Source organism: Nothobranchius furzeri, chromosome 19, assembly GCF_043380555.1.
Source record: "Nothobranchius furzeri strain GRZ-AD chromosome 19, NfurGRZ-RIMD1, whole genome shotgun sequence".
In the NCBI taxonomy this organism is placed as follows: Eukaryota; Metazoa; Chordata; class Actinopteri; order Cyprinodontiformes; family Nothobranchiidae; genus Nothobranchius; species Nothobranchius furzeri.
The window spans coordinates 24110442-24254620 of NC_091759.1; positions in this window are offsets into that span (position 1 = coordinate 24110442).

Genomic DNA, 144179 nt, shown 5'->3' on the forward strand with positions numbered 1-144179 from the left:
TATGTGTCCTAAAAATGTATAAATAATATCATATTATAGTATGTGTCCTAAAAATGTATAAATAATATCATACTACAGTATGTGTCCTAAAATGTATACATAATATCATATTATAGTATGTGTCCTAAAAATGTATAAATAATATCATACTAACGTATGTGTCCTAAAAATGTATAAATAATATCATATTATAGTATGTGTCCTGAAAATGTATAAATAATATCATACTAAGGTATGTGTCCTAAAAATGTATAAATAATATCATATTATAGTATGTGTCCTAAAAATGTATAAATAATATCATACTACAGTATGTGTCCTAAAAATGTATAAATAATATCATACTAAGGTATGTGTCCTAAAAATGTATAAATAATATCATACTTTAATATGTGTCCAAAAAATGTAAAAATAATATCATACTATAGTATGTGTCCTAAAAATGTATAAATAATATCATATTATAGTATGTGTCCTAAAAATGTATAAATAATATCATACTACAGTATGTGTCCTAAAAATGTATAAATAATATCATACTTTAGTATGTGTCCAAAAAATGTAAAAATAATATCATACTATAGTATGTGTCCTAAAAATGTATAAATAATATCATATTATAGTATGTGTCCTAAAATGTATAAATAATATCATACTAAGATATGTGTCCTAAAAATGTATAAATAATATCATATTATAGTATGTGTCCTAAAAATGTATAAATAATATCATACTAAGGTATGTGTCCTAAAAATGTATAAATAATATCATAGTAAGGTATGTGTCCTAAACATGTATAAATAATATCATACTATAGTATAAGTCCTAAAATGTATAAATAATATCATATTATAGTATGTGTCCTAAAAATGTATAAATAATATCATACTAAGGTATGTGTCCTAAAAATGTATAAATAATATCATACTAAGGTATTTGTCCGAAAAATGTATAAATAATATCATACTAAGGTATGTGTCCTAAAAATGTATAAATAATATCATACTATAGTATGTGTCCTAAAAAATGTAAAAATAATTGCATACTATAGTATGTGTCCTAAAAATGTATAAATAATGTCATACTACAGTATGTGTCCTAAAAATGTATAAATAATATCATACTAAGGTATGTGTCCTTAAAATGTATAAATAATATCATAATTTAGTATGTGTCCAAAAAATGTAAAAATAATATCATACTATAGTATGTGTCCTAAAAATGTATAAATAATATCATATTATAGTATGTGTCCGAAAAATGTATAAATAATATCATACTAAGGTATGTGTCCTAAAAATGTATAAATAATATCATACTAAGGTATGTGTCCTAAAAATGTATAAATAATATCATACTAAGGTATGTGTCCTAAAAATGTATAAATAAATCATACTATAGTATGTGTCCTAAAAAATGTAAAAATAATTGCATACTATAGTATGTGTCCTAAAAATGTATAAATAATGTCATACTACAGTATGTGTCCTAAAAATGTATAAATAATATCATACTAAGGTATGTGTCCTAAAAATGTATAAATAATATCATACTTTAGTATGTGTCCAAAAAAGGTAAAAATAATATCATACTATAGTATGTGTCCTAAAAATGTATAAATAATATCATATTATAGTATGTGTCCTAAAAATGTATAAATAATATCATACTACAGTATGTGTCCTAAAATGTATACATAATATCATATTATAGTATGTGTCCTAAAAATGTATAAATAATATCATACTAACGTATGTGTCCTAAAAATGTATAAATAATATCATATTATAGTATGTGTCCTGAAAATGTATAAATAATATCATACTAAGGTATGTGTCCTAAAAATGTATAAATAATATCATATTATAGTATGTGTCCTAAAAATGTATAAATAATATCATACTACAGTATGTGTCCTAAAAATGTATAAATAATATCATACTAAGGTATGTGTCCTAAAAATGTATAAATAATATCATACTTTAATATGTGTCCAAAAAATGTAAAAATAATATCATACTATAGTATGTGTCCTAAAAATGTATAAATAATATCATATTATAGTATGTGTCCTAAAAATGTATAAATAATATCATACTACAGTATGTGTCCTAAAAATGTATAAATAATATCATACTTTAGTATGTGTCCAAAAAATGTAAAAATAATATCATACTATAGTATGTGTCCTAAAAATGTATAAATAATATCATATTATAGTATGTGTCCTAAAATGTATAAATAATATCATACTAAGATATGTGTCCTAAAAATGTATAAATAATATCATATTATAGTATGTGTCCTAAAAATGTATAAATAATATCATACTAAGGTATGTGTCCTAAAAATGTATAAATAATATCATAGTAAGGTATGTGTCCTAAACATGTATAAATAATATCATACTATAGTATAAGTCCTAAAATGTATAAATAATATCATATTATAGTATGTGTCCTAAAAATGTATAAATAATATCATACTAAGGTATGTGTCCTAAAAATGTATAAATAATATCATACTAAGGTATTTGTCCGAAAAATGTATAAATAATATCATACTAAGGTATGTGTCCTAAAAATGTATAAATAATATCATACTATAGTATGTGTCCTAAAAAATGTAAAAATAATTGCATACTATAGTATGTGTCCTAAAAATGTATAAATAATGTCATACTACAGTATGTGTCCTAAAAATGTATAAATAATATCATACTAAGGTATGTGTCCTTAAAATGTATAAATAATATCATAATTTAGTATGTGTCCAAAAAATGTAAAAATAATATCATACTATAGTATGTGTCCTAAAAATGTATAAATAATATCATATTATAGTATGTGTCCGAAAAATGTATAAATAATATCATACTAAGGTATGTGTCCTAAAAATGTATAAATAATATCATACTAAGGTATGTGTCCTAAAAATGTATAAATAATATCATACTAAGGTATGTGTCCTAAAAATGTATAAATAAATCATACTATAGTATGTGTCCTAAAAAATGTAAAAATAATTGCATACTATAGTATGTGTCCTAAAAATGTATAAATAATGTCATACTACAGTATGTGTCCTAAAAATGTATAAATAATATCATACTAAGGTATGTGTCCTAAAAATGTATAAATAATATCATACTTTAGTATGTGTCCAAAAAAGGTAAAAATAATATCATACTATAGTATGTGTCCTAAAAATGTATAAATAATATCATATTATAGTATGTGTCCTAAAAATGTATAAATAATATCATACTACAGTATGTGTCCTAAAAATGTATAAATAATATCATATTATAGTATGTGTCCTAAAAATGTATAAATAATATCATACTAACGTATGTGTCCTAAAAATGTATAAATAATATCATATTATAGTATGTGTCCTAAAAATGTATAAATAATATCATACTAAGGTATGTGTCCTAAAAATGTATAAATAATATCATACTACAGTATGTGTCCTAAAAATGTATAAATAATTGCATACTATAGTATGTGTCCTAAAAATGTATAAATAATATCATATTATAGTATGTGTCCTAAAAATGTATAAATAATATCATACTAAGGTATGTGTCCTAAAAATGTATAAATAATGTCATATTATAGTATGTGTCCTAAAAATGTATAAATAATATCATACTAAGGTATGTGTCCTAAAAATGTATAAATAATATCATACTTTAGTATGTGTCCAAAAAATGTAAAAATAATATCATACTATAGTATGTGTCCTAAAAATGTATAAATAATATCATATTATAGTATGTGTCCTAAAAATGTATAAATAATATCATACTAAGGTATGTGTCCGAAAAATGTATAAATAATATCATACTAAGGTATGTGTCCTAAAAATGTATAAATAATATCATACTAAGGTATGTGTCCTAAAAATGTATAAATAATATCATACTAAGGTATGTGTCCTAAAAATGTATAAATAAATCATACTATAGTATGTGTCCTAAAAAATGTAAAAATAATTGCATACTATAGTATGTGTCCTAAAAATGTATAAATAATGTCATACTACAGTATGTGTCCTAAAAATGTATAAATAATATCATACTAAGGTATGTGTCCTAAAAATGTATAAATAATATCATACTTTAGTATGTGTCCAAAAAAGGTAAAAATAATATCATACTATAGTATGTGTCCTAAAAATGTATAAATAATATCATATTATAGTATGTGTCCTAAAAATGTATAAATAATATCATACTACAGTATGTGTCCTAAAATGTATAAATAATATCATATTATAGTATGTGTCCTAAAAATGTATAAATAATATCATACTACGGTATGTGTCCTAAAAATGTATAAATAATATCATATTATAGTATGTGTCCTAAAAATGTATAAATAATATCATACTAAGGTATGTGTCCTAAAAATGTATAAATAATATCATATTATAGTATGTGTCCTAAAAATGTATAAATAATATCATACTAAGGTATGTGTCCTAAAAATGTATAAATAATATCATACTACAGTATGTGTCCTAAAAATGTATAAATAATTGCATACTATAGTATGTGTCCTAAAAATGTATAAATAATATCATATTATAGTATGTGTCCTAAAAATGTATAAATAATATCATACTACGGTATGTGTCCTAAAAATGTATAAATAATATCATATTATAGTATGTGTCCTAAAAATGTATAAATAATATCATACTAAGGTATGTGTCCTAAAAATGTATAAATAATATCATACTATAGTATGTGTCCTAAAAATGTATAAATAATATCATATTATAGTATGTGTCCTAAAAATGTATAAATAATATCATACTACAGTATGTGTCCTAAAATGTATAAATAATATCATATTATAGTATGTGTCCTAAAAATGTATAAATAATATCATACTAACGTATGTGTCCAAAAAATGTATAAATAATATCATATTATAGTATGTGTCCTAAAAATGTATAAATAATATCATACTAAGGTATGTGTCCTAAAAATGTATAAATAATATCATATTATAGTATGTGTCCTAAAAATGTATAAATAATATCATACTACAGTATGTGTCCTAAAAATGTATAAATAATATCATACTAAGGTATGTGTCCTAAAAATGTATAAATAATATCATACTTTAGTATGTGTCCAAAAAATGTAAAAATAATATCATACTATAGTATGTGTCCTAAAAATGTATAAATAATATCATATTATAGTATGTGTCCTAAAAATGTATAAATAATATCATACTACAGTATGTGTCCTAAAAATGTATAAATAATATCATACTTTAGTATGTGTCCAAAAAATGTAAAAATAATATCATACTATAGTATGTGTCCTAAAAATGTATAAATAATATCATATTATAGTATGTGTCCTAAAATGTATAAATAATATCATACTAAGGTATGTGTCCTAAAAATGTATAAATAATATCATATTATAGTATGTGTCCTAAAAATGTATAAATAATATCATACTAAGGTATGTGTCCTAAAAATGTATAAATAATATCATACTAAGGTATGTGTCCTAAAAATGTATAAATAATATCATACTATAGTATGTGTCCTAAAAAATGTTAAAAAAAATTGCATACTCTACTCTGTGTCCTAAAAATGTATAAATAATATAATAGTAAGGTATGTGTCCTAAAAATGTATAAATAATATCATACTATAGTATGTGTCCTAAAAATGTATAAATAATATCATATTATAGTATGTGTCCTAAAAATGTATAAATAATATCATACTAAGGTATGTGTCCTAAAAATGTATAAATAATATCATACTAAGGTATTTGTCCGAAAAATGTATAAATAATATCATACTAAGGTATGTGTCCTAAAAATGTATAAATAATATCATACTATAGTATGTGTCCTAAAAAATGTAAAAATAATTGCATACTATAGTATGTGTCCTAAAAATGTATAAATAATGTCATACTACAGTATGTGTCCTAAAAATGTATAAATAATATCATACTAAGGTATGTGTCCTTAAAATGTATAAATAATATCATACTTTAGTATGTGTCCAAAAAATGTAAAAATAATATCATACTATAGTATGTGTCCTAAAAATGTATAAATAATATCATATTATAGTATGTGTCCTAAAAATGTATAAATAATATCATACTAAGGTATGTGTCCTAAAAATGTATAAATAATATCATACTAAGGTATGTGTCCTAAAAATGTATAAATAATATTATACTAAGGTATGTGTCCTAAAAATGTATAAATAATATCATACTATAGTATGTGTCCTAAAAAATGTAAAAATAATTGCATACTATAGTATGTGTCCTAAAAATGTATAAATATTGTCATACTACAGTATGTGTCCTAAAAATGTATAAATAATATCATACTAAGGTATGTGTCCTAAAAATGTATAAATAATATCATACTTTAGTATGTGTCCAAAAAAGGTAAAAATAATATCATACTATAGTATGTGTCCTAAAAATGTATAAATAATATCATATTATAGTATGTGTCCTAAAATGTATAAATAATATCATACTACAGTATGTGTCCTAAAAATGTATAAATAATATCATATTATAGTATGTGTCCTAAAAATGTATAAATAATATCATACTAACGTATGTGTCCTAAAAATGTATAAATAATATCATATTATAGTATGTGTCCTAAAAATGTATAAATAATATCATACTAAGGTATGTGTCCTAAAAATGTATAAATAATATCATATTATAGTATGTGTCCTAAAAATGTATAAATAATATCATACTACAGTATGTGTCCTAAAAATGTATAAATAATATCATACTAAGGTATGTGTCCTAAAAATGTTTAAATAATATCATACTTTAGTATGTGTCCAAAAAATGTAAAAATAATATCATACTATAGTATGTGTCCTAAAAATGTATAAATAATATCATATTATAGTATGTGTCCTAAAAATGTATAAATAATATCATACTACAGTATGTGTCCTAAAAATGTATAAATAATATCATACTTTAGTATGTGTCCAAAAAATGTAAAAATAATATCATACTATAGTATGTGTCCTAAAAATGTATAAATAATATCATATTATAGTATGTGTCCTAAAATGTATAAATAATATCATACTAAGGTATGTGTCCTAAAAATGTATAAATAATATCATATTATAGTATGTGTCCTAAAAATGTATAAATAATATCATACTAAGGTATGTGTCCTAAAAATGTATAAATAATATCATACTAAGGTATGTGTCCTAAAAATGTATAAATAATATCATACTATTGTATGTGTCCTAAAAAATGTTAAAAAAAATTGCATACTATACTATGTGTCCTAAAAATGTATAAATAATATCATAGTAAGGTATGTGTCCTAAAAATGTATAAATGATATCATACTAAGGTATGTGTCCTAAAAATGTATAAATAATATCATACTACAGTATGTGTCCTAAAAATGTATAAATAATATCATACTTTAGTATGTGTCCCGAAAATGTATAAATAATATCATACTTTAGTATGTGTCCAAAAAATGTAAAAATAATATCATACTATAGTATGTGTCCTAAAAATGTATAAATAATATCATATTATAGTATGTGTCCTAAAAAAGTATAAATAATATCATACTACAGTATGTGTCCTAAAAATGTATAAATAATTGCATACTATAGTATGTGTCCTAAAAATGTATAAATAATATCATATTATAGTATGTGTCCTAAAAATGTATAAATAATATCATACTAAGGTATGTGTCCTAAAAATGTATAAATAATGTCATATTATAGTATGTGTCCTAAAAATGTATAAATAATATCATACTAAGGTATGTGTCCTAAAAATGTATAAATAATATCATACTTTAGTATGTGTCCAAAAAATGTAAAAATAATATCATACTATAGTATGTGTCCTAAAAATGTATAAATAATATCATATTATAGTATGTGTCCTAAAAATGTATAAATAATATCATACTAAGGTATGTGTCCTAAAAATGTATAAATAATATCATACTAAGGTATGTGTCCTAAAAATGTATAAATAATATCATACTATAGTATGTGTCCAAAAAATGTATAAATAATATCATACTTTAGTATGTGTCCAAAAAATGTAAAAATAATATCATATTATAGTATGTGTCCTAAAAATGTATAAATAATATCATACTAAGGTATGTGTCCTAAAAATGTATAAATAATATCATACTATAGTATGTGTCCTAAAAATGTATAAATAATATCATACTTTAGTATGTGTCCAAAAAATGTAAAAATAATATCATATTATAGTATGTGTCCTAAAAATTTATAAATAATATCATACTAAGGTATGTGTCCTAAAAATGTATAAATAATATCATACTATAGTATGTGTCCTAAAAATGTATAAATAATGTCATACATCAGTATGTGTCCAAAAAATGTAAAAATAATATCATACTATAGTATGTGTCCTCAAAATTTATAAATAATATCATACTATAGTATGTGTCCTAAAAAATGTAAAAATAATTGCATACTATAGTATGTGTCCTAAAAATGTATAAATAATGTCATACTACAGTATGTGTCCTAAAAATGTATAAATAATATCATACTAAGGTATGTGTCCTAAAAATGTATAAATAATATCATATTATAGTATGTGTCCTAAAAATGTATAAATAATATCATACTACAGTATGTGTCCTAAAAATGTATAAATAATATCATACTATGGTATGTGTCCTAAAAATGTATAAATAATATCATATTATAGTATGTGTCCTAAAAATGTATAAATAATATCATACTAAGGTATGTGTCCTAAAAATGTATAAATAATATCATATTATAGTATGTGTCCTAAAAATGTATAAATAATATCATACTAAGGTATGTGTCCTAAAAATGTATAAATAATATCATACTTTAGTATGTGTCCTAAAAATGTATAAATAATATCATACTTTAGTATGTGTCCAAAAAATGTAAAAATAATATCATACTATAGTATGTGTGCTAAAAATGTATAAATAATATCATATTATAGTATGTGTCCTAAAAATGTATAAATAATATCATACTACAGTATGTGTCCTAAAAATGTATAAATAATTGCATACTATAGTATGTGTCCTAAAAATGTATAAATAATATCATATTATAGTATGTGTCCTAAAAATGTATAAATAATATCATACTACAGTATGTGTCCAAAAAATGTAAAAATAATATCATACTATTGTATGTGTCCTAAAAATGTATAAATAATATCATATTATAGTATGTGTCCTAAAAATGTATAAATAATATCATACTAAGGTATGTGTCCTAAAAATGTTTAAAAAAATTGCATACTATACTATGTGTCCGAAAAATGTAAAAATAATATCATACTATAGTATGTGTCCTAAAATGTATAAATAATATCATATTATAGTATGTGTCCTAAAAATGTATAAATAATATAATATTATAGTATGTGTCCTAAAAATGTATAAATAATATCATACTAAGGTATGTGTCCTAAAAATGTATAAATAATATCATACTAAGGTATGTGTCCTAAAAATGTATAAATAATATCATACTAAGGTATGTGTCCTAAAAATGTATAAATAATATCATACTATAGTATGTGTCCTAAAAAATGAAAAAATAATTGCATACTATAGTATGTGTCCTAAAAATGTATAAATAATGTCATACTACAGTATGTGTCCTAAAAATGTATAAATAATATCATATTATAGTATGTGTCCTAAAAATGTATAAATAATATCATACTAAGGTATGTGTCCTAAAAATGTATAAATAATATCATACTAAGTTATGTGTCCTAAAAATGTATAAATAATATCATACTAAGGTATGTGTCCTAAAAATGTATAAATAATATCTTACTATAGTATGTGTCCTAAAAAATGTAAAAATAATTGCATACTATAGTATGTGTCCTAAAATGTATAAATAATATCATATTATAGTATGTGTCCTAAAAATGTATAAATAATATCATACTACAGTATGTGTCCTAAAAATGTATAAATAATATCATATTATAGTATGTGTCCTAAAAATGTATAAATAATATCATACTAAGGTATGTGTCCTAAAAATGTATAAATAATATCATATTATAGTATGTGTCTTAAAAATGTATAAATAATATCATACTAAGGTATGTGTCCTAAAAATGTATAAATAATATCATACTTTAGTATGTGTCCAAAAAATGTAAAAATAATATCATACTATAGTATGTGTCCTAAAAATGTATAAATAATATCATATTATAGTATGTGTCCTAAAACTGTATAAATAATATCATACTCCAGTATGTGTCCTAAAAATGTATAAATAATTGCATACTATAGTATGTGTCCTAAAAATGTATAAATAATATCATATTATAGTATGTGTCCTAAAAATGTATAAATAATATCATACTAAGGTATGTGTCCTAAAAATGTATAAATAATATCATACTAAGTTATGTGTCCTAAAAATGTATAAATAATATCATACTAAGGTATGTGTCCTAAAAATGTATAAATAATATCTTACTATAGTATGTGTCCTAAAAAATGTAAAAATAATTGCATACTATAGTATGTGTCCTAAAATGTATAAATAATATCATATTATAGTATGTGTCCTAAAAATGCATAAATAATATCATACTACAGTATGTGTCCTAAAAATGTATAAATAATATCATATTATAGTATGTGTCCTAAAAATGTATAAATAATATCATACTTTAGTATGTGTCCTAAAAATGTATAAATAATATCATACTTTAGTATGTGTCCAAAAAATGTAAAAATAATATCATACTATAGTATGTGTGCTAAAAATGTATAAATAATATCATATTATAGTATGTGTCCTAAAAATGTATAAATAATATCATACTACAGTATGTGTCCTAAAAATGTATAAATAATTGCATACTATAGTATGTGTCCTAAAAATGTATAAATAATATCATATTATAGTATGTGTCCTAAAAATGTATAAATAATATCATACTACAGTATGTGTCCAAAAAATGTAAAAATAATATCATACTATTGTATGTGTCCTAAAAATGTATAAATAATATCATATTATAGTATGTGTCCTAAAAATGTATAAATAATATCATACTAAGGTATGTGTCCTAAAAATGTTTAAAAAAATTGCATACTATACTATGTGTCCAAAAAATGTAAAAATAATATCATACTATAGTATGTGTCCTAAAATGTATAAATAATATCATATTATAGTATGTGTCCTAAAAATGTATAAATAATATAATATTATAGTATGTGTCCTAAAAATGTATAAATAATATCATACTAAGGTATGTGTCCTAAAAATGTATAAATAATATCATACTAAGGTATGTGTCCTAAAAATGTATAAATAATATCATACTAAGGTATGTGTCCTAAAAATGTATAAATAATATCATACTATAGTATGTGTCCTAAAAAATGAAAAAATAATTGCATACTAAAGTATGTGTCCTAAAAATGTATAAATAATGTCATACTACAGTATGTGTCCTAAAAATGTATAAATAATATCATATTATAGTATGTGTCCTAAAAATGTATAAATAATATCATACTAAGGTATGTGTCCTAAAAATGTATAAATAATATCATACTAAGTTATGTGTCCTAAAAATGTATAAATAATATCATACTAAGGTATGTGTCCTAAAAATGTATAAATAATATCTTACTATAGTATGTGTCCTAAAAAATGTAAAAATAATTGCATACTATAGTATGTGTCCTAAAATGTATAAATAATATCATATTATAGTATGTGTCCTAAAAATGTATAAATAATATCATACTACAGTATGTGTCCTAAAAATGTATAAATAATATCATATTATAGTATGTGTCCTAAAAATGTATAAATAATATCATACTAAGGTATGTGTCCTAAAAATGTATAAATAATATCATATTATAGTATGTGTCTTAAAAATGTATAAATAATATCATACTAAGGTATGTGTCCTAAAAATGTATAAATAATATCATACTAAGGTATGTGTCCTAAAAATGTATAAATAATATCATATTATAGTATGTGTCCTAAAACTGTATAAATAATATCATACTCCAGTATGTGTCCTAAAAATGTATAAATAATTGCATACTATAGTATGTGTCCTAAAAATGTATAAATAATATCATATTATAGTATGTGTCCTAAAAATGTATAAATAATATCATACTAAGGTATGTGTCCTAAAAATGTATAAATAATATCATACTAAGTTATGTGTCCTAAAAATGTATAAATAATATTATACTAAGGTATGTGACCTAAAAATGTATAAATAATATCTTACTATAGTATGTGTCCTAAAAAATGTAAAAATAATTGCATACTATAGTATGTGTCCTAAAATGTATAAATAATATCATATTATAGTATGTGTCCTAAAAATGTATAAATAATATCATACTACAGTATGTGTCCTAAAAATGTATAAATAATATCATATTATAGTATGTGTCCTAAAAATGTATAAATAATATCATACTAAGGTATGTGTCCTAAAAATGTATAAATAATATCATATTATAGTATGTGTCTTAAAAATGTATAAATAATATCATACTAAGGTATGTGTCCTAAAAATGTATAAATAATATCATACTTTAATATGTGTCCAAAAAATGTAAAAATAATATCATACTATAGTATGTGTCCTAAAAATGTATAAATAATATCATATTATAGTATGTGTCCTAAAACTGTATAAATAATATCATACTCCAGTATGTGTCCTAAAAATGTATAAATAATTGCATACTATAGTATGTGTCCTAAAAATGTATAAATAATATCATATTATAGTATGTGTCCTAAAAATGTATAAATAATATCATACTAAGGTATGTGTCCTAAAAATGTATAAATAATATCATACTAAGGTATGTGTCCTAAAAATGTATAAATAATATCATATTATAGTATGTGTCCTAAAAATGTATAAATAATATCATACTACAGTATGTGTCCTAAAAATGTATAAATAATATCATACTTTAGTATGTGTCCTAAAAATGTATAAATAATATCATACTTTAGTATGTGTCCAAAAAATGTAAAAATAATATCATACTATAGTATGTGTCCTAAAAATGTATAAATAATATCATACTATAGTATGTGTCCTAAAAATGTATAAATAATATCATATTATAGTATGTGTCCTAAAAATGTATAAATAATATCATACTAAGGTATGTGTCCTAAAAATGTATAAATAATGTCATATTATAGTATGTGTCCTAAAAATGTATAAATAATATCATACTAAGGTATGTGTCCTAAAAATGTATAAATAATATCATACTTTATTATGTGTCCAAAAAATGTGAAAATGATATCATACTATAGTATGTGTCCTAAAAATGTATAAATAATATCATATTATAGTATGTGTCCTAAAAATGTATAAATAATATCATACTAAGGTATGTGTCCTAAAAATGTATAAATAATATCATACTAAGGTATGTGTCCTAAAAATGTATAAATAATATCATACTATAGTATGTGTCCTAAAAATGTATAAATAATATCATACATCAGTATGTGTCCAAAAAATGTAAAAATAATATCATACTATAGTATGTGTCCTCAAAATTTATAAATGATATCATACTATAGTATGTGTCCTAAAAAATGTAAAAATAATTGCATACTATAGTATGTGTCCTAAAAATGTATAAATAATGTCATACCACAGTATGTGTCCTAAAAATGTATAAATAATATCATACTAAGGTATGTGTCCTAAAAATGTATAAATAATATCATATTATAGTATGTGTCCTAAAAATGTATAAATAATATCATACTACAGTATGTGTCCTAAAAATGTAAAAATAATGTCATACTACAGTATTTCTCCTAAAAATGTATAAATAATATCATACTAAGGTATGTGTCCTAAAAATGTATAAATAATATCATACTAAGGTATGTGTCCTAAAAATGTATAAATAATATCATACTTTAGTATGTGTCCAAAAAATGTAAAAATAATATCATACTATAGTATGTGTCCTAAAAATGTATAAATAATATCATATTATAGTATGTGTCCTAAAAATGTATAAATAATATCATACTACAGTATGTGTCCTAAAAATGTATAAATAATTGCATACTATAGTATGTGTCCTAAAAATGTATAAATAATATCATATTATTGTGTGTGTCCTAAAAATGTATAAATAATATCATACTAAGGTATGTGTCCTAAAAATGTATAAATAATATCATATTATAGTATGTGTCCTAAAAATGTATAAATAATATCATACTAAGGTATGTGTCCTAAAAATGTATAAATAATATCATACTTTAGTATGTGTCCTAAAAATGTATAAATAATATCATACTTTAGTATGTGTCCAAAAAATGTAAAAATAATATCATACTATAGTATGTGTGCTAAAAATGTATAAATAATATCATATTATAGTATGTGTCCTAAAAATGTATAAATAATATCATACTACAGTATGTGTCCTAAAAATGTATAAATAATATCATACTTTAGTATGTGTCCAAAAAATGTATAAATAATATCATATTATAGTATGTGTCCTAAAAATGTATAAATAATATCATACTAAGGAATGTGTCCTAAAAATGTATAAATAATATCATACTAAGGTATGTGTCCTAAAAATGTTTAAAAAATATCATACTAAGGTATGTGTCCTAAAAATGTATAAATAATATCATACTATAGTATGTGTCCTAAAAAATGTTAAAAAAAAATTGCATACTATACTATGTGTCCTAAAAATGTATAAATAATATCATAGTAAGGTATGTGTCCTAAAAATGTATAAATAATATCATACTAAGGTATGTGTCCTAAAAATGTATAAATAATATCATACTACAGTATGTGTCCTAAAAATGTATAAATAATATCATACTTTAGTATGTGTCCTAAAAATGTATAAATAATATCATACTTTAGTATGTGTCCAAAAAATGTAAAAATAATATCATACTATAGTATGTGTCCTAAAAATGTATAAATAATATCATATTATAGTATGTGTCCTAAAAAAGTATAAATAATATCATACTACAATATGTGTCCTAAAAATGTATAAATAATTGCATACTATAGTATGTGTCCTAAAAATGTATAAATAATATCATATTATAGTATGTGTCCTAAAAATGTATAAATAATATCATACTAAGGTATGTGTCCTAAAAATGTATAAATAATGTCATATTATAGTATGTGTCCTAAAAATGTATAAATAATATCATACTAAGGTATGTGTCCTAAAAATGTATAAATAATATCATACTTTAGTATGTGTCCAAAAAATGTAAAAATAATATCATACTATAGTATGTGTCCTAAAAATGTATAAATAATATCATATTATAGTATGTGTCCTAAAAATGTATAAATAATATCATACTAAGGTATGTGTCCTAAAAATGTATAAATAATATCATACTAAGGTATGTGTCCTAAAAATGTATAAATAATATCATACTATAGTATGTGTCCTAAAAATGTATAAATAATATCATACTTTAGTATGTGTCCAAAAAATGTAAAAATAATATCATATTATAGTATGTGTCCTAAAAATGTATAAATAATATCATACTAAGGTATGTGTCCTAAAAATGTATAAATAATATCATACTATAGTATGTGTCCTAAAAATGTATAAATAATATCATACATCAGTATGTGTCCAAAAAATGTAAAAATAATATCATACTATAGTATGTGTCCTCAAAATTTATAAATAATATCATACTATAGTATATGTCCTAAAAAATGTAAAAATAATTGCATACTATAGTAAGTGTCCTAAAAATGTATAAGTAATGTCATACTACAGTATGTGTCCTAAAAATGTATAAATAATATCATACTAAGGTATGTGTCCTAAAAATGTATAAATAATATCATATTATAGTATGTGTCCTAAAAATGTATAAATAATATCATACTACAGTATGTGTCCTAAAAATGTATAAATAATATCATACTAAGGTATGTGTCCTAAAAATGTATAAATAATATCATACTTTAGTATGTGTCCAAAAAATGTGAAAATAATATCATACTATAGTATGTGTCCTAAAAATGTATAAATAATATCATATTATAGTATGTGTCCTAAAAATGTATAAATAATATCATACTACAGTATGTGTCCTAAAAATGTATAAATAATTGCATACTATAGTATGTGTCCTAAAAATGTATAAATAATATCATATTATAGTATGTGTCCTAAAAATGTATAAATAATATCATACTAAGGTATGTGTCCTAAAAATGTATAAATAATATCATATTATAGTATGTGTCCTAAAAATGTATAAATAATATCATACTAAGGTATGTGTCCTAAAAATGTATAAATAATATCATACTTTAGTATGTGTCCTAAAAATGTATAAATAATATTATACTTTAGTATGTGTGCTAAAAATGTATAAATAATATCATATTATAGTATGTGTCCTAAAAATGTATAAATAATATCATACTACAGTATGTGTCCTAAAAATGTATAAATAATTGCATACTATAGTATGTGTCCTAAAAATGTATAAATAATATCATATTATAGTATGTGTCCTAAAAATGTATAAATAATATCATACTACAGTATGTGTCCAAAAAATGTAAAAATAATATCATACTATTGTATGTGTCCTAAAAATGTATAAATAATATCATATTATAGTATGTGTCCTGAAAATGTATAAATAATATCATACTAAGGTATGTGTCCTAAAAATGTTAAAAAAATTGCATACTATACTATGTGTCCAAAAAATGTAAAAATAATATCATACTATAGTATGTGTCCTAAAAATGTATAAATAATATCATATTATAGTATGTGTCCTAAAAATGTATAAATAATATAATATTATAGTATGTGTCCTAAAAATGTATAAATAATATCATACTAAGGTATGTTTCCTAAAAATGTATAAATAATATCATACTAAGGTATGTGTCCTAAAAATGTATAAATAATATCATACTATAGTATGTGTCCTAAAAAATGTAAAAATAATTGCATACTATAGTATGTGTCCTAAAAATGTATAAATAATGTCATACTACAGTATGTGTCCTAAAAATGTATAAATAATATCATATTATAGTATGTGTCCTAAAAATGTATAAATAATATCATACTAAGGTATGTGTCCTAAAAATGTATAAATAATATCATACTAAGGTATGTGTCCTAAAAATGTATAAATAATATCATACTAAGGTATGTGTCCTAAAAATGTATAAATAATATCATACTATAGTATGTGTCCTAAAAAATGTAAAAATAATTGCATACTATAGTATGTGTCCTAAAATGTATAAATAATATCATATTATAGTATGTGTCCTAAAAATGTATAAATAATATCATACTACAGTATGTGTCCTAAAAATGTATAAATAATATCATATTATAGTATGTGTCCTAAAAATGTATAAATAATATCATACTAAGGTATGTGTCCTAAAAATGTATAAATAATATCATATTATAGTATGTGTCTTAAAAATGTATAAATAATATCATACTAAGGTATGTGTCCTAAAAATGTATAAATAATATCATACTTTAGTATGTGTCCAAAAAATGTAAAAATAATATACTATAGTATGTGTCCTAAAAATGTATAAATAATATCATATTATAGTATGTGTCCTAAAACTGTATAAATAATATCATACTCCAGTATGTGTCCTAAAAATGTATAAATAATTGCATACTATAGTATGTGTCCTAAAAATGTATAAATAATATCATATTATAGTATGTGTCCTAAAAATGTATAAATAATATCATACTAAGGTATGTGTCCTAAAAATGTATAAATAATATCATAACAAGGTATGTGTCCTAAAAATGTATAAATAATATCATATTATAGTATGTGTCCTAAAAATGTATAAATAATATCATACTACAGTATGTGTCCTAAAAATGTATAAATAATATCATACTTTAGTATGTGTCCTAAAAATTTATAAATAATATCATACTTTAGTATGTGTCCAAAAAATGTAAAAATAATATCATACTATAGTATGTGTCCTAAAAATGTATAAATAATATCATATTATAGTATGTGTCCTAAAAATGTATAAATAATATCATACTACAGTATGTGTCCTAAAAATGTATAAATAATTGCATACTATAGTATGTGTCCTAAAAATGTATAAATAATATCATATTATAGTATGTGTCCTAAAAATGTATAAATAATATCATACTAAGGTATGTGTCCTAAAAATGTATAAATAATGTCATATTATAGTATGTGTCCTAAAAATGTATAAATAATATCATACTAAGGTATGTGTCCTAAAAATGTATAAATAATATCATACTTTAGTATGTGTCCAAAAATGTGAAAATAATATCATACTATAGTATGTGTCCTAAAAATGTATAAATAATATCATATTATAGTATGTGTCCTAAAAATGTATAAATAATATCATACTAAGGTATGTGTCCTAAAAATGTATAAATAATATCATACTAAGGTATGTGTCCTAAAAATGTATAAATAATATCATACTATAGTATGTGTCCTAAAAATGTATAAATAATATCATACATCAGTATGTGTCCAAAAAATGTAAAAATAATATCATACTATAGTATGTGTCCTCAAAATTTATAAATAATATCATACTATAGTATGTGTCCTAAAAAATGTAAAAATAATTGCATACTATAGTATGTGTCCTAAAAATGTATAAATAATGTCATACTACAGTATGTGTCCTAAAAATGTAAAAATAAAGTCATACTACAGTATGTGTCCTAAAAATGTATATATAATATCATACTAAGGTATGTGTCCTAAAAATGTATAAATAATATCATACTTTAGTATGTGTCCAAAAAATGTAAAAATAATATCATACTATAGTATGCGTCCTAAAAATGTATAAATAATATCATATTATAGTATGTGTCCTAAAAATGTATAAATAATATCATACTAAGGTATGTGTCCTAAAAATGTATAAATAATATCATACTAAGGTATGTGTCCTAAAAATGTATAAATAATGTCATACTAAGGTATGTGTCCTAAAAATGTATAAATAATATCATACTATAGTATGTGTCCTAAAAAATGTAAAAATAATTGCATACTATAGTATGTGTCCTAAAAATGTATAAATAATGTCATACTACAGTATGTGTCCTAAAAATGTATAAATAATATCATACTAAGGAATGCGTCCTAAAAATGTATAAATAATATCATACTTTAGTATGTGTCCAAAAAATGTAAAAATAATATCATACTATAGTATGTGTCCTAAAAATGTATAAATAATATCATATTATAGTATGTGTCCTAAAAATGTATAAATAATATCATATTATAGTATGTGTCCTAAAAATGTATAAATAATATCATACTAAGGTATGTGTCCTAAAAATGTATAAATAATATCATACTTTAGTATGTGTCCAAAAAATGTAAAAATAATATGTGTCCTAAAAATTCTATAAATAATATCATATTATAGTATGTGTCCTAAAAATGTATAAATAATATCATACTACAGTATGTGTCCTAAAAATGTGTAAATAATTGCATACTATAGTATGTGTCCAAAAAAATGTATAAATAATATCATATTATAGTATGTGTCCTAAAAATGTATAAATAATATCATACTAAGGTATGTGTCCTAAAAATGTATAAATAATATCATACTATAGTATGTGTCCTAAAAATGTATAAATAATATCATACTATAGTATGTGTCCTCAAAATTTATAAATAATATCATACTATAGTATGTGTCCTAAAAATGTAAAAATAATTGCATACTACAGTATGTGTCCTAAAAATGTATAAATAATGTCATACTACAGTATGTGTCCTAAAAATGTATAAATAATATCATACTAAGGTATGTGTCCTAAAAATGTATAAATAATATCATATTATAGTATGTGTCCTAAAAATGTATAAATAATATCATACTACAGTATGTGTCCTAAAAATTTATAAATAATATCATACTAAGGTATGTGTCCTAAAAATGTATAAATAATATCATACTTTAGTATGTGTCCAAAAAATGTAAAAATAATATCATACTATAGTATGTGTCCTAAAAATGTATAAATAATATCATATTATAGTATGTGTCCTAAAAATGTATAAATAATATCATACTACAGTATGTGTCCTAAAAATGTATAAATAATATCATACTTTAGTATGTGTCCAAAAAATGTAAAAATAATATCATACTATAGTATGTGTCCTAAAAATGTATAAATAATATCATATTATAGTATGTGTCCTAAAAATGTATAAATAATATCATACTAAGGTATGTGTCCTAAAAATGTATAAATAATATCATATTATAGTATGTGTCCTAAAAATGTATAAATAATATCATACTAAGGTATGTGTCCTAAAAATGTATAAATAATATCATACTAAGGTATGTGTCCTAAAAATGTATAAATAATATCATACTATAGTATGTGTCCTAAAAAATGTTTAAAAAAATTGCATACTATACTATGTGTCCTAAAAATGTCTAAATAATATCATACTAAGGTATGTGTCCTAAAAATGTATAAATAATATCATACTAAGGTATGTGTCCTAAAAATGTATAAATAATATCATACTATAGTATGTGTCCTAAAAATGTATAAATAATATCATACTTTAGTATGTGTCCAAAAAATGTAAAAATAATATCATACTATAGTATGTGTCCTCAAAATTTATAAATAATATCATACTATAGTATGTGTCCTAAAAAATGTAAAAATAATTGCATACTATAGTATGTGTCCTAAAAATGTATAAATAATGTCATACTACAGTATGTGTCCTAAAAATGTATAAATAATGTCATACTACAGTATGTGTCCTAAAAATGTATAAATAATATCATACTTTAGTATGTGTCCAAAAAATGTAAAAATAATATCATACTATAGTATGTGTCCTAAAAATGTATAAATAATATCATATTATAGTATGTGTTCTAAAAATGTATAAATAATATCATATTATAGTATGTGTCCTAAAAATGTATAAATAATATCATACTACAGTATGTGTCCTAAAAATGTATAAATAATTGCATACTATAGTATGTGTCCTAAAAATGTATAAATAATATCATATTATAGTATGTGTCCTAAAAATGTATAAATAATATCATACTAAGGTATGTGTCCTAAAAATGTATAAATAATATCATACTAAGGTATGTGTCCTAAAAATGTATAAATAATATCATACTAAGGTATGTGTCCTAAAAATGTATAAATAATATCATACTATAGTATGTGTCCTAAAAAATGTAAAAATAATTGCATACTATAGTATATGTCCTAAAAATGTATAAATAATGTCATACTACAGTATGTGTCCTAAAAATGTATAAATAATATCATACTTTAGTATGTGTCCAAAAAATGTAAAAATAATATCATACTATAGTATGTGTCCTAAAAATGTATAAATAATATCATATTATAGTATGTGTCCTAAAAATGTATAAATAATATCATACTACAGTATGTGTCCTAAAAATGTATAAATAATATCATATTAAGGTATGTGTCCTAAAAATGTATAAATAATATCATACTAAGGTATGTGTCCTAAAAATATATAAATAATATCATACTATAGTATGTGTCCTAAAAATGTATAAATAATATCATACTAAGGTATGTGTCCTAAAAATGTATAAATAATATCATACTTTAGTATGTGTCCAAAAAATGTAAAAATAATATGTGTCCTAAAAATTCTATAAATAATATCATATTATAGTATGTGTCCTAAAAATGTATAAATAATATCATACTACAGTATGTGTCCTAAAAATGTATAAATAATTGCATACTATAGTATGTGTCCTAAAAATGTATAAATAATATCATATTATAGTATGTGTCCTAAAAATGTATAAATAATATCATACTAAGGTATGTGTCCTAAAAATGTATAAATAATATCATACTATAGTATGTGTCCTAAAAATGTATAAATAATATCATACTATAGTATGTGTCCTCAAAATTTATAAATAATATCATACTATAGTATGTGTCCTAAAAATGTAAAAATAATTGCATACTACAGTATGTGTCCTAAAAATGTATAAATAATGTCATACTACAGTATGTGTCCTAAAAATGTATAAATAATATCATACTAAGGTATGTGTCCTAAAAATGTATAAATAATATCATATTATAGTATGTGTCCTAAAAATGTATAAATAATATCATACTACAGTATGTGTCCTAAAAATTTATAAATAATATCATACTAAGGTATGTGTCCTAAAAATGTATAAATAATATCATACTTTAGTATGTGTCCAAAAAATGTAAAAATAATATCATACTATAGTATGTGTCCTAAAAATGTATAAATAATATCATATTATAGTATGTGTCCTAAAAATGTATAAATAATATCATACTACAGTATGTGTCCTAAAAATGTATAAATAATATCATACTTTAGTATGTGTCCAAAAAATGTAAAAATAATATCATACTATAGTATGTGTCCTAAAAATGTATAAATAATATCATATTATAGTATGTGTCCTAAAAATGTATAAATAATATCATACTAAGGTATGTGTCCTAAAAATGTATAAATAATATCATATTATAGTATGTGTCCTAAAAATGTATAAATAATATCATACTAAGGTATGTGTCCTAAAAATGTATAAATAATATCATACTAAGGTATGTGTCCTAAAAATGTATAAATAATATCATACTATAGTATGTGTCCTAAAAATGTATAAATAATATCATACTTTAGTATGTGTCCAAAAAATGTAAAAATAATATCATACTATAGTATGTGTCCTCAAAATTTATAAATAATATCATACTATAGTATGTGTCCTAAAAAATGTAAAAATAATTGCATACTATAGTATGTGTCCTAAAAATGTATAAATAATGTCATACTACAGTATGTGTCCTAAAAATGTATAAATAATATCATACTAAGGTATGTGTCCTAAAAATGTATAAATAATATCATACTTTAGTATGTGTCCAAAAAATGTAAAAATAATATCATACTATAGTATGTGTCCTAAAAATGTATAAATAATATCATATTATAGTATGTGTTCTAAAAATGTATAAATAATATCATATTATAGTATGTGTCCTAAAAATGTATAAATAATATCATACTACAGTATGTGTCCTAAAAATGTATAAATAGTTGCATACTATAGTATGTGTCCTAAAAATGTATAAATAATATCATATTATAGTATGTGTCCTAAAAATGTATAAATAATATCATACTAAGGTATGTGTCTTAAAAATGTATAAATAATATCATACTAAGGTATGTGTCCTAAAAATGTATAAATAATATCATACTAAGGTATTTGTCCGAAAAATGCATAAATAATATCATACTAAGGTATGTGTCCTAAAAATATATAAATAATATCATACTATAGTATGTGTCCTAAAAATGTATAAATAATATCATACTAAGGTATGTGTCCTAAAAATGTATAAATAATATCATACTTTAGTATGTGTCCAAAAAATGTAAAAATAATATGTGTCCTAAAAATTCTATAAATAATATCATATTATAGTATGTGTCCTAAAAATGTATAAATAATATCATACTACAGTATGTGTCCTAAAAATGTATAAATAATTGCATACTATAGTATGTGTCCTAAAAATGTATAAATAATATCATATTATAGTATGTGTCCTAAAAATGTATAAATAATATCATACTAAGGTATGTGTCCTAAAAATGTATAAATAATATCATACTAAGGTATGTGTCCTAAAAATGTATAAATAATATCATACTACAGTATGTGTCCTAAAAATGTATAAATAATATCATACTTTAGTATGTGTCCTAAAAATGTATAAATAATATCATACTTTAGTATGTGTCCAAAAAATGTAAAAATAATATCATACTATAGTATGTGTCCTAAAAATGTATAAATAATATCATATTATAGTATGTGTCCTAAAATGTATAAATAATATCATACTAAGGTATGTGTCCTAAAAATGTATAAATAATATCATATTATAGTATGTGTCCTAAAAATGTATAAATAATATCATACTAAGGTATGTGTCCTAAAAATGTATAAATAATATCATACTAAGGTATGTGTCCTAAAAATGTATAAATAATATCATACTATAGTATGTGTCCTAAAAAATGTAAAAATAATTGCATACTATAGTATGTGTCCTAAAAATGTATAAATAATATCATACTACAGTATGTGTCCTAAAAATTGATAAATAATTGCATACTATAGTATGTGTCCTAAAAATGTATAAATAATATCATATTATAGTATGTGTCCTAAAAATGTATAAATAATATCATACTAAGGTATGTGTCCTAAAAATGTATAAATAATATCATATTATAGTATGTGTCCTAAAAATGTATAAATAATATCATACTAAGGTATGTGTCCTAAAAATGTATAAATAATATCATACTATAGTATGTGTCCTAAAAATGTATAAATAATATCATATTATAGTATGTGTCCTAAAAATGTATAAATAATATCATACTACAGTATGTGTCCTAAAATGTATAAATAATATCATATTATAGTATGTGTCCTAAAAATGTATAAATAATATCATACTAACGTATGTGTCCTAAAAATGTATAAATAATATCATATTATAGTATGTGTCCTAAAAATGTATAAATAATATCATACTAAGGTATGTGTCCTAAAAATGTATAAATAATATCATATTATAGTATGTGTCCTAAAAATGTATAAATAATATCATACTACAGTATGTGTCCTAAAAATGTATAAATAATATCATACTAAGGTATGTGTCCTAAAAATGTATAAATAATATCATACTTTAGTATGTGTCCAAAAAATGTAAAAATAATATCATACTATAGTATGTGTCCTAAAAATGTATAAATAATATCATATTTTAGTATGTGTCCTAAAAATGTATAAATAATATCATACTACAGTATGTGTCCTAAAAATGTATAAATAATATCATACTTTAGTATGTGTCCAAAAAATGTAAAAATAATATCATACTATAGTATGTGTCCTAAAAATGTATAAATAATATCATATTATAGTATGTGTCCTAAAATGTATAAATAATATCATACTAAGGCATGTGTCCTAAAAATGTATAAATAATATCATACTATAGTATGTGTCCTAAAAAATGTTAAAAAAATTGCATACTCTACTCTGTGTCCTAAAAATGTATAAATAATATCATAGTAAGGTATGTGTCCTAAACATGTATAAATAATATCATACTATAGTATGTGTCCTAAAAATGTATAAATAATATCATATTATAGTATGTGTCCTAAAAATGTATAAATAATATCATACTAAGGTATGTGTCCTAAAAATGTATAAATAATATCATACTAAGGTATTTGTCCGAAAAATGTATAAATAATATCATACTAAGGTATGTGTCCTAAAAATGTATAAATAATATCATACTATAGTATGTGTCCTAAAAAATGTAAAAATAATTGCATACTATAGTATGTGTCCTAAAAATGTATAAATAATGTCATACTACAGTATGTGTCCTAAAAATGTATAAATAATATCATACTAAGGTATGTGTCCTTAAAATGTATAAATAATATCATACTTTAGTATGTGTCCAAAAAATGTAAAAATAATATCATACTATAGTATGTGTCCTAAAAATGTATAAATAATATCATATTATAGTATGTGTCCTAAAAATGTATAAATAATATCATACTAAGGTATGTGTCCTAAAAATGTATAAATAATATCATACTAAGGTATGTGTCCTAAAAATGTATAAATAATATTATACTAAGGTATGTGTCCTAAAAATGTATAAATAATATCATACTATAGTATGTGTCCTAAAAAATGTAAAAATAATTGCATACTATAGTATGTGTCCTAAAAATGTATAAATAATGTCATACTACAGTATGTGTCCTAAAAATGTATAAATAATATCATACTAAGGTATGTGTCCTAAAAATGTATAAATAATATCATACTTTAGTATGTGTCCAAAAAAGGTAAAAATAATATCATACTATAGTATGTGTCCTAAAAATGTATAAATAATATCATATTATAGTATGTGTCCTAAAATGTATAAATAATATCATACTACAGTATGTGTCCTAAAAATGTATAAATAATATCATATTATAGTATGTGTCCTAAAAATGTATAAATAATATCATACTAACGTATGTGTCCTAAAAATGTATAAATAATATCATATTATAGTATGTGTCCTAAAAATGTATAAATAATATCATACTAAGGTATGTGTCCTAAAAATGTATAAATAATATCATATTATAGTATGTGTCCTAAAAATGTATAAATAATATCATACTACAGTATGTGTCCTAAAAATGTATAAATAATATCATACTAAGGTATGTGTCCTAAAAATGTATAAATAATATCATACTTTAGTATGTGTCCAAAAAATGTAAAAATAATATCATACTATAGTATGTGTCCTAAAAATGTATACATAATATCATATTATAGTATGTGTCCTAAAAATGTATAAATAATATCATACTACAGTATGTGTCCTAAAAATGTATAAATAATATCATACTTTAGTATGTGTCCAAAAAATGTAAAAATAATATCATACTATAGTATGTGTCCTAAAAATGTATAAATATTATCATATTATAGTATGTGTCCTAAAATGTATAAATAATATCATACTAAGGTATGTGTCCTAAAAATGTATAAATAATATCATATTATAGTATGTGTCCTAAAAATGTATAAATAATATCATACTAAGGTATGTGTCCTAAAAATGTATAAATAATATCATACTAAGGTATGTGTCCTAAAAATGTATAAATAATATCATACTATAGTATGTGTCCTAAAAAATGTTAAAAAAAATTGCATACTATACTATGTGTCCTAAAAATGTATAAATAATATCATAGTAAGGTATGTGTCCTAAAAATGTATAAATAATATCATACTAAGGTATGTGTCCTAAAATGTATAAATAATATCATACTACAGTATGTGTCCTAAAAATGTATAAATAATATCATACTTTAGTATGTGTCCCGAAAATGTATAAATAATATCATACTTTAGTATGTGTCCAAAAAATGTAAAAATAATATCATACTATAGTATGTGTCCTAAAAATGTATAAATAATATCATATTATAGTATGTGTCCTAAAAAAGTATAAATAATATCATACTACAGTATGTGTCCTAAAAATGTATAAATAATTGCATACTATAGTATGTGTCCTAAAAATGTATAAATAATATCATATTATAGTATGTGTCCTAAAAATGTATAAATAATATCATACTAAGGTATGTGTCCTAAAAATGTATAAATAATGTCATATTATAGTATGTGTCCTAAAAATGTATAAATAATATCATACTAAGGTATGTGTCCTAAAAATGTATAAATAATATCATACTTTAGTATGTGTCCAAAAAATGTAAAAATAATATCATACTATAGTATGTGTCCTAAAAATGTATAAATAATATCATATTATAGTATGTGTCCTAAAAATGTATAAATAATATCATACTAAGGTATGTGTCCTAAAAATGTATAAATAATATCATACTAAGGTATGTGTCCTAAAAATGTATAAATAATATCATACTATAGTATGTGTCCAAAAAATGTATAAATAATATCATACTTTAGTATGTGTCCAAAAAATGTAAAAATAATATCATATTATAGTATGTGTCCTAAAAATGTATAAATAATATCATACTAAGGTATGTGTCCTAAAAATGTATAAATAATATCATACTATAGTATGTGTCCTAAAAATGTATAAATAATATCATACATCAGTATGTGTCCAAAAAATGTAAAAATAATATCATACTATAGTATGTGTCCTCAAAATTTATAAATAATATCATACTATAGTATGTGTCCTAAAAAATGTAAAAATAAGTGCATACTATAGTATGTGTCCTAAAAATGTATAAATAATGTCATACTACAGTATGTGTCCTAAAAATGTATAAATAATATCATACTAAGGTATGTGTCCTAAAAATGTATAAATAATATCATATTATAGTATGTGTCCTAAAAATGTGTAAATAATATCATACTACAGTATGTGTCCCAAAAATGTATAAATAATATCATACCAAGGTATGTGTCCTAAAAATGTATAAATAATATCATACTTTAGTATGTGTCCAAAAAATGTAAAAATAATATCATACTATTGTATGTGTCCTAAAAATGTATAAATAATATCATATTATAGTATGTGTCCTAAAAATGTATAAATAATATCATACTACAGTATGTGTCCTAAAAATGTATAAATAATTGCATACTATAGTATGTGTCCTAAAAATGTATAAATAATATCATATTATAGTATGTGTCCTAAAAAAGTATAAATAATATCATACTAAGGTATGTTTCCTAAAAATGTATAAATAATATCATATTATAGTATGTGTCCTAAAAATGTATAAATAATATCATACTAAGGTATGTGTCCTAAAAATGTATAAATAATATCATACTTTAGTATGTGTCCTAAAAATGTATAAATAATATCATACTTTAGTATGTGTCCAAAAAATGTAAAAATAATATCATACTATAGTATGTGTGCTAAAAATGTATAAATAATATCATATTATAGTATGTGTCCTAAAAATGTATAAATAATATCATACTACAGTATGTGTCCTAAAAATGTATAAATAATTGCATACTATAGTATGTGTCCTAAAAATGTATAAATAATATCATATTATAGTATGTGTCCAAAATATGTATAAATAATATCATACTAAGGTATGTGTCCTAAAAATGTATAAATAATATCATATTATAGTATGTTTCCTAAAAATGTATAAATAATATCATACTAAGGTATGTGTCCTAAAAATGTATAAATAATATCATACTTTAGTATGTGTCCAAAAAATGTAAAAATAATATCATACTATAGTATGTGTCCTAAAAATGTATAAATAATATCATATTATAGTATGTGTCCTAAAAATGTATAAATAATATCATACTAAGGTATGTGTCCTAAAAATGTTTAAAAAAATTGCATACTATACTATGTGTCCAAAAAATGTAAAAATAATATCATACTATAGTATGTGTCCTAAAAATGTATAAATAATATCATATTATAGTATGTGTCCTAAAAATGTATAAATAATATAATATTATAGTATGTGTCCTAAAAATGTATAAATAATATCATACTAAGGTATGTGTCCTAAAAATGTATAAATAATATCATACTAAGGTATGTGTCCTAAAAATGTATAAATAATATCATACTAAGGTATGTGTCCTAAAAATGTATAAATAATATCATACTATAGTATGTGTCCTAAAAAATGTAAAAATAATTGCATACTATAGTATGTGTCTTAAAAATGTATAAATAATGTCATACTACAGTATGTGTCCTAAAAATGTATAAATAATATCATATTATAGTATGTGTCCTAAAAATGTATAAATAATATCATACTAAGGTATGTGTCCTAAAAATGTATAAATAATATCATACTAAGGTATGTGTCCTAAAAATGTATAAATAATATCATACTATAGTATGTGTCCTAAAAAATGTAAAAATAATTGCATACTATAGTATGTGTCCTAAAATGTATAAATAATATCATATTATAGTATGTGTCCTAAAAATGTATAAATAATATCATACTACAGTATGTGTCCTAAAAATGTATAAATAATATCATATTATAGTATGTGTCCTAAAAATGTATAAATAATATCATACTAAGGTATGTGTCCTAAAAATGTATAAATAATATCATATTATAGTATGTGTCCTAAAAATGTATAAATAATATCATACTAAGGTATGTGTCCTAAAAATGTATAAATAATATCATACTTTAGTATGTGTCCAAAAAATGTAAAAATAATATCATACTATAGTATGTGTCCTAAAAATGTATAAATAATATCATATTATAGTATGTGTCCTAAAACTGTATAAATAATATCATACTCCAGTATGTGTCCTAAAAATGTATAAATAATTGCATACTATAGTATGTGTCCTAAAAATGTATAAATAATATCATATTATAGTATGTGTCCTAAAAATGTATAAATAATATCATACTAAGGTATGTGTCCTAAAAATGTATAAATAATATCATACTAAGGTATGTGTCCTAAAAATGTATAAATAATATCATACTAAGGTATGTGTCCTAAAAATGTATAAATAATATCATATTATAGTATGTGTCCTAAAAATGTATAAATAATATCATACTACAGTATGTGTCCTAAAAATGTATAAATAATATCATACTTTAGTATGTGTCCTAAAAATGTATAAATAATATCATACTTTAGTATGTGTCCAAAAAATGTAAAAATAATATCATACTATAGTATGTGTCCTAAAAATGTATAAATAATATCATATTATAGTATGTGTCCTAAAAATGTATAAATAATATCATACTACAGTATGTGTCCTAAAAATGTATAAATAATTGCATACTATAGTATGTGTCCTAAAAATGTATAAATAATATCATATTATAGTATGTGTCCTAAAAATGTATAAATAATATCATACTAAGGTATGTGTCCTAAAAATGTATAAATAATGTCATATTATAGTATGTGTCCTAAAAATGTATAAATAATATCATACTAAGGTATGTGTCCTAAAAATCTATAAATAATATCATACTTTAGTATGTGTCCAAAAAATGTGAAAATAATATCATACTATAGTATGTGTCCTAAAAATGTATAAATAATATCATATTATAGTATGTGTCCTAAAAATGTATAAATAATATCATACTAAGGTATGTGTCCTAAAAATGTATAAATAATATCATACTAAGGTATGTGTCCTAAAAATGTATAAATAATATCATACTATAGTATGTGTCCTAAAAATGTATAAATAATATCATACATCAGTATGTGTCCAAAAAATGTAAAAATAATATCATACTATAGTATGTGTCCTCAAAATTTATAAATAATATCATACTATAGTATGTGTCCTAAAAAATGTAAAAATAATTGCATACTATAGTATGTGTCCTAAAAATGTATAAATAATGTCATACGACAGTATGTGTCCTAAAAATGTATAAATAATATCATACTAAGGTATGTGTCCTAAAAATGTATAAATAATATCATATTATAGTATGTGTCCTAAAAATGTATAAATAATATCATACTACAGTATGTGTCCTAAAAATGTAAAAATAATGTCATACTACAGTATGTGTCCTAAAAATGTATAAATAATATCATACTAAGGTATGTGTCCTAAAAATGTATAAATAATATCATACTAAGGTATGTGTCCTAAAAATGTATAAATAATATCATACTTTAGTATGTGTCCAAAAAATGTAAAAATAATATCATACTATAGTATGTGTCCTAAAAATGTATAAATAATATCATATTATAGTATGTGTCCTAAAAATGTATAAATAATATCATACTACAGTATGTGTCCTAAAAATGTATAAATAATTGCATACTATAGTATGTGTCCTAAAAATGTATAAATAATATCATATTATTGTATGTGTCCTAAAAATGTATAAATAATATCATACTAAGGTATGTGTCCTAAAAATGTATAAATAATATCATATTATTGTATGTGTCCTAAAAATGTATAAATAATATCATACTAAGGTATGTGTCCTAAAAATGTATAAATAATATCATACTTTAGTATGTGTCCTAAAAATGTATAAATAATATCATACTTTAGTATGTGTCCAAAAAATGTAAAAATAATATCATACTATAGTATGTGTGCTAAAAATGTATAAATAATATCATATTATAGTATGTGTCCTAAAAATGTATAAATAATATCATACTACAGTATGTGTCCTAAAAATGTATAAATAATTGCATACTATAGTATGTGTCCTAAAAATTTATAAATAATATCATATTATAGTATGTGTCCTAAAATGTATAAATAATATCATACTAAGGTATGTGTCCTAAAAATGTATAAATAATATCATATTATAGTATGTGTCCTAAAAATGTATAAATAATATCATACTAAGGTATGTGTCCTAAAAATGTATAAATAATATCATACTAAGGTATGTGTCCTAAAAATGTATAAATAATATCATACTATAGTATGTGTCCTAAAAAATGTTAAAAAAAATTGCATACTATACTATGTGTCCTAAAAATGTATAAATAATATCATAGTAAGGTATGTGTCCTAAAAATGTATAAATAATATCATACTAAGGTATGTGTCCTAAAAATGTATAAATAATATCATACTACAGTATGTGTCCTAAAAATGTATAAATAATATCATACTTTAGTATGTGTCCTAAAAATGGATAATTAATATCATACTTTAGTATGTGTCCAAAAAATGTAAAAATAATATCATACTATAGTATGTGTCCTAAAAATGTATAAATAATATCATATTATAGTATGTGTCCTAAAAAAGTATAAATAATATCATACTACAGTATGTGTCCTAAAAATGTATAAATAATTGCATACTATAGTATGTGTCCTAAAAATGTATAAATAATATCATACTTTAGTATGTGTCCAAAAAATGTAAAAATAATATCATACTATAGTATGTGTCCTAAAAATGTATAAATAATATCATATTATAGTATGTGTCCTAAAAATGTATAAATAATATCATACTAAGGTATGTGTCCTAAAAATGTATAAATAATATCATACTAAGGTATGTGTCCTAAAAATGTATAAATAATATCATACTATAGTATGTGTCCTAAAAATGTATAAATAATATCATACTTTAGTATGTGTCCAAAAAATGTAAAAATAATATCATATTATAGTATGTGTCCTAAAAATGTATAAATAATATCATACTAAGGTATGTGTCCTAAAAATGTATAAATAATATCATACTATAGTATGTGTCCTAAAAATTTATAAATAATATCATACATCAGTATGTGTCCAAAAAATGTAAAAATAATATCATACTATAGTATGTGTCCTCAAAATTTATAAATAATATCATACTATAGTATGTGTCCTAAAAAATGTAAAAATAATTGCATACTATAGTATGTGTCCTAAAAATGTATAAATAATGTCATACTACAGTATGTGTCCTAAAAATGTATAAATAATATCATACTAAGGTATGTGTCCTAAAAATGTATAAATAATATCATATTATAGTATGTGTCCTAAAAATGTATAAATAATATCATACTACAGTATGTGTCCTAAAAATGTATAAATAATATCATACTATGGTATGTGTCCTAAAAATGTATAAATAATATCATATTATAGTATGTGTCCTAAAAATGTATAAATAATATCATACTAAGGTATGTGTCCTAAAAATGTATAAATAATATCATATTATAGTATGTGTCCTAAAAATGTATAAATAATATCATACTAAGGTATGTGTCCTAAAAATGTATAAATAATATCATACTTTAGTATGTGTCCTAAAAATGTATAAATAATATCATACTTTAGTATGTGTCCAAAAAATGTAAAAATAATATCATACTATAGTATGTGTGCTAAAAATGTATAAATAATATCATATTATAGTATGTGTCCTAAAAATGTATAAATAATATCATACTACAGTATGTGTCCTAAAAATGTATAAATAATTGCATACTATAGTATGTGTCCTAAAAATGTATAAATAATATCATATTATAGTATGTGTCCTAAAAATGTATAAATAATATCATACTACAGTATGTGTCCAAAAAATGTAAAAATAATATCATACTATTGTATGTGTCCTAAAAATGTATAAATAATATCATATTATAGTATGTGTCCTAAAAATGTATAAGTAATATCATACTAAGGTATGTGTCCTAAAAATGTTTAAAAAAATTGCATACTATACTATGTGTCCAAAAAATGTAAAAATAATATCATACTATAGTATGTGTCCTAAAATGTATAAATAATATCATATTATAGTATGTGTCCTAAAAATGTATAAATAATATAATATTATAGTATGTGTCCTAAAAATGTATAAATAATATCATACTAAGGTATGTGTCCTAAAAATGTATAAATAATATCATACTAAGGTATGTGTCCTAAAAATGTATAAATAATATCATACTAAGGTATGTGTCCTAAAAATGTATAAATAATATCATACTATAGTATGTGTCCTAAAAAATGTAAAAATAATTGCATACTATAGTATGTGTCCTAAAAATGTATAAATAATGTCATACTACAGTATGTGTCCTAAAAATGTATAAATAATATCATATTATAGTATGTGTCCTAAAAATGTATAAATAATATCATACTAAGGTATGTGTCCTAAAAATGTATAAATAATATCATACTAAGGTATGTGTCCTAAAAATGTATAAATAATATCATACTAAGGTATGTGTCCTAAAAATGTATAAATAATATCTTACTATAGTATGTGTCCTAAAAAATGTAAAAATAATTGCATACTATAGTATGTGTCCTAAAATGTATAAATAATATCATATTATAGTATGTGTCCTAAAAATGTATAAATAATATCATACTACAGTATGTGTCCTAAAAATGTATAAATAATATCATATTATAGTATGTGTCCTAAAAATGTATAAATAATATCATACTAAGGTATGTGTCCTAAAAATGTATAAATAATATCATATTATAGTATGTGTCTTAAAAATGTATAAATAATATCATACTAAGGTATGTGTCCTAAAAATGTATAAATAATATCATACTTTAGTATGTGTCCAAAAAATGTAAAAATAATATCATACTATAGTATGTGTCCTAAAAATGTATAAATAATATCATATTATAGTATGTGTCCTAAAACTGTATAAATAATATCATACTCCAGTATGTGTCCTAAAAATGTATAAATAATTGCATACTATAGTATGTGTCCTAAAAATGTATAAATAATATCATATTATAGTATGTGTCCTAAAAATGTATAAATAATATCATACTAAGGTATGTGTCCTAAAAATGTATAAATAATATCATACTAAGGTATGTGTCCTAAAAATGTATAAATAATATCATATTATAGTATGTGTCCTAAAAATGTATAAATAATATCATACTACAGTATGTGTCCTAAAAATGTATAAATAATATCATACTTTAGTATGTGTCCTAAAAATGTATAAATAATATCATACTTTAGTATGTGTCCAAAAAATGTAAAAATAATATCATACTATAGTATGTGTCCTAAAAATGTATAAATAATATCATACTATAGTATGTGTCCTAAAAATGTATAAATAATATCATATTATAGTATGTGTCCTAAAAATGTATAAATAATATCATACTACAGTATGTGTCCTAAAAATGTATAAATAATATCATACTTTAGTATGTGTCCTAAAAATGGATAATTAATATCATACTTTAGTATGTGTCCAAAAAATGTAAAAATAATATCATACTATAGTATGTGTCCTAAAAATGTATAAATAATATCATATTATAGTATGTGTCCTAAAAAAGTATAAATAATATCATACTACAGTATGTGTCCTAAAAATGTATAAATAATTGCATACTATAGTATGTGTCCTAAAAATGTATAAATAATATCATACTTTAGTATGTGTCCAAAAAATGTAAAAATAATATCATACTATAGTATGTGTCCTAAAAATGTATAAATAATATCATATTATAGTATGTGTCCTAAAAATGTATAAATAATATCATACTAAGGTATGTGTCCTAAAAATGTATAAATAATATCATACTAAGGTATGTGTCCTAAAAATGTATAAATAATATCATACTATAGTATGTGTCCTAAAAATGTATAAATAATATCATACTTTAGTATGTGTCCAAAAAATGTAAAAATAATATCATATTATAGTATGTGTCCTAAAAATGTATAAATAATATCATACTAAGGTATGTGTCCTAAAAATGTATAAATAATATCATACTATAGTATGTGTCCTAAAAATTTATAAATAATATCATACATCAGTATGTGTCCAAAAAATGTAAAAATAATATCATACTATAGTATGTGTCCTCAAAATTTATAAATAATATCATACTATAGTATGTGTCCTAAAAAATGTAAAAATAATTGCATACTATAGTATGTGTCCTAAAAATGTATAAATAATGTCATACTACAGTATGTGTCCTAAAAATGTATAAATAATATCATACTAAGGTATGTGTCCTAAAAATGTATAAATAATATCATATTATAGTATGTGTCCTAAAAATGTATAAATAATATCATACTACAGTATGTGTCCTAAAAATGTATAAATAATATCATACTATGGTATGTGTCCTAAAAATGTATAAATAATATCATATTATAGTATGTGTCCTAAAAATGTATAAATAATATCATACTAAGGTATGTGTCCTAAAAATGTATAAATAATATCATATTATAGTATGTGTCCTAAAAATGTATAAATAATATCATACTAAGGTATGTGTCCTAAAAATGTATAAATAATATCATACTTTAGTATGTGTCCTAAAAATGTATAAATAATATCATACTTTAGTATGTGTCCAAAAAATGTAAAAATAATATCATACTATAGTATGTGTGCTAAAAATGTATAAATAATATCATATTATAGTATGTGTCCTAAAAATGTATAAATAATATCATACTACAGTATGTGTCCTAAAAATGTATAAATAATTGCATACTATAGTATGTGTCCTAAAAATGTATAAATAATATCATATTATAGTATGTGTCCTAAAAATGTATAAATAATATCATACTACAGTATGTGTCCAAAAAATGTAAAAATAATATCATACTATTGTATGTGTCCTAAAAATGTATAAATAATATCATATTATAGTATGTGTCCTAAAAATGTATAAGTAATATCATACTAAGGTATGTGTCCTAAAAATGTTTAAAAAAATTGCATACTATACTATGTGTCCAAAAAATGTAAAAATAATATCATACTATAGTATGTGTCCTAAAATGTATAAATAATATCATATTATAGTATGTGTCCTAAAAATGTATAAATAATATAATATTATAGTATGTGTCCTAAAAATGTATAAATAATATCATACTAAGGTATGTGTCCTAAAAATGTATAAATAATATCATACTAAGGTATGTGTCCTAAAAATGTATAAATAATATCATACTAAGGTATGTGTCCTAAAAATGTATAAATAATATCATACTATAGTATGTGTCCTAAAAAATGTAAAAATAATTGCATACTATAGTATGTGTCCTAAAAATGTATAAATAATGTCATACTACAGTATGTGTCCTAAAAATGTATAAATAATATCATATTATAGTATGTGTCCTAAAAATGTATAAATAATATCATACTAAGGTATGTGTCCTAAAAATGTATAAATAATATCATACTAAGGTATGTGTCCTAAAAATGTATAAATAATATCATACTAAGGTATGTGTCCTAAAAATGTATAAATAATATCTTACTATAGTATGTGTCCTAAAAAATGTAAAAATAATTGCATACTATAGTATGTGTCCTAAAATGTATAAATAATATCATATTATAGTATGTGTCCTAAAAATGTATAAATAATATCATACTACAGTATGTGTCCTAAAAATGTATAAATAATATCATATTATAGTATGTGTCCTAAAAATGTATAAATAATATCATACTAAGGTATGTGTCCTAAAAATGTATAAATAATATCATATTATAGTATGTGTCTTAAAAATGTATAAATAATATCATACTAAGGTATGTGTCCTAAAAATGTATAAATAATATCATACTTTAGTATGTGTCCAAAAAATGTAAAAATAATATCATACTATAGTATGTGTCCTAAAAATGTATAAATAATATCATATTATAGTATGTGTCCTAAAACTGTATAAATAATATCATACTCCAGTATGTGTCCTAAAAATGTATAAATAATTGCATACTATAGTATGTGTCCTAAAAATGTATAAATAATATCATATTATAGTATGTGTCCTAAAAATGTATAAATAATATCATACTAAGGTATGTGTCCTAAAAATGTATAAATAATATCATACTAAGGTATGTGTCCTAAAAATGTATAAATAATATCATATTATAGTATGTGTCCTAAAAATGTATAAATAATATCATACTACAGTATGTGTCCTAAAAATGTATAAATAATATCATACTTTAGTATGTGTCCTAAAAATGTATAAATAATATCATACTTTAGTATGTGTCCAAAAAATGTAAAAATAATATCATACTATAGTATGTGTCCTAAAAATGTATAAATAATATCATACTATAGTATGTGTCCTAAAAATGTATAAATAATATCATATTATAGTATGTGTCCTAAAAATGTATAAATAATATCATACTAAGGTATGTGTCCTAAAAATGTATAAATAATGTCATATTATAGTATGTGTCCTAAAAATGTATAAATAATATCATACTAAGGTATGTGTCCTAAAAATGTATAAATAATATCATACTTTATTATGTGTCCAAAAAATGTGAAAATGATATCATACTATAGTATGTGTCCTAAAAATGTATAAATAATATCATATTATAGTATGTGTCCTAAAAATGTATAAATAATATCATACTAAGGTATGTGTCCTAAAAATGTATAAATAATATCATACTAAGGTATGTGTCCTAAAAATGTATAAATAATATCATACTATAGTATGTGTCCTAAAAATGTATAAATAATATCATACATCAGTATGTGTCCAAAAAATGTAAAAATAATATCATACTATAGTATGTGTCCTCAAAATTTATAAATGATATCATACTATAGTATGTGTCCTAAAAAATGTAAAAATAATTGCATACTATAGTATGTGTCCTAAAATTGTATAAATAATGTCATACTACAGTATGTGTCCTAAAAATGTATAAATAATATCATACTAAGGTATGTGTCCTAAAAATGTATAAATAATATCATATTATAGTATGTGTCCTAAAAATGTATAAATAATATCATACTACAGTATGTGTCCTAAAAATGTAAAAATAATGTCATACTACAGTATTTCTCCTAAAAATGTATAAATAATATCATACTAAGGTATGTGTCCTAAAAATGTATAAATAATATCATACTAAGGTATGTGTCCTAAAAATGTATAAATAATATCATACTTTAGTATGTGTCCAAAAAATGTAAAAATAATATCATACTATAGTATGTGTCCTAAAAATGTATAAATAATATCATATTATAGTATGTGTCCTAAAAATGTATAAATAATATCATACTACAGTATGTGTCCTAAAAATGTATAAATAATTGCATACTATAGTATGTGTCCTAAAAATGTATAAATAATATCATATTATTGTATGTGTCCTAAAAATGTATAAATAATATCATACTAAGGTATGTGTCCTAAAAATGTATAAATAATATCATATTATAGTATGTGTCCTAAAAATGTATAAATAATATCATACTAAGGTATGTGTCCTAAAAATGTATAAATAATATCATACTTTAGTATGTGTCCTAAAAATGTATAAATAATATCATACTTTAGTATGTGTCCAAAAAATGTAAAAATAATATCATACTATAGTATGTGTGCTAAAAATGTATAAATAATATCATATTATAGTATGTGTCCTAAAAATGTATAAATAATATCATACTACAGTATGTGTCCTAAAAATGTATAAATAATATCATACTTTAGTATGTGTCCAAAAAATGTATAAATAATATCATATTATAGTATGTGTCCTAAAAATGTATAAATAATATCATACTAAGGAATGTGTCCTAAAAATGTATAAATAATATCATACTAAGGTATGTGTCCTAAAAATGTTTAAATAATATCATGCTAAGGTATGTGTCCTAAAAATGTATAAATAATATCATACTATAGTATGTGTCCTAAAAAATGTTAAAAAAAATTGCATACTATACTATGTGTCCTAAAAATGTATAAATAATATCATAGTAAGGTATGTGTCCTAAAAATGTATAAATAATATCATACTAAGGTATGTGTCCTAAAAATGTATAAATAATATCATACTACAGTATGTGTCCTAAAAATGTATAAATAATATCATACTTTAGTATGTGTCCTAAAAATGTATAAATAATATCATACTTTAGTATGTGTCCAAAAAATGTAAAAATAATATCATACTATAGTATGTGTCCTAAAAATGTATAAATAATATCATATTATAGTATGTGTCCTAAAAAAGTATAAATAATATCATACTACAATATGTGTCCTAAAAATGTATAAATAATTGCATACTATAGTATGTGTCCTAAAAATGTATAAATAATATCATATTATAGTATGTGTCCTAAAAATGTATAAATAATATCATACTAAGGTATGTGTCCTAAAAATGTATAAATAATGTCATATTATAGTATGTGTCCTAAAAATGTATAAATAATATCATACTAAGGTATGTGTCCTAAAAATGTATAAATAATATCATACTTTAGAATGTGTCCAAAAAATGTAAAAATAATATCATACTATAGTATGTGTCCTAAAAATGTATAAATAATATCATATTATAGTATGTGTCCTAAAAATGTATAAATAATATCATACTAAGGTATGTGTCCTAAAAATGTATAAATAATATCATACTAAGGTATGTGTCCTAAAAATGTATAAATAATATCATACTATAGTATGTGTCCTAAAAATGTATAAATAATATCATACTTTAGTATGTGTCCAAAAAATGTAAAAATAATATCATATTATAGTATGTGTCCTAAAAATGTATAAATAATATCATACTAAGGTATGTGTCCTAAAAATGTATAAATAATATCATACTATAGTATGTGTCCTAAAAATGTATAAATAATATCATACATCAGTATGTGTCCAAAAAATGTAAAAATAATATCATACTATAGTATGTGTCCTCAAAATTTATAAATAATATCATACTATAGTATATGTCCTAAAAAATGTAAAAATAATTGCATACTATAGTAAGTGTCCTAAAAATGTATAAGCAATGTCATACTACAGTATGTGTCCTAAAAATGTATAAATAATATCATACTAAGGTATGTGTCCTAAAAATGTATAAATAATATCATATTATAGTATGTGTCCTAAAAATGTATAAATAATATCATACTACAGTATGTGTCCTAAAAATGTATAAATAATATCATACTAAGGTATGTGTCCTAAAAATGTATAAATAATATCATACTTTAGTATGTGTCCAAAAAATGTGAAAATAATATCATACTATAGTATGTGTCCTAAAAATGTATAAATAATATCATATTATAGTATGTGTCCTAAAAATGTATAAATAATATCATACTACAGTATGTGTCCTAAAAATGTATAAATAATTGCATACTATAGTATGTGTCCTAAAAATGTATAAATAATATCATATTATAGTATGTGTCCTAAAAATGTATAAATAATATCATACTAAGGTATGTGTCCTAAAAATGTATAAATAATATCATATTATAGTATGTGTCCTAAAAATGTATAAATAATATCATACTAAGGTATGTGTCCTAAAAATGTATAAATAATATCATACTTTAGTATGTGTCCTAAAAATGTATAAATAATATTATACTTTAGTATGTGTCCAAAAAATGTAAAAATAATATCATACTATATTATGTGTGCTAAAAATGTATAAATAATATCATATTATAGTATGTGTCCTAAAAATGTATAAATAATATCATACTACAGTATGTGTCCTAAAAATGTATAAATAATTGCATACTATAGTATGTGTCCTAAAAATGTATAAATAATATCATATTATAGTATGTGTCCTAAAAATGTATAAATAATATCATACTACAGTATGTGTCCAAAAAATGTAAAAATAATATCATACTATTGTATGTGTCCTAAAAATGTATAAATAATATCATATTATAGTATGTGTCCTAAAAATGTATAAATAATATCATACTAAGGTATGTGTCCTAAAAATGTTACAAAAATTGCATACTATACTATGTGTCCAAAAAATGTAAAAATAATATCATACTATAGTATGTGTCCTAAAAATGTATAAATAATATCATATTATAGTATGTGTCCTAAAAATGTATAAATAATATAATATTATAGTATGTGTCCTAAAAATGTATACATAATATCATACTAAGGTATGTGTCCTAAAAATGTATAAATAATATCATACTAAGGTATGTGTCCTAAAAATGTATAAATAATATCATACTATAGTATGTGTCCTAAAAAATGTAAAAATAATTGCATACTATAGTATGTGTCCTAAAAATGTATAAATAATGTCATACTACAGTATGTGTCCTAAAAATGTATAAATAATATCATATTATAGTATGTGTCCTAAAAATGTATAAATAATATCATACTAAGGTATGTGTCCTAAAAATGTATAAATAATATCATACTAAGGTATGTGTCCTAAAAATGTATAAATAATATCATACTAAGGTATGTGTCCTAAAAATGTATAAATAATATCATACTATAGTATGTGTCCTAAAAAATGTAAAAATAATTGCATACTATAGTATGTGTCCTAAAATGTATAAATAATATCATATTATAGTATGTGTCCTAAAAATGTATAAATAATATCATACTACAGTATGTGTCCTAAAAATGTATAAATAATATCATATTATAGTATGTGTCCTAAAAATGTATAAATAATATCATACTAAGGTATGTGTCCTAAAAATGTATAAATAATATCATATTATAGTATGTGTCTTAAAAATGTATAAATAATATCATACTAAGGTATGTGTCCTAAAAATGTATAAATAATATCATACTTTAGTATGTGTCCAAAAAATGTAAAAATAATATACTATAGTATGTGTCCTAAAAATGTATAAATAATATCATATTATAGTATGTGTCCTAAAACTCTATAAATAATATCATACTCCAGTATGTGTCCTAAAAATGTATAAATAATTGCATACTATAGTATGTGTCCTAAAAATGTATAAATAATATCATATTATAGTATGTGTCCTAAAAATGTATAAATAATATCATACTAAGGTATGTGTCCTAAAAATGTATAAATAATATCATACTAAGGTATGTGTCCTAAAAATGTATAAATAATATCATATTATAGTATGTGTCCTAAAAATGTATAAATAATATCATACTACAGTATGTGTCCTAAAAATGTATAAATAATATCATACTTTAGTATGTGTCCTAAAAATGTATAAATAATATCATACTTTAGTATGTGTCCAAAAAATGTAAAAATAATATCATACTATAGTATGTGTCCTAAAAATGTATAAATAATATCATATTATAGTATGTGTCCTAAAAATGTATAAATAATATCATACTACAGTATGTGTCCTAAAAATGTATAAATAATTGCATACTATAGTATGTGTCCTAAAAATGTATAAATAATATCATATTATAGTATGTGTCCTAAAAATGTATAAATAATATCATACTAAGGTATGTGTCCTAAAAATGTATAAATAATGTCATATTATAGTATGTGTCCTAAAAATGTATAAATAATATCATACTAAGGTATGTGTCCTAAAAATGTATAAATAATATCATACTTTAGTATGTGTCCAAAAAATGTGAAAATAATATCATACTATAGTATGTGTCCTAAAAATGTATAAATAATATCATATTATAGTATGTGTCCTAAAAATGTATAAATAATATCATACTAAGGTATGTGTCCTAAAAATGTATAAATAATATCATACTAAGGTATGTGTCCTAAAAATGTATAAATAATATCATACTATAGTATGTGTCCTAAAAATGTATAAATAATATCATACATCAGTATGTGTCCAAAAAATGTAAAAATAATATCATACTATAGTATGTGTCCTCAAAATTTATAAATAATATCATACTATAGTATGTGTCCTAAAAAATGTAAAAATAATTGCATACTACAGTATGTGTCCTAAAAATGTATAAATAATATCATACTAAGGTATGTGTCCTAAAAATGTATAAATAATATCATATTATAGTATGTGTCCTAAAAATGTATAAATAATATCATACTACAGTATGTGTCCTAAAAATGTAAAAATAATATCATACTAAGGTATGTGTCCTAAAAATGTATAAATAATATCATACTTTAGTATGTGTCCAAAAAATGTAAAAATAATATCATACTATAGTATGCGTCCTAAAAATGTATAAATAATATCATATTATAGTATGTGTCCTAAAAATGTATAAATAATATCATACTAAGGTATGTGTCCTAAAAATGTATAAATAATATCATACTAAGGTATGTGTCCTAAAAATGTATAAATAATATCATACTAAGGTATGTGTCCTAAAAATGTATAAATAATATCATACTATAGTATGTGTCCTAAAAAATGTAAAAATAATTGCCTACTATAGTATGTGTCCTAAAAATGTATAAATAATGTCATACTACAGTATGCGTCCTAAAAATGTATAAATAATATCATACTAAGGTATGCGTCCTAAAAATGTATAAATAATATCATACTTTAGTATGTTGTCAAAAAATGTAAAAATAATATCATACTATAGTATGTGTCCTAAAAATGTATAAATAATGTCATACTACAGTATGCGTCCTAAAAATGTATAAATAATATCATACTAAGGTATGCGTCCTAAAAATGTATAAATAATATCATACTTTAGTATGTTGTCAAAAAATGTAAAAATAATATCATACTATAGTATGTGTCCTAAAAATGTATAAATAATATCATATTATAGTATGTGTCCTAAAAATGTATAAATAATATCATACTAAGGTATGTGTCCTAAAAATGTATAAATAATATCATACTTTAGTATGTGTCCAAAAAAAGTAAAAATAATATGTGTCCTAAAAATTCTATAAATAATATCATATTATAGTATGTGTCCTAAAAATGTATAAATAATATCATACTACAGTATGTGTCCTAAAAATGTGTAAATAATTGCATACTATAGTATGTGTCCTAAAAATGTATAAATAATATCATATTATAGAATGTGTCCTAAAAATGTATAAATAATATCATACTAAGGTATGTGTCCTAAAAATGTATAAATAATATCATACTATAGTATGTGTCCTAAAAATGTATAAATAATATCATACTATAGTATGTGTCCTCAAAATTTATAAATAATATCATACTATAGTATGTGTCCTAAAAATGTAAAAATAATTGCATACTACAGTATGTGTCCTAAAAATGTATAAATAATGTCATACTACAGTATGTGTCCTAAAAATGTATAAATAATATCATACTAAGGTATGTGTCCTAAAAATGTATAAATAATATCATATTATAGTATGTGTCCTAAAAATGTATAAATAATATCATACTACAGTATGTGTCCTAAAAATTTATAAATAATATCATACTAAGGTATGTGTCCTAAAAATGTATAAATAATATCATACTTTAGTATGTGTCCAAAAAATGTAAAAATAATATCATACTATAGTATGTGTCCTAAAAATGTATAAATAATATCATATTATAGTATGTGTCCTAAAAATGTATAAATAATATCATACTACAGTATGTGTCCTAAAAATGTATAAATAATATCATACTTTAGTATGTGTCCAAAAAATGTAAAAATAATATCATACTATAGTATGTGTCCTAAAAATGTATAAATAATATCATATTATAGTATGTGTCCTAAAAATGTATAAATAATATCATACTAAGGTATGTGTCCTAAAAATGTATAAATAATATCATATTATAGTATGTGTCCTAAAAATGTATAAATAATATCATACTAAGGTATGTGTCCTAAAAATGTATAAATAATATCATACTAAGGTATGTGTCCTAAAAATGTATAAATAATATCATACTATAGTATGTGTCCTAAAAAATGTTTAAAAAAATTGCATACTATACTATGTGTCCTAAAAATGTCTAAATAATATCATACTAAGGTATGTGTCCTAAAAATGTATAAATAATATCATACTAAGATATGTGTCCTAAAAATGTATAAATAATATCATACTATAGTATGTGTCCTAAAAATGTATAAATAATATCATACTTTAGTATGTGTCCAAAAAATGTAAAAATAATATCATACTATAGTATGTGTCCTCAAAATTTATAAATAATATCATACTATAGTATGTGTCCTAAAAAATGTAAAAATAATTGCATACTATAGTATGTGTCCTAAAAATGTATAAATAATGTCATACTACAGTATGTGTCCTAAAAATGTATAAATAATGTCATACTACAGTATGTGTCCTAAAAATGTATAAATAATATCATACTATAGTATGTGTCCTAAAAAATGTAAAAATAATTGCATACTATAGTATGTGTCCTAAAAATGTATAAATAATGTCATACTACAGTATGTGTCCTAAAAATGTATAAATAATATCATATTATAGTATGTGTCCTAAAAATGTATAAATAATATCATACTAAGGTATGTGTCCTAAAAATGTATAAATAATATCATACTAAGGTATGTGTCCTAAAAATGTATAAATAATATCATACTAAGGTATGTGTCCTAAAAATGTATAAATAATATCATACTATAGTATGTGTCCTAAAAAATGTAAAAATAATTGCATACTATAGTATGTGTCCTAAAATGTATAAATAATATCATATTATAGTATGTGTCCTAAAAATGTATAAATAATATCATACTACAGTATGTGTCCTAAAAATGTATAAATAATATCATATTATAGTATGTGTCCTAAAAATGTATAAATAATATCATACTAAGGTATGTGTCCTAAAAATGTATAAATAATATCATATTATAGTATGTGTCTTAAAAATGTATAAATAATATCATACTAAGGTATGTGTCCTAAAAATGTATAAATAATATCATACTTTAGTATGTGTCCAAAAAATGTAAAAATAATATACTATAGTATGTGTCCTAAAAATGTATAAATAATATCATATTATAGTATGTGTCCTAAAACTGTATAAATAATATCATACTCCAGTATGTGTCCTAAAAATGTATAAATAATTGCATACTATAGTATGTGTCCTAAAAATGTATAAATAATATCATATTATAGTATGTGTCCTAAAAATGTATAAATAATATCATACTAAGGTATGTGTCCTAAAAATGTATAAATAATATCATACTAAGGTATGTGTCCTAAAAATGTATAAATAATATCATATTATAGTATGTGTCCTAAAAATGTATAAATAATATCATACTACAGTATGTGTCCTAAAAATGTATAAATAATATCATACTTTAGTATGTGTCCTAAAAATGTATAAATAATATCATACTTTAGTATGTGTCCAAAAAATGTAAAAATAATATCATACTATAGTATGTGTCCTAAAAATGTATAAATAATATCATATTATAGTATGTGTCCTAAAAATGTATAAATAATATCATACTACAGTATGTGTCCTAAAAATGTATAAATAATTGCATACTATAGTATGTGTCCTAAAAATGTATAAATAATATCATAATATAGTATGTGTCCTAAAAATGTATAAATAATATCATACTAAGGTATGTGTCCTAAAAATGTATAAATAATGTCATATTATAGTATGTGTCCTAAAAATGTATAAATAATATCATACTAAGGTATGTGTCCTAAAAATGTATAAATAATATCATACTTTAGTATGTGTCCAAAAAATGTGAAAATAATATCATACTACAGTATGTGTCCTAAAAATGTATAAATAATATCATATTATAGTATGTGTCCTAAAAATGTATAAATAATATCATACTAAGGTATGTGTCCTAAAAATGTATAAATAATATCATACTAAGGTATGTGTCCTAAAAATGTATAAATAATATCATACTATAGTATGTGTCCTAAAAATGTATAAATAATATCATACATCAGTATGTGTCCAAAAAATTTAAAAATAATATCATACTATAGTATGTGTCCTCAAAATTTATAAATAATATCATACTATAGTATGTGTCCTAAAAAATGTAAAAATAATTGCATACTACAGTATGTGTCCTAAAAATGTATAAATAATATCATACTAAGGTATGTGTCCTAAAAATGTATAAATAATATCATATTATAGTATGTGTCCTAAAAATGTATAAATAATATCATACTACAGTATGTGTCCTAAAAATGTAAAAATAATATCATACTAAGGTATGTGTCCTAAAAATGTATAAATAATATCATACTTTAGTATGTGTCCAAAAAATGTAAAAATAATATCATACTATAGTATGCGTCCTAAAAATGTATAAATAATATCATATTATAGTATGTGTCCTAAAAATGTATAAATAATATCATACTAAGGTATGTGTCCTAAAAATGTATAAATAATATCATACTAAGGTATGTGTCCTAAAAATGTATAAATAATATCATACTAAGGTATGTGTCCTAAAAATGTATAAATAATATCATACTATAGTATGTGTCCTAAAAAATGTAAAAATAATTGCATACTATAGTATGTGTCCTAAAAATGTATAAATAATGTCATACTACAGTATGCGTCCTAAAAATGTATAAATAATATCATACTAAGGTATGCGTCCTAAAAATGTATAAATAATATCATACTTTAGTATGTTGTCAAAAAATGTAAAAATAATATCATACTATAGTATGTGTCCTAAAAATGTATAAATAATATCATATTATAGTATGTGTCCTAAAAATGTATAAATAATATCATACTAAGGTATGTGTCCTAAAAATGTATAAATAATATCATACTTTAGTATGTGTCCAAAAAATGTAAAAATAATATGTGTCCTAAAAATTCTATAAATAATATCATATTATAGTATGTGTCCTAAAAATGTATAAATAATATCATACTACAGTATGTGTCCTAAAAATGTGTAAATAATTGCATACTATAGTATGTGTCCTAAAAATGTATAAATAATATCATATTATAGAATGTGTCCTAAAAATGTATAAATAATATCATACTAAGGTATGTGTCCTAAAAATGTATAAATAATATCATACTATAGTATGTGTCCTAAAAATGTATAAATAATATCATACTATAGTATGTGTCCTCAAAATTTATAAATAATATCATACTATAGTATGTGTCCTAAAAATGTAAAAATAATTGCATACTACAGTATGTGTCCTAAAAATGTATAAATAATGTCATACTACAGTATGTGTCCTAAAAATGTATAAATAATATCATACTAAGGTATGTGTCCTAAAAATGTATAAATAATATCATATTATAGTATGTGTCCTAAAAATGTATAAATAATATCATACTACAGTATGTGTCCTAAAAATTTTTAAATAATATCATACTAAGGTATGTGTCCTAAAAATGTATAAATAATATCATACTTTAGTATGTGTCCAAAAAATGTAAAAATAATATCATACTATAGTATGTGTCCTAAAAATGTATAAATAATATCATATTATAGTATGTGTCCTAAAAATGTATAAATAATATCATACTACAGTATGTGTCCTAAAAATGTATAAATAATATCATACTTTAGTATGTGTCCAAAAAATGTAAAAATAATATCATACTATAGTATGTGTCCTAAAAATGTATAAATAATATCATATTATAGTATGTGTCCTAAAAATGTATAAATAATATCATACTAAGGTATGTGTCCTAAAAATGTATAAATAATATCATATTATAGTATGTGTCCTAAAAATGTATAAATAATATCATACTAAGGTATGTGTCCTAAAAATGTATAAATAATATCATACTAAGGTATGTGTCCTAAAAATGTATAAATAATATCATACTATAGTATGTGTCCTAAAAAATGTTTAAAAAAATTGCATACTATACTATGTGTCCTAAAAATGTCTAAATAATATCATACTAAGGTATGTGTCCTAAAAATGTATAAATAATATCATACTAAGATATGTGTCCTAAAAATGTATAAATAATATCATACTATAGTATGTGTCCTAAAAATGTATAAATAATATCATACTTTAGTATGTGTCCAAAAAATGTAAAAATAATATCATACTATAGTATGTGTCCTCAAAATTTATAAATAATATCATACTATAGTATGTGTCCTAAAAAATGTAAAAATAATTGCATACTATAGTATGTGTCCTAAAAATGTATAAATAATGTCATACTACAGTATGTGTCCTAAAAATGTATAAATAATGTCATACTACAGTATGTGTCCTAAAAATGTATAAATAATATCATACTTTAGTATGTGTCCAAAAAATGTAAAAATAATATCATACTATAGTATGTGTCCTAAAAATGTATAAATAATATCATATTATAGTATGTGTTCTAAAAATGTATAAATAATATCATATTATAGTATGTGTCCTAAAAATGTATAAATAATATCATACTACAGTATGTGTCCTAAAAATGTATAAATAATTGCATACTATAGTATGTGTCCTAAAAATGTATAAATAATATCATATTATAGTATGTGTCCTAAAAATGTATAAATAATATCATACTAAGGTATGTGTCCTAAAAATGTATAAATAATATCATACTAAGGTATGTGTCCTAAAAATGTATAAATAATATCATACTAAGGTATGTGTCCTAAAAATGTATAAATAATATCATACTATAGTATGTGTCCTAAAAAATGTAAAAATAATTGCATACTATAGTATGTGTCCTAAAAATGTATAAATAATGTCATACTACAGTATGTGTCCTAAAAATGTATAAATAATATCATATTATAGTATGTGTCCTAAAAATGTATAAATAATATCATACTAAGGTATGTGTCCTAAAAATGTATAAATAATATCATACTAAGGTATGTGTCCTAAAAATGTATAAATAATATCATACTAAGGTATGTGTCCTAAAAATGTATAAATAATATCATACTATAGTATGTGTCCTAAAAAATGTAAAAATAAATGCATACTATAGTATGTGTCCTAAAAATGTATAAATAATGTCATACTACAGTATGTGTCCTAAAAATGTATAAATAATATCATACTAAGGTATGTGTCCTAAAAATGTATAAATAATATCATACTTTAGTATGTGTCCAAAAAATGTAAAAATAATATCATACTATAGTATGTGTCCTAAAAATGTATAAATAATATCATATTATAGTATGTGTCCTAAAAATGTATAAATAATATCATACTACAGTATGTGTCCTAAAAATGTATAAATAATATCATATTAAGGTATGTGTCCTAAAAATGTATAAATAATATCATACTAAGGTATGTGTCCTAAAAATATATAAATAATATCATACTATAGTATGTGTCCTAAAAATGTATAAATAATATCATACTAAGGTATGTGTCCTAAAAATGTATAAATAATATCATACTTTAGTATGTGTCCAAAAAATGTAAAAATAATATGTGTCCTAAAAATTCTATAAATAATATCATATTATAGTATGTGTCCTAAAAATGTATAAATAATATCATACTACAGTATGTGTCCTAAAAATGTATAAATAATTGCATACTATAGTATGTGTCCTAAAAATGTATAAATAATATCATATTATAGTATGTGTCCTAAAAATGTATAAATAATATCATACTAAGGTATGTGTCCTAAAAATGTATAAATAATATCATACTATAGTATGTGTCCTAAAAATGTATAAATAATATCATACTATAGTATGTGTCCTCAAAATTTATAAATAATATCATACTATAGTATGTGTCCTAAAAATGTAAAAATAATTGCATACTACAGTATGTTTCCTAAAAATGTATAAATAATGTCATACTACAGTATGTGTCCTAAAAATGTATAAATAATATCATACTAAGGTATGTGTCCTAAAAATGTATAAATAATATCATATTATAGTATGTGTCCTAAAAATGTATAAATAATATCATACTACAGTATGTGTCCTAAAAATTTATAAATAATATCATACTAAGGTATGTGTCCTAAAAATGTATAAATAATATCATACTTTAGTATGTGTCCAAAAAATGTAAAAATAATATCATACTATAGTATGTGTCCTAAAAATGTATAAATAATATCATATTATAGTATGTGTCCTAAAAATGTATAAATAATATCATACTACAGTATGTGTCCTAAAAATGTATAAATAATATCATACTTTAGTATGTGTCCAAAAAATGTAAAAATAATATCATACTATAGTATGTGTCCTAAAAATGTATAAATAATATCATATTATAGTATGTGTCCTAAAAATGTATAAATAATATCATACTAAGGTATGTGTCCTAAAAATGTATAAATAATATCATATTATAGTATGTGTCCTAAAAATGTATAAATAATATCATACTACAGTATGTGTCCTAAAAATGTATAAATAATATCATACTTTAGTATGTGTCCAAAAAATGTAAAAATAATATCATGCTATAGTATGTGTCCTAAAAATGTATAAATAATATCATATTATAGTATGTGTCCTAAAAATGTATAAATAATATCATACTAAGGTATGTGTCCTAAAAATGTATAAATAATATCATATTATAGTATGTGTCCTAAAAATGTATAAATAATATCATACTATAGTATGTGTCCTCAAAATTTATAAATAATATCATACTATAGTATGTGTCCTAAAAATGTAAAAATAATTGCATACTACAGTATGTGTCCTAAAAATGTATAAATAATGTCATACTACAGTATGTGTCCTAAAAATGTATAAATAATATCATACTAAGGTATGTGTCCTAAAAATGTATAAATAATATCATATTATAGTATGTGTCCTAAAAATGTATAAATAATATCATACTACAGTATGTGTCCTAAAAATTTATAAATAATATCATACTAAGGTATGTGTCCTAAAAATGTATAAATAATATCATACTTTAGTATGTGTCCAAAAAATGTAAAAATAATATCATACTATAGTATGTGTCCTAAAAATGTATAAATAATATCATATTATAGTATGTGTCCTAAAAATGTATAAATAATATCATACTACAGTATGTGTCCTAAAAATGTATAAATAATATCATACTAAGGTATGTGTCCTAAAAATGTATAAATAATATCATATTATAGTATGTGTCCTAAAAATGTATAAATAATATCATACTAAGGTATGTGTCCTAAAAATGTATAAATAATATCATATTATAGTATGTGTCTTAAAAATGTATAAATAATATCATACTAAGGTATGTGTCCTAAAAATGTATAAATAATATCATACTTTAGTATGTGTCCAAAAAATGTAAAAATAATATACTATAGTATGTGTCCTAAAAATGTATAAATAATATCATATTATAGTATGTGTCCTAAAACTGTATAAATAATATCATACTCCAGTATGTGTCCTAAAAATGTAAAAATAATATCATACTATAGTATGTGTCCTAAAAATGTATAAATAATATCATATTATAGTATGTGTCCTAAAAATGTATAAATAATATCATACTAAGGTATGTGTCCTAAAAATGTATAAATAATATCATATTATAGTATGTGTCCTAAAAATGTATAAATAATATCATACTAAGGTATGTGTCCTAAAAATGTATAAATAATATCATACTAAGGTATGTGTCCTAAAAATGTATAAATAATATCATACTATAGTATGTGTCCTAAAAAATGTTTAAAAAAATTGCATACTATACTATGTGTCCTAAAAATGTCTAAATAATATCATACTAAGGTATGTGTCCTAAAAATGTATAAATAATATCATACTAAGATATGTGTCCTAAAAATGTATAAATAATATCATACTATAGTATGTGTCCTAAAAATGTATAAATAATATCATACTTTAGTATGTGTCCAAAAAATGTAAAAATAATATCATACTATAGTATGTGTCCTCAAAATTTATAAATAATATCATACTATAGTATGTGTCCTAAAAAATGTAAAAATAATTGCATACTATAGTATGTGTCCTAAAAATGTATAAATAATGTCATACTACAGTATGTGTCCTAAAAATGTATAAATAATGTCATACTACAGTATGTGTCCTAAAAATGTATAAATAATATCATACTTTAGTATGTGTCCAAAAAATGTAAAAATAATATCATACTATAGTATGTGTCCTAAAAATGTATAAATAATATCATATTATAGTATGTGTTCTAAAAATGTATAAATAATATCATATTATAGTATGTGTCCTAAAAATGTATAAATAATATCATACTACAGTATGTGTCCTAAAAATGTATAAATAATTGCATACTATAGTATGTGTCCTAAAAATGTATAAATAATATCATATTATAGTATGTGTCCTAAAAATGTATAAATAATATCATACTAAGGTATGTGTCCTAAAAATGTATAAATAATATCATACTAAGGTATGTGTCCTAAAAATGTATAAATAATATCATACTAAGGTATGTGTCCTAAAAATGTATAAATAATATCATACTATAGTATGTGTCCTAAAAAATGTAAAAATAATTGCATACTATAGTATGTGTCCTAAAAATGTATAAATAATGTCATATTACAGTATGTGTCCTAAAAATGTATAAATAATATCATATTATAGTATGTGTCCTAAAAATGTATAAATAATATCATACTAAGGTATGTGTCCTAAAAATGTATAAATAATATCATACTAAGGTATGTGTCCTAAAAATGTATAAATAATATCATACTAAGGTATGTGTCCTAAAAATGTATAAATAATATCATACTATAGTATGTGTCCTAAAAAATGTAAAAATAAATGCATACTATAGTATGTGTCCTAAAAATGTATAAATAATGTCATACTACAGTATGTGTCCTAAAAATGTATAAATAATATCATACTAAGGTATGTGTCCTAAAAATGTATAAATAATATCATACTTTAGTATGTGTCCAAAAAATGTAAAAATAATATCATACTATAGTATGTGTCCTAAAAATGTATAAATAATATCATATTATAGTATGTGTCCTAAAAATGTATAAATAATATCATACTACAGTATGTGTCCTAAAAATGTATAAATAATATCATATTAAGGTATGTGTCCTAAAAATGTATAAATAATATCATACTAAGGTATGTGTCCTAAAAATATATAAATAATATCATACTATAGTATGTGTCCTAAAAATGTATAAATAATATCATACTAAGGTATGTGTCCTAAAAATGTATAAATAATATCATACTTTAGTATGTGTCCAAAAAATGTAAAAATAATATGTGTCCTAAAAATTCTATAAATAATATCATATTATAGTATGTGTCCTAAAAATGTATAAATAATATCATACTACAGTATGTGTCCTAAAAATGTATAAATAATTGCATACTATAGTATGTGTCCTAAAAATGTATAAATAATATCATATTATAGTATGTGTCCTAAAAATGTATAAATAATATCATACTAAGGTATGTGTCCTAAAAATGTATAAATAATATCATACTATAGTATGTGTCCTAAAAATGTATAAATAATATCATACTATAGTATGTGTCCTCAAAATTTATAAATAATATCATACTATAGTATGTGTCCTAAAAATGTAAAAATAATTGCATACTACAGTATGTGTCCTAAAAATGTATAAATAATGTCATACTACAGTATGTGTCCTAAAAATGTATAAATAATATCATACTAAGGTATGTGTCCTAAAAATGTATAAATAATATCATATTATAGTATGTGTCCTAAAAATGTATAAATAATATCATACTACAGTATGTGTCCTAAAAATTTATAAATAATATCATACTAAGGTATGTGTCCTAAAAATGTATAAATAATATCATACTTTAGTATGTGTCCAAAAAATGTAAAAATAATATCATACTATAGTATGTGTCCTAAAAATGTATAAATAATATCATATTATAGTATGTGTCCTAAAAATGTATAAATAATATCATACTACAGTATGTGTCCTAAAAATGTATAAATAATATCATACTTTAGTATGTGTCCAAAAAATGTAAAAATAATATCATACTATAGTATGTGTCCTAAAAATGTATAAATAATATCATATTATAGTATGTGTCCTAAAAATGTATAAATAATATCATACTAAGGTATGTGTCCTAAAAATGTATAAATAATATCATATTATAGTATGTGTCCTAAAAATGTATAAATAATATCATACTAAGGTATGTGTCCTAAAAATGTATAAATAATATCATACTAAGGTATGTGTCCTAAAAATGTATAAATAATATCATACTATAGTATGTGTCCTAAAAAATGTTAAAAAAATTGCATACTATACTATGTGTCCTAAAAATGTCTAAATAATATCATACTAAGGTATGTGTCCTAAAAATGTATAAATAATATCATACTAAGGTATGTGTCCTAAAAATGTATAAATAATATCATACTATAGTATGTGTCCTAAAAATGTATAAATAATATCATACTTTAGTATGTGTCCAAAAAATGTAAAAATAATATCATACTATAGTATGTGTCTTCAAAATTTATAAATAATATCATACTATAGTATGTGTCCTAAAAAATGTAAAAATAATTGCATACTATAGTATGTGTCCTAAAAATGTATAAATAATGTCATACTACAGTATGTGTCCTAAAAATGTATAAATAATATCATACTAAGGTATGTGTCCTAAAAATGTATAAATAATATCATACTTTAGTATGTGTCCAAAAAATGTAAAAATAATATCATACTATAGTATGTGTCCTAAAAATGTATAAATAATATCATATTATAGTATGTGTTCTAAAAATGTATAAATAATATCATATTATAGTATGTGTCCTAAAAATGTATAAATAATATCATACTACAGTATGTGTCCTAAAAATGTATAAATAGTTGCATACTATAGTATGTGTCCTAAAAATGTATAAATAATATCATATTATAGTATGTGTCCTAAAAATGTATAAATAATATCATACTAAGGTATGTGTCCTAAAAATGTATAAATAATATCATACTAAGGTATGTGTCCTAAAAATGTATAAATAATATCATACTAAGGTATGTGTCCTAAAAATGTATAAATAATATCACACTATAGTATGTGTCCTAAAAAATGTAAAAATAATTGCATACTATAGTATGTGTCCTAAAAATGTATAAATAATGTCATACTACAGTATGTGTCCTAAAAATGTATAAATAATATCATACTAAGGTATGTGTCCTAAAAATGTATAAATAATATCATACTTTAGTATGTGTCCAAAAAATGTAAAAATAATATCATACTATAGTATGTGTCCTAAAAATGTATAAATAATATCATATTATAGTATGTGTCCTAAAAATGTATAAATAATATCATACTAAGGTATGTGTCCTAAAAATGTATAAATAATATCATATTAAGGTATGTGTCCTAAAAATGTATAAATAATATCATACTAAGGTATGTGTCCTAAAAATGTATAAATAATATCATACTATAGTATGTGTCCTAAAAAAATGTAAAAATAATTGCATACTATAGTATGTGTCCTAAAAATGTATAAATAATGTCATACTACAGTATGTGTCCTAAAAATGTATAAATGATATCATATTATAGTATGTGTCCTAAAAATGTATAAATAATATCATACTAAGGTATGTGTCCTAAAAATGTATAAATAATATCATACTAAGGTATGTGTCCTAAAAATGTATAAATAATATCATACTAAGGTATGTGTCCTAAAAATGTATAAATAATATCATACTAAGGTATGTGTCCTAAAAATGTATAAATAATATCATACTATAGTATGTGTCCTAAAAAATGTAAAAATAATTGCATACTATAGTATGTGTCCTTAAAATGTATAAATAATGTCATACTACAGTATGTGTCCTCAAAATGTATAAATAATATCATATTATAGTATGTGTCCTAAAAATGTATAAATAATATCATACTAAGGTATGTGTCCTAAAAATGTATAAATAATATCATATTAATGTATGTGTCCTAAAAATGTATAAATAATATCATACTAAGGTATGTGTCCTAAAAATGTATAAATAATATCATACTATAGTATGTGTCCTAAAAAATGTAAAAATAATTGCATACTATAGTATGTGTCCTAAAAATGTATAAATAATGTCATACTACAGTATGTGTCCTAAAAATGTATAAATAATATCATACTACGGTATGTGTCCTAAAAATGTATAAATAATATCATACTTTAGTATGTGTCCAAAAAATGTAAAAATAATATCATACTATAGTATGTGTCCTAAAAATGTATAAATAATATCATACTTTAGTATGTGTCCAAAAAATGTAAAAATAATATCATACTATAGTATGTGTCCTAAAAATGTATAAATAATATCATACTAAGGTATGTGTCCTAAAAATGTATAAATAATATCATACTAAGGTATGTGTCCTAAAAATGTATAAATAATATCATACTATAGTATTTGTCCTAAAAATGTATAAATAATATCATACTTTAGTATGTGTCCAAAAAATGTAAAAATAATATCATACTATAGTATGTGTCCTCAAAATTTATAAATAATATCATACTATAGTATGTGTCCTAAAAAATGTAAAAATAATTGCATACTATAGTATGTGTCCTAAAAATGTATAAATAATGTCATAATACAGTATGTGTCCTAAAAATGTATAAATAATATCATACTAAGGTATGTGTCCTAAAAATGTATAAATAATATCATACTAAGGTATGTGTCCTAAAAATGTATAAATAATATCATACTAAGGTATGTGTCCTAAAAATGTATAAATAATATCATACTAAGGTATGTGTCCTAAAAATGTATAAATAATATCATACTAAGGTATGTGTCCTAAAAATGTATAAATAATATCATACTATAGTATGTGTCCTAAAAATGTAAAAATAATTGCATACTATAGTATGTGTCCTAAAAATGTATAAATAATGTCATACTAAGGTATGTGTCCTAAAAAGTATAAATAATATCATACTAAGGTATGTGTCCTAAAAATGTATAAATAATATCATATTATAGTATGTGTCCTAAAAATGTATAAATAATATCATACTAAGGTATGTGTCCTAAAAATGTATAAATAATGTCATATTATAGTATGTGTCCTAAAAATGTATAAATAATATCATACTAAGGTATGTGTCCTAAAAATGTATAAATAATATCATACTAAGGTATGTGTCCTAAAAATGTATAAATAATATCATACTATAGTATGTGTCCTAAAAATGTATAAATAATATCATACTTTAGTATGTGTCCAAAAAATGTAAAAATAATATCATATTATAGTATGTGTCCTAAAAATGTATAAATAATATCATACTTTAGTATGTGTCCAAAAAATGTAAAAATAATATCATACTATAGTATGTGTCCTAAAAATGTATAAATAATATCATACTTTAGTATGTGTCCAAAAAATGTAAAAATAATATCATATGATAGTATGTGTCCTAAAAATGTATAAATAATATCATACTAAGGTATGTGTCCTAAAAATGTATAAATAATATCATACTATAGTATGTGTCCTAAAAATGTATAAATAATATCATACATCAGTATGTGTCCAAAAAATGTAAAAATAATATCATACTATAGTATGTGTCCTCAAAATTTATAAATAATATCATACTATAGTATATGTCCTAAAAAATGTAAAAATAATTGCATACTATAGTATGTGTCCTAAAAATGTATAAGTAATGTCATACTACAGTATGTGTCCTAAAAATGTATAAATAATATCATACTAAGGTATGTGTCCTAAAAATGTATAAATAATATCATATTATAGTATGTGTCCTAAAAATGTATAAATAATATCATACTACAGTATGTGTCCTAAAAATGTATAAATAATATCATACTAAGGTATGTGTCCTAAAAATGTATAAATAATATCATACTTTAGTATGTGTCCAAAAAATGTAAAAATAATATCATACTATAGTATGTGTCCTAAAAATGTATAAATAATATCATATTATAGTATGTGTCCTAAAAATGTATAAATAATATCATACTACAGTATGTGTCCTAAAAATGTATAAATAATTGCATACTATAGTATGTGTCCTAAAAATGTATAAATAATATCATATTATAGTATGTGTCCTAAAAATGTATAAATAATATCATACTAAGGTATGTGTCCTAAAAATGTATAAATAATATCATATTATAGTATGTGTCCTAAAAATGTATAAATAATATCATACTAAGGTATGTGTCCTAAAAATGTATAAATAATATCATACTATAGTATGTGTCCTAAAAAATGTAAAAATAATTGCATACTATAGTATGTGTCCTAAAAATGTATAAATAATGTCATACTACAGTATGTGTCCTAAAAATGTATAAATAATATCATATTATAGTATGTGTCCTAAAAATGTATAAATAATATCATACTAAGGTATGTGTCCTAAAAATGTATAAATAATATCATACTAAGGTATGTGTCCTAAAAATGTATAAATAATATCATACTAAGGTATGTGTCCTAAAAATGTATAAATAATATCATACTATAGTATGTGTCCTAAAAAATGTAAAAATAATTGCATACTATAGTATGTGTCCTAAAATGTATAAATAATATCATATTATAGTATGTGTCCTAAAAATGTATAAATAATATCATACTACAGTATGTGTCCTAAAAATGTATAAATAATATCATATTATAGTATGTGTCCTAAAAATGTATAAATAATATCATACTAAGGCATGTGTCCTAAAAATGTATAAATAATATCATATTATAGTATGTGTCTTAAAAATGTATAAATAATATCATACTAAGGTATGTGTCCTAAAAATGTATAAATAATATCATACTTTAGTATGTGTCCAAAAAATGTAAAAATAATATACTATAGTATGTGTCCTAAAAATGTATAAATAATATCATATTATAGTATGTGTCCTAAAACTGTATAAATAATATCATACTCCAGTATGTGTCCTAAAAATGTATAAATAATTGCATACTATAGTATGTGTCCTAAAAATGTATAAATAATATCATATTATAGTATGTGTCCTAAAAATGTATAAATAATATCATACTAAGGTATGTGTCCTAAAAATGTATAAATAATATCATACTAAGGTATGTGTCCTAAAAATGTATAAATAATATCATATTATAGTATGTGTCCTAAAAATGTATAAATAATATCATACTACAGTATGTGTCCTAAAAATGTATAAATAATATCATACTTTAGTATGTGTCCTAAAAATGTATAAATAATATCATACTTTAGTATGTGTCCAAAAAATGTAAAAATAATATCATACTATAGTATGTGTCCTAAAAATGTATAAATAATATCATATTATAGTATGTGTCCTAAAAATGTATAAATAATATCATACTAAGGTATGTGTCCTAAAAATGTATAAATAATGTCATATTATAGTATGTGTCCTAAAAATGTATAAATAATATCATACTAAGGTATGTGTCCTAAAAATGTATAAATAATATCATACTTTAGTATGTGTCCAAAAATGTGAAAATAATATCATACTATAGTATGTGTCCTAAAAATGTATAAATAATATCATATTATAGTATGTGTCCTAAAAATGTATAAATAATATCATACTAAGGTATGTGTCCTAAAAATGTATAAATAATATCATACTATAGTATGTGTCCTAAAAAATGTTAAAAAAAATTGCATACTATACTATGTGTCCTAAAAATGTCTAAATAATATCATACTAAGGTATGTGTCCTAAAAATGTATAAATAATATCATACTAAGGTATGTGTCCTAAAAATGTATAAATAATATCATACTATAGTATGTGTCCTAAAAATGTATAAATAATATCATACTTTAGTATGTGTCCAAAAAATGTAAAAATAATATCATACTATAGTATGTGTCCTCAAAATTTATAAATAATATCATACTATAGTATGTGTCCTAAAAAATGTAAAAATAATTGCATACTATAGTATGTGTCCTAAAAATGTATAAATAATGTCATACTACAGTATGTGTCCTAAAAATGTATAAATAATATCATACTAAGGTATGTGTCCTAAAAATGTATAAATAATATCATACTTTAGTATGTGTCCAAAAAATGTAAAAATAATATCATACTATAGTATGTGTCCTAAAAATGTATAAATAATATCATATTATAGTATGTGTTCTAAAAATGTATAAATAATATCATATTATAGTATGTGTCCTAAAAATGTATAAATAATATCATACTACAGTATGTGTCCTAAAAATGTATAAATAGTTGCATACTATAGTATGTGTCCTAAAAATGTATAAATAATATCATATTATAGTATGTGTCCTAAAAATGTATAAATAATATCATACTAAGGTATGTGTCCTAAAAATGTATAAATAATATCATACTAAGGTATGTGTCCTAAAAATGTATAAATAATATCATACTAAGGTATGTGTCCTAAAAATGTATAAATAATATCACACTATAGTATGTGTCCTAAAAAATGTAAAAATAATTGCATACTATAGTATGTGTCCTAAAAATGTATAAATAATGTCATACTACAGTATGTGTCCTAAAAATGTATAAATAATATCATACTAAGGTATGTGTCCTAAAAATGTATAAATAATATCATACTTTAGTATGTGTCCAAAAAATGTAAAAATAATATCATACTATAGTATGTGTCCTAAAAATGTATAAATAATATCATATTATAGTATGTGTCCTAAAAATGTATAAATAATATCATACTAAGGTATGTGTCCTAAAAATGTATAAATAATATCATATTAAGGTATGTGTCCTAAAAATGTATAAATAATATCATACTAAGGTATGTGTCCTAAAAATGTATAAATAATATCATACTATAGTATGTGTCCTAAAAAAATGTAAAAATAATTGCATACTATAGTATGTGTCCTAAAAATGTATAAATAATGTCATACTACAGTATGTGTCCTAAAAATGTATAAATGATATCATATTATAGTATGTGTCCTAAAAATGTATAAATAATATCATACTAAGGTATGTGTCCTAAAAATGTATAAATAATATCATACTAAGGTATGTGTCCTAAAAATGTATAAATAATATCATACTAAGGTATGTGTCCTAAAAATGTATAAATAATATCATACTAAGGTATGTGTCCTAAAAATGTATAAATAATATCATACTATAGTATGTGTCCTAAAAAATGTAAAAATAATTGCATACTATAGTATGTGTCCTTAAAATGTATAAATAATGTCATACTACAGTATGTGTCCTCAAAATGTATAAATAATATCATATTATAGTATGTGTCCTAAAAATGTATAAATAATATCATACTAAGGTATGTGTCCTAAAAATGTATAAATAATATCATACTAAGGTATGTGTCGAAAAATGTATAAATAATATCATACTAAGGTATGTGTCCTAAAAATGTATAAATAATATCATACTATAATATGTGTCCTAAAAATGTAAAAATAATTGCATACTATAGTATGTGTCCTAAAAATGTATAAATAATGTCATACTACAGTATGTGTCCTAAAAATGTATAAATAATATCATACTAAGGTATGTGTCTTAAAAATGTATAAATAATATCATAATTTAGTATGTGTCCAAAAAATGTAAAAATAATATCATACTATAGTATGTGTCCTAAAAATGTATAAATAATATCATATTATAGTATGTGTCCTAAAAATGTATAAATAATATCATACTAAGGTATGTGTCCTAAAAATGTATAAATAATATCATATTAATGTATGTGTCCTAAAAATGTATAAATAATATCATACTAAGGTATGTGTCCTAAAAATGTATAAATAATATCATACTATAGTATGTGTCCTAAAAAAATGTTAAAATAATTGCATACTATAGTACGTGTCCTAAAAATGTATAAATAATGTCATACTACAGTATGTGTCCTAAAAATGTATAAATAATATCATACTACGGTATGTGTCCTAAAAATGTATAAATAATATCATACTTTAGTATGTGTCCAAAAAATGTAAAAATAATATCATACTATAGTATGTGTCCTAAAAATGTATAAATGATATCATATTATAGTATGTGTCCTAAAAATGTATAAATAATATCATACTAAGGTATGTGTCCTAAAAATGTATAAATAATATCATACTAAGGTATGTGTCCTAAAAATGTATAAATAATATCATACTAAGGTATGTGTCCTGAAAATGTATAAATAATATCATATTATAGTATGTGTCCTAAAAATGTATAAATAATATCATACTAAGGTATGTGTCCTAAAAATGTATAAATAATATCATACTATAGTATGTGTCCTAAAAAATGTTAAAAAAATGCATACTATACTATGTGTGCTAAAAATGTATAAATAATATCATACTAAGGTATGTGTCCTAAAAATGTATAAATAATATCATACTAAGGTATGTGTCCTAAAAATGTATAAATAATATCATACTAAGGTATGTGTCCTAAAAATGTATAAATAATATCATACTAAGGTATGTGTCCTAAAAATGTATAAATAATATCATACTAAGGTATGTGTCCTAAAAATGTATAAATAATATCATACTATAGTATGTGTCCTAAAAATGTAAAAATAATTGCATACTATAGTATGTGTCCTAAAAATGTATAAATAATGTCATACTAAGGTATGTGTCCTAAAAAGTATAAATAATATCATACTAAGGTATGTGTCCTAAAAATGTATAAATAATATCATACTAAGGTATGTGTCCTAAAAATGTATAAATAATATCATACTAAGGTATGTGTCCTAAAAATGTATAAATAATATCATACTAAGGTATGTGTCCTAAAAATGTATAAATAATATCATACTATAGTATGTGTCCTAAAAATGTAAAAATAATTGCATACTATAGTATGTGTCCTCAAAATGTATAAATAATATCATATTATAGTATGTGTCCTAAAAATGTATAAATAATATCATACTAAGGTATGTGTCCTAAAAATGTATAAATAATGTCATACTACAGTATGTGTCCTAAAAATGTATAAATAATATCATACTAAGGTATGTGTCCTAAAAATGTATAAATAATATCATAATTTAGTATGTGTCCAAAAAATGTAAAAATAATATCATACTATAGTATGTGTCCTAAAAATGTATAAATAATATCATATTATAGTATGTGTCCTAAAAATGTATAAATAATATCATACTAAGGTATGTGTCCTAAAAATGTATAAATAATATCATATTAAGGTATGTGTCCTAAAAATGTATAAATAATATCATACTAAGGTATGTGTCCTAAAAATGTATAAATAATATCATACTATAGTATGTATCCTAAAAATGTAAAAATAATTGCATACTATAGTATGTGTCCTAAAAATGTATAAGTAATGTCATACTACAGTATGTGTCCTAAAAATGTATAAATAATATCATACTAAGGTATGTGTCCTAAAAATGTATAAATAATATCATATTATAGTATGTGTCCTAAAAATGTATAAATAATATCATACTACAGTATGTGTCCTAAAAATGTATAAATAATATCATACTAAGGTATGTGTCCTAAAAATGTATAAATAATATCATACTTTAGTATGTGTCCAAAAAATGTAAAAATAATATCATACTATAGTATGTGTCCTAAAAATGTATAAATAATATCATATTATAGTATGTGTCCTAAAAATGTATAAATAATATCATACTACAGTATGTGTCCTAAAAATGTATAAATAATTGCATACTATAGTATGTGTCCTAAAAATGTATAAATAATATCATATTATAGTATGTGTCCTAAAAATGTATAAATAATATCATACTAAGGTATGTGTCCTAAAAATGTATAAATAATATCATATTATAGTATGTGTCCTAAAAATGTATAAATAATATCATACTAAGGTATGTGTCCTAAAAATGTATAAATAATATCATACTATAGTATGTGTCCTAAAAAATGTAAAAATAATTGCATACTATAGTATGTGTCCTAAAAATGTATAAATAATGTCATACTACAGTATGTGTCCTAAAAATGTATAAATAATATCATATTATAGTATGTGTCCTAAAAATGTATAAATAATATCATACTAAGGTATGTGTCCTAAAAATGTATAAATAATATCATACTAAGGTATGTGTCCTAAAAATGTATAAATAATATCATACTAAGGTATGTGTCCTAAAAATGTATAAATAATATCATACTATAGTATGTGTCCTAAAAAATGTAAAAATAATTGCATACTATAGTATGTGTCCTAAAATGTATAAATAATATCATATTATAGTATGTGTCCTAAAAATGTATAAATAATATCATACTACAGTATGTGTCCTAAAAATGTATAAATAATATCATATTATAGTATGTGTCCTAAAAATGTATAAATAATATCATACTAAGGCATGTGTCCTAAAAATGTATAAATAATATCATATTATAGTATGTGTCTTAAAAATGTATAAATAATATCATACTAAGGTATGTGTCCTAAAAATGTATAAATAATATCATACTTTAGTATGTGTCCAAAAAATGTAAAAATAATATACTATAGTATGTGTCCTAAAAATGTATAAATAATATCATATTATAGTATGTGTCCTAAAACTGTATAAATAATATCATACTCCAGTATGTGTCCTAAAAATGTATAAATAATTGCATACTATAGTATGTGTCCTAAAAATGTATAAATAATATCATATTATAGTATGTGTCCTAAAAATGTATAAATAATATCATACTAAGGTATGTGTCCTAAAAATGTATAAATAATATCATACTAAGGTATGTGTCCTAAAAATGTATAAATAATATCATATTATAGTATGTGTCCTAAAAATGTATAAATAATATCATACTACAGTATGTGTCCTAAAAATGTATAAATAATATCATACTTTAGTATGTGTCCTAAAAATGTATAAATAATATCATACTTTAGTATGTGTCCAAAAAATGTAAAAATAATATCATACTATAGTATGTGTCCTAAAAATGTATAAATAATATCATATTATAGTATGTGTCCTAAAAATGTATAAATAATATCATACTAAGGTATGTGTCCTAAAAATGTATAAATAATGTCATATTATAGTATGTGTCCTAAAAATGTATAAATAATATCATACTAAGGTATGTGTCCTAAAAATGTATAAATAATATCATACTTTAGTATGTGTCCAAAAAATGTGAAAATAATATCATACTATAGTATGTGTCCTAAAAATGTATAAATAATATCATATTATAGTATGTGTCCTAAAAATGTATAAATAATATCATACTAAGGTATGTGTCCTAAAAATGTATAAATAATATCATACTAAGGTATGTGTCCTAAAAATGTATAAATAATATCATACTATAGTATGTGTCCTAAAAATGTATAAATAATATCATACATCAGTATGTGTCCAAAAAATGTAAAAATAATATCATACTATAGTATGTGTCCTCAAAATTTATAAATAATATCATACTATAGTATGTGTCCTAAAAAATGTAAAAATAATTGCATACTATAGTTTGTGTCCTAAAAATGTATAAATAATGTCATACTACAGTATGTGTCCTAAAAATGTATAAATAATATCATACTAAGGTATGTGTCCTAAAAATGTATAAATAATATCATATTATAGTATGTGTCCTAAAAATGTATAAATAATATCATACTACAGTATGTGTCCTAAAAATGTAAAAATAAAGTCATACTACAGTATGTGTCCTAAAAATGTATATATAATATCATACTAAGGTATGTGTCCTAAAAATGTATAAATAATATCATACTTTAGTATGTGTCCAAAAAATGTAAAAATAATATCATACTATAGTATGCGTCCTAAAAATGTATAAATAATATCATATTATAGTATGTGTCCTAAAATGTATAAATAATATCATACTAAGGTATGTGTCCTAAAAATGTATAAATAATATCATACTAAGGTATGTGTCCTAAAAATGTATAAATAATATCATACTAAGGTATGTGTCCTAAAAATGTATAAATAATATCACACTATAGTATGTGTCCTAAAAAATGTAAAAATAATTGCATACTATAGTATGTGTCCTAAAAATGTATAAATAATGTCATACTACAGTATGTGTCCTAAAAATGTATAAATAATATCATACTAAGGTATGTGTCCTAAAAATGTATAAATAATATCATACTTTAGTATGTGTCCAAAAAATGTAAAAATAATATCATACTATAGTATGTGTCCTAAAAATGTATAAATAATATCATATTATAGTATGTGTCCTAAAAATGTATAAATAATATCATACTAAGGTATGTGTCCTAAAAATGTATAAATAATATCATATTAAGGTATGTGTCCTAAAAATGTATAAATAATATCATACTAAGGTATGTGTCCTAAAAATGTATAAATAATATCATACTATAGTATGTGTCCTAAAAAAATGTAAAAATAATTGCATACTATAGTATGTGTCCTAAAAATGTATAAATAATGTCATACTACAGTATGTGTCCTAAAAATGTATAAATGATATCATATTATAGTATGTGTCCTAAAAATGTATAAATAATATCATACTAAGGTATGTGTCCTAAAAATGTATAAATAATATCATACTAAGGTATGTGTCCTAAAAATGTATAAATAATATCATACTAAGGTATGTGTCCTAAAAATGTATAAATAATATCATACTAAGGTATGTGTCCTAAAAATGTATAAATAATATCATACTATAGTATGTGTCCTAAAAAATGTAAAAATAATTGCATACTATAGTATGTGTCCTTAAAATGTATAAATAATGTCATACTACAGTATGTGTCCTCAAAATGTATAAATAATATCATATTATAGTATGTGTCCTAAAAATGTATAAATAATATCATACTAAGGTATGTGTCCTAAAAATGTATAAATAATATCATACTAAGGTATGTGTCGAAAAATGTATAAATAATATCATACTAAGGTATGTGTCCTAAAAATGTATAAATAATATCATACTATAATATGTGTCCTAAAAAATGTAAAAATAATTGCATACTATAGTATGTGTCCTAAAAATGTATAAATAATGTCATACTACAGTATGTGTCCTAAAAATGTATAAATAATATCATACTAAGGTATGTGTCTTAAAAATGTATAAATAATATCATAATTTAGTATGTGTCCAAAAAATGTAAAAATAATATCATACTATAGTATGTGTCCTAAAAATGTATAAATAATATCATATTATAGTATGTGTCCTAAAAATGTATAAATAATATCATACTAAGGTATGTGTCCTAAAAATGTATAAATAATATCATATTAATGTATGTGTCCTAAAAATGTATAAATAATATCATACTAAGGTATGTGTCCTAAAAATGTATAAATAATATCATACTATAGTATGTGTCCTAAAAAAATGTAAAAATAATTGCATACTATAGTACGTGTCCTAAAAATGTATAAATAATGTCATACTACAGTATGTGTCCTAAAAATGTATAAATAATATCATACTACGGTATGTGTCCTAAAAATGTATAAATAATATCATACTTTAGTATGTGTCCAAAAAATGTAAAAATAATATCATACTATAGTATGTGTCCTAAAAATGTATAAATGATATCATATTATAGTATGTGTCCTAAAAATGTATAAATAATATCATACTAAGGTATGTGTCCTAAAAATGTATAAATAATATCATACTAAGGTATGTGTCCTAAAAATGTATAAATAATATCATACTAAGGTATGTGTCCTGAAAATGTATAAATAATATCATATTATAGTATGTGTCCTAAAAATGTATAAATAATATCATACTAAGGTATGTGTCCTAAAAATGTATAAATAATATCATACTATAGTATGTGTCCTAAAAAATGTTAAAAAAATGCATACTATACTATGTGTGCTAAAAATGTATAAATAATATCATACTAAGGTATGTGTCCTAAAAATGTATAAATAATATCATACTAAGGTATGTGTCCTAAAAATGTATAAATAATATCATACTAAGGTATGTGTCCTAAAAATGTATAAATAATATCATACTAAGGTATGTGTCCTAAAAATGTATAAATAATATCATACTAAGGTATGTGTCCTAAAAATGTATAAATAATATCATACTATAGTATGTGTCCTAAAAATGTAAAAATAATTGCATACTATAGTATGTGTCCTAAAAATGTATAAATAATGTCATACTAAGGTATGTGTCCTAAAAAGTATAAATAATATCATACTAAGGTATGTGTCCTAAAAATGTATAAATAATATCATACTAAGGTATGTGTCCTAAAAATGTATAAATAATATCATACTAAGGTATGTGTCCTAAAAATGTATAAATAATATCATACTAAGGTATGTGTCCTAAAAATGTATAAATAATATCATACTATAGTATGTGTCCTAAAAATGTAAAAATAATTGCATACTATAGTATGTGTCCTCAAAATGTATAAATAATATCATATTATAGTATGTGTCCTAAAAATGTATAAATAATATCATACTAAGGTATGTGTCCTAAAAATGTATAAATAATGTCATACTACAGTATGTGTCCTAAAAATGTATAAATAATATCATACTAAGGTATGTGTCCTAAAAATGTATAAATAATATCATAATTTAGTATGTGTCCAAAAAATGTAAAAATAATATCATACTATAGTATGTGTCCTAAAAATGTATAAATAATATCATATTATAGTATGTGTCCTAAAAATGTATAAATAATATCATACTAAGGTATGTGTCCTAAAAATGTATAAATAATATCATATTAAGGTATGTGTCCTAAAAATGTATAAATAATATCATACTAAGGTATGTGTCCTAAAAATGTATAAATAATATCATACTATAGTATGTGTCCTAAAAATGTAAAAATAATTGCATACTATAGTATGTGTCCTAAAAATGTATAAGTAATGTCATACTACAGTATGTGTCCTAAAAATGTATAAATAATATCATACTAAGGTATGTGTCCTAAAAATGTATAAATAATATCATATTATAGTATGTGTCCTAAAAATGTATAAATAATATCATACTACAGTATGTGTCCTAAAAATGTATAAATAATATCATACTAAGGTATGTGTCCTAAAAATGTATAAATAATATCATACTTTAGTATGTGTCCAAAAAATGTAAAAATAATATCATACTATAGTATGTGTCCTAAAAATGTATAAATAATATCATATTATAGTATGTGTCCTAAAAATGTATAAATAATATCATACTACAGTATGTGTCCTAAAAATGTATAAATAATTGCATACTATAGTATGTGTCCTAAAAATGTATAAATAATATCATATTATAGTATGTGTCCTAAAAATGTATAAATAATATCATACTAAGGTATGTGTCCTAAAAATGTATAAATAATATCATATTATAGTATGTGTCCTAAAAATGTATAAATAATATCATACTAAGGTATGTGTCCTAAAAATGTATAAATAATATCATACTATAGTATGTGTCCTAAAAAATGTAAAAATAATTGCATACTATAGTATGTGTCCTAAAAATGTATAAATAATGTCATACTACAGTATGTGTCCTAAAAATGTATAAATAATATCATATTATAGTATGTGTCCTAAAAATGTATAAATAATATCATACTAAGGTATGTGTCCTAAAAATGTATAAATAATATCATACTAAGGTATGTGTCCTAAAAATGTATAAATAATATCATACTAAGGTATGTGTCCTAAAAATGTATAAATAATATCATACTATAGTATGTGTCCTAAAAAATGTAAAAATAATTGCATACTATAGTATGTGTCCTAAAATGTATAAATAATATCATATTATAGTATGTGTCCTAAAAATGTATAAATAATATCATACTACAGTATGTGTCCTAAAAATGTATAAATAATATCATATTATAGTATGTGTCCTAAAAATGTATAAATAATATCATACTAAGGCATGTGTCCTAAAAATGTATAAATAATATCATATTATAGTATGTGTCTTAAAAATGTATAAATAATATCATACTAAGGTATGTGTCCTAAAAATGTATAAATAATATCATACTTTAGTATGTGTCCAAAAAATGTAAAAATAATATACTATAGTATGTGTCCTAAAAATGTATAAATAATATCATATTATAGTATGTGTCCTAAAACTGTATAAATAATATCATACTCCAGTATGTGTCCTAAAAATGTATAAATAATTGCATACTATAGTATGTGTCCTAAAAATGTATAAATAATATCATATTATAGTATGTGTCCTAAAAATGTATAAATAATATCATACTAAGGTATGTGTCCTAAAAATGTATAAATAATATCATACTAAGGTATGTGTCCTAAAAATGTATAAATAATATCATATTATAGTATGTGTCCTAAAAATGTATAAATAATATCATACTACAGTATGTGTCCTAAAAATGTATAAATAATATCATACTTTAGTATGTGTCCTAAAAATGTATAAATAATATCATACTTTAGTATGTGTCCAAAAAATGTAAAAATAATATCATACTATAGTATGTGTCCTAAAAATGTATAAATAATATCATATTATAGTATGTGTCCTAAAAATGTATAAATAATATCATACTAAGGTATGTGTCCTAAAAATGTATAAATAATGTCATATTATAGTATGTGTCCTAAAAATGTATAAATAATATCATACTAAGGTATGTGTCCTAAAAATGTATAAATAATATCATACTTTAGTATGTGTCCAAAAAATGTGAAAATAATATCATACTATAGTATGTGTCCTAAAAATGTATAAATAATATCATATTATAGTATGTGTCCTAAAAATGTATAAATAATATCATACTAAGGTATGTGTCCTAAAAATGTATAAATAATATCATACTAAGGTATGTGTCCTAAAAATGTATAAATAATATCATACTATAGTATGTGTCCTAAAAATGTATAAATAATATCATACATCAGTATGTGTCCAAAAAATGTAAAAATAATATCATACTATAGTATGTGTCCTCAAAATTTATAAATAATATCATACTATAGTATGTGTCCTAAAAAATGTAAAAATAATTGCATACTATAGTTTGTGTCCTAAAAATGTATAAATAATGTCATACTACAGTATGTGTCCTAAAAATGTATAAATAATATCATACTAAGGTATGTGTCCTAAAAATGTATAAATAATATCATATTATAGTATGTGTCCTAAAAATGTATAAATAATATCATACTACAGTATGTGTCCTAAAAATGTAAAAATAAAGTCATACTACAGTATGTGTCCTAAAAATGTATATATAATATCATACTAAGGTATGTGTCCTAAAAATGTATAAATAATATCATACTTTAGTATGTGTCCAAAAAATGTAAAAATAATATCATACTATAGTATGCGTCCTAAAAATGTATAAATAATATCATATTATAGTATGTGTCCTAAAATGTATAAATAATATCATACTAAGGTATGTGTCCTAAAAATGTATAAATAATATCATACTAAGGTATGTGTCCTAAAAATGTATAAATAATATCATACTAAGGTATGTGTCCTAAAAATGTATAAATAATATCATACTATAGTATGTGTCCTAAAAAATGTAAAAATAATTGCATACTATAGTATGTGTCCTAAAAATGTATAAATAATGTCATACTACAGTATGTGTCCTAAAAATGTATAAATAATATCATACTAAGGTATGCGTCCTAAAAATGTATAAATAATATCATACTTTAGTATGTGTCCAAAAAATGTAAAAATAATATCATACTATAGTATGTGTCCTAAAAATGTATAAATAATATCATATTATAGTATGTGTCCTAAAAATGTATAAATAATATCATATTATAGTATGTGTCCTAAAAATGTATAAATAATATCATACTAAGGTATGTGTCCTAAAAATGTATAAATAATATCATACTTTAGTATGTGTCCAAAAAATGTAAAAATAATATGTGTCCTAAAAATTCTATAAATAATATCATATTATAGTATGTGTCCTAAAAATGTATAAATAATATCATACTACAGTATGTGTCCTAAAAATGTGTAAATAATTGCATACTATAGTATGTGTCCTAAAAATGTATAAATAATATCATATTATAGTATGTGTCCTAAAAATGTATAAATAATATCATACTAAGGTATGTGTCCTAAAAATGTATAAATAATATCATACTATAGTATGTGTCCTAAAAATGTATAAATAATATCATACTATAGTATGTGTCCTCAAAATTTATAAATAATATCATACTATAGTATGTGTCCTAAAAATGTAAAAATAATTGCATACTACAGTATGTGTCCTAAAAATGTATAAATAATGTCATACTACAGTATGTGTCCTAAAAATGTATAAATAATATCATACTAAGGTATGTGTCCTAAAAATGAATAAATAATATCATATTATAGTATGTGTCCTAAAAATGTATAAATAATATCATACTACAGTATGTGTCCTAAAAATTTATAAATAATATCATACTAAGGTATGTGTCCTAAAAATGTATAAATAATATCATACTTTAGTATGTGTCCAAAAAATGTAAAAATAATATCATACTATAGTATGTGTCCTAAAAATGTATAAATAATATCATATTATAGTATGTGTCCTAAAAATGTATAAATAATATCATACTACAGTATGTGTCCTAAAAATGTATAAATAATATCATACTTTAGTATGTGTCCAAAAAATGTAAAAATAATATCATACTATAGTATGTGTCCTAAAAATGTATAAATAATATCATATTATAGTATGTGTCCTAAAAATGTATAAATAATATCATACTAAGGTATGTGTCCTAAAAATGTATAAATAATATCATATTATAGTATGTGTCCTAAAAATGTATAAATAATATCATACTAAGGTATGTGTCCTAAAAATGTATAAATAATATCATACTAAGGTATGTGTCCTAAAAATGTATAAATAATATCATACTATAGTATGTGTCCTAAAAAATGTTTAAAAAAATTGCATACTATACTATGTGTCCTAAAAATGTCTAAATAATATCATACTAAGGTATGTGTCCTAAAAATGTATAAATAATATCATACTAAGGTATGTGTCCTAAAAATGTATAAATAATATCATACTATAGTATGTGTCCTAAAAATGTATAAATAATATCATACTTTAGTATGTGTCCAAAAAATGTAAAAATAATATCATACTATAGTATGTGTCCTCAAAATTTATAAATAATATCATACTATAGTATGTGTCCTAAAAAATGTAAAAATAATTGCATACTATAGTATGTGTCCTAAAAATGTATAAATAATGTCATACTACAGTATGTGTCCTAAAAATGTATAAATAATGTCATACTACAGTATGTGTCCTAAAAATGTATAAATAATATCATACTTTAGTATGTGTCCAAAAAATGTAAAAATAATATCATACTATAGTATGTGTCCTAAAAATGTATAAATAATATCATATTATAGTATGTGTTCTAAAAATGTATAAATAATATCATATTATAGTATGTGTCCTAAAAATGTATAAATAATATCATACTACAGTATGTGTCCTAAAAATGTATAAATAATTGCATACTATAGTATGTGTCCTAAAAATGTATAAATAATATCATATTATAGTATGTGTCCTAAAAATGTATAAATAATATCATACTAAGGTATGTGTCCTAAAAATGTATAAATAATATCATACTAAGGTATGTGTCCTAAAAATGTATAAATAATATCATACTAAGGTATGTGTCCTAAAAATGTATAAATAATATCATACTATAGTATGTGTCCTAAAAAATGTAAAAATAATTGCATACTATAGTATGTGTCCTAAAAATGTATAAATAATGTCATACTACAGTATGTGTCCTAAAAATGTATAAATAATATAATATTATAGTATGTGTCCTAAAAATGTATAAATAATATCATACTAAGGTATGTGTCCTAAAAATGTATAAATAATATCATACTAAGGTATGTGTCCTAAAAATGTATAAATAATATCATACTAAGGTATGTGTCCTAAAAATGTATAAATAATATCATACTATAGTATGTGTCCTAAAAAATGTAAAAATAAATGCATACTATAGTATGTGTCCTAAAAATGTATAAATAATGTCATACTACAGTATGTGTCCTAAAAATGTATAAATAATATCATACTAAGGTATGTGTCCTAAAAATGTATAAATAATATCATACTTTAGTATGTGTCCAAAAAATGTAAAAATAATATCATACTATAGTATGTGTCCTAAAAATGTATAAATAATATCATATTATAGTATGTGTCCTAAAAATGTATAAATAATATCATACTACAGTATGTGTCCTAAAAATGTATAAATAATATCATATTAAGGTATGTGTCCTAAAAATGTATAAATAATATCATACTAAGGTATGTGTCCTAAAAATATATAAATAATATCATACTATAGTATGTGTCCTAAAAATGTATAAATAATATCATACTAAGGTATGTGTCCTAAAAATGTATAAATAATATCATACTTTAGTATGTGTCCAAAAAATGTAAAAATAATATGTGTCCTAAAAATTCTATAAATAATATCATATTATAGTATGTGTCCTAAAAATGTATAAATAATATCATACTACAGTATGTGTCCTAAAAATGTATAAATAATTGCATACTATAGTATGTGTCCTAAAAATGTATAAATAATATCATATTATAGTATGTGTCCTAAAAATGTATAAATAATATCATACTAAGGTATGTGTCCTAAAAATGTATAAATAATATCATACTATAGTATGTGTCCTAAAAATGTATAAATAATATCATACTATAGTATGTGTCCTCAAAATTTATAAATAATATCATACTACAGTATGTGTCCTAAAAATGTAAAAATAATTGCATACTATAGTATGTGTCCTAAAAATGTATAAATAATGTCATACTAAGGTATGTGTCCTAAAAAGTATAAATAATATCATACTAAGGTATGTGTCCTAAAAATGTATAAATAATATCATACTAAGGTATGTGTCCTAAAAATGTATAAATAATATCATACTAAGGTATGTGTCCTAAAAATGTATAAATAATATCATACTAAGGTATGTGTCCTAAAAATGTATAAATAATATCATACTATAGTATGTGTCCTAAAAATGTAAAAATAATTGCATACTATAGTATGTGTCCTCAAAATGTATAAATAATATCATATTATAGTATGTGTCCTAAAAATGTATAAATAATATCATACTAAGGTATGTGTCCTAAAAATGTATAAATAATGTCATACTACAGTATGTGTCCTAAAAATGTATAAATAATATCATACTAAGGTATGTGTCCTAAAAATGTATAAATAATATCATAATTTAGTATGTGTCCAAAAAATGTAAAAATAATATCATACTATAGTATGTGTCCTAAAAATGTATAAATAATATCATATTATAGTATGTGTCCTAAAAATGTATAAATAATATCATACTAAGGTATGTGTCCTAAAAATGTATAAATAATATCATATTAAGGTATGTGTCCTAAAAATGTATAAATAATATCATACTAAGGTATGTGTCCTAAAAATGTATAAATAATATCATACTATAGTATGTGTCCTAAAAAAATGTAAAAATAATTGCATACTTTAGTATGTGTCCTCAAAATTTATAAATAATATCATACTATAGTATGTGTCCTAAAAAATGTAAAAATAATTGCATACTATAGTATGTGTCCTAAAAATGTATAAATAATGTCATAATACAGTATGTGTCCTAAATATGTATAAATAATATCATACTAAGGTATGTGTCCTAAAAATGTATAAATAATATCATACTAAGGTATGTGTCCTAAAAATGTATAAATAATATCATACTAAGGTATGTGTCCTAAAAATGTATAAATAATATCATACTAAGGTATGTGTCCTAAAAATGTATAAATAATATCATACTAAGGTATGTGTCCTAAAAATGTATAAATAATATCATACTATAGTATGTGTCCTTAAAATGTATAAATAATTGCATACTATAGTATGTGTCCTAAAAATGTATAAATAATGTCATACTAAGGTATGTGTCCTAAAAAGTATAAATAATATCATACTAAGGTATGTGTCCTAAAAATGTATAAATAATATCATACTAAGGTATGTGTCCTAAAAATGTATAAATAATATCATACTAAGGTATGTGTCCTAAAAATGTATAAATAATATCATACTAAGGTATGTGTCCTAAAAATGTATAAATAATATCATACTATAGTATATGTCCTAAAAATGTAAAAATAATTGCATACTATAGTATGTGTCCTCAAAATGTATAAATAATATCATATTATAGTATGTGTCCTAAAAATGTATAAATAATATCATACTAAGGTATGTGTCCTAAAAATGTATAAATAATGTCATACTACAGTATGTGTCCTAAAAATGTATAAATAATATCATACTAAGGTATGTGTCCTAAAAATGTATAAATAATATCATAATTTAGTATGTGTCCAAAAAATGTAAAAATAATATCATACTATAGTATGTGTCCTAAAAATGTATAAATAATATCATATTATAGTATGTGTCCTAAAAATGTATAAATAATATCATACTAAGGTATGTGTCCTAAAAATGTATAAATAATATCATATTAAGGTATGTATCCTAAAAATGTATAAATAATATCATACTAAGGTATGTGTCCTAAAAATGTATAAATAATATCATACTATAGTATGTGTCCTAAAAAAATGTAAAAATAATTGCATACTATAGTATGTGTCCTAAAAATGTATAAATAATGTCATACTACAGTATGTGTCCTAAAAATGTATAAATAATATCATACTACGGTATGTGTCCTAAAAATGTATAAATAATATCATACTTTAGTATGTGTCCAAAAAATGTAAAAATAATATCATACTATAGTATTTGTCCTAAAAATGTATAAATAATATCATACTTTAGTATGTGTCCAAAAAATGTAAAAATAATATCATACTATAGTATGTGTCCTAAAAATGTATAAATAATATCATACTATGGTATGTGTCCTAAAAATGTATAAATAATATCATACTAAGGTATGTGTCCTAAAAATGTATAAATAATATCATACTATAGTATTTGTCCTAAAAATGTATAAATAATATCATACTTTAGTATGTGTCCAAAAAATGTAAAAATAATATCATACTATAGTATGTGTCCTCAAAATTTATAAATAATATCATACTATAGTATGTGTCCTAAAAAATGTAAAAATAATTGCATACTATAGTATGTGTCCTAAAAATGTATAAATAATGTCATACTACAGTATGTGTCCTAAATATGTATAAATAATATCATACTAAGGTATGTGTCCTAAAAATGTATAAATAATATCATATTATAGTATGGTCCTAAAAATGTATAAATAATATCATACTACAGTATGTGTCCTAAAAATGTATAAATAATATCATACTAAGGTATGTGTCCTAAAAATGTATAAATAATATCATACTTTAGTATGTGTCCAAAAAATGTAAAAATAATATCATACTATAGTATGTGTCCTAAAAATGTATAAATAATATCATATTATAGTATGTGTCCTAACAATGTATAAATAATATCATACTACAGTATGTGTCCTAAAAATGTATAAATAATATCATACTTTAGTATGTGTCTAAAAAATGTAAAAATAATATCATACTATAGTATGTGTCCTAAAAATGTATAAATAATATCATATTATAGTATGTGTCCTAAAAATGTATAAATAATATCATACTAAGGTATGTGTCCTAAAAATGTATAAATAATATCATATTATAGTATGTGTCCTAAAAATGTATAAATAATATCATACTAATGTATGTGTCCTAAAAATGTATAAATAATATCATACTAAGGTATGTGTCCTAAAAATGTATAAATAATATCATACTATAGTATGTGTCCTAAAAAATGTTTAAAAAAAATTGCATACTATACTATGTGTCCTAAAAATGTCTAAATAATATCATACTAAGGTATGTGTCCTAAAAATGTATAAATAATATCATACTAAGGTATGTGTCCTAAAAATGTATAAATAATATCATACTATAGTATGTGTCCTAAAAATGTATAAATAATATCATACTAAGGTATGTGTCCTAAAAATGTATAAATAATATCATACTAAGGTATGTGTCCTCAAAATTTATAAATAATATCATACTATAGTATGTGTCCTAAAAAATGTAAAAATAATTGCATACTATAGTATGTGTCCTAAAAATGTATAAATAATGTCATACTACAGTATGTGTCCTAAAAATGTATAAATAATATCATACTAAGGTATGTGTCCTAAAAATGTATAAATAATATCATACTTTAGTATGTGTCCAAAAAATGTAAAAATAATATCATACTATAGTATGTGTCCTAAAAATGTATAAATAATATCATATTATAGTATGTGTCCTAAAAATGTATAAATAATATCATATTATAGTATGTGTCCTAAAATGTATAAATAATATCATACTACAGTATGTGTCCTAAAAATGTATAAATAATTGCATACTATAGTATGTGTCCTAAAAATGTATAAATAATATCATATTATAGTATGTGTCCTAAAAATGTGTAAATAATATCATACTAAGGTATGTGTCCTAAAAATGTATAAATAATATCATACTAAGGTATGTGTCCTAAAAATGTATAAATAATATCATACTAAGGTATGTGTCCTAAAAATGTATAAATAATATCATACTACAGTATGTGTCCTAAAAATGTATAAATAATTGCATACTATAGTATGTGTCCTAAAAATGTATAAAAAATATCATATTATAGTATGTGTCCTAAAAATGTATAAATAATATCATACTAAGGTATGTGTCCTAAAAATGTATAAATAATATCATACTAAGGTATGTGTCCTAAAAATGAATAAATAATATCATACTATAGTATGTGTCCTAAAAAATGTAAAAATAATTGCATACTATAGTATGTGTCCTAAAAATGTATAAATAATGTCATACTACAGTATGTGTCCTAAAAATGTATAAATAATATCATATTATAGTATGTGTCCTAAAAATGTATAAATAATATCATACTAAGGTATGTGTCCTAAAAATGTATAAATAATATCATACTAAGGTATGTGTCCTAAAAATGTATAAATAATATCATACTAAGGTATGTGTCCTAAAAATGTATAAATAATATCATACTATAGTATGTGTCCTAAAAATGTAAAAATAATTGCATACTATAGTATGTCTCCTAAAAATGTATAAATAATGTCATACTACAGTATGTGTCCTAAAAATGTATAAATAATATCATACTAAGGTATGTGTCCTAAAAATGTATAAATAATATCATACTTTAGTATGTGTCCAAAAAATGTAAAAATAATATCATACTATAGTATGTGTCCTAAAAATGTATAAATAATATCATATTATAGTATGTGTCCTAAAAATGTCTAAATAATATCATACTACAGTATGTGTCCTAAAAATGTATAAATAATATCATATTAAGGTATGTGTCCTAAAAATGTATAAATAATATCATACTAAGGTATGTGTCCTAAAAATATATAAATAATATCATACTATAGTATGTGTCCTAAAAATGTATAAATAATATCATACTAAGGTATGTGTCCTAAAAATGTATAAATAATATCATACTTTAGTATGTGTCCAAAAAATGTAAAAATAATATGTGTCCTAAAAATTATATAAATAATATCATATTATAGTATGTGTCCTAAAAATGTATAAATAATATCATACTACAGTATGTGTCCTAAAAATGTATAAATAATTGCATACTATAGTATGTGTCCTAAAAATGTATAAATAATATCATATTATAGTATGTGTCCTAAAAATGTATAAATAATATCATACTAAGGTATGTGTCCTAAAAATGTATAAATAATATCATACTATAGTATGTGTCCTAAAAATGTATAAATAATATCATACTATAGTATGTGTCCTCAAAATTTATAAATAATATCATACTATAGTATGTGTCCTAAAAATGTAAAAATAATTGCATACTACAGTATGTGTCCTAAAAATGTATAAATAATGTCATACTACAGTATGTGTCCTAAAAATGTATAAATAATATCATACTAAGGTATGTGTCCTAAAAATGTATAAATAATATCATATTATAGTATGTGTCCTAAAAATGTATAAATAATATCATACTACAGTATGTGTCCTAAAAATTTATAAATAATATCATACTAAGGTATGTGTCCTAAAAATGTATAAATAATATCATACTTTAGTATGTGTCCCAAAAATGTAAAAATAATATCATACTATAGTATGTGTCCTAAAAATGTATAAATAATATCATAATATAGTATGTGTCCTAAAAATGTATAAATAATATCATACTAAGGTATGTGTCCTAAAAATGTATAAATAATATCATACTAAGGTATGTGTCCTAAAAATGTATAAATAATATCATACTATAGTATGTGTCCTAAAAAATGTTTTAAAAAATTGCATACTATACTATGTGTCCTAAAAATGTCTAAATAATATCATACTAAGGTATGTGTCCTAAAAATGTATAAATAATATCATACTAAGGTATGTGTCCTAAAAATGTATAAATAATATCATACTATAGTATGTGTCCTAAAAATGTATAAATAATATCATACTTTAGTATGTGTCCAAAAAATGTAAAAATAATATCATACTATAGTATGTGTCCTCAAAATTTATAAATAATATCATACTATAGTATGTGTCCTAAAAAATGTAAAAATAATTGCATACTATAGTATGTGTCCTAAAAATGTATAAATAATGTCATACTACAGTATGTGTCCTAAAAATGTATAAATAATATCATACTAAGGTATGTGTCCTAAAAATGTATAAATAATATCATACTTTAGTATGTGTCCAAAAAATGTAAAAATAATATCATACTATAGTATGTGTCCTAAAAATGTATAAATAATATCATATTATAGTATGTGTTCTAAAAATGTATAAATAATATCATATTATAGTATGTGTCCTAAAAATGTATAAATAATATCATACTACAGTATGTGTCCTAAAAATGTATAAATAATTGCATACTAAAGTATGTGTCCTAAAAATGTATAAATAATATCATATTGTATGTGTCCTAAAAATGTATAAATAATATCATACTAAGGTATGTGTCCTAAAAATGTATAAATAATATCATACTAAGGTATGTGTCCTAAAAATGTATAAATAATATCATACTTTAGTATGTGTCCCAAAAATGTAAAAATAATATCATACTATAGTATGTGTCCTAAAAATGTATAAATAATATCATATTATAGTATGTGTCCTAAAAATGTATAAATAATATCATACTAAGGTATGTGTCCTAAAAATGTATAAATAATATCATATTATAGTATGTGTCCTAAAAATGTATAAATAATATCATACTAAGGTATGTGTCCTAAAAATGTATAAATAATATCATACTAAGGTATGTGTCCTAAAAATGTATAAATAATATCATACTATAGTATGTGTCCTAAAAAATGTTTAAAAAAATTGCATACTATACTATGTGTCCTTAAAATGTCTAAATAATATCATACTAAGGTATGTGTCCTAAAAATGTATAAATAATATCATACTAAGGTATGTGTCCTAAAAATGTATAAATAATATCATACTATAGTATGTGTCCTAAAAATGTATAAATAATATCATACTTTAGTATGTGTCCAAAAAATGTAAAAATAATATCATACTATAGTATGTGTCCTCAAAATTTATAAATAATATCATACTATAGTATGTGTCCTAAAAAATGTAAAAATAATTGCATACTATAGTATGTGTCCTAAAAATGTATAAATAATGTCATACTACAGTATGTGTCCTAAAAATGTATAAATAATATCATACTAAGGTATGTGTCCTAAAAATGTATAAATAATATCATACTTTAGTATGTGTCCAAAAAATGTAAAAATAATATCATACTATAGTATGTGTCCTAAAAATGTATAAATAATATCATATTATAGTATGTGTTCTAAAAATGTATAAATAATATCATATTATAGTATGTGTCCTAAAAATGTATAAATAATATCATACTACAGTATGTGTCCTAAAAATGTATAAATAATTGCATACTAAAGTATGTGTCCTAAAAATGTATAAATAATATCATATTGTATGTGTCCTAAAAATGTATAAATAATATCATACTAAGGTATGTGTCCTAAAAATGTATAAATAATATCATACTAAGGTATGTGTCCTAAAAATGTATAAATAATATCATACTAAGGTATGTGTCCTAAAAATGTATAAATAATATCATACTATAGTATGTGTCCTAAAAAATAAAAAAATAATTGCATACTATAGTATGTGTCCTAAAAATGTATAAATAATGTCATACTACAGTATGTGTGCTAAAAATGTATAAATAATATCATATTGTTAGTGTCCTAAAAATGTATAAATAATATCATACTAAGGTATGTGTCCTAAAAATGTATAAATAATATCATACTAAGGTATGTGTCCTAAAAATGTATAAATAATACCATACTAAGGTATGTGTCCTAAAAATGTATAAATAATATCATACTATAGTATGTGTCCTAAAAAATAAAAAAATAATTGCATACTATAGTATGTGTCCTAAAAATGTATAAATAATGTCATACTACAGTATGTGTCCTAAAAATGTATAAATAATATCATATTATAGTATGTGTCCTAAAAATGTATAAATAATATCATACTAAGGTATGTGTCCTAAAAATGTATAAATAATATCATACTAAGGTATGTGTCCTAAAAATGTATAAATAATATCATACTAAGGTATGTGTCCTAAAAATGTATAAATAATATCATACTATAGTATGTGTCCTAAAAAATGTAAAAATAATTGCATACTATAGTATGTGTCCTAAAAATGTATAAATAATGTCATACTACAGTATGTGTCCTAAAAATGTATAAATAATATCATACTAAGGTATGTGTCCTAAAAATGTATAAATAATATCATACTTTAGTATGTGTCCAAAAAATGTAAAAATAATATCATACTATAGTATGTGTCCTAAAAATGTATAAATAATATCATATTATAGTATGTGTCCTAAAAATGTATACATAATATCATACTACAGTATGTGTCCTAAAAATGTATAAATAATATCATATTAAGGTATGTGTCCTAAAAATGTATAAATAATATCATACTAAGGTATGTGTCCTAAAAATATATAAATAATATCATACTATAGTATGTGTCCTAAAAATGTATAAATAATATCATACTAAGGTATGTGTCCTAAAAATGTATAAATAATATCATACTTTAGTATGTGTCCAAAAAATGTAAAAATAATATGTGTCCTAAAAATTCTATAAATAATATCATATTATAGTATGTGTCCTAAAAATGTATAAATAATATCATACTACAGTATGTGTCCTAAAAATGTATAAATAATTGCATACTATAGTATGTGTCCTAAAAATGTATAAATAATATCATATTATAGTATGTGTCCTAAAAATGTATAAATAATATCATACTAAGGTATGTGTCCTAAAAATGTATAAATAATATCATACTATAGTATGTGTCCTAAAAATGTATAAATAATATCATACTATAGTATGTGTCCTCAAAATTTATAAATAATATCATACTATAGTATGTGTCCTAAAAATGTAAAAATAATTGCATACTACAGTATGTGTCCTAAAAATCTATAAATAATGTCATACTACAGTATGTGTCCTAAAAATGTATAAATAATATCATACTAAGGTATGTGTCCTAAAAATGTATAAATAATATCATATTATAGTATGTGTCCTAAAAATGTATAAATAATATCATACTACAGTATGTGTCCTAAAAATTTATAAATAATATCATACTAAGGTATGTGTCCTAAAAATGTATAAATATTATCATACTTTAGTATGTGTCCAAAAAATGTAAAAATAATATCATACTATAGTATGTGTCCTAAAAATGTATAAATAATATCATATTATAGTATGTGTCCTAAAAATGTATAAATAATATCATACTACAGTATGTGTCCTAAAAATGTATAAATAATATCATACTTTAGTATGTGTCCAAAAAATGTAAAAATAATATCATACTATAGTATGTGTCCTAAAAATGTATAAATAATATCATATTATAGTATGTGTCCTAAAAATGTATAAATAATATCATACTAAGGTATGTGTCCTAAAAATGTATAAATAATATCATATTATAGTATGTGTCCTAAAAATGTCTAAATAATATCATACTAAGGTATGTGTCCTAAAAATGTATAAATAATATCATACTAAGGTATGTGTCCTAAAAATGTATAAATAATATCATACTATAGTATGTGTCCTAAAAAATGTTAAAAAAAATTGCATACTATACTATGTGTCCTAAAAATGTCTAAATAATATCATACTAAGGTATGTGTCCTAAAAATGTATAAATAATATCATACTAAGGTATGTGTCCTAAAAATGTATAAATAATATCATACTATAGTATGTGTCCTAAAAATGTATAAATAATATCATACTTTAGTATGTGTCCAAAAAATGTAAAAATAATATCATACTATAGTATGTGTCCTCAAAATTTATAAATAATATCATACTATAGTATGTGTCCTAAAAAATGTAAAAATAATTGCATACTATAGTATGTGTCCTAAAAATGTATAAATAATGTCATACTACAGTATGTGTCCTAAAAATGTATAAATAATATCATACTAAGGTATCTGTCCTAAAAATGTATAAATAATATCATACTTTAGTATGTGTCCAAAAAATGTAAAAATAATATCATACTATAGTATGTGTCCTAAAAATGTATAAATAATATCATATTATAGTATGTGTTCTAAAAATGTATAAATAATATCATATTATAGTATGTGTCCTAAAAATGTATAAATAATATCATACTACAGTATGTGTCCTAAAAATGTATAAATAATTGCATACTATAGTATGTGTCCTAAAAATGTATAAATAATATCATATTATAGTATGTGTCCTAAAAATGTATAAATAATATCATACTAATGTATGTGTCCTAAAAATGTATAAATAATATCATACTAAGGTATGTGTCCTAAAAATGTATAAATAATATCATACTAAGGTATGTGTCCTAAAAATGTATAAATAATATCATACTATAGTATGTGTCCTAAAAAATGTAAAAATAATTGCATACTATAGTATGTGTCCTAAAAATGTATAAATAATGTCATACTACAGTATGTGTCCTAAAAATGTATAAATAATATCATATTATAGTATGTGTCCTAAAAATGTATAAATAATATCATACTAAGGTATGTGTCCTAAAAATGTATAAATAATATCATACTAAGTTATGTGTCCTAAAAATGTATAAATAATATCATATTATAGTATGTGTCCTAAAAATGTATAAATAATATCATACTAAGGTATGTGTCCTAAAAATGTATAAATAATATCATACTAAGGTATGTGTCCTAAAAATGTATAAATAATATCATACTATAGTATGTGTCCTAAAAAATGTTAAAAAAATTGCATACTATACTATGTGTCCTAAAAATGTCTAAATAATATCATACTAAGGTATGTGTCCTAAAAATGTATAAATAATATCATACTAAGGTATGTGTCCTAAAAATGTATAAATAATATCATACTATAGTATGTGTCCTAAAAATGTATAAATAATATCATACTTTAGTATGTGTCCAAAAAATGTAAAAATAATATCATACTATAGTATGTGTCCTCAAAATTTATAAATAATATCATACTATAGTATGTGTCCTAAAAAATGTAAAAATAATTGCATACTATAGTATGTGTCCTAAAAATGTATAAATAATGTCATACTACAGTATGTGTCCTAAAAATGTAAAAATAATATCATACTATAGTATGTGTCCTAAAAATGTATAAATAATATCATATTATAGTATGTGTTCTAAAAATGTATAAATAATATCATATTATAGTATGTGTCCTAAAAATGTATAAATAATATCATACTACAGTATGTGTCCTAAAAATGTATAAATAATTGCATACTATAGTATGTGTCCTAAAAATGTATAAATAATATCATATTATAGTATGTGTCCTAAAAATGTATAAATAATATCATACTAAGGTATGTGTCCTAAAAATGTATAAATAATATCATACTAAGGTATGTGTCCTAAAAATGTATAAATAATATCATACTAAGGTATGTGTCCTAAAAATGTATAAATAATATCATACTATAGTATGTGTCCTAAAAAATGTAAAAATAATTGCATACTATAGTATGTGTCCTAAAAATGTATAAATAATGTCATACTACAGTATGTGTCCTAAAAATGTATAAATAATATCATACTAAGGTATGTGTCCTAAAAATGTATAAATAATATCATACTTTAGTATGTGTCCAAAAAATGTAAAAATAATATCATACTATAGTATGTGTCCTAAAAATGTATAAATAATATCAAATTATAGTATGTGTCCTAAAAATGTATAAATAATATCATACTAAGGTATGTGTCCTAAAAATGTATAAATAATATCATATTAAGGTATGTGTCCTAAAAATGTATAAATAATATCATACTAAGGTATGTGTCCTAAAAATGTATAAATAATATCATACTATAGTATGTGTCCTAAAAAATGTAAAAATAATTGCATACTATAGTATGTGTCCTAAAAATGTATAAATAATGTCATACTACAGTATGTGTCCTAAAAATGTATAAATGATATCATATTATAGTATGTGTCCTAAAAATGTATAAATAATATCATACTAAGGTATGTGTCCTAAAAATGTATAAATAATATCATACTAAGGTATGTGTCCTAAAAATGTATAAATAATATCATACTAAGGTATGTGTCCTAAAAATGTATAAATAATATCATACTAAGGTATGTGTCCTAAAAATGTATAAATAATATCATACTATAGTATGTGTCCTAAAAAATGTAAAAATAATTGCATACTATAGTATGTGTCCTTAAAATGTATAAATAATGTCATACTACAGTATGTGTCCTCAAAATGTATAAATAATATCATATTATAGTATGTGTCCTAAAAATGTATAAATAATATCATACTAAGGTATGTGTCCTAAAAATTTATAAATAATATCATACTAAGGTATGTGTCCTAAAAATGTATAAATAATATCATACTAAGGTATGTGTCCTAAAAATGTATAAATAATATATTACTATAATATGTGTCCTAAAAAATGTAAAAATAATTGCATACTATAGTATGTGTCCTAAAAATGTATAAATAATGTCATACTACAGTATGTGTCCTAAAAATGTATAAATAATATCATACTAAGGTATGTGTCCTAAAAATGTATAAATAATATCATAATTTAGTATGTGTCCAAAAAATGTAAAAATAATATCATACTATAGTATGTGTCCTAAAAATGTATAAATAATATCATATTATAGTATGTGTCCTAAAAATGTATAAATAATATCATACTAAGGTATGTGTCCTAAAAATGTATAAATAATATCATATTAATGTATGTGTCCTAAAAATGTATAAATAATATCATACTAAGGTATGTGTCCTAAAAATGTATAAATAATATCATACTATAGTATGTGTCCTAAAAAAATGTAAAAATAATTGCATACTATAGTATGTGTCCTAAAAATGTATAAATAATGTCATACTACAGTATGTGTCCTAAAAATGTATAAATAATATCATACTACGGTATGTGTCCTAAAAATGTATAAATAATATCATACTTTAGTATGTGTCCAAAAAATGTAAAAATAATATCATACTATAGTATGTGTCCTAAAAATGTATAAATGATATCATATTATAGTATGTGTCCTAAAAATGTATAAATAATATCATACTAAGGTATGTGTCCTAAAAATGTATAAATAATATCATACTAAGGTATGTGTCCTAAAAATGTATAAATAATATCATACTAAGGTATGTGTCCTGAAAATGTATAAATAATATCATATTATAGTATGTGTCCTAAAAATGTATAAATAATATCATACTAAGGTATGTGTCCTAAAAATGTATAAATAATATCATACTATAGTATGTGTCCTAAAAAATGTTAAAAAAATGCATACTATACTATGTGTCCTAAAAATGTATAAATAATATCATACTAAGGTATGTGTCCTAAAAATGTATAAATAATATCATACTAAGGTATGTGTCCTAAAAATGTATAAATAATATCATACTAAGGTATGTGTCCTAAAAATGTATAAATAATATCATACTAAGGTATGTGTCCTAAAAATGTATAAATAATATCATACTATAGTATGTGTCCTAAAAATGTAAAAATAATTGCATACTATAGTATGTGTCCTAAAAATGTATAAATAATGTCATACTAAGGTATGTGTCCTAAAAAGTATAAATAATATCATACTAAGGTATGTGTCCTAAAAATGTATAAATAATATCATACTATAATATGTGTCCTAAAAAATGTAAAAATAATTGCATACTATAGTATGTGTCCTAAAAATGTATAAATAATATCATACTAAGGTATGTGTCCTAAAAATATATAAATAATATCATACTAAGGTATGTGTCCTAAAAATGTATAAATAATATATTACTATAATATGTGTCCTAAAAAATGTAAAAATAATTGCATACTATAGTATGTGTCCTAAAAATGTATAAATAATGTCATACTACAGTATGTGTCCTAAAAATGTATAAATAATATCATACTAAGGTATGTGTCCTAAAAATGTATAAATAATATCATAATTTAGTATGTGTCCAAAAAATGTAAAAATAATATCATACTATAGTATGTGTCCTAAAAATGTATAAATAATATCATATTATAGTATGTGTCCTAAAAATGTATAAATAATATCATACTAAGGTATGTGTCCTAAAAATGTATAAATAATATCATATTAATGTATGTGTCCTAAAAATGTATAAATAATATCATACTAAGGTATGTGTCCTAAAAATGTATAAATAATATCATACTATAGTATGTGTCCTAAAAAAATGTAAAAATAATTGCATACTATAGTATGTGTCCTAAAAATGTATAAATAATGTCATACTACAGTATGTGTCCTAAAAATGTATAAATAATATCATACTACGGTATGTGTCCTAAAAATGTATAAATAATATCATACTTTAGTATGTGTCCAAAAAATGTAAAAATAATATCATACTATAGTATGTGTCCTAAAAATGTATAAATGATATCATATTATAGTATGTGTCCTAAAAATGTATAAATAATATCATACTAAGGTATGTGTCCTAAAAATGTATAAATAATATCATACTAAGGTATGTGTCCTAAAAATGTATAAATAATATCATACTAAGGTATGTGTCCTGAAAATGTATAAATAATATCATATTATAGTATGTGTCCTAAAAATGTATAAATAATATCATACTAAGGTATGTGTCCTAAAAATGTATAAATAATATCATACTATAGTATGTGTCCTAAAAAATGTTAAAAAAATGCATACTATACTATGTGTCCTAAAAATGTATAAATAATATCATACTAAGGTATGTGTCCTAAAAATGTATAAATAATATCATACTAAGGTATGTGTCCTAAAAATGTATAAATAATATCATACTAAGGTATGTGTCCTAAAAATGTATAAATAATATCATACTAAGGTATGTGTCCTAAAAATGTATAAATAATATCATACTATAGTATGTGTCCTAAAAATGTAAAAATAATTGCATACTATAGTATGTGTCCTAAAAATGTATAAATAATGTCATACTAAGGTATGTGTCCTAAAAAGTATAAATAATATCATACTAAGGTATGTGTCCTAAAAATGTATAAATAATATCATACTATAATATGTGTCCTAAAAAATGTAAAAATAATTGCATACTATAGTATGTGTCCTAAAAATGTATAAATAATATCATACTAAGGTATGTGTCCTAAAAATGTATAAATAATATCATACTATAGTTTGTGTCCTAAAAAATGTTAAAAAAATGCATACTATACTATGTGTCCTAAAAATGTATAAATAATATCATACTAAGGTATGTGTCCTAAAAATGTATAAATAATATCATACTAAGGTATGTGTCCTAAAAATGTATAAATAATATCATACTAAGGTATGTGTCCTAAAAATGTATAAATAATATCATACTAAGGTATGTGTCCTAAAAATGTATAAATAATATCATACTATAGTATGTGTCCTAAAAATGTAAAAAATAATTGCATACTATAGTATGTGTCCTAAAAATGTATAAATAATGTCATACTAAGGTATGTGTCCTAAAAAGTATAAATAATATCATACTAAGGTATGTGTCCTAAAAATGTATAAATAATATCATACTAAGGTATGTGTCCTAAAAATGTATAAATAATATCATACTATAGTATGTGTCCTAAAAATGTAAAAATAATTGCATACTATAGTATGTGTCCTCAAAATGTATAAATAATATCATATTATAGTATGTGTCCTAAAAATGTATAAATAATATCATACAAAGGTATGTGTCCTAAAAATGTATAAATAATATCATACTAAGGTATGTGTCCTAAAAATGTATAAATAATATCATACTAAGGTATGTGTCCTAAAAATGTATAAATAATATCATACTATAGTATGTGTCCTAAAAAATGTAAAAATAATTGCATACTATAGTATGTGTCCTAAAAAGTATAAATAATGTCATACTACAGTATGTGTCCTAAAAATGTATAAATAATATCATACTAAGGTATGTGTCCTAAAAATGTATAAATAATATCATAATTTAGTATGTGTCCAAAAAATGTAAAAATAATATCATACTATAGTATGTGTCCTAAAAATGTATAAATAATATCATATTATAGTATGTGTCCTAAAAATGTATAAATAATATCATACTAAGGTATGTGTCCTAAAAATGTATAAATAATATCATATTAAGGTATGTGTCCTAAAAATGTATAAATAATATCATACTAAGGTATGTGTCCTAAAAATGTATAAATAATATCATACTATAGTATGTGTCCTAAAAAAATGTAAAAATAATTGCATACTATAGTATGTGTCCTAAAAATGTATAAATAATGTCATACTACAGTATGTGTCCTAAAAATGTATAAATAATATCATACTACGGTATGTGTCCTAAAAATGTATAAATAATATCATACTTTAGTATGTGTCCAAAAAATGTAAAAATAATATCATACTATAGTATGTGTCCTAAAAATGTATAAATAATATCATACTTTAGTATGTGTCCAAAAAATGTAAAAATAATATCATACTATAGTATGTGTCCTAAAAATGTATAAATGATATCATATTATAGTATGTGTCCTAAAAATGTATAAATAATATCATACTAAGGTATGTGTCCTAAAAATGTATAAATAATATCATACTAAGGTATGTGTCCTAAAAATGTATAAATAATATCATACTATAGTATTTGTCCTAAAAATGTATAAATAATATCATACTTTAGTATGTGTCCAAAAAATGTAAAAATAATATCATACTATAGTATGTGTCCTCAAAATTTATAAATAATATCATACTATAGTATGTGTCCTAAAAAATGTAAAAATAATTGCATACTATAGTATGTGTCCTAAAAATGTATAAATAATGTCATACTACAGTATGTGTCCTAAATATGTATAAATAATATCATACTAAGGTATGTGTCCTAAAAATGTATAAATAATATCATATTATAGTATGGTCCTAAAAATGTATAAATAATATCATACTACAGTATGTGTCCTAAAAATGTATAAATAATATCATACTAAGGTATATGTCCTAAAAATGTATAAATAATATCATACTTTAGTATGTGTCCAAAAAATGTAAAAATAATATCATACTATAGTATGTGTCCTAAAAATGTATAAATAATATCATATTATAGTATGTGTCCTAACAATGTATAAATAATATCATACTACAGTATGTGTCCTAAAAATGTATAAATAATATCATACTTTAGTATGTGTCCAAAAAATGTAAAAATAATATCATACTATAGTATGTGTCCTAAAAATGTATAAATAATATCATATTATAGTATGTGTCCTAAAAATGTATAAATAATATCATACTAAGGTATGTGTCCTAAAAATGTATAAATAATATCATATTATAGTATGTGTCCTAAAAATGTATAAATAAATATCATACTAATGTATGTGTCCTAAAAATGTATAAATAATATCATACTAAGGTATGTGTCCTAAAAATGTATAAATAATATCATACTATAGTATGTGTCCTAAAAAATGTTTTAAAAAATTGCATACTATACTATGTGTCCTAAAAATGTCTAAATAATATCATACTAAGGTATGTGTCCTAAAAATGTATAAATAATATCATACTAAGGTATGTGTCCTAAAAATGTATAAATAATATCATACTATAGTATGTGTCCTAAAAATTTATAAATAATATCATACTTTAGTATGTGTCCAAAAAATGTAAAAATAATATCATACTATAGTATGTGTCCTCAAAATTTATAAATAATATCATACTATAGTATGTGTCCTAAAAAATGTAAAAATAATTGCATACTATAGTATGTGTCCTAAAAATGTATAAATAATGTCATACTACAGTATGTGTCCTAAAAATGTATAAATAATATCATACTAAGGTATGTGTCCTAAAAATGTATAAATAATATCATACATTAGTATGTGTCCAAAAAATGTAAAAATAATATCATACTATAGTATATGTCCTAAAAATGTATAAATAATATTATATTATAGTATGTGTCCTAAAAATGTATAAATAATATCATATTATAGTATGTGTCCTAAAAATGTATAAATAATATCATACTACAGTATGTGTCCTAAAAATGTATAAATAATATCATGTTATAGTATGTGTCCTAAAAATGTGTAAATAATATCATACTAAGGTATGTGTCCTAATAATGTATAAATAATATCATACTAAGGTATGTGTCCTAAAAATGTATAAATAATATCATACTAAGGTATGTGTCCTAAAAATGTATAAATAATATCATACTATAGTATGTGTCCTAAAAAATGTAAAAATAATTGCATACCATAGTATGAGTCCTAAAAATGTATAAATAATTGCATACTATAGTATGTGTCCTAAAAATGTATAAATAATATCATATTATAGTATGTGTCCTAAAAATGTATAAATAATATCATACTAAGGTATGTGTCCTAAAAATGTATAAATAACATCATACTAAGGTATGTGTCCTAAAAATGTATAAATAATATCATACTAAGGTATGTGTCCTAAAAATGTATAAATAATATCATACTATAGTATGTGTCCTAAAAAATGTAAAAATAATTGCATACTATAGTATGTGTCCTAAAAATGTATAAATAATGTCATACTACAGTATGTGTCCTCAAAATGTATAAATAATATCATATTATAGTATGTGTCCTAAAAATGTATAAATAATATCATACTAAGGTATGTGTCCTAAAAATGTATAAATAATATCATATTAATGTATGTGTCCTAAAAATGTATAAATAATATCATACTAAGGTATGTGTCCTAAAAATGTATAAATAATATCATACTATAGTATGTGTCCTAAAAAAATGTAAAAATAATTGCATACTATAGTATGTGTCCTAAAAATGTATAAATAATGTCATACTACAGGATGTGTCCTAAAAATGTATAAATAATATCATACTACGGTATGTGTCCTAAAAATGTATAAATAATATCATAATTTAGTATGTGTCCAAAAAATGTATAAATGATATCATATTATAGTATGTGTCCTAAAAATGTATAAATAATATCATACTAAGGTATGTGTCCTAAAAATGTATAAATAATATCATACTAAGGTATGTGTCCTAAAAATGTATAAATAATATCATACTAAGGTATGTGTCCTGAAAATGTATAAATAATATCATATTATAGTATGTGTCCTAAAAATGTATAAATAATATCATACTAAGGTATGTGTCCTAAAAATGTATAAATAATATCATACTATAGTATGTGTCCTAAAAAATGTTAAAAAAATGCATACTATACTATGTGTCCTAAAAATGTATAAATAATATCATACTAAGGTATGTGTCCTAAAAATGTATAAATAATATCATACTAAGGTATGGGTCCTAAAAATGTATAAATAATATCATACTAATGTATGTGTCCTAAAAATGTATAAATAATATCATACTAAGGTATGTGTCCTAAAAATGTATAAATAATATCATACTAAGGTATGTGTCCTAAAAATGTATAAATAATATCATACTATAGTATGTGTCCTAAAAATGTAAAAATAATTGCATACTATAGTATGTGTCCTAAAAATGTATAAATAATGTCATACTAAGGTATGTGTCCTAAAAAGTATAAATAATATCATACTAAGGTATGTGTCCTAAAAATGTATAAATAATATCATACTAAGGTATGTGTCCTAAAAATGTATAAATAATATCATACTAAGGTATGTGTCCTAAAAATGTATAAATAATATCATACTAAGGTATGTGTCCTAAAAATGTATAAATAATATCATACTAAGGTATGTGTCCTAAAAATGTATAAATAATATCATACTATAGTATGTGTCCTAAAAAATGTAAAAATAATTGCATACTATAGTATGTGTCCTAAAAAGTATAAATAATGTCATACTACAGTATGTGTCCTAAAAATGTATAAATAATATCATACTAAGGTATGTGTCCTAAAAATGTATAAATAATATCATACTTTAGTATGTGTCCAAAAAATGTAAAAATAATATCATACTATAGTATGTGTCCTAAAAATGTATAAATAATATCATATTATAGTATGTGTCCTAAAAATGTATAAATAATATCATACTAAGGTATGTGTCCTAAAAATGTATAAATAATATCATATTATAGTATGTGTCCTAAAAATGTATAAATAAATATCATACTAATGTATGTGTCCTAAAAATGTATAAATAATATCATACTAAGGTATGTGTCCTAAAAATGTATAAATAATATCATACTATAGTATGTGTCCTAAAAAATGTTTTAAAAAATTGCATACTATACTATGTGTCCTAAAAATGTCTAAATAATATCATACTAAGGTATGTGTCCTAAAAATGTATAAATAATATCATACTAAGGTATGTGTCCTAAAAATGTATAAATAATATCATACTATAGTATGTGTCCTAAAAATTTATAAATAATATCATACTTTAGTATGTGTCCAAAAAATGTAAAAATAATATCATACTATAGTATGTGTCCTCAAAATTTATAAATAATATCATACTATAGTATGTGTCCTAAAAAATGTAAAAATAATTGCATACTATAGTATGTGTCCTAAAAATGTATAAATAATGTCATACTACAGTATGTGTCCTAAAAATGTATAAATAATATCATACTAAGGTATGTGTCCTAAAAATGTATAAATAATATCATACATTAGTATGTGTCCAAAAAATGTAAAAATAATATCATACTATAGTATATGTCCTAAAAATGTATAAATAATATTATATTATAGTATGTGTCCTAAAAATGTATAAATAATATCATATTATAGTATGTGTCCTAAAAATGTATAAATAATATCATACTACAGTATGTGTCCTAAAAATGTATAAATAATATCATGTTATAGTATGTGTCCTAAAAATGTGTAAATAATATCATACTAAGGTATGTGTCCTAATAATGTATAAATAATATCATACTAAGGTATGTGTCCTAAAAATGTATAAATAATATCATACTAAGGTATGTGTCCTAAAAATGTATAAATAATATCATACTATAGTATGTGTCCTAAAAAATGTAAAAATAATTGCATACCATAGTATGAGTCCTAAAAATGTATAAATAATTGCATACTATAGTATGTGTCCTAAAAATGTATAAATAATATCATATTATAGTATGTGTCCTAAAAATGTATAAATAATATCATACTAAGGTATGTGTCCTAAAAATGTATAAATAACATCATACTAAGGTATGTGTCCTAAAAATGTATAAATAATATCATACTAAGGTATGTGTCCTAAAAATGTATAAATAATATCATACTATAGTATGTGTCCTAAAAAATGTAAAAATAATTGCATACTATAGTATGTGTCCTAAAAATGTATAAATAATGTCATACTACAGTATGTGTCCTCAAAATGTATAAATAATATCATATTATAGTATGTGTCCTAAAAATGTATAAATAATATCATACTAAGGTATGTGTCCTAAAAATGTATAAATAATATCATATTAATGTATGTGTCCTAAAAATGTATAAATAATATCATACTAAGGTATGTGTCCTAAAAATGTATAAATAATATCATACTATAGTATGTGTCCTAAAAAAATGTAAAAATAATTGCATACTATAGTATGTGTCCTAAAAATGTATAAATAATGTCATACTACAGGATGTGTCCTAAAAATGTATAAATAATATCATACTACGGTATGTGTCCTAAAAATGTATAAATAATATCATAATTTAGTATGTGTCCAAAAAATGTATAAATGATATCATATTATAGTATGTGTCCTAAAAATGTATAAATAATATCATACTAAGGTATGTGTCCTAAAAATGTATAAATAATATCATACTAAGGTATGTGTCCTAAAAATGTATAAATAATATCATACTAAGGTATGTGTCCTGAAAATGTATAAATAATATCATATTATAGTATGTGTCCTAAAAATGTATAAATAATATCATACTAAGGTATGTGTCCTAAAAATGTATAAATAATATCATACTATAGTATGTGTCCTAAAAAATGTTAAAAAAATGCATACTATACTATGTGTCCTAAAAATGTATAAATAATATCATACTAAGGTATGTGTCCTAAAAATGTATAAATAATATCATACTAAGGTATGGGTCCTAAAAATGTATAAATAATATCATACTATAGTATGTGTCCTAAAAATGTAAAAATAATTGCATACTATAGTATGTGTCCTAAAAATGTATAAATAATGTCATACTATAGTATGTGTCCTAAAAATGTAAAAATAATTGCATACTATAGTATGTGTCCTAAAAATGTATAAATAATATCATATTAATGTATGTGTCCTAAAAATGTATAAATAATATCATACTAAGGTATGTGTCCTAAAAATGTATAAATAATATCATACTATAGTATGTGTCCTAAAAAAATGTAAAAATAATTGCATACTATAGTATGTGTCCTAAAAATGTATAAATAATGTCATACTACAGGATGTGTCCTAAAAATGTATAAATAATATCATACTACGGTATGTGTCCTAAAAATGTATAAATAATATCATAATTTAGTATGTGTCCAAAAAATGTATAAATGATATCATATTATAGTATGTGTCCTAAAAATGTATAAATAATATCATACTAAGGTATGTGTCCTAAAAATGTATAAATAATATCATACTAAGGTATGTGTCCTAAAAATGTATAAATAATATCATACTAAGGTATGTGTCCTGAAAATGTATAAATAATATCATATTATAGTATGTGTCCTAAAAATGTATAAATAATATCATACTAAGGTATGTGTCCTAAAAATGTATAAATAATATCATACTATAGTATGTGTCCTAAAAAATGTTAAAAAAATGCATACTATACTATGTGTCCTAAAAATGTATAAATAATATCATACTAAGGTATGTGTCCTAAAAATGTATAAATAATATCATACTAAGGTATGTGTCCTAAAAATGTATAAATAATATCATACTATAGTATGTGTCCTAAAAATGTAAAAATAATTGCATACTATAGTATGTGTCCTAAAAATGTATAAATAATGTCATACTAAGGTATGTGTCCTAAAAAGTATAAATAATATCATACTAAGGTATGTGTCCTAAAAATGTATAAATAATATCATACTAAGGTATGTGTCCTAAAAATGTATAAATAATATCATACTAAGGTATGTGTCCTAAAAATGTATAAATAATATCATACTAAGGTATGTGTCCTAAAAATGTATAAATAATATCATACTAAGGTATGTGTCCTAAAAATGTATAAATAATATCATACTATAGTATGTGTCCTAAAAAATGTAAAAATAATTGCATACTATAGTATGTGTCCTAAAAAGTATAAATAATGTCATACTACAGTATGTGTCCTAAAAATGTATAAATAATATCATACTAAGGTATGTGTCCTAAAAATGTATAAATAATATCATAATTTAGTATGTGTCCAAAAAATGTAAAAATAATATCATACTATAGTATGTGTCCTAAAAATGTATAAATAATATCATATTATAGTATGTGTCCTAAAAATGTATAAATAATATCATACTAAGGTATGTGTCCTAAAAATGTATAAATAATATCATATTAAGGTATGTGTCCTAAAAATGTATAAATAATATCATACTAAGGTATGTGTCCTAAAAATGTATAAATAATATCATACTATAGTATGTGTCCTAAAAAAATGTAAAAATAATTGCATACTATAGTATGTGTCCTAAAAATGTATAAATAATGTCATACTACAGTATGTGTCCTAAAAATGTATAAATAATATCATACTACGGTATGTGTCCTAAAAATGTATAAATAATATCATACTTTAGTATGTGTCCAAAAAATGTAAAAATAATATCATACTATAGTATGTGTCCTAAAAATGTATAAATAATATCATACTTTAGTATGTGTCCAAAAAATGTAAAAATAATATCATACTATAGTATGTGTCCTAAAAATGTATAAATGATATCATATTATAGTATGTGTCCTAAAAATGTATAAATAATATCATACTAAGGTATGTGTCCTAAAAATGTATAAATAATATCATACTAAGGTATGTGTCCTAAAAATGTATAAATAATATCATACTATAGTATTTGTCCTAAAAATGTATAAATAATATCATACTTTAGTATGTGTCCAAAAAATGTAAAAATAATATCATACTATAGTATGTGTCCTCAAAATTTATAAATAATATCATACTATAGTATGTGTCCTAAAAAATGTAAAAATAATTGCATACTATAGTATGTGTCCTAAAAATGTATAAATAATGTCATACTACAGTATGTGTCCTAAATATGTATAAATAATATCATACTAAGGTATGTGTCCTAAAAATGTATAAATAATATCATATTATAGTATGGTCCTAAAAATGTATAAATAATATCATACTAAGGTATGTGTCCTAAAAATGTATAAATAATATCATACTATAGTATGTGTCCTAAAAAATGTTTTAAAAAATTGCATACTATACTATGTGTCCTAAAAATGTCTAAATAATATCATACTAAGGTATGTGTCCTAAAAATGTATAAATAATATCATACTAAGGTATGTGTCCTAAAAATGTATAAATAATATCATACTATAGTATGTGTCCTAAAAATGTATAAATAATATCATACTTTAGTATGTGTCCAAAAAATGTAAAAATAATATCATACTATAGTATGTGTCCTCAAAATTTATAAATAATATCATACTATAGTATGTGTCCTAAAAAATGTAAAAATAATTGCATACTATAGTATGTGTCCTAAAAATGTATAAATAATGTCATACTACAGTATGTGTCCTAAAAATGTATAAATAATATCATACTAAGGTATGTGTCCTAAAAATGTATAAATAATATCATACATTAGTATGTGTCCAAAAAATGTAAAAATAATATCATACTATAGTATGTGTCCTAAAAATGTATAAATAAGATCATATTATAGTATGTGTCCTAAAAATGTATAAATAATATCATATTATAGTATGTGTCCTAAAAATGTATAAATAATATCATACTACAGTATGTGTCCTAAAAATGTATAAATAATTGCATACTATAGTATGTGTCCTAAAAATGTATAAATAATATCATATTATAGTATGTGTCCTAAAAATGTGTAAATAATATCATACTAAGGTATGTGTCCTAAAAATGTATAAATAATATCATACTAAGGTATGTGTCCTAAAAATGTATAAATAATATCATACTAAGGTATGTGTCCTAAAAATGTATAAATAATATCATACTATAGTATGTGTCCTAAAAAATGTAAAAATAATTGCATACCATAGTATGTGTCCTAAAAATGTATAAATAATTGCATACTATAGTATGTGTCCTAAAAATGTATAAATAATATCATATTATAGTATGTGTCCTAAAAATGTATAAATAATATCATACTAAGGTATGTGTCCTAAAAATGTATAAATAATATCATACTAAGGTATGTGTCCTAAAAATGTATAAATAATATCATACTAAGGTATGTGTCCTAAAAATGTATAAATAATATCATACTATAGTATGTGTCCTAAAAAATGTAAAAATAATTGCATACTATAGTATGTGTCCTAAAAATGTATAAATAATATCATACTAAGGTATGTGTCCTAAAAATGTATAAATAATATCATACTAAGGTATGTGTCCTCAAAATGTATAAATAATATCATACTAAGGTATGTGTCCTAAAAATGTATAAATAATATACTAAGGTATGTGTCCTAAAAATGTATAAATAATATCATACTAAGGTATGTGTCCTAAAAATGTATAAATAATATCATACTAAGGTATGTGTCCTAAAAATGTATAAATAATATCATACTATAGTATGTGTCCTAAAAAATGTAAAAATAATTGCATACCATAGTATGTGTCCTAAAAATGTATAAATAATTGCATACTATAGTATGTGTCCTAAAAATGTATAAATAATATCATATTATAGTATGTGTCCTAAAAATGTATAAATAATATCATACTAAGGTATGTGTCCTAAAAATGTATAAATAATATCATACTAAGGTATGTGTCCTAAAAATGTATAAATAATATCATACTAAGGTATGTGTCCTAAAAATGTATAAATAATATCATACTATAGTATGTGTCCTAAAAAATGTAAAAATAATTGCATACTATAGTATGTGTCCTAAAAATGTATAAATAATGTCATACTACAGTATGTGTCCTCAAAATGTATAAATAATATCATACTAAGGTATGTGTCCTAAAAATGTATAAATAATATCATACTAAGGTATGTGTCCTAAAAATGTATAAATAATATCATACTAATGTATGTGTCCTAAAAATGTATAAATAATATCATACTAAGGTATGTGTCCTAAAAATGTATAAATAATATCATACTAAGGTATGTGTCCTAAAAATGTATAAATAATATCATACTATAGTATGTGTCCTAAAAAATGTAAAAATAATTGCATACTATAGTATGTGTCCTAAAAAGTATAAATAATGTCATACTACAGTATGTGTCCTAAAAATGTATAAATAATATCATACTAAGGTATGTGTCCTAAAAATGTATAAATAATATCATAATTTAGTATGTGTCCAAAAAATGTAAAAATAATATCATACTATAGTATGTGTCCTAAAAATGTATAAATAATATCATATTATAGTATGTGTCCTAAAAATGTATAAATAATATCATACTAAGGTATGTGTCCTAAAAATGTATAAATAATATCATATTAAGGTATGTGTCCTAAAAATGTATAAATAATATCATACTAAGGTATGTGTCCTAAAAATGTATAAATAATATCATACTATAGTATGTGTCCTAAAAAAATGTAAAAATAATTGCATACTATAGTATGTGTCCTAAAAATGTATAAATAATGTCATACTACAGTATGTGTCCTAAAAATGTATAAATAATATCATACTACGGTATGTGTCCTAAAAATGTATAAATAATATCATACTTTAGTATGTGTCCAAAAAATGTAAAAATAATATCATACTATAGTATGTGTCCTAAAAATGTATAAATAATATCATACTTTAGTATGTGTCCAAAAAATGTAAAAATAATATCATACTATAGTATGTGTCCTAAAAATGTATAAATGATATCATATTATAGTATGTGTCCTAAAAATGTATAAATAATATCATACTAAGGTATGTGTCCTAAAAATGTATAAATAATATCATACTAAGGTATGTGTCCTAAAAATGTATAAATAATATCATACTATAGTATTTGTCCTAAAAATGTATAAATAATATCATACTTTAGTATGTGTCCAAAAAATGTAAAAATAATATCATACTATAGTATGTGTCCTCAAAATTTATAAATAATATCATACTATAGTATGTGTCCTAAAAAATGTAAAAATAATTGCATACTATAGTATGTGTCCTAAAAATGTATAAATAATGTCATACTACAGTATGTGTCCTAAATATGTATAAATAATATCATACTAAGGTATGTGTCCTAAAAATGTATAAATAATATCATATTATAGTATGGTCCTAAAAATGTATAAATAATATCATACTAAGGTATGTGTCCTAAAAATGTATAAATAATATCATACTATAGTATGTGTCCTAAAAAATGTTTTAAAAAATTGCATACTATACTATGTGTCCTAAAAATGTCTAAATAATATCATACTAAGGTATGTGTCCTAAAAATGTATAAATAATATCATACTAAGGTATGTGTCCTAAAAATGTATAAATAATATCATACTATAGTATGTGTCCTAAAAATGTATAAATAATATCATACTTTAGTATGTGTCCAAAAAATGTAAAAATAATATCATACTATAGTATGTGTCCTCAAAATTTATAAATAATATCATACTATAGTATGTGTCCTAAAAAATGTAAAAATAATTGCATACTATAGTATGTGTCCTAAAAATGTATAAATAATGTCATACTACAGTATGTGTCCTAAAAATGTATAAATAATATCATACTAAGGTATGTGTCCTAAAAATGTATAAATAATATCATACATTAGTATGTGTCCAAAAAATGTAAAAATAATATCATACTATAGTATGTGTCCTAAAAATGTATAAATAAGATCATATTATAGTATGTGTCCTAAAAATGTATAAATAATATCATATTATAGTATGTGTCCTAAAAATGTATAAATAATATCATACTACAGTATGTGTCCTAAAAATGTATAAATAATTGCATACTATAGTATGTGTCCTAAAAATGTATAAATAATATCATATTATAGTATGTGTCCTAAAAATGTGTAAATAATATCATACTAAGGTATGTGTCCTAAAAATGTATAAATAATATCATACTATAGTATGTGTCCTAAAAAATGTAAAAATAATTGCATACCATAGTATGTGTCCTAAAAATGTATAAATAATTGCATACTATAGTATGTGTCCTAAAAATGTATAAATAATATCATATTATAGTATGTGTCCTAAAAATGTATAAATAATATCATACTAAGGTATGTGTCCTAAAAATGTATAAATAATATCATACTAAGGTATGTGTCCTAAAAATGTATAAATAATATCATACTAAGGTATGTGTCCTAAAAATGTATAAATAATATCATACTATAGTATGTGTCCTAAAAAATGTAAAAATAATTGCATACTATAGTATGTGTCCTAAAAATGTATAAATAATGTCATACTACAGTATGTGTCCTCAAAATGTATAAATAATATCATACTAAGGTATGTGTCCTAAAAATGTATAAATAATATCATACTAAGGTATGTGTCCTAAAAATGTATAAATAATATCATACTAATGTATGTGTCCTAAAAATGTATAAATAATATCATACTAAGGTATGTGTCCTAAAAATGTATAAATAATATCATACTAAGGTATGTGTCCTAAAAATGTATAAATAATATCATACTATAGTATGTGTCCTAAAAATGTAAAAATAATTGCATACTATAGTATGTGTCCTAAAAATGTATAAATAATGTCATACTAAGGTATGTGTCCTAAAAAGTATAAATAATATCATACTAAGGTATGTGTCCTAAAAATGTATAAATAATATCATACTAAGGTATGTGTCCTAAAAATGTATAAATAATATCATACTAAGGTATGTGTCCTAAAAATGTATAAATAATATCATACTAAGGTATGTGTCCTAAAAATGTATAAATAATATCATACTATAGTATGTGTCCTAAAAATGTAAAAATAATTGCATACTATAGTATGTGTCCTCAAAATGTATAAATAATATCATATTATAGTATGTGTCCTAAAAATGTATAAATAATATCATACTAAGGTATGTGTCCTAAAAATGTATAAATAATATCATACTAAGGTATGTGTCCTAAAAATGTATAAATAATATCATACTAAGGTATGTGTCCTAAAAATGTATAAATAATATCATACTATAGTATGTGTCCTAAAAAATGTAAAAATAATTGCATACTATAGTATGTGTCCTAAAAAGTATAAATAATGTCATACTACAGTATGTGTCCTAAAAATGTATAAATAATATCATACTAAGGTATGTGTCCTAAAAATGTATAAATAATATCATAATTTAGTATGTGTCCAAAAAATGTAAAAATAATATCATACTATAGTATGTGTCCTAAAAATGTATAAATAATATCATATTATAGTATGTGTCCTAAAAATGTATAAATAATATCATACTAAGGTATGTGTCCTAAAAATGTATAAATAATATCATATTAAGGTATGTGTCCTAAAAATGTATAAATAATATCATACTAAGGTATGTGTCCTAAAAATGTATAAATAATATCATACTATAGTATGTGTCCTAAAAAAATGTAAAAATAATTGCATACTATAGTATGTGTCCTAAAAATGTATAAATAATGTCATACTACAGTATGTGTCCTAAAAATGTATAAATAATATCATACTACGGTATGTGTCCTAAAAATGTATAAATAATATCATACTTTAGTATGTGTCCAAAAAATGTAAAAATAATATCATACTATAGTATGTGTCCTAAAAATGTATAAATAATATCATACTTTAGTATGTGTCCAAAAAATGTAAAAATAATATCATACTATAGTATGTGTCCTAAAAATGTATAAATTATATCATATATAGTATGTGTCCTAAAAATGTATAAATAATATCATACTAAGGTATGTGTCCTAAAAATGTATAAATAATATCATACTAAGGTATGTGTCCTAAAAATGTATAAATAATATCATACTATAGTATTTGTCCTAAAAATGTATAAATAATATCATACTTTAGTATGTGTCCAAAAAATGTAAAAATAATATCATACTATAGTATGTGTCCTCAAAATTTATAAATAATATCATACTATAGTATGTGTCCTAAAAAATGTAAAAATAATTGCATACTATAGTATGTGTCCTAAAAATGTATAAATAATGTCATACTACAGTATGTGTCCTAAATATGTATAAATAATATCATACTAAGGTATGTGTCCTAAAAATGTATAAATAATATCATATTATAGTATGGTCCTAAAAATGTATAAATAATATCATACTACAGTATGTGTCCTAAAAATGTATAAATAATATCATACTAAGGTATGTGTCCTAAAAATGTATAAATAATATCATACTTTAGTATGTGTCCAAAAAATGTAAAAATAATATCATACTATAGTATGTGTCCTAAAAATGTATAAATAATATCATATTATAGTATGTGTCCTAACAATGTATAAATAATATCATACTACAGTATGTGTCCTAAAAATGTATAAATAATATCATACTTTAGTATGTGTCCAAAAAATGTAAAAATAATATCATACTATAGTATGTGTCCTAAAAATGTATAAATAATATCATATTATAGTATGTGTCCTAAAAATGTATAAATAATATCATACTAAGGTATGTGTCCTAAAAATGTATAAATAATATCATATTATAGTATGTGTCCTAAAAATGTATAAATAATATCATACTAATGTATGTGTCCTAAAAATGTATAAATAATATCATACTAAGGTATGTGTCCTAAAAATGTATAAATAATATCATACTATAGTATGTGTCCTAAAAAATGTTTTAAAAAATTGCATACTATACTATGTGTCCTAAAAATGTCTAAATAATATCATACTAAGGTATGTGTCCTAAAAATGTATAAATAATATCATACTAAGGTATGTGTCCTAAAAATGTATAAATAATATCATACTATAGTATGTGTCCTAAAAATGTATAAATAATATCATACTTTAGTATGTGTCCAAAAAATGTAAAAATAATATCATACTATAGTATGTGTCCTCAAAATTTATAAATAATATCATACTATAGTATGTGTCCTAAAAAATGTAAAAATAATTGCATACTATAGTATGTGTCCTAAAAATGTATAAATAATGTCATACTACAGTATGTGTCCTAAAAATGTATAAATAATATCATACTAAGGTATGTGTCCTAAAAATGTATAAATAATATCATACATTAGTATGTGTCCAAAAAATGTAAAAATAATATCATACTATAGTATGTGTCCTAAAAATGTATAAATAATATCATATTATAGTATGTGTCCTAAAAATGTATAAATAATATCATATTATAGTATGTGTCCTAAAAATGTATAAATAATATCATACTACAGTATGTGTCCTAAAAATGTATAAATAATATCATACTTTAGTATGTGTCCAAAAAATGTAAAAATAATATCATACTATAGTATGTGTCCTAAAAATGTATAAATGATATCATATTATAGTATGTGTCCTAAAAATGTATAAATAATATCATACTAAGGTATGTGTCCTAAAAATGTATAAATAATATCATACTAAGGTATGTGTCCTAAAAATGTATAAATAATATCATACTATAGTATTTGTCCTAAAAATGTATAAATAATATCATACTTTAGTATGTGTCCAAAAAATGTAAAAATAATATCATACTATAGTATGTGTCCTCAAAATTTATAAATAATATCATACTATAGTATGTGTCCTAAAAAATGTAAAAATAATTGCATACTATAGTATGTGTCCTAAAAATGTATAAATAATGTCATACTACAGTATGTGTCCTAAATATGTATAAATAATATCATACTAAGGTATGTGTCCTAAAAATGTATAAATAATATCATATTATAGTATGGTCCTAAAAATGTATAAATAATATCATACTAAGGTATGTGTCCTAAAAATGTATAAATAATATCATACTATAGTATGTGTCCTAAAAAATGTTTTAAAAAATTGCATACTATACTATGTGTCCTAAAAATGTCTAAATAATATCATACTAAGGTATGTGTCCTAAAAATGTATAAATAATATCATACTAAGGTATGTGTCCTAAAAATGTATAAATAATATCATACTATAGTATGTGTCCTAAAAATGTATAAATAATATCATACTTTAGTATGTGTCCAAAAAATGTAAAAATAATATCATACTATAGTATGTGTCCTCAAAATTTATAAATAATATCATACTATAGTATGTGTCCTAAAAAATGTAAAAATAATTGCATACTATAGTATGTGTCCTAAAAATGTATAAATAATGTCATACTACAGTATGTGTCCTCAAAATGTATAAATAATATCATACTAAGGTATGTGTCCTAAAAATGTATAAATAATATCATACTAAGGTATGTGTCCTAAAAATGTATAAATAATATCATACTAATGTATGTGTCCTAAAAATGTATAAATAATATCATACTAAGGTATGTGTCCTAAAAATGTATAAATAATATCATACTAAGGTATGTGTCCTAAAAATGTATAAATAATATCATACTATAGTATGTGTCCTAAAAATGTAAAAATAATTGCATACTATAGTATGTGTCCTAAAAATGTATAAATAATGTCATACTAAGGTATGTGTCCTAAAAAGTATAAATAATATCATACTAAGGTATGTGTCCTAAAAATGTATAAATAATATCATACTAAGGTATGTGTCCTAAAAATGTATAAATAATATCATACTAAGGTATGTGTCCTAAAAATGTATAAATAATATCATACTAAGGTATGTGTCCTAAAAATGTATAAATAATATCATACTATAGTATGTGTCCTAAAAATGTAAAAATAATTGCATACTATAGTATGTGTCCTCAAAATGTATAAATAATATCATATTATAGTATGTGTCCTAAAAATGTATAAATAATATCATACTAAGGTATGTGTCCTAAAAATGTATAAATAATATCATACTAAGGTATGTGTCCTAAAAATGTATAAATAATATCATACTAAGGTATGTGTCCTAAAAATGTATAAATAATATCATACTATAGTATGTGTCCTAAAAAAATGTAAAAATAATTGCATACTATAGTATGTGTCCTAAAAATGTATAAATAATGTCATACTACAGTATGTGTCCTAAAAATGTATAAATAATATCATACTACGGTATGTGTCCTAAAAATGTATAAATAATATCATACTTTAGTATGTGTCCAAAAAATGTAAAAATAATATCATACTATAGTATGTGTCCTAAAAATGTATAAATAATATCATACTTTAGTATGTGTCCAAAAAATGTAAAAATAATATCATACTATAGTATGTGTCCTAAAAATGTATAAATGATATCATATTATAGTATGTGTCCTAAAAATGTATAAATAATATCATACTAAGGTATGTGTCCTAAAAATGTATAAATAATATCATACTAAGGTATGTGTCCTAAAAATGTATAAATAATATCATACTATAGTATTTGTCCTAAAAATGTATAAATAATATCATACTTTAGTATGTGTCCAAAAAATGTAAAAATAATATCATACTATAGTATGTGTCCTCAAAATTTATAAATAATATCATACTATAGTATGTGTCCTAAAAAATGTAAAAATAATTGCATACTATAGTATGTGTCCTAAAAATGTATAAATAATGTCATACTACAGTATGTGTCCTAAATATGTATAAATAATATCATACTAAGGTATGTGTCCTAAAAATGTATAAATAATATCATATTATAGTATGGTCCTAAAAATGTATAAATAATATCATACTACAGTATGTGTCCTAAAAATGTATAAATAATATCATACTAAGGTATGTGTCCTAAAAATGTATAAATAATATCATACTTTAGTATGTGTCCAAAAAATGTAAAAATAATATCATACTATAGTATGTGTCCTAAAAATGTATAAATAATATCATATTATAGTATGTGTCCTAACAATGTATAAATAATATCATACTACAGTATGTGTCCTAAAAATGTATAAATAATATCATACTTTAGTATGTGTCCAAAAAATGTAAAAATAATATCATACTATAGTATGTGTCCTAAAAATGTATAAATAATATCATATTATAGTGTGTCCTAAAAATGTATAAATAATATCATACTAAGGTATGTGTCCTAAAAATGTATAAATAATATCATATTATAGTATGTGTCCTAAAAATGTATAAATAATATCATACTAATGTATGTGTCCTAAAAATGTATAAATAATATCATACTAAGGTATGTGTCCTAAAAATGTATAAATAATATCATACTATAGTATGTGTCCTAAAAAATGTTTTAAAAAAATTGCATACTATACTATGTGTCCTAAAAATGTCTAAATAATATCATACTAAGGTATGTGTCCTAAAAATGTATAAATAATATCATACTAAGGTATGTGTCCTAAAAATGTATAAATAATATCATACTATAGTATGTGTCCTAAAAATGTATAAATAATATCATACTTTAGTATGTGTCCAAAAAATGTAAAAATAATATCATACTATAGTATGTGTCCTCAAAATTTATAAATAATATCATACTATAGTATGTGTCCTAAAAAATGTAAAAATAATTGCATACTATAGTATGTGTCCTAAAAATGTATAAATAATGTCATACTACAGTATGTGTCCTAAAAATGTATAAATAATATCATACTAAGGTATGTGTCCTAAAAATGTATAAATAATATCATACATTAGTATGTGTCCAAAAAATGTAAAAATAATATCATACTATAGTATGTGTCCTAAAAATGTATAAATAATATCATATTATAGTATGTGTCCTAAAAATGTATAAATAATATCATATTATAGTATGTGTCCTAAAAATGTATAAATAATATCATACTACAGTATGTGTCCTAAAAATGTATAAATAATTGCATACTATAGTATGTGTCCTAAAAATGTATAAATAATGTCATACTACAGTATGTGTCCTAAAAATGTATAAATAATATCATACTACGGTATGTGTCCTAAAAATGTATAAATAATATCATACTTTAGTATGTGTCCAAAAAATGTAAAAATAATATCATACTATAGTATGTGTCCTAAAAATGTATAAATAATATCATACTTTAGTATGTGTCCAAAAAATGTAAAAATAATATCATACTATAGTATGTGTCCTAAAAATGTATAAATGATATCATATTATAGTATGTGTCCTAAAAATGTATAAATAATATCATACTAAGGTATGTGTCCTAAAAATGTATAAATAATATCATACTAAGGTATGTGTCCTAAAAATGTATAAATAATATCATACTATAGTATTTGTCCTAAAAATGTATAAATAATATCATACTTTAGTATGTGTCCAAAAAATGTAAAAATAATATCATACTATAGTATGTGTCCTCAAAATTTATAAATAATATCATACTATAGTATGTGTCCTAAAAAATGTAAAAATAATTGCATACTATAGTATGTGTCCTAAAAATGTATAAATAATGTCATACTACAGTATGTGTCCTAAATATGTATAAATAATATCATACTAAGGTATGTGTCCTAAAAATGTATAAATAATATCATATTATAGTATGGTCCTAAAAATGTATAAATAATATCATACTACAGTATGTGTCCTAAAAATGTATAAATAATATCATACTAAGGTATGTGTCCTAAAAATGTATAAATAATATCATACTTTAGTATGTGTCCAAAAAATGTAAAAATAATATCATACTATAGTATGTGTCCTAAAAATGTATAAATAATATCATATTATAGTATGTGTCCTAACAATGTATAAATAATATCATACTACAGTATGTGTCCTAAAAATGTATAAATAATATCATACTTTAGTATGTGTCCAAAAAATGTAAAAATAATATCATACTATAGTATGTGTCCTAAAAATGTATAAATAATATCATATTATAGTATGTGTCCTAAAAATGTATAAATAATATCATACTAAGGTATGTGTCCTAAAAATGTATAAATAATATCATATTATAGTATGTGTCCTAAAAATGTATAAATAATATCATACTAATGTATGTGTCCTAAAAATGTATAAATAATATCATACTAAGGTATGTGTCCTAAAAATGTATAAATAATATCATACTATAGTATGTGTCCTAAAAAATGTTTTAAAAAATTGCATACTATACTATGTGTCCTAAAAATGTCTAAATAATATCATACTAAGGTATGTGTCCAAAAAATGTATAAATAATATCATACTAAGGTATGTGTCCTAAAAATGTATAAATAATATCATACTATAGTATGTGTCCTAAAAATGTATAAATAATATCATACTTTAGTATGTGTCCAAAAAATGTAAAAATAATATCATACTATAGTATGTGTCCTCAAAATTTATAAATAATATCATACTATAGTATGTGTCCTAAAAAATGTAAAAATAATTGCATACTATAGTATGTGTCCTAAAAATGTATAAATAATGTCATACTACAGTATGTGTCCTAAAAATGTATAAATAATATCATACTAAGGTATGTGTCCTAAAAATGTATAAATAATATCATACATTAGTATGTGTCCAAAAAATGTAAAAATAATATCATACTATAGTATGTGTCCTAAAAATGTATAAATAATATCATATTATAGTATGTGTCCTAAAAATGTATAAATAATATCATATTATAGTATGTGTCCTAAAAATGTATAAATAATATCATACTACAGTATGTGTCCTAAAAATGTATAAATAATTGCATACTATAGTATGTGTCCTAAAAATGTATAAATAATATCATATTATAGTATGTGTCCTAAAAATGTGTAAATAATATCATACTAAGGTATGTGTCCTAAAAATGTATAAATAATATCATACTAAGGTATGTGTCCTAAAAATGTATAAATAATATCATACTAAGGTATGTGTCCTAAAAATGTATAAATAATATCATACTATAGTATGTGTCCTAAAAAATGTAAAAATAATTGCATACCATAGTATGTGTCCTAAAAATGTATAAATAATTGCATACTATAGTATGTGTCCTAAAAATGTATAAATAATATCATATTATAGTATGTGTCCTAAAAATGTATAAATAATATCATACTAAGGTATGTGTCCTAAAAATGTATAAATAATATCATACTAAGGTATGTGTCCTAAAAATGTATAAATAATATCATACTAAGGTATGTGTCCTAAAAATGTATAAATAATATCATACTATAGTATGTGTCCTAAAAAATGTAAAAATAATTGCATACTATAGTATGTGTCCTAAAAATGTATAAATAATGTCATACTACAGTATGTGTCCTCAAAATGTATAAATAATATCATATTATAGTATGTGTCCTAAAAATGTATAAATAATATCATACTAAGGTATGTGTCCTAAAAATTTATAAATAATATCATACTAAGGTATGTGTCCTAAAAATGTATAAATAATATCATACTAAGGTATGTGTCCTAAAAATGTATAAATAATATCATACTATAGTATGTGTCCTAAAAAATGTAAAAATAATTGCATACTATAGTATGTGTCCTAAAAATGTATAAATAATGTCATACTACAGTATGTGTCCTAAAAATGTATAAATAATATCATACTAAGGTATGTGTCCTAAAAATGTATAAATAATATCATAATTTAGTATGTGTCCAAAAAATGTAAAAATAATATCATACTATAGTATGTGTCCTAAAAATGTATAAATAATATCATATTATAGTATGTGTCCTAAAAATGTATAAATAATATCATACTAAGGTATGTGTCCTAAAAATGTATAAATAATATCATATTAAGGTATGTGTCCTAAAAATGTATAAATAATATCATACTAAGGTATGTGTCCTAAAAATGTATAAATAATGTCATACTACAGTATGTGTCCTCAAAATGTATAAATAATATCATATTATAGTATGTGTCCTAAAAATGTATAAATAATATCATACTAAGGTATGTGTCCTAAAAATTTATAAATAATATCATACTAAGGTATGTGTCCTAAAAATGTATAAATAATATCATACTAAGGTATGTGTCCTAAAAATGTATAAATAATATCATACTATAGTATGTGTCCTAAAAAATGTAAAAATAATTGCATACTATAGTATGTGTCCTAAAAATGTATAAATAATGTCATACTACAGTATGTGTCCTAAAAATGTATAAATAATATCATACTAAGGTATGTGTCCTAAAAATGTATAAATAATATCATAATTTAGTATGTGTCCAAAAAATGTAAAAATAATATCATACTATAGTATGTGTCCTAAAAATGTATAAATAATATCATATTATAGTATGTGTCCTAAAAATGTATAAATAATATCATACTAAGGTATGTGTCCTAAAAATGTATAAATAATATCATATTAAGGTATGTGTCCTAAAAATGTATAAATAATATCATACTAAGGTATGTGTCCTAAAAATGTATAAATAATATCATACTATAGTATGTGTCCTAAAAAATGTAAAAATAATTGCATACTATAGTATGTGTCCTAAAAATGTATAAATAATGTCATACTACAGTATGTGTCCTAAAAATGTATAAATAATATCATACTATAGTATGTGTCCTAAAAAATGTAAAAATAATTGCATACTATAGTATGTGTCCTAAAAATGTATAAATAATGTCATACTACAGTATGTGTCCTAAAAATGTATAAATAATATCATACTAAGGTATGTGTCCTAAAAATGTATAAATAATATCATAATTTAGTATGTGTCCAAAAAATGTAAAAATAATATCATACTATAGTATGTGTCCTAAAAATGTATAAATAATATCATATTATAGTATGTGTCCTAAAAATGTATAAATAATATCATACTAAGGTATGTGTCCTAAAAATGTATAAATAATATCATATTAAGGTATGTGTCCTAAAAATGTATAAATAATATCATACTAAGGTATGTGTCCTAAAAATGTATAAATAATATCATACTATAGTATGTGTCCTAAAAAATGTAAAAATAATTGCATACTATAGTATGTGTCCTAAAAATGTATAAATAATGTCATACTACAGTATGTGTCCTAAAAATGTATAAATAATATCATACTACGGTATGTGTCCTAAAAATGTATAAATAATATCATACTTTAGTATGTGTCCAAAAAATGTAAAAATAATATCATACTATAGTATGTGTCCTAAAAATGTATAAATGATATCATATTATAGTATGTGTCCTAAAAATGTATAAATAATATCATACTAAGGTATGTGTCCTAAAAATGTATAAATAATATCATACTAAGGTATGTGTCCTAAAAATGTATAAATAATATCATACTAAGGTATGTGTCCTGAAAATGTATAAATAATATCATATTATAGTATGTGTCCTAAAAATGTATAAATAATATCATACTAAGGTATGTGTCCTAAAAATGTATAAATAATATCATACTATAGTATGTGTCCTAAAAAATGTTATAAAAAATGCATACTATACTATGTGTCCTAAAAATGTATAAATAATATCATACTAATGTATGTGTCCTAAAAATGTATAAATAATATCATACTAAGGTATGTGTCCTAAAAATGTATAAATAATATCATACTAAGGTATGTGTCCTAAAAATGTATAAATAATATCATACTAAGGTATGTGTCCTAAAAATGTATAAATAATATCATACTATAGTATGTGTCCTAAAAATGTAAAAATAATTGCATACTATAGTATGTGTCCTAAAAATGTATAAATAATGTCATACTACAGTATGTGTCCTCAAAATGTATAAATAATATCATATTATAGTATGTGTCCTAAAAATGTATAAATAATATCATACTAAGGTATGTGTCCTAAAAATGTATAAATAATATCATACTAAGGTATGTGTCCTAAAAATGTATAAATAATATCATACTAAGGTATGTGTCCTAAAAATGTATAAATAATATAATACTATAGTATGTGTCCTAAAAAATGTAAAAATAATTGCATACTACAGTATGTGTCCTAAAAATGTATAAATAATGTCATACTACAGTATGTGTCCTAAAAATGTATAAATAATATCATACTAAGGTATGTGTCCTAAAAATGTATAAATAATATCATAATTTAGTATGTGTCCAAAAAATGTAAAAATAATATCATACTATAGTATGTGTCCTAAAAATGTATAAATAATATCATATTATAGTATGTGTCCTAAAAATGTATAAATAATATCATACTAAGGTATGTGTCCTAAAAATGTATAAATAATATCATATTAAGGTATGTGTCCTAAAAATGTATAAATAATATCATACTAAGGTATGTGTCCTAAAAATGTATAAATAATATCATACTATAGTATGTGTCCTAAAAAAATGTAAAAATAATTGCATACTATAGTATGTGTCCTAAAAATGTATAAATAATGTCATACTACAGTATGTGTCCTAAAAATGTAAAAATAATATCATACTATAGTATGTGTCCTAAAAATGTATAAATGATATCATATTATAGTATGTGTCCTAAAAATGTATAAATAATATCATACTAAGGTATGTGTCCTAAAAATGTATAAATAATATCATACTAAGGTATGTGTCCTAAAAATGTATAAATAATATCATACTAAGGTATGTGTCCTGAAAATGTATAAATAATATCATATTATAGTATGTGTCCTAAAATGTATAAATAATATCATACTAAGGTATGTGTCCTAAAAATGTATAAATAATATCATACTATAGTATGTGTCCTAAAAAATGTTAAAAAAAATGCATACTATACTATGTGTCCTAAAATGTATAAATAATATCATACTAAGGTATGTGTCCTAAAAATGTATAAATAATATCATACTTTAGTATGTGTCCAAAAAATGTAAAAATAATATCATACTATAGTATGTGTCCTAAAAATGTATAAATAATATCATATTATAGCATGTGTCCTAAAAATGTATAAATAATGTCATACTACAGTATGTGTCCTAAAAATGTATAAATAATATCATACTAAGATATGTGTCCTAAAAATGTATAAATAATATCATATTATAGTATGTGTCCTAAAAATGTATAAATAATATCATACTACAGTATGTGTCCTAAAAATGTATAAATAATATCATACTAAGGTATGTGTCCTAAAAATGTATAAATAATATCATACTTTAGTATGTGTCCAAAAAATGTAAAAATAATATCATACTATAGTATGTGTCCTAAAAATGTATAAATAATATCATATTATAGTATGTGTCCTAAAAATGTATAAATAATATCATACTACAGTATGTGTCCTAAAAATGTATAAATAATATCATACTAAGGTATGTGTCCTAAAAATGTATAAATAATATCATACTTTAGTATGTGTCCAAAAAATGTAAAAATAATATCATACTATAGTATGTGTCCTAAAAATGTATAAATAATATCATATTATAGTATGTGTCCTAAAAATGTATAAATAATATCATACTAAGGTATGTGTCCTAAAAATTTATAAATAATATCATACTAAGGTATGTGTCCTAAAAATGTATAAATAATATCATACTAAGGTATGTGTCCTAAAAATGTATAAATAATGTCATACTACAGTATGTGTCCTAAAAATGTATAAATAATATCATACTAAGGTATGTGTCCTAAAAATGTATAAATAATATCATAATTTAGTATGTGTCCAAAAAATGTAAAAATAATATCATACTATAGTATGTGTCCTAAAAATGTATAAATAATATCATATTATAGTATGTGTCCTAAAAATGTATAAATAATATCATACTAAGGTATGTGTCCTAAAAATGTATAAATAATATCATATTAAGGTATGTGTCCTAAAAATGTATAAATAATATCATACTAAGGTATGTGTCCTAAAAATGTATAAATAATATCATACTATAGTATGTGTCCTAAAAAAATGTAAAAATAATTGCATACTATAGTATGTGTCCTAAAAATGTATAAATAATGTCATACTACAGTATGTGTCCTAAAAATGTATAAATAATATCATACTACGGTATGTGTCCTAAAAATGTATAAATAATATCATACTTTAGTATGTGTCCAAAAAATGTAAAAATAATATCATACTATAGTATGTGTCCTAAAAATGTATAAATGATATCATATTATAGTATGTGTCCTAAAAATGTATAAATAATATCATACTAAGGTATGTGTCCTAAAAATGTATAAATAATATCATACTAAGGTATGTGTCCTAAAAATGTATAAATAATATCATACTAAGGTATGTGTCCTGAAAATGTATAAATAATATCATATTATAGTATGTGTCCTAAAAATGTATAAATAATATCATACTAAGGTATGTGTCCTAAAAATGTATAAATAATATCATACTATAGTATGTGTCCTAAAAAATGTTATAAAAAATGCATACTATACTATGTGTCCTAAAAATGTATAAATAATATCATACTAATGTATGTGTCCTAAAAATGTATAAATAATATCATACTAAGGTATGTGTCCTAAAAATGTATAAATAATATCATACTAAGGTATGTGTCCTAAAAATGTATAAATAATATCATACTAATGTATGTGTCCTAAAAATGTATAAATAATATCATACTATAGTATGTGTCCTAAAAATGTAAAAATAATTGCATACTATAGTATGTGTCCTAAAAATGTATAAATAATGTCATACTACAGTATGTGTCCTCAAAATGTATAAATAATATCATATTATAGTATGTGTCCTAAAAATGTATAAATAATATCATACTAAGGTATGTGTCCTAAAAATGTATAAATAATATCATACTAAGGTATGTGTCCTAAAAATGTATAAATAATATCATACTAAGGTATGTGTCCTAAAAATGTATAAATAATATAATACTATAGTATGTGTCCTAAAAAATGTAAAAATAATTGCATACTACAGTATGTGTCCTAAAAATGTATAAATAATGTCATACTACAGTATGTGTCCTAAAAATGTATAAATAATATCATACTAAGGTATGTGTCCTAAAAATGTATAAATAATATCATAATTTAGTATGTGTCCAAAAAATGTAAAAATAATATCATACTATAGTATGTGTCCTAAAAATGTATAAATAATATCATATTATAGTATGTGTCCTAAAAATGTATAAATAATATCATACTAAGGTATGTGTCCTAAAAATGTATAAATAATATCATATTAAGGTATGTGTCCTAAAAATGTATAAATAATATCATACTAAGGTATGTGTCCTAAAAATGTATAAATAATATCATACTATAGTATGTGTCCTAAAAAAATGTAAAAATAATTGCATACTATAGTGTGTGTCCTAAAAATGTATAAATAATGTCATACTACAGTATGTGTCCTAAAAATGTAAAAATAATATCATACTATAGTATGTGTCCTAAAAATGTATAAATGATATCATATTATAGTATGTGTCCTAAAAATGTATAAATAATATCATACTAAGGTATGTGTCCTAAAAATGTATAAATAATATCATACTAAGGTATGTGTCCTAAAAATGTATAAATAATATCATACTAAGGTATGTGTCCTGAAAATGTATAAATAATATCATATTATAGTATGTGTCCTAAAAATGTATAAATAATATCATACTAAGGTATGTGTCCTAAAAATGTATAAATAATATCATACTATAGTATGTGTCCTAAAAAATGTTAAAAAAAATGCATACTATACTATGTGTCCTAAAAATGTATAAATAATATCATACTAAGGTATGTGTCCTAAAAATGTATAAATAATATCATACTTTAGTATGTGTCCAAAAAATGTAAAAATAATATCATACTATAGTATGTGTCCTAAAAATGTATAAATAATATCATATTATAGCATGTGTCCTAAAAATGTATAAATAATGTCATACTACAGTATGTGTCCTAAAAATGTATAAATAATATCATACTAAGATATGTGTCCTAAAAATGTATAAATAATATCATATTATAGTATGTGTCCTAAAAATGTATAAATAATATCATACTACAGTATGTGTCCTAAAAATGTATAAATAATATCATACTAAGGTATGTGTCCTAAAAATGTATAAATAATATCATACTTTAGTATGTGTCCAAAAAATGTAAAAATAATATCATACTATAGTATGTGTCCTAAAAATGTATAAATAATATCATATTATAGTATGTGTCCTAAAAATGTATAAATAATATCATACTACAGTATGTGTCCTAAAAATGTATAAATAATATCATACTAAGGTATGTGTCCTAAAAATGTATAAATAATATCATACTTTAGTATGTGTCCAAAAAATGTAAAAATAATATCATACTATAGTATGTGTCCTAAAAATGTATAAATAATATCATATTATAGTATGTGTCCTAAAAATGTATAAATAATATCATACTAAGGTATGTGTCCTAAAAATGTATAAATAATATCATACTAAGGTATGTGTCCTAAAAATGTATAAATTATATCATACTAAGGTATGTGTCCTAAAAATGTATAAATAATATCATACTATAGTATGTGTCCTAAAAAATGTAAAAATAATTGCATACTATAGTATGTGTCCTAAAAATGTATAAATAATGTCATACTACAGTATGTGTCCTAAAAATGTATAAATAATATCATACTAAGGTATGTGTCCTAAAAATGTATAAATAATATCATACTTTAGTATGTGTCCAAAAAATGTAAAAATAATATCATACTATAGTATGTCTCCTAAAAATGTATAAATAATATCATATTATAGTATGTGTCCTAAAAATGTATAAATAATATCATACTAAGGTATGTGTCCTAAAAATGTATAAATAATATCATACTAAGGTATGTGTCCTAAAAATGTATAAATAATATCATACTTTAGTATGTGTCCAAAAAATGTAAAAATAATATCATACTATAGTATGTGTCCTAAAAATGTATAAATAATATCATATTATAGTATGTGTCCTAAAAATGTATAAATAATATCATACTATAGTATGTGTCCTAAAAAATGTAAAAATAATTGCATACTATAGTATGTGTCCTAAAAATGTATAAATAATGTCATACTACAGTATGTGTCCTAAAAATGTATAAATAATATCATACTAAGGTATGTGTCCTAAAAATGTATAAATAATATCATACTTTAGTATGTGTCCAAAAAATGTAAAAAATAATATCATACTATAGTATGTGTCCTAAAAATGTATAAATAATATCATATTATAGTATGTGTCCTAAAAATGTATAAATAATATCATACTAAGGTATGTGTCCTAAAAATGTATAAATAATATCATACTAAGGTATGTGTCCTAAAAATGTATAAATAATATCATACTTTAGTATGTGTCCAAAAAATGTAAAAATAATATCATACTATAGTATGTGTCCTAAAAATGTATAAATAATATCATATTATAGTATGTGTCCTAAAAATGTATAAATAATATCATACTACAGTATGTGTCCTAAAAATGTATAAATAATTGCATACTATAGTATGTGTCCTAAAAATGTATAAATAATATCATATTATAGTATGTGTCCTAAAAATGTATAAATAATATCATACTAAGGTATGTGTCCTAAAAATGTATAAATAATATCATACTAAGGTATGTGTCCTAAAAATGTATAAATAATATCATACTTTAGTATGTGTCCTAAAAATGTATAAATAATATCATACTAAGGTATGTGTCCTAAAAATGTATAAATAATATCATATTAAGGTATGTGTCCTAAAAATGTATAAATAATATCATACTAAGGTATGTGTCCTAAAAATGTATAAATAATATCATACTATAGTATGTGTCCTAAAAAAATGTAAAAATAATTGCATACTATAGTATGTGTCCTAAAAATGTATAAATAATGTCATACTACAGTATGTGTCCTAAAAATGTATAAATAATATCATACTACGGTATGTGTCCTAAAAATGTATAAATAATATCATACTTTAGTATGTGTCCAAAAAATGTAAAAATAATATCATACTATAGTATGTGTCCTAAAAATGTATAAATGATATCATATTATAGTATGTGTCCTAAAAATGTATAAATAATATCATACTAAGGTATGTGTCCTAAAAATGTATAAATAATATCATACTAAGGTATGTGTCCTAAAAATGTATAAATAATATCATACTAAGGTATGTGTCCTGAAAATGTATAAATAATATCATATTATAGTATGTGTCCTAAAAATGTATAAATAATATCATACTAAGGTATGTGTCCTAAAAATGTATAAATAATATCATACTATAGTATGTGTCCTAAAAAATGTTATAAAAAAAGCATACTATACTATGTGTCCTAAAAATGTATAAATAATATCATACTAATGTATGTGTCCTAAAAATGTATAAATAATATCATACTAAGGTATGTGTCCTAAAAATGTATAAATAATATCATACTAAGGTATGTGTCCTAAAAATGTATAAATAATATCATACTAAGGTATGTGTCCTAAAAATGTATAAATAATATCATACTAAGGTATGTGTCCTAAAAATGTATAAATAATATCATACTTTAGTATGTGTCCAAAAAATGTAAAAATAATATCATACTATAGTATGTGTCCTAAAAATGTATAAATAATATCATATTATAGTATGTGTCCTAAAAATGTATAAATAATATCATACTACAGTATGTGTCCTAAAAATGTATAAATAATATCATACTAAGGTATGTGTCCTAAAAATGTATAAATAATATCATACTTTAGTATGTGTCCAAAAAATGTAAAAATAATATCATACTATAGTATGTGTCCTAAAAATGTATAAATAATATCATATTATAGGATGTGTCCTAAAAATGTATAAATAATATCATACTAAGGTATGTGTCCTAAAAATGTATAAATAATATCATACTAAGGTATGTGTCCTAAAAATGTATAAATTATATCATACTAAGGTATGTGTCCTAAAAATGTATAAATAATATCATACTATAGTATGTGTCCTAAAAAATGTAAAAATAATTGCATACTATAGTATGTGTCCTAAAAATGTATAAATAATGTCATACTACAGTATGTGTCCTAAAAATGTATAAATAATATCATACTAAGGTATGTGTCCTAAAAATGTATAAATAATATCATACTTTAGTATGTGTCCAAAAAATGTAAAAATAATATCATACTATAGTATGTCTCCTAAAAATGTATAAATAATATCATATTATAGTATGTGTCCTAAAAATGTATAAATAATATCATACTAAGGTATGTGTCCTAAAAATGTATAAATAATATCATACTAAGGTATGTGTCCTAAAAATGTATAAATAATATCATACTACAGTATGTGTCCTAAAAATGTATAAATAATTGCATACTATAGTATGTGTCCTAAAAATGTATAAATAATATCATATTATAGTATGTGTCCTAAAAATGTATAAATAATATCATACTAAGGTATGTGTCCTAAAAATGTATAAATAATATCATACTAAGGTATGTGTCCTAAAAATGTATAAATAATATCATACTTTAGTATGTGTCCTAAAAATGTATAAATAATATCATACTAAGGTATGTGTCCTAAAAATGTATAAATAATATCATATTAAGGTATGTGTCCTAAAAATGTATAAATAATATCATACTAAGGTATGTGTCCTAAAAATGTATAAATAATATCATACTATAGTATGTGTCCTAAAAAAATGTAAAAATAATTGCATACTATAGTATGTGTCCTAAAAATGTATAAATAATGTCATACTACAGTATGTGTCCTAAAAATGTATAAATAATATCATACTACGGTATGTGTCCTAAAAATGTATAAATAATATCATACTTTAGTATGTGTCCAAAAAATGTAAAAATAATATCATACTATAGTATGTGTCCTAAAAATGTATAAATGATATCATATTATAGTATGTGTCCTAAAAATGTATAAATAATATCATACTAAGGTATGTGTCCTAAAAATGTATAAATAATATCATACTAAGGTATGTGTCCTAAAAATGTATAAATAATATCATACTAAGGTATGTGTCCTGAAAATGTATAAATAATATCATATTATAGTATGTGTCCTAAAAATGTATAAATAATATCATACTAAGGTATGTGTCCTAAAAATGTATAAATAATATCATACTATAGTATGTGTCCTAAAAAATGTTATAAAAAAAGCATACTATACTATGTGTCCTAAAAATGTATAAATAATATCATACTAATGTATGTGTCCTAAAAATGTATAAATAATATCATACTAAGGTATGTGTCCTAAAAATGTATAAATAATATCATACTAAGGTATGTGTCCTAAAAATGTATAAATAATATCATACTAAGGTATGTGTCCTAAAAATGTATAAATAATATCATACTAAGGTATGTGTCCTAAAAATGTATAAATAATATCATACTTTAGTATGTGTCCAAAAAATGTAAAAATAATATCATACTATAGTATGTGTCCTAAAAATGTATAAATAATATCATATTATAGTATGTGTCCTAAAAATGTATAAATAATATCATACTACAGTATGTGTCCTAAAAATGTATAAATAATATCATACTAAGGTATGTGTCCTAAAAATGTATAAATAATATCATACTTTAGTATGTGTCCAAAAAATGTAAAAATAATATCATACTATAGTATGTGTCCTAAAAATGTATAAATAATATCATATTATAGGATGTGTCCTAAAAATGTATAAATAATATCATACTAAGGTATGTGTCCTAAAAATGTATAAATAATATCATACTAAGGTATGTGTCCTAAAAATGTATAAATTATATCATACTAAGGTATGTGTCCTAAAAATGTATAAATAATATCATACTATAGTATGTGTCCTAAAAAATGTAAAAATAATTGCATACTATAGTATGTGTCCTAAAAATGTATAAATAATGTCATACTACAGTATGTGTCCTAAAAATGTATAAATAATATCATACTAAGGTATGTGTCCTAAAAATGTATAAATAATATCATACTTTAGTATGTGTCCAAAAAATGTAAAAATAATATCATACTATAGTATGTCTCCTAAAAATGTATAAATAATATCATATTATAGTATGTGTCCTAAAAATGTATAAATAATATCATACTAAGGTATGTGTCCTAAAAATGTATAAATAATATCATACTAAGGTATGTGTCCTAAAAATGTATAAATAATATCATACTTTAGTATGTGTCCAAAAAATGTAAAAATAATATCATACTATAGTATGTGTCCTAAAAATGTATAAATAATATCATATTATAGTATGTGTCCTAAAAATGTATAAATAATATCATACTATAGTATGTGTCCTAAAAAATGTAAAAATAATTGCATACTATAGTATGTGTCCTAAAAATGTATAAATAATGTCATACTACAGTATGTGTCCTAAAAATGTATAAATAATATCATACTAAGGTATGTGTCCTAAAAATGTATAAATAATATCATACTTTAGTATGTGTCCAAAAAATGTAAAAATAATATCATACTATAGTATGTGTCCTAAAAATGTATAAATAATATCATATTATAGTATGTGTCCTAAAAATGTATAAATAATATCATACTAAGGTATGTGTCCTAAAAATGTATAAATAATATCATACTAAGGTATGTGTCCTAAAAATGTATAAATAATATCATACTTTAATATGTGTCCAAAAAATGTAAAAATAATATCATACTATAGTATGTGTCCTAAAAATGTATAAATAATATCATATTATAGTATGTGTCCTAAAAATGTATAAATAATATCATATTATAGTATGTGTCCTAAAAATGTATAAATAATATCATACTATAGTATGTGTCCTAAAAAATGTAAAAATAATTGCATACTATAGTATGTGTCCTAAAAATGTATAAATAATGTCATACTACAGTATGTGTCCTAAAAATGTATAAATAATATCATACTAAGGTATGTGTCCTAAAAATGTATAAATAATATCATACTTTAGTATGTGTCCAAAAAATGTAAAAATAATATCATACTATAGTATGTGTCCTAAAAATGTATAAATAATATCATATTATAGTATGTGTCCTAAAAATGTATAAATAATATCATACTAAGGTATGTGTCCTAAAAATGTATAAATAATATCATACTAAGGTATGTGTCCTAAAAATGTATAAATAATATCATACTTTAATATGTGTCCAAAAAATGTAAAAATAATATCATACTATAGTATGTGTCCTAAAAATGTATAAATAATATCATATTATAGTATGTGTCCTAAAAATGTATAAATAATATCATACTACAGTATGTGTCCTAAAAATGTATAAATAATTGCATACTATAGTATGTGTCCTAAAAATGTATAAATAATATCATATTATAGTATGTGTCCTAAAAATGTATAAATAATATCATACTAAGGTATGTGTCCTAAAAATGTATAAATAATATCATACTAAGGTATGTGTCCTAAAAATGTATAAATAATATCATACTTTAGTATGTGTCCTAAAAATGTATAAATAATATCATACTAAGGTATGTGTCCTAAAAATGTATAAATAATATCATATTAAGGTATGTGTCCTAAAAATGTATAAATAATATCATACTAAGGTATGTGTCCTAAAAATGTATAAATAATATCATACTATAGTATGTGTCCTAAAAAAATGTAAAAATAATTGCATACTATAGTATGTGTCCTAAAAATGTATAAATAATGTCATACTACAGTATGTGTCCTAAAAATGTATAAATAATATCATACTACGGTATGTGTCCTAAAAATGTATAAATAATATCATACTTTAGTATGTGTCCAAAAAATGTAAAAATAATATCATACTATAGTATGTGTCCTGAAAATGTATAAATGATATCATATTATAGTATGTGTCCTAAAAATGTATAAATAATATCATACTAAGGTATGTGTCCTAAAAATGTATAAATAATATCATACTAAGGTATGTGTCCTAAAAATGTATAAATAATATCATACTAAGGTATGTGTCCTGAAAATGTATAAATAATATCATATTATAGTATGTGTCCTAAAAATGTATAAATAATATCATACTAAGGTATGTGTCCTAAAAATGTATAAATAATATCATACTATAGTATGTGTCCTAAAAAATGTTATAAAAAATGCATACTATACTATGTGTCCTAAAAATGTATAAATAATATCATACTAATGTATGTGTCCTAAAAATGTATAAATAATATCATACTAAGGTATGTGTCCTAAAAATGTATAAATAATATCATACTAAGGTATGTGTCCTAAAAATGTATAAATAATATCATACTAAGGTATGTGTCCTAAAAATGTATAAATAATATCATACTATAGTATGTGTCCTAAAAATGTAAAAATAATTGCATACTATAGTATGTGTCCTAAAAATGTATAAATAATGTCATACTACAGTATGTGTCCTCAAAATGTATAAATAATATCATATTATAGTATGTGTCCTAAAAATGTATAAATAATATCATACTAAGGTATGTGTCCTAAAAATGTATAAATAATATCATACTAAGGTATGTGTCCTAAAAATGTATAAATAATATCATACTAAGGTATGTGTCCTAAAAATGTATAAATAATATAATACTATAGTATGTGTCCTAAAAAATGTAAAAATAATTGCATACTACAGTATGTGTCCTAAAAATGTATAAATAATGTCATACTACAGTATGTGTCCTAAAAATGTATAAATAATATCATACTAAGGTATGTGTCCTAAAAATGTATAAATAATATCATAATTTAGTATGTGTCCAAAAAATGTAAAAATAATATCATACTATAGTATGTGTCCTAAAAATGTATAAATAATATCATATTATAGTATGTGTCCTAAAAATGTATAAATAATATCATACTAAGGTATGTGTCCTAAAAATGTATAAATAATATCATATTAAGGTATGTGTCCTAAAAATGTATAAATAATATCATACTAAGGTATGTGTCCTAAAAATGTATAAATAATATCATACTATAGTATGTGTCCTAAAAAAATGTAAAAATAATTGCATACTATAGTATGTGTCCTAAAAATGTATAAATAATGTCATAATACAGTATGTGTCCTAAAAATGTATAAATAATATCATACTACGGTATGTGTCCTAAAAATGTATAAATAATATCATACTTTAGTATGTGTCCAAAAAATGTAAAAATAATATCATACTATAGTATGTGTCCTAAAAATGTATAAATGATATCATATTATAGTATGTGTCCTAAAAATGTATAAATAATATCATACTAAGGTATGTGTCCTAAAAATGTATAAATAATATCATACTAAGGTATGTGTCCTGAAAATGTATAAATAATATCATATTATAGTATGTGTCCTAAAAATGTATAAATAATATCATATTAAGGTATGTGTCCTAAAAATGTATAAATAATATCATACTAAGGTATGTGTCCTAAAAATGTATAAATAATATCATACTATAGTATGTGTCCTAAAAAAATGTAAAAATTATTGCATACTATAGTATGTGTCCTAAAAATGTATAAATAATGTCATACTACAGTATGTGTCCTAAAAATGTATAAATAATATCATACTACGGTATGTGTCCTAAAAATGTATAAATAATATCATACTTTAGTATGTGTCCAAAAAATGTAAAAATAATATCATACTATAGTATGTGTCCTAAAAATGTATAAATGATATCATATTATAGTATGTGTCCTAAAAATGTATAAATAATATCATACTAAGGTATGTGTCCTAAAAATGTATAAATAATATCATACTAAGGTATGTGTCCTAAAAATGTATAAATAATATCATACTAAGGTATGTGTCCTGAAAATGTATAAATAATATCATATTATAGTATGTGTCCTAAAAATGTATAAATAATATCATACTAAGGTATGTGTCCTAAAAATGTATAAATAATATCATACTATAGTATGTGTCCTAAAAAATGTTATAAAAAATGCATACTATACTATGTGTCCTAAAAATGTATAAATAATATCATACTAATGTATGTGTCCTAAAAATGTATAAATAATATCATACTAAGGTATGTGTCCTAAAAATGTATAAATAATATCATACTAAGGTATGTGTCCTAAAAATGTATAAATAATATCATACTAAGGTATGTGTCCTAAAAATGTATAAATAATATCATACTATAGTATGTGTCCTAAAAATGTAAAAATAATTGCATACTATAGTATGTGTCCTAAAAATGTATAAATAATGTCATACTACAGTATGTGTCCTCAAAATGTATAAATAATATCATACTAAGGTATGTGTCCTAAAAATGTATAAATAATATCATACTAAGGTATGTGTCCTAAAAATGTATAAATAATATAATACTATAGTATGTGTCCTAAAAAATGTAAAAATAATTGCATACTACAGTATGTGTCCTAAAAATGTATAAATAATGTCATACTACAGTATGTGTCCTAAAAATGTATAAATAATATCATACTAAGGTATGTGTCCTAAAAATGTATAAATAATATCATAATTTAGTATGTGTCCAAAAAATGTAAAAATAATATCATACTATAGTATGTGTCCTAAAAATGTATAAATAATATCATATTATAGTATGTGTCCTAAAAATGTATAAATAATATCATATTAAGGTATGTGTCCTAAAAATGTATAAATAATATCATACTAAGGTATGTGTCCTAAAAATGTATAAATAATATCATATTAAGGTATGTGTCCTAAAAATGTATAAATAATATCATACTAAGGTATGTGTCCTAAAAATGTATAAATAATATCATACTATAGTATGTGTCCTAAAAAAATGTAAAAATAATTGCATACTATAGTATGTGTCCTAAAAATGTATAAATAATGTCATACTACAGTATGTGTCCTAAAAATGTATAAATAATATCATACTACGGTATGTGTCCTAAAAATGTATAAATAATATCATACTTTAGTATGTGTCCAAAAAATGTAAAAATAATATCATACTATAGTATGTGTCCTAAAAATGTATAAATGATATCATATTATAGTATGTGTCCTAAAAATGTATAAATAATATCATACTAAGGTATGTGTCCTAAAAATGTATAAATAATATCATACTAAGGTATGTGTCCTAAAAATGTATAAATAATATCATACTAAGGTATGTGTCCTGAAAATGTATAAATAATATCATATTATAGTATGTGTCCTAAAAATGTATAAATAATATCATACTAAGGTATGTGTCCTAAAAATGTATAAATAATATCATACTATAGTATGTGTCCTAAAAAATGTTAAAAAAAATGCATACTATACTATGTGTCCTAAAAATGTATAAATAATATCATACTAAGGTATGTGTCCTAAAAATGTATAAATAATATCATACTTTAGTATGTGTCCAAAAAATGTAAAAATAATATCATACTATAGTATGTGTCCTAAAAATGTATAAATAATATCATATTATAGCATGTGTCCTAAAAATGTATAAATAATGTCATACTACAGTATGTGTCCTAAAAATGTATAAATAATATCATACTAAGATATGTGTCCTAAAAATGTATAAATAATATCATATTATAGTATGTGTCCTAAAAATGTATAAATAATATCATACTACAGTATGTGTCCTAAAAATGTATAAATAATATCATACTAAGGTATGTGTCCTAAAAATGTATAAATAATATCATACTTTAGTATGTGTCCAAAAAATGTAAAAATAATATCATACTATAGTATGTGTCCTAAAAATGTATAAATAATATCATATTATAGTATGTGTCCTAAAAATGTATAAATAATATCATACTACAGTATGTGTCCTAAAAATGTATAAATAATATCATACTAAGGTATGTGTCCTAAAAATGTATAAATAATATCATACTTTAGTATGTGTCCAAAAAATGTAAAAATAATATCATACTATAGTATGTGTCCTAAAAATGTATAAATAATATCATATTATAGTATGTGTCCTAAAAATGTATAAATAATATCATACTAAGGTATGTGTCCTAAAAATGTATAAATAATATCATACTAAGGTATGTGTCCTAAAAATGTATAAATTATATCATACTAAGGTATGTGTCCTAAAAATGTATAAATAATATCATACTATAGTATGTGTCCTAAAAAATGTAAAAATAATTGCATACTATAGTATGTGTCCTAAAAATGTATAAATAATGTCATACTACAGTATGTGTCCTAAAAATGTATAAATAATATCATACTAAGGTATGTGTCCTAAAAATGTATAAATAATATCATACTTTAGTATGTGTCCAAAAAATGTAAAAATAATATCATACTATAGTATGTGTCCTAAAAATGTATAAATAATATCATATTATAGTATGTGTCCTAAAAATGTATAAATAATATCATACTAAGGTATGTGTCCTAAAAATGTATAAATAATATCATACTAAGGTATGTGTCCTAAAAATGTATAAATAATATCATACTTTAGTATGTGTCCAAAAAATGTAAAAATAATATCATACTATAGTATGTGTCCTAAAAATGTATAAATAATATCATATTATAGTATGTGTCCTAAAAATGTATAAATAATATCATACTATAGTATGTGTCCTAAAAAATGTAAAAATAATTGCATACTATAGTATGTGTCCTAAAAATGTATAAATAATGTCATACTACAGTATGTGTCCTAAAAATGTATAAATAATATCATACTAAGGTATGTGTCCTAAAAATGTATAAATAATATCATACTTTAGTATGTGTCCAAAAAATGTAAAAATAATATCATACTATAGTATGTGTCCTAAAAATGTATAAATAATATCATATTATAGTATGTGTCCTAAAAATGTATAAATAATATCATACTAAGGTATGTGTCCTAAAAATGTATAAATAATATCATACTAAGGTATGTGTCCTAAAAATGTATAAATAATATCATACTTTAGTATGTGTCCAAAAAATGTTAAAATAATATCATACTATAGTATGTGTCCTAAAAATGTATAAATAATATCATATTATAGTATGTGTCCTAAAAATGTATAAATAATATCATACTAGAGTATGTGTCCTAAAAATTTATAAATAATTGCATACTATAGTATGTGTCCTAAAAATGTATAAATAATATCATATTATAGTATGTGTCCTAAAAATGTATAAATAATATCATACTAAGGTATGTGTCCTAAAAATGTATAAATAATATCATACTATAGTATGTGTCCTAAAAAATGTTTAAAAAAATTGCATACTATACTATGTGTCCTAAAAATGTATAAATAATATCATACTAAGGTATGTGTCCTAAAAATGTATAAATAATATCATATTATAGTATGTGTCCTAAAAATGTATAAATAATATCATACTACAGTATGTGTCCTAAAAATGTATAAATAATATCATACTTTAGTATGTGTCCAAAAAATGTAAAAATAATATCATACTATAGTATGTGTCCTAAAAATGTATAAATAATATCATATTATAGTATGTGTCCTAAAAATGTATAAATAATATCATACTACAGTATGTGTCCTAAAAATGTATAAATAATATCATACTAAGGTATGTGTCCTAAAAATGTATAAATAATATCATACTTTAGTATGTGTCCAAAAAATGTAAAAATAATATCATACTATAGTATGTGTCCTAAAAATGTATAAATAATATCATATTATAGTATGTGTCCTAAAAATGTATAAATAATATCGTACTAAGGTATGTGTCCTAAAAATGTATAAATAATATCATACTAAGGTATGTGTCCTAAAAATGTATAAATAATATCATACTATAGTATGTGTCCTAAAAAATGTAAAAATAATTGCATACTATAGTATGTGTCCTAAAAATGTATAAATAATGTCATACTACAGTATGTGTCCTAAAAATGTATAAATAATATCATACTAAGGTATGTGTCCTAAAAATGTATAAATAATATCATACTTTAGTATGTGTTCAAAAAATTTAAAAATAATATCATACTATAGTATGTGTCCTAAAAATGTATAAATAATATCATATTATAGTATGTGTCCTAAAAATGTATAAATAATATCATACTAAGGTATGTGTCCTAAAAATGTATAAATAATATCATACTAAGGTATGTGTCCTAAAAATGTATAAATAATATCATACTTTAGTATGTGTCCAAAAAATGTAAAAATAATATCATACTATAGTATGTGTCCTAAAAATGTATAAATAATATCATATTATAGTATGTGTCCTAAAAATGTATAAATAATATCATACTAAGGTATGTGTCCTAAAAATGTATAAATAATATCATACTTTAGTATGTGTCCAAAAAATGTTAAAATAATATCATACTATAGTATGTGTCCTAAAAATGTATAAATAATATCATATTATAGTATGTGTCCTAAAAATGTATAAATAATATCATACTACAGTATGTGTCCTAAAAATTTGTAAATAATTGCATACTATAGTATGTGTCCTAAAAATGTATAAATAATATCATATTATAGTATGTGTCCTAAAAATGTATAAATAATATCATACTAAGGTATGTGTCCTAAAAATGTATAAATAATATCATACTATAGTATGTGTCCTAAAAAATGTTTAAAAAAATTGCATACTATACTATGTGTCCTAAAAATGTATAAATAATATCATACTAAGGTATGTGTCCTAAAAATGTATAAATAATATCATACTTTAGTATGTGTCCAAAAAATGTAAAAATAATATCATACTATAGTATGTGTCCTAAAAATGTATAAATAATATCATATTATAGTATGTGTCCTAAAAATGTATAAATAATGTCATACTACAGTATGTGTCCTAAAAATGTATAAATAATATCATACTAAGGTATGTGTCCTAAAAATGTATAAATAATATCATACTACAGTATGTGTCCTAAAAATGTATAAATAATATCATACTAAGGTATGTGTCGTAAAAATGTATAAATAATATCAAACTTTAGTATGAGTCCAAAAAATGTAAAAATAATATCATACTATAGTATGTGTCCTAAAAATGTATAAATAATATCATATTATAGTATGTGTCCTAAAAATGTATAAATAATATCATACTACAGTATGTGTCCTAAAAATGTATAAATAATATCATACATAGGTATGTGTCCTAAAAATGTATAAATAATATCATAATTTAGTATGTGTCCAAAAAATGTAAAAATAATATCATACTATAGTATGTGTCCTAAAAATGTATAAATAATATCATATTATAGTATGTGTCCTAAAAATGTATAAATAATATCATACTAAGGTATGTGTCCTAAAAATGTATAAATAATATCATATTAAGGTATGTGTCCTAAAAATGTATAAATAATATCATACTAAGGTATGTGTCCTAAAAATGTATAAATAATATCATACTATAGTATGTGTCCTAAAAAAATGTAAAAATAATTGCATACTATAGTATGTGTCCTAAAAATGTATAAATAATGTCATAATACAGTATGTGTCCTAAAAATGTATAAATAATATCATACTACGGTATGTGTCCTAAAAATGTATAAATAATATCATACTTTAGTATGTGTCCAAAAAATGTAAAAATAATATCATACTATAGTATGTGTCCTAAAAATGTATAAATGATATCATATTATAGTATGTGTCCTAAAAATGTATAAATAATATCATACTAAGGTATGTGTCCTAAAAATGTATAAATAATATCATACTAAGGTATGTGTCCTGAAAATGTATAAATAATATCATATTATAGTATGTGTCCTAAAAATGTATAAATAATATCATATTAAGGTATGTGTCCTAAAAATGTATAAATAATATCATACTAAGGTATGTGTCCTAAAAATGTATAAATAATATCATACTATAGTATGTGTCCTAAAAAAATGTAAAAATTATTGCATACTATAGTATGTGTCCTAAAAATGTATAAATAATGTCATACTACAGTATGTGTCCTAAAAATGTATAAATAATATCATACTACGGTATGTGTCCTAAAAATGTATAAATAATATCATACTTTAGTATGTGTCCAAAAAATGTAAAAATAATATCATACTATAGTATGTGTCCTAAAAATGTATAAATGATATCATATTATAGTATGTGTCCTAAAAATGTATAAATAATATCATACTAAGGTATGTGTCCTAAAAATGTATAAATAATATCATACTAAGGTATGTGTCCTAAAAATGTATAAATAATATCATACTAAGGTATGTGTCCTGAAAATGTATAAATAATATCATATTATAGTATGTGTCCTAAAAATGTATAAATAATATCATACTAAGGTATGTGTCCTAAAAATGTATAAATAATATCATACTATAGTATGTGTCCTAAAAAATGTTATAAAAAATGCATACTATACTATGTGTCCTAAAAATGTATAAATAATATCATACTAATGTATGTGTCCTAAAAATGTATAAATAATATCATACTAAGGTATGTGTCCTAAAAATGTATAAATAATATCATACTAAGGTATGTGTCCTAAAAATGTATAAATAATATCATACTAAGGTATGTGTCCTAAAAATGTATAAATAATATCATACTATAGTATGTGTCCTAAAAATGTAAAAATAATTGCATACTATAGTATGTGTCCTAAAAATGTATAAATAATGTCATACTACAGTATGTGTCCTCAAAATGTATAAATAATATCATACTAAGGTATGTGTCCTAAAAATGTATAAATAATATCATACTAAGGTATGTGTCCTAAAAATGTATAAATAATATAATACTATAGTATGTGTCCTAAAAAATGTAAAAATAATTGCATACTACAGTATGTGTCCTAAAAATGTATAAATAATGTCATACTACAGTATGTGTCCTAAAAATGTATAAATAATATCATACTAAGGTATGTGTCCTAAAAATGTATAAATAATATCATAATTTAGTATGTGTCCAAAAAATGTAAAAATAATATCATACTATAGTATGTGTCCTAAAAATGTATAAATAATATCATATTATAGTATGTGTCCTAAAAATGTATAAATAATATCATATTAAGGTATGTGTCCTAAAAATGTATAAATAATATCATACTAAGGTATGTGTCCTAAAAATGTATAAATAATATCATATTAAGGTATGTGTCCTAAAAATGTATAAATAATATCATACTAAGGTATGTGTCCTAAAAATGTATAAATAATATCATACTATAGTATGTGTCCTAAAAAAATGTAAAAATAATTGCATACTATAGTATGTGTCCTAAAAATGTATAAATAATGTCATACTACAGTATGTGTCCTAAAAATGTATAAATAATATCATACTACGGTATGTGTCCTAAAAATGTATAAATAATATCATACTTTAGTATGTGTCCAAAAAATGTAAAAATAATATCATACTATAGTATGTGTCCTAAAAATGTATAAATGATATCATATTATAGTATGTGTCCTAAAAATGTATAAATAATATCATACTAAGGTATGTGTCCTAAAAATGTATAAATAATATCATACTAAGGTATGTGTCCTAAAAATGTATAAATAATATCATACTAAGGTATGTGTCCTGAAAATGTATAAATAATATCATATTATAGTATGTGTCCTAAAAATGTATAAATAATATCATACTAAGGTATGTGTCCTAAAAATGTATAAATAATATCATACTATAGTATGTGTCCTAAAAAATGTTAAAAAAAATGCATACTATACTATGTGTCCTAAAAATGTATAAATAATATCATACTAAGGTATGTGTCCTAAAAATGTATAAATAATATCATACTTTAGTATGTGTCCAAAAAATGTAAAAATAATATCATACTATAGTATGTGTCCTAAAAATGTATAAATAATATCATATTATAGCATGTGTCCTAAAAATGTATAAATAATGTCATACTACAGTATGTGTCCTAAAAATGTATAAATAATATCATACTAAGATATGTGTCCTAAAAATGTATAAATAATATCATATTATAGTATGTGTCCTAAAAATGTATAAATAATATCATACTACAGTATGTGTCCTAAAAATGTATAAATAATATCATACTAAGGTATGTGTCCTAAAAATGTATAAATAATATCATACTTTAGTATGTGTCCAAAAAATGTAAAAATAATATCATACTATAGTATGTGTCCTAAAAATGTATAAATAATATCATATTATAGTATGTGTCCTAAAAATGTATAAATAATATCATACTACAGTATGTGTCCTAAAAATGTATAAATAATATCATACTAAGGTATGTGTCCTAAAAATGTATAAATAATATCATACTTTAGTATGTGTCCAAAAAATGTAAAAATAATATCATACTATAGTATGTGTCCTAAAAATGTATAAATAATATCATATTATAGTATGTGTCCTAAAAATGTATAAATAATATCATACTAAGGTATGTGTCCTAAAAATGTATAAATAATATCATACTAAGGTATGTGTCCTAAAAATGTATAAATTATATCATACTAAGGTATGTGTCCTAAAAATGTATAAATAATATCATACTATAGTATGTGTCCTAAAAAATGTAAAAATAATTGCATACTATAGTATGTGTCCTAAAAATGTATAAATAATGTCATACTACAGTATGTGTCCTAAAAATGTATAAATAATATCATACTAAGGTATGTGTCCTAAAAATGTATAAATAATATCATACTTTAGTATGTGTCCAAAAAATGTAAAAATAATATCATACTATAGTATGTGTCCTAAAAATGTATAAATAATATCATATTATAGTATGTGTCCTAAAAATGTATAAATAATATCATACTAAGGTATGTGTCCTAAAAATGTATAAATAATATCATACTAAGGTATGTGTCCTAAAAATGTATAAATAATATCATACTTTAGTATGTGTCCAAAAAATGTAAAAATAATATCATACTATAGTATGTGTCCTAAAAATGTATAAATAATATCATATTATAGTATGTGTCCTAAAAATGTATAAATAATATCATACTATAGTATGTGTCCTAAAAAATGTAAAAATAATTGCATACTATAGTATGTGTCCTAAAAATGTATAAATAATGTCATACTACAGTATGTGTCCTAAAAATGTATAAATAATATCATACTAAGGTATGTGTCCTAAAAATGTATAAATAATATCATACTTTAGTATGTGTCCAAAAAATGTAAAAATAATATCATACTATAGTATGTGTCCTAAAAATGTATAAATAATATCATATTATAGTATGTGTCCTAAAAATGTATAAATAATATCATACTAAGGTATGTGTCCTAAAAATGTATAAATAATATCATACTAAGGTATGTGTCCTAAAAATGTATAAATAATATCATACTTTAGTATGTGTCCAAAAAATGTTAAAATAATATCATACTATAGTATGTGTCCTAAAAATGTATAAATAATATCATATTATAGTATGTGTCCTAAAAATGTATAAATAATATCATACTAGAGTATGTGTCCTAAAAATTTATAAATAATTGCATACTATAGTATGTGTCCTAAAAATGTATAAATAATATCATATTATAGTATGTGTCCTAAAAATGTATAAATAATATCATACTAAGGTATGTGTCCTAAAAATGTATAAATAATATCATACTATAGTATGTGTCCTAAAAAATGTTTAAAAAAATTGCATACTATACTATGTGTCCTAAAAATGTATAAATAATATCATACTAAGGTATGTGTCCTAAAAATGTATAAATAATATCATATTATAGTATGTGTCCTAAAAATGTATAAATAATATCATACTACAGTATGTGTCCTAAAAATGTATAAATAATATCATACTTTAGTATGTGTCCAAAAAATGTAAAAATAATATCATACTATAGTATGTGTCCTAAAAATGTATAAATAATATCATATTATAGTATGTGTCCTAAAAATGTATAAATAATATCATACTACAGTATGTGTCCTAAAAATGTATAAATAATATCATACTAAGGTATGTGTCCTAAAAATGTATAAATAATATCATACTTTAGTATGTGTCCAAAAAATGTAAAAATAATATCATACTATAGTATGTGTCCTAAAAATGTATAAATAATATCATATTATAGTATGTGTCCTAAAAATGTATAAATAATATCGTACTAAGGTATGTGTCCTAAAAATGTATAAATAATATCATACTAAGGTATGTGTCCTAAAAATGTATAAATAATATCATACTATAGTATGTGTCCTAAAAAATGTAAAAATAATTGCATACTATAGTATGTGTCCTAAAAATGTATAAATAATGTCATACTACAGTATGTGTCCTAAAAATGTATAAATAATATCATACTAAGGTATGTGTCCTAAAAATGTATAAATAATATCATACTTTAGTATGTGTTCAAAAAATTTAAAAATAATATCATACTATAGTATGTGTCCTAAAAATGTATAAATAATATCATATTATAGTATGTGTCCTAAAAATGTATAAATAATATCATACTAAGGTATGTGTCCTAAAAATGTATAAATAATATCATACTAAGGTATGTGTCCTAAAAATGTATAAATAATATCATACTTTAGTATGTGTCCAAAAAATGTAAAAATAATATCATACTATAGTATGTGTCCTAAAAATGTATAAATAATATCATATTATAGTATGTGTCCTAAAAATGTATAAATAATATCATACTAAGGTATGTGTCCTAAAAATGTATAAATAATATCATACTTTAGTATGTGTCCAAAAAATGTTAAAATAATATCATACTATAGTATGTGTCCTAAAAATGTATAAATAATATCATATTATAGTATGTGTCCTAAAAATGTATAAATAATATCATACTACAGTATGTGTCCTAAAAATTTGTAAATAATTGCATACTATAGTATGTGTCCTAAAAATGTATAAATAATATCATATTATAGTATGTGTCCTAAAAATGTATAAATAATATCATACTAAGGTATGTGTCCTAAAAATGTATAAATAATATCATACTATAGTATGTGTCCTAAAAAATGTTTAAAAAAATTGCATACTATACTATGTGTCCTAAAAATGTATAAATAATATCATACTAAGGTATGTGTCCTAAAAATGTATAAATAATATCATACTTTAGTATGTGTCCAAAAAATGTAAAAATAATATCATACTATAGTATGTGTCCTAAAAATGTATAAATAATATCATATTATAGTATGTGTCCTAAAAATGTATAAATAATGTCATACTACAGTATGTGTCCTAAAAATGTATAAATAATATCATACTAAGGTATGTGTCCTAAAAATGTATAAATAATATCATACTACAGTATGTGTCCTAAAAATGTATAAATAATATCATACTAAGGTATGTGTCGTAAAAATGTATAAATAATATCAAACTTTAGTATGAGTCCAAAAAATGTAAAAATAATATCATACTATAGTATGTGTCCTAAAAATGTATAAATAATATCATATTATAGTATGTGTCCTAAAAATGTATAAATAATATCATACTACAGTATGTGTCCTAAAAATGTATAAATAATATCATACATAGGTATGTGTCCTAAAAATGTATAAATAATATCATAATTTAGTATGTGTCCAAAAAATGTAAAAATAATATCATACTATAGTATGTGTCCTAAAAATGTATAAATAATATCATATTATAGTATGTGTCCTAAAAATGTATAAATAATATCATACTAAGGTATGTGTCCTAAAAATGTATAAATAATATCATACTAAGGTATGTGTCCTAAAAATGTATAAATAATATCATACTATATTATGTGTCCTAAAAAATGTAAAAATAATTGCATACTGTAGTATGTGTCCTAAAAATGTATAAATAATGTCATACTACAGTATGTGTCCTAAAAATGTATAAATAATATCATACTAAGGTATGTGTCCTAAAAATGTATAAATAATATCATAATTTAGTATGTGTCCAAAAAATGTAAAAATATTATCATACTATAGTATGTGTCCTAAAAATGTATAAATAATATACTACAGTATGTGTCCTAAAAATGTATAAATAATATCATATTATAGTATGTGTCCTAAAAATGTATAAATAATATCATATTATAGTATGTGTCCTAAAAATGTATAAATAATATCATACTAAGCTATGTGTCCTAAAAATGTATAAATAATATCATATTATAGTATGTGTCCTAAAAATGTATAAATAATATCATACTAAGGTATGTGTCCTAAAAATGTATAAATAATATCATACTTTAGTATGTGTCCAAAAAATGTAAAAATAATATCATACTATAGTATGTGTCCTAAAAAATGTAAAAATAATTGCATACTATAGTATGTGTCCCAAAAATGTATAAATAATGTCATACTACAGTATGTGTCCTAAAAATGTATAAATAATATCATACTAAGGTATGTGTCCTAAAAATGTATAAATAATATCATACTTTAGTATGTGTCCAAAAAATGTAAAAATAATATCATACTATAGTATGTGTCCTAAAAATGTATAAATAATATCATATTATAGTATGTGTCCTAAAAATGTATAAATAATATCATACTAAGGTATGTGTCCTAAAAATGTATAAATAATATCATACTAAGGTATGTGTCCTAAAAATGTATAAATAATATCATACTTTAGTATGTGTCCAAAAAATGTAAAAATAATATCATACTATAGTATGTGTCCTAAAAATGTATAAATAATATCATATTATAGTATGTGTCCTAAAAATGTATAAATAATATCATACTAAGGTATGTGTCCTAAAAATGTATAAATAATATCATACTAAGGTATGTGTCCTAAAAATGTATAAATAATATCATACTTTAGTATGTGTCCAAAAAATGTTAAAATAATATCATACTATAGTATGTGTCCTAAAAATGTATAAATAATATCATACTAAGGTATGTGTCCTAAAAATGTATAAATAATATCATACTTTAGTATGTGTCCAAAAAATGTAAAAATAATATCATACTATAGTATGTGTCCTAAAAATTCTATAAATAATATCATATTATAGTATGTGTCCTAAAAATGTATAAATAATATCATACTACAGTATGTGTCCTAAAAATGTATAAATAATTGCATACTATAGTATGTGTCCTAAAAATGTATAAATAATATCATATTATAGTATGTGTCCTAAAAATGTATAAATAATATCATACTAAGGTATGTGTCCTAAAAATGTATAAATAATATCATACTAAGGTATGTGTCCTAAAAATGTATAAATAATATCATACTATAGTATGTGTCCTAAAAATGTATAAATAATATCATACTTTAGTATGTGTCCAAAAAATGTAAAAATAATATCATACTATAGTATGTGTCCTCAAAATTTATAAATAATATCATACTATAGTATGTGTCCTAAAAAATGTAAAAATAATTGCATACTATAGTATGTGTCCTAAAAATGTATAAATAATGTCATACTACAGTATGTGTCCTAAAAATGTATAAATAATATCATACTAAGGTATGTGTCCTAAAAATGTATAAATAATATCATATTATAGTATGTGTCCTAAAAATGTATAA